Genomic DNA, 127,083 nt, shown 5'->3' on the forward strand with positions numbered 1-127,083 from the left:
TGTGTAAAATCTGCGCTGGAATACGCATGCTCTGTGTGGGACCATTCATCAGTAACTAACAAAGAAAGACTAGAAAAAGTTCAGGCCATGGCGGCAAGATAGGTACGTACTTGATATACCAATGTATGACAGGCAGGTTAGTGCAACAAAATCTAAGGCAATGCTAAAATGACAATCCCGGCAGCATCCAAGAGCGTCATTTCGACTCAAGCTTTTACACAGCATATACAATTCACATGCTCGCATTCCCCGCGACGTGTACATAAACCAGCCTCACTACACATCAGCGCGCAAAGATTATGAATACAAGATAAGAGAATACAAATGTAATACATCGGCTTTTAGCAGCTCTTTTTTCCCAAGAAGCTTCGGTCAGCGGAACCGACTTCCTTCCTCAGTTGTACGAATTTATTGTCCTAACAAGTTCTTTTCTGCATTAAAAATGTTAGAATCTCTTGAACACTAATTTATAAATATCGCGTGTATGTCTAACAATCACCATTACCTGTAAAGAACCCCAGTTGCAAATGACATTCTTTTCTTATAGTGCCTCTTTTTTCACCTTGTTGTACTGTACCTTCACCAACACGTTTTTTAAAATTTATTATTCGCTTCGTTCTTTGCCTTTTCATTATTAATCTTTGTAATCATTGTGCTTTATGTGCTTTTTTTTTACATGTGACATGTGACAACATTTGCAACGTGTCTATGTCCGACGTGGTGGCGTGCAACGTGGCTGTGTGCTTTCGTGTCGGCATAAATCTATGTTTTTCACTTACACGAATTTATGCAAACCTGAAGTGTTTATGCTTGTTTTTCTTCGGTGCCCCCCCCCCTTCTGTATTGGCTGAATTGGCACTGTGGGTACTAAATAAGTAAACTCTCGGATACCAGCACTTACGCAAGGTTTCACTTGGAACAGTACCCGTCATTTACAGGCAACAGTGTACCTGGCACTGTACCTACAGAGGGTGTTCTTGGCACTGTGGCAGCCCGCAGTTGGCTGCAGGCGCCCAAACATCCTGGACCGAAACACGCGAAATCTTGCGATAGTAACCGCACCCCCGAAAGTGAGCACTACGGAATATCTGGCCTGATCAATTTTTTTGACAGACCTATATAGAGCGTTATTGAACCACGCTATAGTACTTTATTAGGACATCGAAAGAATGCTTACGTGAAATTCGAAAGGAACGAATTCTGATGCAGGAGATAAGGAATTTGCAAGCCAATTATTCTAAACTTGCAGCTTTGCCTACATGGATCCATGTGAGGAGTTAACTAATGTATTGATGTTTCTTAAGAAAGAAAATGGTGGGTATCGTATCGCATACAAATAACGCGCTAGTATATTGTGTCGGTATTTTCGAAGAGGTAATCAAGAGCGTGTTCCAGATAGAAGCCGAAAAGATATGTGAATGATAAACGAAAATACACATGATCAGGACGTAACCTAAACTGCTCCGGTTTGCAACTGCTATTCTACTGCGCTTTTGCCTTCATCGCAAACAGCAATCTCCAATAGGTGACCGTTCGTGGCTCCATCTGTTGGCGTTTTTGGCAGGCTGCACCGTTTCCATAACGCGGCCTCCAAAACAACCAGCGAGGAACACAGCCGCACGCAGCGGCAAGCGTTTGGAAATCTCGGAGGCAGCGGTGTAGCCGATCGGACGGGGTCGTGTGGAGTGGGAGGGTCTGTAACGCCCTCGCGCGCAGAGAAGGAGGGCAGGTTCACAACTCCCCGACGTAAACAGCAACAGGCGTGGCAGCGTCCGGAGTCGGCAGACTCGCACCGTGCCGGTCGCGCAGTCGCATCTGCTCGAGTGCATCTGTTCGCTGCCCGGAAGATGGCGCGCGTCCAGCCGATGCTCGGTGATCGTCTGCCGGCTGCTGTTGCCGCCTCCGCGTCAACGGATGCCTCCTGCTGCTCGTGCTCCTGCTGACTGACTCTTCGCTGGACCGATTCCTGATGCGGAACGGAGAGCGCGTTCGCGGTGATCAGCATCGTGCCCCGCTGGGTGCCAGACAACGGGATAACGCGCCGTCTTCTCTCTCTCTCTTTTCTCCATTTGACTTTCGGACTCTGCAAAGCGCGGCTTCTTATCTGGCTCGTATGTAGTCGTCGTCTGCTTGCTGCCCGTGCACACTACACCGTTAGCCATGCACAACCAGTGCCAAGTTTGGTCGTCTTCCCTTCGGGAACGACGTCGTCTGTGCCCGCTGCCGGAACGATTCGGCAGTTTGACGACGTGAAGCCGTCACTTTGAGCTGCTGGCGAGTCGATTACGCTCAGTTTTCTGACTCTGCTCGATTTTCGAGCCAAGTGCACCCGCTGCGCGCTTTGGCATTCTTGCTCGTCGAACCTAGAGGGAAGCCGAAGATGCCGACGAAAGTGTCACCGTCGCTGCTGCTGCTTCTCGCAACTATCGTTGTTTCAGTGGTGAGTTTACCCTAATTTTTATAAATTATGCTCAAACGTTTTTCCAATATTCATCATCGACATGTTCGGTACGAATTTCGTGTTTCACAAAAAAAAAAGGACAATTTTGTTATTTTGTTAACGTTTAAGCAGTGGCAGTACCGATTTGTACCCGCAGTTTTGGGTGTAAGTTCACGTCTTCGCTCAAAAAAAAAGGTCCGAGTTTGCCTCCAGCATTTCCCATCTTGCATTTATACGAAAAACATAATAATAATCAGATATGCGTTAGATTTTTTCTTTTTCCTAGCGATGGAGACTGTACCGGTAGATTCTGTGGTCACTTACCCGACTCGCTCTGGCATTGCCAGCGCTCATTTTGCTGTAGGCAACCTGGATTTATCCCAAGTTGTTGGATGCCGAATTGCGCAGCAGCAGAAGCTCGTGCTGCAAAGTATAGTCGTCATATACACCTCCTCTTTATCATCTAGAACCTGCACAACACAGCAAAACGCTATGTGATTCAGTCGATTATTCTTGCTGAATATTTCCTGCGAAAAGTTTTGCCTCATGATAAATCGCGAAAATTAGCCAACCACCGTATAAAATGTTTTTTGATCACTTGCGTAATTTATCACGTGGACCCATGTTGCGTCTTCGCTTCAATATATTGCGCCTAAATACACGTCATGCATGCACACAGTAGCGTATGCGGTCGGCCACAGACAGACAGACAGACAAGAAACTTTAATTGGTCCTAAGGGACTACGTTGCCGTAGTCGCGGGCCGCACCTGCGCCGGGGGCGGAAGACCGTGATCTTCAGCCCTGTCGCAGGCCCTTTGGACAGCCCGAAGCTGGACTTGAAGGTCGTTGCTCTTGACGGCTTCATCCCAGTCTTCTTGCCAGTTTAAAGGCGAGTGGCGCAACGCAGAACATTGCCAAATTCCAAGAAGGTATTCTTTTTATGTATGGAAGAGAATTCGTAAATGCCGTCATTGAAGTTTAATTACATTGTCCGTAATTCTCGAGAACTGACGCAGTTCTCGCGCGGTGGCGTCCACATGCGGGACACGCCAGACACAGAATCGAGAAGCGCTGAAGGGCCTTCCACAGGAAAACTTCTTTATAAACGCAAGCTCGCAGAACACAACTTCCGAGCTCTCGATTTCTCGACTGCTACGACATTTCCAGTCATGCGTGCTTTACTATACTTTATTTTGTCAAGTGTTTCGTACGCTTAGCAACACTTACGAGCCTTTCGTAAAGCTGAGTCTGTGTAAGAAAATTAAACGTTTGTAAAAACTTGCACTACACCTGGGGCAGACTTTCAAAACGGTACGTAGTGATACTCACGAAGAGCGCGACATCATGCTCACCCCACATAGAGTCTGCGAGCGCTAAAGGGTGAGCAAACTTGAGCGAAGATATAGCCATCTCTCCTACAGGATCATGTTTTTTAGGAAATCTTCCATAGAGGATGCGATCACTTTTCGTCATGATGGGAGTGGTTATTGATGTTAAATTCCAATTTATTACTTCTCTTTAGTTGGCTGATATATATACAGAATACGTTTAGAGCCATAGCCGATTGTTCGTAGATGGTATAACTACATAGTACTTTTATTAGTGCAAGTAAGAACAAACTGATTCGCAAGGACTAAAACGGCAATTCTTTTGCGTTTTTTTTGTACTGATTGCTTGCCGTGCTCATTAAAGTTGACTACATAAAATTTAAAGTTATGTTTCGCGTCTTCCTTTTTAGCCAACGTTTGTGTCACGTTGAAATCGGAAAAAAATATCTTCCAATCAATGGAGGCCTGGTAAATAGGCGATGCAGGATGCGGTGTATTGCCACATTCTTTCATAGAGTAACCGAAGCTTTCGAGTTTCCGACCGGCTGCGTTGCAGTATTGGAGGAGCGATTTTTGTTTTTTTTTAGCTTCTTGCTGAAAACGTCCCATTCGCTATAGCCACCGTATATACCCACACCGAGTAGAACACAGAGCTAGTCCTGTGTCATTCATGGGGCAAAAGGTAAAGTATATAATTCCAACCCTTAAATATAAAGCAGACTACATATGACCAACCAAACAAAGCAGGCAAACTAATGAATTGTTCGCCTCTTAATTATAGCGTGCGAGCACTACTAGAGGCAGTGGTACGTGGAGAGTTGATTTCGCGAAATAATGCGCCATCTAACTCGCCGCAAGAATTCACTGTTGGTCTTCACTGCCTGCTCTCAGCAAGATGCCCTTGAACGCATTCAAACACTAAAGTAACCGGAACGCCCATGTATTTCGTGCCCCACTTTGGGAAACGATATCTCGCAATCGGTGTCAAACCGGAAATTAATTTCAAGTGGATACATATATTGCAAGCTGACCAACTGCCATCTGTAAATTGCAATATGTGCCTTAAGATAATAAGTTAATAAGTAAGTATCCTTAATTGGATTTATATATGCGTTTCTATTTCGAGGGACGGTAATGTCCGCCTCTTCGAATAATCCAGATGAAGGACACGAATTACGCTGTCAGCCACAGACAGTTTTTAAAAACTCCTTAAAACATGATCCCCTCACCTCCCCCCCCCACCCCCTGTATAGCTATCGACAAGTGAGAGAGAGAGAGAGAGATGCTTTATTTGAAGGAAAGCGGTCGACAGAGGTGATGTCGACAAAAAAGTAAAACATTGCACCGCAATGCCGCGTCTGACGTTCCAGCGTACTTAGTAGCGATAATTATGCCGCAGCTATTGCTTGCAAGCCTCAATAGCTTACAGAATCAAACGCATACCCAACTCAATTTATATACAGTGAAGGTTACGGAAATTAGTACACATATTAAAAAACCACAAGCCCTGATGTTCGCCGTCCACAAGTAACTTCACAACAGGGCGCGATACACACGCAGATACGCGCGTGCAACAACAACTTCTCACAACAATCAGAATAATGTCATAAAGAAGATGAGAAGTATTGTTTTAACAACAACATTATCATAAACAGAGCCACACATGCACTAATACATTAAGTAAAAAAAAAAGAAACTTTCTTATTCCCACTCTTTCCCGTCTGTCTCACAGGATTTGTGTTAGCATGTGCACATCATTCGCGGGTGTCTCGAAATCAAGCCTTCTCGCATTAAAATCAGCTCCTCTTTTTTGACGTTCATTCTTTGTGCTCGGTGTACCGCCCGTCATATCTTTTGTGTCTAGAAGTGCGAAATGCAGTGTATTATAGGGCGTGGCGGACGAGGCGACGTAGTAGATTGAAACTTTGCAAGAAGTGGTGCATAGATAGCGATAAGTTCCTTAAAGCATGCCTGTGCAAATTCCATAAGCCTGTCAGTATTTAAAAATGGTTCAGGAACTTCGAAGCGTGGTTGGGATGAGTCTGACGTGAACCTGCAAGGACGTCACAGCTCTGGGTATCATAGAAGGCTTCCTTAGCTAATGTAATTCGAAGAATCCTCAAAGACAAAACAGCAGAAGCATTAACGGGAAACTCTTCAGGTATTGAATGCACCTTCAACGTAGGTACTATTCATGATATAGTAGAACATGGTGGCCTGTAATCTAGTCACCAAATTGGTAAGGAACTTCGCGTAGCGTTTGATAACCATAGCGCGCCTTTGTAGGCTCGCCCTCATCTTATACAGCTCTCGATTCACGCCTCCTAACACTTTGCGTAGCCATCCTGAAGCGTTTTCTTTATTTTATCTTGGTTTGTACAAGACCGCTATAGGCATAGTCGACACAACCACTTAAAACCTTGTTTTGCGTCCTCGCGTCACCGAGCATATCTCGTCCTCGTCGCTATTTTGGCTCTCCTGCTGCTGCTTATCCTGACTCTAGTCTTTGGGTCTTCGGCCGAAAGAAAGCACTATTAGCATACAGTGGGCTAGATAGAGAAAGAGAAAGATAGAGACGGCGCTTCGGGCCCGCTCTCGCGACGCTACCAGGCGGCTCTCCTCTGTCTACCGTACACTCAGTTGACCTCCTCGTCATATCGAGGGAGCCTCACCGACAAGCGGGGCGTTAAACTCTCCATCGATCAGCGCTCCTGTCAACACGGTTCTTGAAAAGCGCTCCACTTTCCTCATCCCTGTACCTATCCTCCCCTTACCTCCCCCCACCCCACCCCCACTGCCACCCCTCCAGCCCCTGCCTCACACACGCTGGCTCCACATACACACAAGCCCCGATGCAGAGCCTCTGCGCGTGGGTGATGCTTGCTCAAAGAAAAGTCCTATTCTTTCGAAGGGAACGGAGCAGAAAGATAGGACATATGATAGTCTATACATCTGCGCAAAAAAAAAAAAAAATTCCTCTTTCTTCCATTTAAGATCGTCCGCAACTGTCAGACGCACGTTTTTGGGAAACTGTTAATTGAAGTTCCAATGTACTTCGTAGCACCTTTTAAGGGTCTCATATGTCCAGAGTGGTGCTAGTCTTATGATTTCTGCTTGACAGACATGACTTCAGTACTCGTCGGCTTCAATTTCGCAGTTGCAGCATGTATTCTAAAGGTGGTAGAGTAAAAGCCAATTATCAAATTTTGGTTATTTAGCGAAATTACCTGGAACGTTAAATTGCTGCTAACGTCCGCCTGCCCACGTTGCGTATGTGCAGGCGCCTGATTATGATAGTTATTTTTTTAAGCTGTTCCACATAAAACGAAACACCTCGTACACTTCAATTCGACGCTAGTCGCCATGTGATACGTGATCTAACATGACGCCTAGCATCGAAGTAATTCATGGTTCACTCCCATTCTTCTTTCCTTCTTGTTTACTCGCTACTCGCGGTGGCTGAACGATCGTGGCATTGTGCTGCTGGGAGTCCAAGGTCGCCAGTTCGATTCCCCGTTGCAACAGCCGTATTTCGATGGGGCCGCCATGCAAGAACTTTCGTCTACTTACATTGCGATGCACCTTAAAGAAGCCCAGGGTCGAAATGTATCCCGTAACCCTGCACTATGACATCTACAATAACCAAAGTGCTGCGTTGCAACATTAAACCCTATCAATCTTTAAATCAATGAATAAATCGATCAATTCCTTCTTGTTTTAATTAGTAGAAGCAGTCAGTGCGCCGATCTTCGCGGCCATGAAGCAAGCAGTCCGGTATAGCTGACGTTTTGCCGCCAGCTGCTACGGGATGCTCATCAGGCCGTTTGTGTACGCGCACGTGACCAGGCAGGCAGCTCGTGAATCTGGAAATCCTGAAAGTCCAACATTTTGTGAAATTCGCCGGCAGGCGAGGTGATTTTAGGACCGAGCAAAGCGCGCACACAGATGTAACTCAGTCCCTCAGTCCTTTTGGCACATATATATATATATATATATATATATATATATATATATATATATATATATATATATATATATATATATATCAACTGATGTAATATTCTCAGGCTTTGAAAAGGCCTATGACAAGGTGTCCAACAAAAAGCTTTTACTTAAAATCAGTGTTACTTTCAAAAATTCTTCCCATACGCGGTGGTTCACTTCCTTTATGTTCAATTGGGACATCAGCAATCTAGTTTATCTCCCGTGGTATGTGGGGTACCCCAGGGTAGTGTCTTAGGGCCCCTTTTATTCCTAGTTTTTATAAATGATCTGCCAAATGACATCACTACCCAAATAAGAATGTTTGCCGACGACTGCATATTGTACAAGAGAATAGAGTCACCAGGGGATCAGGCCGACCTTAATCTTAACTTCCAGAAAATTAAGAACTGGTGTGATGAGTGTCAAATGTAGCTTAACCCAACTAAATCGGTTTTTATGTCCATCTCTAGAAAAACGAATATATTAAATTTCTCATACAGTACCAACGGTCATGAGCCTGCTCGAGTTAAACAACATAAGTACCTAGGTCTTATATTAGCACACGACTTGCGTTGGAATCTTCTTATCAATGAACTTCGGCAAAAGCTAACAAAGTATTGTGGGGGCTGAGACGTAACCTGCACTGTGTCTCCCCTGAAATTAAAATTTTAGCTTACAAAAGCTTGCTAAGACCGATAATTGAGTACGCAAAAATAGTATGGGATCCCTACACCCAAAGTAGCTGTCTAAAACTAGAGAAGGTACAGCGCCTTACTTCTAGGTTTATATTTAATAAATACCGCCGTTTTCACTCTCCGACTGAAATATTGTAAACTTGCAAAGCTTCCACCTCTGCAAAAACGCACGAGTATGAAACGCTTAAATTCCTGTTCTTAGTAATTCATAACCATGTCAAAATAAGATACGACAAGTACTTCCAAATCAAGACACAGGAAACATCACGGCACAGACACAGTATGTATATACCTCCTTCCACAGTGCACAATGACTGCTTCAGGTATAGTTTTTTTCCCGGGGCAACTCAGCAGTGGAACTCTTGGCCTGACTCAATTGTCCAAATAAAATCAGTTAATGCATTCTTGGAAGCAATACATTGCCTCAATTACCCTGATGCACCCCGATGTTCTGTAGTAATATTGTGATATAATAAGTCAAAATGTGCTATGTAATTATATTGTTAATGCGTTTCATATCAGCAGTGCTACTTCATTTTCTTTTTTCTTCTTTTTAGTGCATTGTTCAATCGCACTAATGCACTTCTCTGTTTATGTATGTTACATCCACTCCTGTAACAGCCCGTCATGGGCTGACAGCATCAATGAGTAAATAAATAAAATAAAATGTATACACGCGCTCGTGTTCCGTCTCCGTCCCTCGGAGGTCGTAACTCCGGTTCCTGCGAGCACGGCAGCAAAATGGAAAGCAACATCCGCAGTTTTCCATCCTTATCTAATCGCATTGTGCGTCACCCATTTTTTCTCGTGGTGCGCATGTGTGCACGCGCACGCGCAGCCGGGCGGCGTGCTTATCGAGAGTCCGCCGTGCAGTTTGCCGACCCTAGGAAGAAGAGGTGAGAATAAGTGGAAGGAGGAGCCGTGCGCAGCCTGTTTTTTTTTTTTCTTTTTCGGAGAAGCAGTGTAGTTTACCGAAAGCGTCAGCCAGTAAACGCACCCACTCACTGGGCCTATATACCCTGCGTCGGTCCTCGTTAGATTAGATAACGCGAGGACTTCGGCAAACGCGTTTCCTTTTCATTCACGTCCGTGTGAAGCACCGTCTGCGGCGCACTGTCGGGCCACAGCCTGCAGACGTGCCTGGAGAGGGACACTTCGAGCAGCGCCTAAATCAGTTTGTTGCGGTGTGCTATTCTATCACGAATCAATTTTCACTGATCCGGAGGGCAATTGATGGGTGGCACTGAAGAAACTGAAGGCCAGCACTCTATTTCTTCAATTTTATGGTCCTACCTCAGCAACCTCGCTTAAACGTCAGTGTGACGTCACCGATCTCAACGTATCTTCGCGTACCCGGGCCGTATTGGCGTGGGAGCAGTTATTAAAAGTTGCTAAGCAATTTGTTCCTTTTCAATGGGCAATGCATGCCCTCTTTACGGATCAACATTTAAGTAGACCCGAGCAGATTTTTCTTGGCGTGATGCCACGCGATAAACTTGCAGAATGCAAATTGAACCTGAATCTTTTCTTTTTCTTGCATTTTTTTTCTCCAAAGGGTTTTGGTATTCTCCGCGATTGTAGATTAAGTGTGTTAGCTAACGCCAATGGGGTGAGCACGTTTAGGGATGAGAGTCTCGCTAGTATATTTCTTGCCAGTTCACCTATATAGCCCTGCCCCAATTAAACTTATCCGATGGCAGCAGTTTTCCTATCCTTATCACTTTCAAAGAATACTATATAAAGAAAGATATATGTTCAGCTACATATCTACATTGCCAGATGATATTGTTGATTAAACTTGCGGAATACCAAATAACCGCCAATCCTAACCAGGAACGGGAGCTTGGTAAGCCAGAAGGAACCATAGAACAGAAATACTGATGGCGACACAACTTCGACATTACTGCATCAGTTGCCGTGATGCCAGGGATATTTTGATAGGGTCCTCTGGACGCTGTTTGAAGACCGACGCTTGGGCACGTTGCAATGTCTGGTGGTGTTCTCCATGCATGCAAACGCAACCCCGAAAGCTTGCGATTTTCGTTTTATTTCTTTTTGTACATTTCACATGGCCGTCGATGTCCTTTCAGGATATAAGTATACAGCCTTCTTTTGCAAGGATACACAAATGCTAAGGCAGTCTGTAAATACTCATCGCAAACGGAATCCACGAGAGACAGCGACACAGGACTAGCGGTTCTCCTGTGCTGCCTTTCATGGTGCGTGTGTATGTTTCTGACTTAAGTTAGGTACGTATCTGAGCAACGCTTTCACTGCGGACGCCGCTGCGATGGCTCGCACCGAAGGAGTTCGTTTCCAAAATGGCGTGCTAAGATTTCGGGCAAAGCGGTTATGTTCAGGCATGTCCGTTATCTCCAGGCTTAGGGACAGCGAAAATACGACACACATATATGTACATATATATACTCAGATGTCCTTGCGAAGAAGGAACCGTCTTCCTGGCGTCGAGGGGCAACGGAACCCGCCCGAGCCGGCTCGCATCTTCTCACGGAAACCGCGATATAGGCCGCGATGTGTTTCGCACGTGAGCGCCTCCTCGGAATTCGCACCGCATCTTTTCTTCCTGTCTCCGTTTTTATCGGACGCCACACCGGCCCTTGCCGGCGTCGCACAATAACTGTCCTTGGGCGATTGCCAGGCTGAAAAAAAAAAGTGTTACTGTCGGCGAGCTAATAGGAAAAAACATCGCCGCATCTTATCGCCGACCTCCCGCAGTGTTTGTCGGATCGCTTCGCTTAAGCGACAGTGCTCTACATTGCACTTCGGGCGAAATCGCCCATGCTGCGAATAAACAGAGCCTGCTTCACTGCCATCGGTCCATATAGCGTCAGCGAGCAGCCCGCAGCTGCCCTTATAACGGCGCAGGGCTCCAGTGGCGGACTCGCCGTTACGGCGGCCCTCAAAACTATCCCATCCGTTTCGCGGGCAGCGTATTTACGAGCGCCGAGCTTCCTTTGATATATGCGGCATCCCACATAAGTACAAGGCGTCTGCTGTACGCAAACCGCAAACAATGGAACCAGCGGCAAGCAGTGTGTGCACAAATAGGTACATACTAGAGTGCGCGTGGGTGTGTGTGCGCTGGAGCTATAGCGCCGCAGTTTGCGTGTTCTTGTGCACGTTCGTGTGTTCATGTTTGCCTTCACGTGTGTGTTTGTGCTCGCACACCTGTTTGTATGTGGGTTTTTCTGTACCTGTGTGTTTGTTTGTGTGCGGACGCTTGTGCTTGTGCGTTAGAGGGATGAGAGCGCATTCTCTTAACCAGTTCAGAATAGCGAACTTCCACCATAGGCATCGCGTTAAGGGTAGTCAGGAAATTGACCACCTGCAAACGGAATTTACCTCAATGTTTCAGTCTTGTCGCTCGAACGATTCTCTGCTCAGCTGGCGAGTCATCAGGAGGGGATGTTCGAGGTTTGTTAGTGAAAAACAAACACTAATGTTTTGATCTATTGGATGCGCTTGTTACTCGTTTTATCTATAGTCGATGGCACAGGCACGCCAGAAGGCTAAATTCATTTAGACGAGCCGCTACCGTCCCAAACGTGAACAGGGGCACAAAAGCTTTCACCACTGGTCACAGCAAAAGCAGCTGTACCATAGAGCTTCGTCAGTGAAGACCGGCTCTTCATTTTGGAAATCTAACCAAAGTCAACGGCATTGTATAAAATGAACGGAAATATTTTACACCTATGTATACAGATCCCCAACTCACATCTCAAGCCGGGAGCGTACCGATTCCGAAGCATATTTGTGCTTTCAACGTGTTTGGATCGGACTGCTGGTACGATCTGTTGGGAACTCGGCGCTGACGCCCGTGGTTGTACCTGGGTCGCAAGCCCCAAGGGTAGCGTTGGCCTGGCGGCCTGGGGTACAACTGGAAGCATCCGAAGGTCCCGGCAAAGCATGAGTCGACTGGTAACAACGAAACAACTTGTTTATTTTAACATCGCAAAGAGTTGGCGGTCAGGTTTGACCGAAGTAGAGAGACGGGAGAGCACTTTACTCAACAGAAGAAATCGGAGCCCTCCTTTTGGCGTCCGGGGGCAGCTGTTTTTATACTCTCGCAGTTGAGGGCAAGAAGGAACCCCTCAAAAGACGAGCACGTGAATGTACAATGGGCTAATGGTGACGCACACTGTCGTAGCGATGCCGTAGCACCATGTCGAGCACGATCTCGTAGCACCCTGTCGTGGCGCTGCCGGTCGGACACAATGACTGTAATGAGAGGATGGTCCCTGCTTTGGCATCGCCTGTTTCGGGCACAATGACTGGAACGAGATCCCTGCTTTGGCATCGCCTGTTTCGGGCACAATGACTGGAATGAGATCCCTGCTTTGGCATCGCCTGTTTCGGGCACAATGACTGGAATGAGATCCCTGCTTTGGCATCGCCTGTTTCGGGCACAATGACTGGAATGCGAGGATGATCCCTAGGCGGTCGCATCGCCGCAGTCGCGCCTGGAAACACCTGGCGATGAGTGTTGCGGCGACGACGATCGGGCCAAAATGTCTGCCGCCCCGCCGCAGTCGCGCCGGCAAAACCACGTGTCGCAGGCGAAACGCAACAGACCGCCCCGCCGGGGGAAGGAGATCCCGATGGACAGGGGACTGCATCCGCTGTCCGGAGGGATGTCGCTCGATGATGCTCATAACCGAAGTCGGGCGTCCCTCGACGTTTCTTGAGCGCAGCGCACAGAGAAGGCCTCGTTCTCTTGTTCAGGTTCGCACGGGACACTGCAAAGTGACTTCGGGAGAGTTCACATTTTTGTTCTCGTTCCCGGCAAGCGTTAGAACTACGCTGAAACTCAACCGCTCAGTCAGCAAGCACGGCACAACCCTCACTAAGCCCTGCCAGGCTCTTTCCCCTTTTTATACCACTGCCTAGTTCCTTACAGTAGTCTAGCATCACTCAGAACGCGTCCACAAATTGAAAAATTGCACTAGAAAGCATATCATCACTTTGAAACACTAAACAAAAGCAATATGTTAAAAAAAAAATCCTGCCTCAGGAAGAAAACATCAGTAACAAACAATTTTGAGGCTGATTCCTACGTTAGGGGCTTCGACTTAAGCCATCGGCGTTACCGTTGAGACTCCCCTTTTTGTAACGCACCTCAAAGGAATATTGTTGTAAAGCGAGGCTCCAGCGCAGGAGGCGGCCATTTTTGGGAGAGATGGTCTGCAGCCATTGGAGAGGGCAGTGATCCGTCTCAATGATAAACCTCGAGCCGGCTAGATAGCATGACAATTTCTGAACGGCCCACACGAGACATGCACACTCTTTCTCGGTGGCGCTATACGCCTGCTCACGACTGGTCAGCTTACGACTAGCATACAGGACGGGGTGTTCTACTTCTCCATTTTCCCGTTGGCACAGTACAACGCCCATGCCTCGCTCACTAGCATCGCACTGAACAATGAACCCTTTTGTATAGTCTGGCGATCGTAGCACAGGCTGGCTTGTTAGGGCACTCTTTAGGGCGCTAAAAGCTCTTTCCTTTGTCTCGTCCCAGACGACTGTTTGAGGCTCTGTCTTTCTTAGAGCATCCGTCAGGGGAGCCGCGATATCAGAGTACCTAGGGATGTACCTCTGATAGTAGCCGGCGACACCCAAGAACGACCGAATATCGGTCTTGGTGCGCGGTTGCGGAAAGTCTCGCACAGCGGCCACTTTTATTTCAGAGGGGCGGCGACGACCCTGACCAATCACGTGACCGAGGTAGACAACCTCGGCCTGTGCTAACTGGCACTTAGGAGCCTTGACTGTCAAGCCCGCTTCGCGCAGGCGGGTTAGCACTGCCCGCAAGTGTGCCATATGCTCAGACCAGGATGCGGAGAATATCGCTACGTCGTCTAGATACGGTAAAGCGAATTCTTGCTGTCCCCGCAACACTTTATCCATGAGACTTGAAAAACAGTATGGCGCGTTCTTCAAACCAAAACTCAACACTTTAGGACGGAATGTTCCCATTGGTGAAATGAACGCCGCATACCTACTAGCCTCTTCTGTAAGTGGAACCTGCCAATAACCCCTGACAAGATCTAGGGTGGAAATAAACTGAGCGCTACTAACTTTCTCAAGGCGCTCCTCGATGTTAGGGATCGGATAAATTTGATCCTTAGTGATGGAATTAAGCCTGCGGTAGTCGACGCAAGGACGAGGTTCCTTGCCCGGTACCTCAACTAAAATCAAAGGGGAGGTATAATCACTCTCACCTGCCTCAATAACACCGAGCTGTAGCATTTTCTTTACCTCAGCCTCCATAATATCGCTCTGGCGGGGTGACACCCGATACGCCTTGGATCGTACTGGCTCTGTGGAGGTAAGTTCTATATCATGAGTAAGTACAGAAGTCCTACCAGGCCTCTCAGAGAACAGACCTTGAAACTCTTGTAATAGCTGGTGTAGTTCGGTTTTCTGCTCGGGCGACAGCGGTGCTTTACTGATAAGGTCACTAATGACTTGACCGGTGTCTTCCCTGTTCGTCACTGAGCATAGTCCCGGAAGCTCGACCGGAAGCTCTTCAGGAACGTTTACCATCATGCACACCACTGCTTCCCTTTGTCTATAAGGTTTGAGCAGATTACAGTGGTAAACTTGTTGTGCTTTCCGCTTTCCTGGCAGACTTACCACGTAGTTAACGTCCGACAGTTTCTGAACAATTCGTGCTGGGCCCTCCCACTGCACGTCTAGTTTGTTGTTTAGCGATGTGCGCAATATCATGACCTCATCGCCCACCTCAAAACGACGGGCCCTGGCTGTCCGATCATAATAAACCTTGGCCCTCTGCTGGGCCTTTGTCATTGCTTCACCTGACAACTCTTGTGCCCTTCTTAAGCGTTCGAGGAGCTTAAGTACGTACTCCACCACGACTGGGTCGTCGCCCCTACCTTCCCATGATTCTCGAAGCATGCGAAGCGGAGATCGAAGCGAGCGACCGTACACCAGTTCAGCTGGCGAAAACCCCGTAGCCGCATGCGGCGCGGTCCTTAAAGCAAACATCACCCCAGGCAGACACAGCTCCCAGTCAGTTTGATGTTCAAAACACAAGGCTCTCAACACGCGCTTCATGACGGAGTGGAGCTTCTCAACGGAATTCGACTGTGGGTGGTACACTGAGCTGTGTAACAGCTTTACCCCACACCTTTCGAGAAAAGTTGTCGTCAAAGCGCTAGTAAACACTGTGCCCTGATCTGATTGAATTTCTGCAGGAAAACCAACTCGCGCAAATATGGACAGTAGTGCATTAACTATCTCAACTGAGCTGAGTTCTTTAAGCGGCACTGCTTCAGGGAACTTTGTCGCTGGGCAGATCACAGTCAAAATGTGTCTGTACCCCGTGGCTGTTACCGGCAGAGGTCCCACAGTATCAATAACGAGCCGTCTAAAAGGCTCCGTAATGATAGGTACCAATTTCAACGGCGCCCTCGATTTGTCCCCTGGTTTGCCCACCCGCTGACAAGTGTCACATGTCCTCACGAAATGGTCTGCGTCCCGAAAACACCCTGGCCAATAGTACTCTTGCAAGAGATGGTCCTTAGTTTTCTTAACTCCTAGGTGTCCGGACCACGAACCCCCATGTGACAAGCGCAACAGATCCTGACGATAGCATTGAGGCACGACCAGCTGATCGAACTCCACTCCTCGGCGGTCTAGATACTTCCGGTACAGGACTCCACCTCTTTCCACAAAACGCGCAGTTTTCCTGGCGATACCTTCTTTGACATTGCAGCGCACGTTTTCCAGGCTGCCATCCTTTTTTTTGCTCGGCTATCAAAGCCGACCGGCTGACTCTTAGCAACCTATCAAGTCCGTCTGACGTAGGCGCGATGAGCAAATCAGTAGATAGCTCTTCTAACTTTCCCGAATCGGGATTTTCCTCTCCAGTATCTGGCGCCTTCAACGCTACAGACTCAATTTTATTCAGTTCGGGCGTGCTCTGAATATCAGCTTGCTGCGCCTCTGACCCTTTTTCGTTGTTTGATAACGTCGGCCCCGCAACTACCGCCTTTGCAGCGAGCTCCCGAACCTTCGATCTGGTTAAGGCCTGAACACTAGCTTCACCAAACAAAAGCCCCTTCTCGCGCAGGAGGTGATCGGACCTGTTTGAAAATAGGTACGGGTACTGGGGGGGCAGCATAGATGACACTGCCGCCTCCGTCTCAAGCGCTCCGAAAGGTCCTTCAATAAGCACCCTTGCTACTGGCAGACACACGCTATGAGCTTCCACGGCTTGCTTGATCCACGCGCACTCGCCCGTGAACATATGGGGTTCTACGTAAGATGGGTGAACTACATCCATCGTAGCTGCGGAATCGCGAAGCACTCGGCACTCTTTCCCGTTCACGAGGAGGTCTCGCATGTAAGGCTCGAGAAGCTTCATGTTCTCGTCAGTGCTGCCTATTGAAAAAAACACAACTTTTGGTGTTGTTTCCGGACACTGCGCCGAAAAGTGACCCGGCTTCTGGCACGTATAACAAACGCCCGCTCGCCTCATCTCGAACCGTTTTCTGCGTTCGGCTTCGGCTGCCGCCGTCTCCTTAGGTTTGGTCGGACTGCTTTCACTTGCATCCTCACTACGCGTGTTCCCCTTTGCTCTCATGGGTGTGAACTTCGGCCTCGCAAACTTCGAGCCAAATTCACCCTTTTGACCGTCCTTAGCTCCGCGAGCTCGACGCGTCACAAACTCCTCGGCTAGCTCAGCGGCTCTAGCCACCGTACTCATGTCTGGCCTATCCAAGACCCAGTATCGCACGTTCTCAGGTAACCGACTATAAAACTGTTCTAGCCCGAAACACTGCAGAACTTTATCGTGGTCACCAAACGCTTTCTCTTCTTTGAGCCACTCCTGCATGTTCGACATAAGCCTATACGCAAACTCTGTATATGACTCACTTTTGCCTTTCTCATTTTCCCGAAACTTCCGACGGAACGCCTCCGCAGACAGCCGGTACTTTTTTAGAAGACTCGATTTCACTGTGTCGAAATCCTCTGCCTCCTCTCTATCCAAGCGAGCGACTACGTCGGCCGCCTCGCCGGGTAACAAAGTGAGCAAGCGCTGTGGCCACGTTTCCCGAGAGAACCCCTGCTTCTCGCACGTTCGCTCAAAGTTAACCAGGAACAAACCAATGTCCTCTCCAAGCTTAAACGGCCGCATCAGGTCAGTCATTTTGAACAATACGCGTTCTCCTGCACCGTGTGCCTGACTTCCATTACGAGCGCGTTCTATCTCTATCTCGAGACGCTTCATTTCCAAAGCGTGTTGACGGTCACGCTCTTGTTGCTCTCGCTCTTTCTGTTCTTTACGTTCACGCTCTTCTTTTTCTTTCTGTTCTTTACGTTCACGCTCTTCTTTTTCTTTCTGTTCTTTAAGTTCGCGCTCTTCTTTTTCTTTTTGCTCTTTAAGTTCGCGCTCCTGTCTTTTTGCAGTCTCTCTCTCTTCAATGGTCTCAAGGCATTCCGACAGCTCGTCATCCTCAGCCTCTAACTCAAGAATAGCCTTTATCAGTTCCGGTTTTCTTAGTTTGTCTGAGACATCCAGACCCAACTCTCTTGCAAGCTCCAACAATTTCGGTTTGCGCAACGACTTCAAATCCATGGCTGCTCTGAATGCTGCTTTCTCTACTGCTTACTATTGTCTTGCCGCAACTAACCCGGCAGCAACGACAACCACAATTACCAGCTCTGTTTCTAACACTAACAAAAGCCTGGCAAAGCTCAGAAGAAGAAAGTCCCGCACTCACCAAACCTCGCAGGCAGGAATTCCGCGCAGTCGTTCCGCTGCAGGCAACCAGTCGTCACACAGGGCTCGTTGCACTGCTCCCGGATCGTCGTTGAGCTGCTCAGCATACTGTCAACTGCATCTCTTTGCTGCTGGCCTCCGTTGTCGCGATCTCACCGCTGGCAGACAGTTGTTTGAAGTCGGAGGCGATCCCACCGCTGCCACCAGATGTTTGGGATCGCACCGCTGGTACGATCTGTTGGGAACTCGGCGCTGACGCCCGTGGTTGTACCTGGGTCGCAAGCCCCAAGGGTAGCGTTGGCCTGGCGGCCTGGGGTACAACTGGAAGCATCCGAAGGTCCCGGCAAAGCATGAGTCGACTGGTAACAACAAAACAACTTGTTTATTTTAACATCGCAAGGAGTTGGCGGTCAGGTTTGACCGAAGTAGAGAGACGGGAGAGCACTTTACTCAACAGAAGAAATCGGAGCCCTCCTTTTGGCGTCCGGGGGCAGCTGTTTTTATACTCTCGCAGTTGAGGGCAAGAAGGAACCCCTCAAAAGACGAGCACGTGAATGTACAATGGGCTAATGGTGACGCACACTGTCGTAGCGATGCCGTAGCACCATGACGAGCACGATCTCGTAGCACCCTGTCGAGCACGATCTCGTAGCACCCTGTTGTAGCGCTGCCGGTCGGGCACAATGACTGTAATGAGAGGATGGTCCCTGCTTTGGCATCGCCTGTTTCGGGCACAATGACTGGAATGAGAGGATGGTCCCTGCTTTGGCATCGCCTGTTTCGGGCACAATGACTGGAATGAGAGGATGGTCCCTGCTTTGGCATCGCCTGTTTCGGGCACAATGACTGGAATGAGAGGGTGATCTTTTGCGGTCGCATCGCCGCAGTCGCGCCTGGAAACACCTGCCGATGAGTGTTGCGGCGACGACGATCGGGCCAAAATGTCTGCCGCCCCGCCGCAGTCGCGCCGGCAAAACCACGTGTCGCAGGCGAAACGCAACAGACCGCCCCGCCGGGGGAAGGAGATCCCGATGGACAGGGGACTGCATCCGCTGTCCGGAGGGATGTCGCTCGATGATGCTCATAACCGAAGTCGGGCGTCCCTCGACGTTTCTTGAGCGCAGCGCACAGAGAAGGCCTCGTTCTCTTGTTCAGGTTCGCACGGGACACTGCAAAGTGACTTCGGGAGAGTTCACATTTTTGTTCTCGTTCCCGGCAAGCGTTAGAACTACGCTGAAACTCAACCGCTCAGTCAGCAAGCACGGCACAACCCTCACTAAGCCCTGCCAGGCTCTTTCCCCTTTTTATACCACTGCCTAGTTCCTTACAGTAGTCTAGCATCACTCAGAACGCGTCCACAAATTGAAAAATTGCACTAGAAAGCATATCATCACTTTGAAACACTAAACAAAAGCAATATGTTAAAAAAAAAATCCTGCCTCAGGAAGAAAACATCAGTAACAAACAATTTTGAGGCTGATTCCTACGTTAGGGGGCTTCGACTTAAGCCATCGGCGTTACCGTTGAGACTCCCCTTTTTGTAACGCACCTCAAAGGAATATTGTTGTAAAGCGAGGCTCCAGCGCAGGAGGCGGCCATTTTTGGGAGAGATGGTCTGCAGCCATTGGAGAGGGCAGTGATCCGTCTCAATGATAAACCTCGAGCCGGCTAGATAGCATGACAATTTCTGAACGGCCCACACGAGACATGCACACTCTTTCTCGGTGGCGCTATACGCCTGCTCACGACTGGTCAGCTTACGACTAGCATACAGGACGGGGTGTTCTACTTCTCCATTTTCCCGTTGGCACAGTACAACGCCCATGCCTCGCTCACTAGCATCGCACTGAACAATGAACCCTTTTGTATAGTCTGGCGATCGTAGCACAGGCTGGCTTGTTAGGGCACTCTTTAGGGCGCTAAAAGCTCTTTCCTTTGTCTCGTCCAGACGACTGTTTGAGGCTCTGTCTTTCTTAGAGCATCCGTCAGGGGAGCCGCGATATCAGAGTACCTAGGGATGTACCTCTGATAGTAGCCGGCGACACCCAAGAACGACCGAATATCGGTCTTGGTGCGCGGTTGCGGAAAGTCTCGCACAGCGGCCACTTTTATTTCAGAGGGGCGGCGACGACCCTGACCAATCACGTGACCGAGGTAGACAACCTCGGCCTGTGCTAACTGGCACTTAGGAGCCTTGACTGTCAAGCCCGCTTCGCGCAGGCGGGTTAGCACTGCCCGCAAGTGTGCCATATGCTCAGACCAGGATGCGGAGAATATCGCTACGTCGTCTAGATACGGTAAAGCGAATTCTTGCTGTCCCCGCAACACTTTATCCATGAGACTTGAAAAACAGTATGGCGCGTTCTTCAAACCAAAACTCAACACTTTAGGACGGAATGTTCCCATTGGTGAAATGAACGCCGCATACCTACTAGCCTCTTCTGTAAGTGGAACCTGCCAATAACCCCTGACAAGATCTAGGGTGGAAATAAACTGAGCGCTACTAACTTTCTCAAGGCGCTCCTCGATGTTAGGGATCGGATAAATTTGATCCTTAGTGATGGAATTAAGCCTGCGGTAGTCGACGCAAGGACGAGGTTCCTTGCCCGGTACCTCAACTAAAATCAAAGGGGAGGTATAATCACTCTCACCTGCCTCAATAACACCGAGCTGTAGCATTTTCTTTACCTCAGCCTCCATAATATCGCTCTGGCGGGGTGACACCCGATACGCCTTGGATCGTACTGGCTCTGTGGAGGTAAGTTCTATATCATGAGTAAGTACAGAAGTCCTACCAGGCCTCTCAGAGAACAGACCTTGAAACTCTTGTAATAGCTGGTGTAGTTCGGTTTTCTGCTCGGGCGACAGCGGTGCTTTACTGATAAGGTCACTAATGACTTGACCGGTGTCTTCCCTGTTCGTCACTGAGCATAGTCCCGGAAGCTCGACCGGAAGCTCTTCAGGAACGTTTACCATCATGCACACCACTGCTTCCCTTTGTCTATAAGGTTTGAGCAGATTACAGTGGTAAACTTGTTGTGCTTTCCGCTTTCCTGGCAGACTTACCACGTAGTTAACGTCCGACAGTTTCTGAACAATTCGTGCTGGGCCCTCCCACTGCACGTCTAGTTTGTTGTTTAGCGATGTGCGCAATATCATGACCTCATCGCCCACCTCAAAACGACGGGCCCTGGCTGTCCGATCATAATAAACCTTGGCCCTCTGCTGGGCCTTTGTCATTGCTTCACCTGACAACTCTTGTGCCCTTCTTAAGCGTTCGAGGAGCTTAAGTACGTACTCCACCACGACTGGGTCGTCGCCCCTACCTTCCCATGATTCTCGAAGCATGCGAAGCGGAGATCGAAGCGAGCGACCGTACACCAGTTCAGCTGGCGAAAACCCCGTAGCCGCATGCGGCGCGGTCCTTAAAGCAAACATCACCCCAGGCAGACACAGCTCCCAGTCAGTTTGATGTTCAAAACACAAGGCTCTCAACACGCGCTTCATGACGGAGTGGAGCTTCTCAACGGAATTCGACTGTGGGTGGTACACTGAGCTGTGTAACAGCTTTACCCCACACCTTTCGAGAAAAGTTGTCGTCAAAGCGCTAGTAAACACTGTGCCCTGATCTGATTGAATTTCTGCAGGAAAACCAACTCGCGCAAATATGGACAGTAGTGCATTAACTATCTCAACTGAGCTGAGTTCTTTAAGCGGCACTGCTTCAGGGAACTTTGTCGCTGGGCAGATCACAGTCAAAATGTGTCTGTACCCCGTGGCTGTTACCGGCAGAGGTCCCACAGTATCAATAACGAGCCGTCTAAAAGGCTCCGTAATGATAGGTACCAATTTCAACGGCGCCCTCGATTTGTCCCCTGGTTTGCCCACCCGCTGACAAGTGTCACATGTCCTCACGAAATGGTCTGCGTCCCGAAAACACCCTGGCCAATAGTACTCTTGCAAGAGATGGTCCTTAGTTTTCTTAACTCCTAGGTGTCCGGACCACGAACCCCCATGTGACAAGCGCAACAGATCCTGGCGATAGCATTGAGGCACGACCAGCTGATCGAACTCCACTCCTCGGCGGTCTAGATACTTCCGGTACAGGACTCCACCTCTTTCCACAAAACGCGCAGTTTTCCTGGCGATACCTTCTTTGACATTGCAGCGCACGTTTTCCAGGCTGCCATCCTTTTTTTTGCTCGGCTATCAAAGCCGACCGGCTGACTCTTAGCAACCTATCAAGTCCGTCTGACGTAGGCGCGATGAGCAAATCAGTAGATAGCTCTTCTAACTTTCCCGAATCGGGATTTTCCTCTCCAGTATCTGGCGCCTTCAACGCTACAGACTCAATTTTATTCAGTTCGGGCGTGCTCTGAATATCAGCTTGCTGCGCCTCTGACCCTTTTTCGTTGTTTGATAACGTCGGCCCCGCAACTACCGCCTTTGCAGCGATCTCCCGAACCTTCGATCTGGTTAAGGCCTGAACACTAGCTTCACCAAACAAAAGCCCCTTCTCGCGCAGGAGGTGATCGGACCTGTTTGAAAATAGGTACGGGTACTGGGGGGGCAGCATAGATGACACTGCCGCCTCCGTCTCAAGCGCTCCGAAAGGTCCTTCAATAAGCACCCTTGCTACTGGCAGACACACGCTATGAGCTTCCACGGCTTGCTTGATCCACGCGCACTCGCCCGTGAACATATGGGGTTCTACGTAAGATGGGTGAACTACATCCATCGTAGCTGCGGAATCGCGAAGCACTCGGCACTCTTTCCCGTTCACGAGGAGGTCTCGCATGTAAGGCTCGAGAAGCTTCATGTTCTCGTCAGTGCTGCCTATTGAAAAAAACACAACTTTTGGTGTTGTTTCCGGACACTGCGCCGAAAAGTGACCCGGCTTCTGGCACGTATAACAAACGCCCGCTCGCCTCATCTCGAACCGCTTTCTGCGTTCGGCTTCGGCTGCCGCCGTCTCCTTAGGTTTGGTCGGACTGCTTTCACTTGCATCCTCACTACGCGTGTTCCCCTTTGCTCTCATGGGTGTGAACTTCGGCCTCGCAAACTTCGAGCCAAATTCACCCTTTTGACCGTCCTTAGCTCCGCGAGCTCGACGCGTCACAAACTCCTCGGCTAGCTCAGCGGCTCTAGCCACCGTACTCACGTCTGGCCTATCCAAGACCCAGTATCGCACGTTCTCAGGTAACCGACTATAAAACTGTTCTAGCCCGAAACACTGCAGAACTTTATCGTGGTCACCAAACGCTTTCTCTTCTTTGAGCCACTCCTGCATGTTCGACATAAGCCTATACGCAAACTCTGTATATGACTCACTTTTGCCTTTCTCATTTTCCCGAAACTTCCGACGGAACGCCTCCGCAGACAGCCGGTACTTTTTTAGAAGACTCGATTTCACTGTGTCGAAATCCTCTGCCTCCTCTCTATCCAAGCGAGCGACTACGTCGGCCGCCTCGCCGGGTAACAAAGTGAGCAAGCGCTGTGGCCACGTTTCCCGAGAGAACCCCTGCTTCTCGCACGTTCGCTCAAAGTTAACCAGGAACAAACCAATGTCCTCTCCAAGCTTAAACGGCCGCATCAGGTCAGTCATTTTGAACAATACGCGTTCTCCTGCACCGTGTGCCTGACTTCCATTACGAGCGCGTTCTATCTCTATCTCGAGACGCTTCATTTCCAAAGCGTGTTGACGGTCACGCTCTTGTTGCTCTCGCTCTTTCTGTTCTTTACGTTCACGCTCTTCTTTTTCTTTCTGTTCTTTACGTTCACGCTCTTCTTTTTCTTTCTGTTCTTTAAGTTCGCGCTCTTCTTTTTCTTTTTGCTCTTTAAGTTCGCGCTCCTGTCTTTTTGCAGTCTCTCTCTCTTCAATGGTCTCAAGGCATTCCGACAGCTCGTCATCCTCAGCCTCTAACTCAAGAATAGCCTTTATCAGTTCCGGTTTTCTTAGTTTGTCTGAGACATCCAGACCCAACTCTCTTGGAAGCTCCAACAATTTCGGTTTGCGCAACGACTTCAAATCCATGGCTGCTCTGAATGCTGCTTTCTCTACTGCTTACTATTGTCTTGCCGCAACTAACCCGGCAGCAACGACAACCACAATTACCAGCTCTGTTTCTAACACTAACAAAAGCCTGGCAAAGCTCAGAAGAAGAAAGTCCCGCACTCACCAAACCTCGCAGGCAGGAATTCCGCGCAGTCGTTCCGCTGCAGGCAACCAGTCGTCACACAGGGCTCGTTGCACTGCTCCCGGATCGTCGTTGAGCTGCTCAGCATACTGTCAACTGCATCTCTTTGCTGCTGGCCTCCGTTGTCGCGATCTCGCCGCTGGCAGACAGTTGTTTGAAGTCGTAGGCGATCCCACCGCTGCCAACCAGATGTTTGGATCGGACTGCTGGTACGATCTGTTGGGAACTCGGCGCTGACGCCCGTGGTTGTACCTGGGTCGCAAGCCCCAAGGGTAGCGTTGGCCTGGCGGCCTGGGGTACAACTGGAAGCATCCGAAGGTCCCGGCAAAGCATGAGTCGACTGGTAACAACGAAACAACTTGTTTATTTTAACATCGCAAAGAGTTGGCGGTCAGGTTTGACCGAAGTAGAGAGACGGGAGAGCACTTTACTCAACAGAAGAAATCGGAGCCCTCCTTTTGGCGTCCGGGGGCAGCTGTTTTTATACTCTCGCAGTTGAGGGCAAGAAGGAACCCCTCAAAAGACGAGCACGTGAATGTACAATGGGCTAATGGTGACGCACACTGTCGTAGCGATGCCGTAGCACCATGTCGAGCACGATCTCGTAGCACCCTGTCGTGGCGCTGCCGGTCGGACACAATGACTGTAATGAGAGGATGGTCCCTGCTTTGGCATCGCCTGTTTCGGGCACAATGACTGGAACGAGATCCCTGCTTTGGCATCGCCTGTTTCGGGCACAATGACTGGAATGAGATCCCTGCTTTGGCATCGCCTGTTTCGGGCACAATGACTGGAATGAGATCCCTGCTTTGGCATCGCCTGTTTCGGGCACAATGACTGGAATGCGAGGATGATCCCTAGGCGGTCGCATCGCCGCAGTCGCGCCTGGAAACACCTGGCGATGAGTGTTGCGGCGACGACGATCGGGCCAAAATGTCTGCCGCCCCGCCGCAGTCGCGCCGGCAAAACCACGTGTCGCAGGCGAAACGCAACAAACGCCAGGCCGATTGTTTTAGACAATTCATTCGAAACACCCGCTTCGCTCGCCGCCGCTGACCGGGTTACTTACTCTATATTTGGCTTCAATCGTGCTGCGTCGCTACCAACTCTTCTAAGTTGAATATGCCTACTTAGCCTGTCTAGCCTGAGCAGGTGGAAAGCTACACATTATTGTGTTGGCTCGAGGAAAATCACACGAATGATTTTACAGAGCATGGCTTGTTCCACACTCCATTTTTCCATCTACCAACTTTTTTTTCGAACCGTATTTTATTATTGGTGTTTTTAGACTTCTGCCACTGACCTTCCCCCACTTAGGCAAATAATGTGGCTATAATGATAATCCTTACAAATAGGTGGTCCATTCATTCATTCATTCATTCATTCATTCATTCATTCATTCATTCATTCATTCATTCATTTCATTTTGCAGTCTATCCTTGAGAGTAACGGTTGTTTTCACAGTAAAGAACAATGTATCTACTGACAGCTTGCGAATCAGACATAACCGACTCCAAAACCAATTCGTCTCCTCCCAGCTACTGGGGGACTATTTTTTACGTTGTGAATATCCGCCATATTGTCGAATTCGCCATCTTATCTGCTCTTATTTGGCCAAAGGGGGGCTATGACCTCTCTGATTGGCTCGTAACGCAGCCATTGCCGAATTGGACATTTATGGCGTAATATAACGGTGTTCAGAATATCACCCCTGATCCGATCAGACCTGTTCATACAATACGTGCCTCGTGAATCAGACTATCCGACTTCAGCTGGAAGGTGTTTGTCACTGAATAAGAGCGCAGAAACAGAAGACAAAAAGCCCCAACCGCGAACGTTCACAGACTTGTATAGCAAGAGCTACGACAAAAGACACTTCTGACGGCTGCTGATAGAGCGTCCCAGATGCACCTTTACCTGAAATACAGATATACGCGTGCCCCCGTCGCCCTCTTCACCCTCCTCGTTGCAAAACCTGTTTACTATATACCTTGCGAAAACAAAATAAAATGGGGATCCGCAATGGCAGTTGCGTCCGGCGCCCTTTTTTATCAACAGCAGCCGCTCTGGGCCGTGACTTATTCCTCTCCGTCCGCAGGCGACGCCAGCTAGAGAGCGCATGACCAGATACGCTTTGGTCGCATCGGCACGCCGACTCTTCGAGGCGCCTTTCACCTGTGGTCGGTCGGTCTTAATACTTTCCGTGAAAGGTTATCTTCTAGCCCGACAGTCTACTAGGCGCCACGTCTGTGAGTAACGCTCTGCCGCGAAGATAGGGTCGCGTTCCCTCTCCACAAGAGACCAGCGTGGCGCAGTTGGCGGGCGTTCCTCTCTCGAAGAGTTACGAGGGCCGCTCAACCTCTCCGTCGCGCTGCATACAAGCACTTGCCAGCTTCCCGGTTGCCTTTATGGCGGCTGCTTATGGGACTTTGGGATTGTTCCATGGCAATGCTCGCAGCCATATGACAGGCTATCGCTTGGCGCTCTATGTCAAGGTCTTTTTCAGCCTACTGATCGCGCGGGAATACGCACGATGATTATAGGCTGAAAACAGCTTTGACGTAGAGTGCTGCATGGAGTGTTAGTGACACATCGGTTATAGCGTGCGATAAATGTAGCGTCGCACGGACGCGCGTTACCACTCGCGAACGTGATCGGGCCAAAAAAAAAAAAAAAAGAAATAATAATAATAATAACTTGTACGATAATACCGAGCTCGAAAGAAATTTCTAATTACACTGAAGTAATAGATCGAGCGCACTGCGATAGGTGCAACGTCATGATGTAGAAAAATGGTAGCATGAATGCCATGCTGCTGCATTGTATTCTTGTGCAGAATAACGCCGACAGGTGGCATTCCGTAAGTCGTGTACATAACGCCTTCATTAGGGCAATTTATTTATTCATTTATTATTATAAATAAATAAATAAATAAATAAATAAATAAATAAATAAATAAATAAAAACATACACAAATACAGTGATTCTAAACGAAGCTAAGTAACACGCAGTCAAAACAGGTAGTTTAACTAGACTGAGCTTGGTTGACTGCGCTAAGCTGGGAGAAAAGATTAACACGGATTAATATGTAGCCACGGAGATGAAAAATTTCCAGGATTTGGATTCGACTGGCACTTTGCTTAATTATTGGAGGCATCGACGATAGGCTTCATTCGTATGCAGTAGAAATAAATTAGCGTGACGGAGCATGGCATATCATACAGTCCAACGTCCACACGAACTGCCTTTGATTTCAGTACAGAGGATCCAATTTTATAAAAGATTTAAAAGAAAAGGGACGCCGTGGTGGTTGAGTCACTACAGCGTTTCGCTGCTGAGCACCAGGTCGTCGGTGCGATTGCCGGACGTGGCGGGTGCGTTTCGGTGGGGGCGATGTGCTAAAGCGCCCGTGCGTTTGTATTAAGGTGTCCGCTAACAACTCCAGCTGGTCAGAAAATCCGGAGCTCTCCACTACACCGAGTGTCTCCTTTGGACGTTACACCCCGTAAATACATAAATAAAAACAATCATAATAATAATGAAGTAGGCGCTGAAAAGCAAGTTGTCCTGCCTGGATGGCGCAAGGCAAACCATTTTCTTGCCACGCGGACATCCGGCAGGAGAGAGATGCAGAGCGAACGGAAACTGCAGGTAACATCATTATATATATATATATATATATATATATATATATATATATATATATATATATATATATATATATATATATAGTCCAAACACTTAGTACCAGCGTACACAAGAGAACAGGTTCTACATGAAAGCTACGCAACATTTCGGATATCCGCTCTCGATGTCTGCACCCACCGGAGCCTCACTTCGCGGCGCTACTCAAGATTTTTTTGTTGTTGTTGCTTCACCACGACCGTGTATGCGTAAAGCCGCATCTAGATCCGCGGCCGAGCTCGAGCATGCAGTCTTATAGAAGAGCCACGCATCATTTTCGCTCTCGTGCTTTTCTTTTTTTTCGTCTCCCTCGCAACGGAAGAGGAGGATGAGCTAGGCTGGCGCTCTAAAGGATCCCTCACAAAGGCGCGAGCCAACCTGCTGCCCCCTGATACTACGTAACCTCCTGTCAGCACAGCGCGGGTGCCTTGCCTCGGCGGCGACGTGCTTCGCGGAGCGTGAAAGTGCACTTGGCGCCGGTTCTGGCGCTCGCGATCGTAAAGAACGCGGTCGCTAACTGCGCTATATTTCAAGCGGCGACGCCATAAATGCTAATCTTGTTCGCGTTTGCTTGCAACGTGTGTTACGTGCATTTATGCTCGCTATTATTGTCACCTCCCCCCCCCTCCCCCAAACGGGTGTGTGGTTCTTCGAGGAAAGTCGAGAATTTGTCGCGGAGTTGCGAGTCGTAAATGTAATACGGGAAAGCCGCCTTGGGTTGAAGGTAATTGATAGCAACAGTAGGCGTGGTAGGCCGCGGAGCGTAGGATTTAACGCGTTCTTCTTGTTCTGCGACGACCTGGCGTTGACAGTGCCTCACTCTACCTCTAACAAATGCGCATCCGTGAGTGTCAGTTCGCCGTCTGACAGGCCAGCGCACCGAGCCGTATGTCTCTAGACGTGCTATTTTAGGCCTTGGGTGTCTTTTTGCTTTTGAAGCCGGCCTTGCTACATACCAAGGCTGCGCAATTTCTGTGTAAAACAGTGTGCAATGCCACATACGTACGTATGTAACAGCACGAATAATGTTTTCGGAACTCAGTTCTTGCGTTGGATGATCCTGCTTATCATTCGCATACTTTGCATTAACTAGATGTTCTTCTTTCTCAGAAATACAAAAAAAGAGAGGGGTCAATGGCCGTTACTCCTCCTCGATGCGAAATGGGCGTTTCCGTGCATTGAGAACGATCAACTACTCCCTTTAATTTAGAAATTGTTGGCTTCTCTGTGAGCGCAGTTATCCAAATTTAATCTGTCTACCACACGTTACTTGCGCGCAGGCTGACCCAGCAGGGCAGAGTGCGCATCTCACTGGATTACATCCGACAAGCTGCGCATACCGCTCTACGCTAAGCCCAATGTCGATGCTTAAGGCATGTTCACGTAGTAGCAGTCTTTCGGCTGTCACCGGATTTGAGATATTCTTATCAAAATCGTCGACAATGTACACTGCCTTTCCACGTAGTTTTCTTCCACGGTATCTAGAGAAGCTATTCTGAAAAAAGAAAGATAAATTGATACAATGTTACTGCGCTTATCCACAAACTTGGAGATGCATATGTCGAAATGTGGGCGGTTCTCACAGAAAGAGAAAGGCACAAAAAAGATATTTGTGTTGCTTGGCCCACGCCACCGTTATATGTATACAACCGTACAAGATTCCTACTTTTTTCAGAATTTGTATGATGTGCGCGGAAGGGTTTAAAATTTTATTTAGCGCGATTTGTTCGTTTACGATCTTAGGGGTGATTATCCAGACGAAATCTGGTGTCGGCCGCTGCGGTGAACTGTCACCAGCAAAAAATATTCCTTCTAGCACTCTTATTTTTACAGAGTCTCTCAGTCTCTACTGAGACACCCTGTATGAAACAGGAGACACACAGTACCACGCGGCAACTGATACGACGCCCGGTGCTTCAAGCGGTAAACGCATATGCGTTCAAACCAGCCGGTTAGTCGGAGGACGCGACTGAAGAGGTGCGATCCGGCTGTCTAAACCTGCGTTGAGCAGTTGGGAACTTCTTTGATACTTATTTGATGTATCACGATATCATTATCAGTATCATGATACTCTATGATACTGAAACTTATTTAAAACTTGTTTGAAGCTAATGTGAAACTTATTAACGGCATGCCTGAAATATATTTGAAAGAAGTTTGAAAGTGGTTTGCAAGAACTTACAAAGTTTCCGAGAACTTTCAAAATTGTTCAAAAGCTGTTCTAAACTCCTTTGAAACAGTTGGAAACTTCTTGAAAATTTGTTGAAAGGAAGAGGAAAAAGTGACTTTCTCCAGCCTGCTGGCGGCGACTTTCCAACTTCTCGGTAACTTTTGAAACTTCTTTCATTCTCCTTTAAAAGAAGATAAAAATTAACCGCTAACTTCTTCGAAACCAGTTGAATTGTTGCAAGTTCTCGAAGACCTTTTTTTTTTCGAAAATTTGTTGGAACCATTGAAAGTTCTTGAAAGGGCCGTTTGTTCGGGAGACGACTGGCAGTTTTTCTTTTATTTTTTTATAGTACAGCATTTTTTTTTACTTTTACACACGCTCGTTCTCGCGACAGACGCGTGTCTATAGCGGCACGTCATTGTGCTCACGCGTGCGCCATTCTTCCCACGCGCAGCACGCCGGCAGCCACCGGAGGCACGGCCACGGACTGGGCTGTCGCCGCTGCCCGCCGGGCTCGGCCGTGCTTCGCCCGTGCGGCCACGGCGTGGACACCGAGTGCTCGCCGTGCCGCCCGGCCCAGTTCCAGCCGCACCACTCGTACCGGCGCCACTGCCTGCCGTGCTCGCGGTGCGGCCGCGGCCTGTTCGAGGCGCACCCGTGCAGCCCGACCAGGGACGCCGTGTGCGACTCGTGCCACACGCTGGTGCCGGGCCCGCACTCGGAGGACTATTACGTGAAGTGCGGCAACGACACCATCTACACCGTGGCGTCGCCTTCGTCGGACGAGTACGACGGCGACGACCTCTGGGACGGCGGCGACGGCCAGCCGGGAGACGCGATGCTAGTCAGGGACGAGCTCACGCACATGAGGCACGACGGTGAGTAGCCGTCCTATAGTTTCGCTTTTGATGAGGTACGTGCTTGACGACGTTCGTCTTCTGTAGTAAGAGAGTGAATTGGCGAGGATGGGAGGTTAACCCGTTGCACTTGGTTTGTTACCGGGCACGGGGGAAGGTGGGGGGGGGAGGGAGAAGAGATAAGGAAAAAAAATTCGGGGATTTTAAGTCAAAACCAAGATCTGATAATTTAACGGAAAATATTCAGGAGATATTGCGCCTTTCGGACGGCGCCGGCTAGCCCTTGTCACTTAAATGCAAATATGTACTGACTATGAAATAAGAAGTCTCATAATGCTGTAAAAATTTGATTTCGGCGCGCTGTTTCATAGCTATTAAAAAGGCGCAGTGCGACTGAGACGGACACGAAGAAACACAAACGACATATCACGAGCGCTGTGACGTGGTTTGTGTTTCTTTGTGTCCGTCTCTGTCGCGCTGCGCCTTTTGAATACCACTAATACCGCCATATGGAGGGAGTCTGGACGATTTTCGACCACCTTGAACGTACCTCCGATGCACGGCGCACGGGCGCTATTCCAAATGCGGCCGCCATGGACGGTAAATGCACCCGCGACCTCGTACTCAGCAGCGCAGCGCTTCAGCCACAATAGCTGCCGCGACAAGCGTGAAGAAAAGGAGGAAAAGGAAAGGAAAAGAGGCAGTGCTTAAAGTGAATGGACAGTGTACATACGGGTGGTCGCGCTGTTCTTGTCGCCTTAAAAAAAATGTATGATAGTGCTCTGGTGACTTTCTGTTCAGACAAAAGTTTATGGCAGAAATTGCGGGGAAGCTGGTACTTCTTTTCTCCTAAGAAAACATCGCCCGGTGCTTGTTCTTTTTATCCGTTCGAGGTTGAACTAGAGGCCGGTGACAAGTTTGTCGCCGTGTCGCAAATGTCAATTAGTCAATAAATACGTCTGTCGATGAACCAGCAAATCGCCTACAGCTGTTCCGAGCATATTGAATGGTTGGGTCCTATGTGTAGGATTACGTGGAACAATAAACACTGTAGGAAAGCAAGTAGCTGCATTTAAGGAAATGAAAACCAAGAATAGCGTTGGCTTAGAAATTTATATCGCGAACATGAATGGAAGACTCGGTTTGTGATTAGCGTCAGCGGCGGCCAATTAGGCAATGGCACCTCCTTTGTGCGATTCATAGAGGACGCTACCACGTTTTCCCTTTCAGTGGCAAGAACTGGGGTGCCATTGCATTCTTCTCTGGTAGTGTCTGATAGAAATCATCTGTCGTCAGAAAAGCATATCGCTGTTTAGGCATGTTGTCTGCCTTTAAAGGGACACTAAACGTTACTATGAAGTCAAGTTAAAGTGATAAAGCAATTCTCTAGGCGTCAACATAATCGCGAACATAACTTTAGTAACCGAGAAATTGAGGTAAATGCATGACACGATTTGAGACCCCCCAGCGACATTCCGGTACTAGCCCTATGACGAAGGCACCCCTCATCATAATTTATATCACTAGCACTCAACTATTCGCATTAAAAAGATCGTTTCATTAGGTTATAAGACGGAAGAAAATGCTACTTGATTACTTCTGTTCTATTCTAAGAAAAAATTACATTTTGACGTTACCCTTTAGTAGTATATGGTCGAAAGGTTTCGTTTTAGCTCGACTCTGCGCCGCGCGCGCTTTGGAGTTTCAGTTGTTTCGTTATCGCGTCGTGCTGCGCTGGTTCTGCTGGCTCGCGAAACTTGCATTTGGAACAAGCAGCTAGAATGCCACATCCATGTGATGTCGTGGGATGCGCGAACGGTCCGCGGAACTTGGCCAAGGGCAGTTGCAGCGGCGAATTGAACGTTACTTATCACTGTGTGCCAACGAGCGAACCTCTCCGTTCGAAGTGGTTAAGTGCCGTACCTATGCCACAGTGTGTTGGCAAAGAGCCAAAAAATCGCGTAGTGTACTGGCTGCAATTTCATCCAGAGGATGACGTGTTCAACGCCGACTTACTGAAGTCGTGTGGAGTGCCTTTCAAAGCAATGCTTTCGCGTAGCGCTGTTCCGTCGTTCTTGCCTGCATTCTCCGAAGCGCAAGAACAACTGCAGGTTGAAGACGTGGCGGTGAGTGCGGCATTTGGTTTTCACGAAGGAAAAGCTACAATGTGCGAATATGTACAGCCATGGCATGCAGTTGCCGTCGTAGCAGTACGCAACGACGCCTGCAGCGCGAGCCCTCAGCAGCAGGTCACGTTCATCAGTGCTTAAATCGCTGAAGTCGAGCCCAGCATCGCGAGCCAATATGTCGTTGTCAGAGTCGTCCATTGCAACAAGCGTCAAAGTTGGCGTGATAAAATAAAGAACCAGCTTATCGTCGCGCGCTTTCCCTTCCGCTAGCCACCATATCTTTAGTTCCGCTTTCGCGCCGCTGTCGGCTCTGTCTTCCGCGCGCTTGCGTTTTGGGCAGAAAAGCCGTAGCGCCGTCTGTAAGCGCCATTTTACTCACCGACGGCGCAACGTCACTATGAGACCATGACGTCACCACTCCTCGATCGGAGGGCGGGGGATTTGAACTGCGCTAGAGGTGCGCGGATGCTTCAGAACGCATTTTCTCTTAAAATAAGTCTCTTCTTCGAATGAAACAAGCGTTTCGATGTTTCTGGGATGGTATTTCAACAAATCACGTTGACTTAATATTAACCTTTATTGTCCCTTTAAGCTCGTGTTCCATATCTTTTCTCTTTTGAAGGTACAAATGACTGCTGCGAATGCGAAGGAGCTACCAGGCTCTCAATGCATTCACAAACAAATGAACAGCTACCAGGATCTCAATACGTTCACAAACAAATGAACAAAGACCATTTGAAAGATATACAGCCCTTAAAAATGATACATCGCGCAGTGGGGTTATTCTTATTTTACCTTATGTGCGGAGAACGCGGTGAGATTGATATGCATTGCGACAATGTGGTGTCGGGGGCCCCTTCTAGGTAGGCCGTGACTACACGAATTTCATGCCACCTCACAACCCTACGCGCAAAAAGGAAGCAACACAACCGACCAGTAGCCGAGTTCAAGGCCGCGACAATTTCTGTCGCTTGCCACCGAGTGACCTCTCACTCTTAAGGACAGAGCCAGTACTTAGCTCTTTCTTAAACATCGGGTGTCGTATAAGTACACCAACGCCCCAATCTCCGACGTTTCAATCCTTTCGGTAACATTCTATGTAAAAGCAAAGAAACACCATAGTTACCACGGGTGCACGACCGTGACGACATCGTGAACACTGCCCACTCGCACTGACCGTTCTTCCGACGGCCTTGCCCGACAAGCACTGCAATTGCACAGGCTTGAAAGAGCGGAGGGTGAAAATAGGAGGGGGCGGCGGGGGGGGGGGGGAAGACTGAGGGGTGCTACCAGGCAACAGGTGCTCGCGGCTTGACATCGTGAAATACAGGATATATATGTGCTTGTGTGCTAGTCAGCGGGCGCTCGCCATTCTGGGAAGCGTCGACCTGTCCGCAGATTCTCTCCGAAGGTCAGCTGTCGAAACGAAAAAGCGAGGGGGGGTGGCAAGGGGGTCGCGGCAAGCAGTGCGTCTCGAAGGGGGGCGGGGTCACTCGAACTTAGGTTGCATTTTCCCACGCTTGGCTGAGCCTCCTTCGTCTTCTTCGAGTGCGTTTGTTTCTTCGTGTCACGCTGGCTTCGGTGCCTTATACGCCACTCTCACGACCATTAACTGCTGACGGACGGCATCAGGCGTCTTTCGCGTTCGACCTCCCCGTTTTTTTTCTCCTCGTCATCTTGTTTTCTTTGCTCGCTCTCTCTTTTTCATTGCCTTTCGTCCAATTATTGCTATTATAATTCGCGTGCGTCGTGATTGTTGCTCTTCACGCCTGAGCAGGCTTGCCGCCTTTGCAGATGCGCCATTAATCTTGAGATGAAGCCAAGCGAAGAAATACGGCGTCTCGAATGCCTATATGCTCTTTGTCCGTCGTTGTCACAAGCGTTTTCCGGTAATTTTGCTCGGAAGTGTATGCGTTTGACGCTATCCTCCTGATATACATACAGAGAGAGCGAGAGAGAAAAGTTATAAAGGAAAGGCAATGAGGTTAACCAGGCTGAGCCCGGTAGGCTACCCTGCACTCTAAACTCTATAAGCTGGACACTCTGAGCTGGACGGGAAAGTAAATAAGGGTCAGTGCTTCCATCTTGCATTTCCTTTTTAATGACGATGCCTTTCTTGGTGAATTAACCCCACTTCTTGCGTATCATGAATGTTTCTAGTCTTTCTCGCGGACCGATTTCAGAGATTCTGCAGTTTAAATGTGCGCCGATCCCGAAGATAGGTCTACGGTAGCGAAAATACCAGTGGTACCACTCTTTGTTGAATGGTTCAAGTGGTATCAGTACCGGGCGTAATTGGGGTAAGGGTGGCGTTGTCGCATCCTTCCCTCGTGACAGCTACCGTTTTGAGACACTGTCGTTGAGGCGCTGTCCCTCTGATCGAAGGCGTAGACGGTATCGTTTGAGACGTTGCGAGCCTCCCAGAATGAATTTTATGGGGAAGACATTTTCATTAATCGACGTCAGCTAAAGGTTGAATCGCCTTCCAACATTTTTCTTTCTTTTTTCCTTCCGACACGAAGGTGTGCGTGGTTTTCTCGCTTACTCTCGTGAATTAACACAAATATTTTATTCAATAAGCCTTTGTATTTCTTTTTTTTCTCCCAAGCGCTTCCTTTTAATTACAGTTGGCAATTTCTAGAAATACCGCACGTAACGAACACGCGTTCTGACGCCTATGTATTGTTTAGCTGATAACACAACGCAGGCTTGTCGAACGATATAACATCACATGTTCATAACGGAGTAGACAATTCACGTCCTTCCCCATCCCAAAAAAAAACAAGAGGACCATGATTAGCAATCATTCAAGGCGCGTCGCTGTCTCGTCGTTTTTATTTGGGAACTACAATACTCGCTCGATTTGCGTGGATTGATCAATTTATTGCTTTGGGGGGCTCAACATCCGAAAGCAACACACCGGAGAGACGCCGTAGTCGAAGCGCCCCGGATTAACTCTGATCTACTTGGGTGGCTTAAACGTGCACCGTAATCTAAGTTCACGAGAGCCTTTGCATTTCGCGCCCGTCGACCTCAACGGCCTCTCGAATAATCCACTGCGCACTTACGCTAAGTTTAATTCAGTATTTAAATGCTTTCTTTTCTTTCTTTTTCTATCTTTCTTTCTTTTTTTGCTACCAAGGAGCTTCCGCAAAAAATAACAGTTGACAGTTGGTGAGAGTTCTGCAAGGGAACACATTTCCAGCACTTTGCATATTTTACCAACCATGATGACGTCGCATATGTCTATATGTCGAGTGAGACTGCGAGGAACGATTCATTTTTTTTTTCGAAATTATTTGTAATGCATTACAGGGGAAAAAAACAGGAAAGTCATGACTAGTGGCCAAGGTGAAAGCCAATATAGTTAAATGAACTCTAGCGGTTCACACAAAAAGAGCACGATTCGGTTATCAGACACGCTCTAGTGGGAATCCACATCCATTTTAACCACCCTATTACACCCGAAATTGTACCCAAATTTGCACCCAAAGTTGTAGTGAGTGTAGTGTCACTGCACCTATGCTTTACTAACGCCTCGAGCTTAAGCAATGCTTAAGCCACAAACAACAGATGTTACGAGCATGCACACTCGTGTCCGTTCGCCCAAAGCCGCGGAAGCAAGTTGTTTTTGTTGTCATAAAGAGAAAATGCTGCAATAATTGACTTACGGACTAGGAGCACACGAACTATGATAAATATCCCGATTGTTCAGAGCAAAGTGTTGACTGAGCAGGAAAGAAGTCGGGTGCATCACGGGTGACCACTTGTGACACCACTACAGATGCGTTCTGATGTCTGATAACGGGTAGATGTCTGATTTTCCCCTTTATTAATTACTTCTCTCCACCTTGCGGGTTTCCACAGAACTACTGCGTCAAGCACTTGCCTTTGCTTCGTGTTGTCGACAAATTCAACTTCGCCCTGCCATCTGCTAGCCGCCTGGTTAGCTCAGATGGTAGCGCGACTGCCCCGGAAAGGCGGTGGTCCCGCGTTCGAGTCCCGGACCAAGACGAATTTTTCTTCGACTCTGAGCCTTTTCTTTCGAGGAACCCGTATGGGTTTCCTTTGTTGCAATTGCTATGGGCGGGTGGATGTCTGATTTTTCCTTTATTAATTATAACAGCGACGGGATACAACAAATAATCCAAGAGAGGCGCAAAGGCTGGTTTGTGTGTTTGTTTTTTGTAGTGTCCATTCAGGCAAACTATATAGTGGCCTCAAACAACGCTCTGTCACTGCAGACCAGTTCACGGGAAAACCCTATATATTTGTCTCACACCGTTTGCTTGCGAACTGCTCTGTGCCACGGTACTGTTGAAGTACTAAGCTTTTATCTTGGCGGTAGTTACTCCTGCGGTTTGGTTGTTGATGCTGTTGCACAGCGCGGAAAGAGAGAGAACGAATAAACTTTTATTCTGCTATTATGAGCAATGAAAATCCCTAAAGTAAAGTCGCTCGAATCCTCAGCCTACAAATAATGAGTGCGGGAAAAAAGGAAATGGAGTTATACAAGACTTAAAAATATACCTGCAATGTACATGTGCTTTTGGTGCTTTCTTATGCGAGCGTTTTAGGCGTCTATAAAGCATTACAGTTCTCGAACGTCATTGCGCAAGAAAGAGAGAGAGATAAAAGAAAGGATCATTAATTGTTCGCGATGTCTTGGATGGGGCACCTTGCAGTGACTTCCTGCATTGTTTTCTTCTATTCAAGTAAAAGTGTCCAAGCCCTGCTACAAGTGACACCTAAGGGTAACCCCGAAAATGCGGAGAACATGGCGCGCCCAATAAAAGGCGGCTCAAATGACGACGGTTTGTTCTCACGTGTAATGCCCTGCTTTTTTTTATTGTTGTTCTTTTCGCCTGAGTTGGTGCGTCGCCAGGAGGGTTTGCGTCATCTCGCGACGCGCGCAACCAGAGTGCTTCTAAGCTTGGTCCGATTAAGCAAGACTCGCGAGCACCTTCGCACCCGTGCAGACAGTATAAGGCAGCAGCAGTAATGCACGTTTTACGCCTTGCAGGCACGCCGAAGGTAAACGAGCGCTTTTATCTTTGTGACCCTACCCGTGTACAGCGTTGGCGTAAGGTCGCGCCTCTCCGAGAACGCAAGCCTATACACATGCGTGTTTGTTTCGCGTCGGCAGGGGCGGTTGTGAAACCGCGAAAGGGTGTCTCTGAAGGCGCACGCGCATTGCTGTCGGCGCCCTCGTTTGCATACTCCCGTTTTACGGCCAAAACGAGGTACCCGTGCAGGTCCTCCTTGGCAGCCGTCGGCTCTCGCATCAAACCGTCCTGCACAGCCACGCGTGGCTGTGCAGCGTTGTTTGCGCAGCCGTCCTCGCGGACGCGTAAACATACCGCGTGAGCAGCCGGACCGAAGCAGCTGCGGTGACGTGCGATGTTGGCGGGTGCCAGCGGCGGAGGCGCTTTCGGAGACGCCTCCCGTGTGGCTGCGTCCTGGGAGCAGGTGTCCTCGACGTACCGTACCGAGAAATCGGGCCCGCTGGTTGTTGCCTTGAGGACGGCAGCAGTATAGCAAAACAAGCGCCCACTGGCATCCGGCAAAATACGCGCCTGTAACGCGCTGTTGTTTTCACAGCGCCGCGATGGCTTTTGCTCTTTATAGCCTTCTCGGAGTCGTTACTTGCGCGCACATCTCGCACGAGGCACAAAAGCTGGCTTGTTAATTTTGGTCTTGTGGCTGCTTCAAACGCGCGACTTGCGCATAATCGCAAACTGCATGTAGTTGCGCCATGGCGAATATATATATATATATATATTCGATACTTATGTACTAGTGGGCTAGTTCGTGAGCCATGATATTGGTGAAGCAGCGCGCTTGAAATAGACAAGTTAACGCACGCACGAAAAAGGACATACAGAGTCGCAGCCCAGCGCCTGTAAAGTCCATTTTGATGTATGCGTGAACGTGTATATTTCAAGGGCGCTGCTTCATCAATGTCATATATATATTCTTGCATGTGAGCCCCCTCCCCCTGATTTCCGTTCAAATTAGGATACAATATATTATATTATACAATTATAAATATAAATAATTAGAATATATATATATATATATATATATATATATATATATATATATATATATATATATATATATATATATATATATATTATAAATTCCATTGCAAATGTTATTGTCTGTTTATTTTATACTTATCTTTTTAACCATATGCTTATTACGCGAAGCCTCATTTGAGACCCTCCTCTTGCGTTGACTCACAGAAAGCAATAATGCAGACCCTGTCTAGATCCCCTCCACTACACGGTGTGTCTCGTGACCCCGATTCTGCTTTAAGACATTAAGCCTATCGCCTAGACAAATAAGTGAGCTAGAGCTTGCACTCTCGCGCCAGCGCCGACATCCCTATAAGGCGCGTCTTCATTTGCGGAGAGGCCGGACCCTTGTTTTGCTTTTTCGACATTGCGTTTACGTCCGTCTACCAGGTGCGCTCGCCGCGAGCGTCTTCGCGACTCTTTTCACCGACCTTGCGACACCGCTGCGTGCTTCCTCGCGATTGACGTTCAGCGCGCGCGCGTGTATGCCAGATGTCTACACCGCGTGAGGGTCGACCGTGCACACGCCCCGCAGCTATCCTTGGCGTAGTTATATCGCCGCGGAATCAATAAAACTCCCCAAGGAGACCCGAGCGACCGCGGTGCCTCTTATTCGTATAGTCGCGGTTGCTCAACGACGACCAAGACGTGGCGTAGCATGCACGGTGGCAGCAGCTGCGGCACTATATACGCGCACGTTGTGTGCGTACGTCCGAGACGACCGCAGTGGACACGAAGCGATCGCGGGTGTTTTTTTTTCACGGCCACCGCGATGGACAGCTGTTGGCCTGAGAGCGGTGGGCATTGCGTGAGCGCCACGGCGTTCTCCCCCCCGCCTTCTCACTTCGGCCGCGCGCGAACCACCACCCCGAAAATGCTTTATCGTCCCGAGCCTGCATCGCCCCTCTCCGTGAGTGCCCTCCTCACGTTGTGCCGTCCGGCAGACCAGCCGGACGGCCGGCCGCGTGCATCTGCGGTCTCGGGCAGCTTCTCTCGCTGGCTGGCTCACTCCAGACGTGGCGGGTGACCCCAAAAGGGCGCCGGCGATAGCGGCGGCGACCGCGCTGCTCGTGCTGCAGCTCGCTCTGTTTGCGTTGCGCGCACAACGGCTCGCGATATGCCCCCCCCCCCCCCTTCCTCCACCCTCCGGCCTTCGAGGGGCGGCCAGTAGCCTGTTTTTCCCTCTTTGCTCCGCACGCGGTTTGAACTGGTTTTGCATGCACGCAACTGGCTCCTATAAATTTTGCGTGCGCGCAGCGCGCTCCTCGTTTGGGACTGTGACGCCGAAAGGGACGATCGTCTCGGTCGCCGGAAGGACGGTTTCGGCTGATCGGCGGCGGTGTTGCCTTCTTCTTTCCTGCGTTTTTCTGATATTTTCCAAGTCCGGAGGCCGCTTCCTGAAAGCGTTTCTTGCCGTGTCACTGTAAAAGATGTTATCTCTGCACTTTCGACAACGCTACTTGGGGTGTATTCAGGAAGAAGAACCATTCTGTAAGGAAAGAATGAAAGAAAGAGAGGCTCAGAAACGCGAAACGTTATTACTTATCTCAAAATGATTCCCTTCATTTGCCGACGCCGTCAATGCGGGCAACTAAATGTTGTCTGGTGATTGAAAGCGCGAAACAAGTGCCCCTACGGCTTAATGCAAATCAGCCTGTTTTGTTCATTCACCCTCGTTCGTGTCCCTCCCTTGAGAAAACATATTCGCTAATTCGCAGGAACGTATGTTGGGGCATTAGTATACACGCACAACCTGGCGGAAACTGGTCTTCACTTCGCAACGAAAAAGTCGTAGCGAATTCCGCTTGTCAGCCAAATGTAGCTTTTTTTTCTATTTTTTTTTCTCACCGCGGAGAAACATTCAAGTTATACATGGCGATCTCGACGGTGTTCTCGCTTTTGCTTTCGTATCAACTTGCCCTCCTGGTAGAAGCTGTCCCTTCGTTCACGTTCGGACAGCCTTATTCGTTTGAGCAGACATTGGGTCCGAAATTCAAAGCACCCTTGCATATATCTATTCCACGTCCTGAGAGAAGAAAAACACAAGCGCGTCTGGTTTTAGGACCTGATGCGAACTTCGTCGCGCAAGATGGTTCAATTGTTTTTCTGCCTGACGCATTTCCTGCTAATTTGGGCTCCCTTATTGTTTAAGCACTACGCACCACGTGGTAGCGACGCCGAAATTACCTTCATCTATTGATAATCATTGGAACGCAAATGGACTGAGTGGGAAATGATTGACGGTTATACAGAAACTACAAGTCGCACCTAGCTTGCTTGCTAGCTTGTTCCTTATTTCATGCTTCGGTGAACACCCACGCGCAGCAGTCCTTTTTCTTCTTTCTTTTTGTCTATAAAGTGTGAAAGGTTTGAAAATTCGCAATTGCTAAGTCCGAACGCTCGCTCGAAAATAGCGGGGCCGCCTTTCGTAAGGACTGTTTTCCTACGGTTCCATTTATTTCATGTCATTCATCGCACCCAGGGGTCGATCCCTGAAGTTGTAGAGACGCGGCTTACTGCCTGACATATACTGTCAGAGGATAAAGTATAGCCTTTTCATGGGCAGAGGACAAACATGAAAAGCATCTTTACAAGATACGGCTCCTGATCAGCGCTCCAAACAGGTTGCTGAAATTCGCCGTTTAATTCGCAAGTGACTCCATCGTTTCACAAACGCGCACTGAAAACCGCTCGAAGGCTGTTCAGGCGTACAAGCTGTGGGAATTAGTTTTCGCTCGCGTCTTTATTAGTAGTGTCACGAAGTACATGAGCCAATCAGATTGCTCTTTTTCTTTTTTTTTTGCTTGTTGTTGTTGCACATACGATGTTAGCGAAAGGTTTTATAGATAAGAACTTACGTCAGAGTACTGAAAAAAGCAGTCTGTTCTTTGGGGTTATATTTGGAAGTGTTGCTCCTTGCCCGGGAAGTTCTTTTTTGAAGTTGTCCAAGTACATTGTGCGATAAAGTGCAGTGAAAAACCTCGGGAGGCACATATAAAAAGTTGAAGGTACCTTACTGCTTTTACTATTGCGTTCCAATGATGAAAAAATACGGCGCTTTTTTTATGCCTGGAGGAAGTATGCGTACTTGCACGTCGACCACTGTCGCGGAATCTTGCCACCAGTTCATGATAATGCATAAATTTAGCGTCATTTGCTCTTGCGTTTGACAACCGAGAATCCACCAACGCCCTGTCTACGCGTTATTTAACCGAGAGTTGGTACGATTGAAGTACTTGTTCCTTCACGAGAGATTTTCTCATAAAATACCAAGCATAAAGAGAGCAGCCACAGTGCAAGGAGACCAGGAATGACCCTCAGCGCATCTAATTTGAGTAGATTTACCTGCAATGCACACACAAGTTGCGTGCGCCATCATTGGGTTTCAATTATTGTGGAAGAGGCCCTTTTACGCAATCCGAAAAGTCAAATAAGTGACTGACTTTGGTTTACGTCACAATTTTCTTTTTGTTAGTGCGCTTCCAAAATAGCACTAGGAAAATGGAAACGATTTCAGTTTAGCTTGGCTTCTACACTTTGCGGTCATGCATGTCTGTCTTCGAACATTCTTCTTCTATTTTCTCTTAACCTAACATACCTTCATTTTTTCTACACGACAAAATGCGGACGAAATCATGCACTCGGCAAGGAAGCTCTAGATGCGCATTCACAAAAATGTTCTTGCGCTAGAACTCTTCGTAAGAGCTGGTTCCAGCTAATTGTGACGTTCGACGTATCATTAGCGAAGGTGACCAAGCAATGGTCTACAATGGTCAGAAATGGAAATCTTTGGGAATGCGTCCCTGGAATTTTTCCTCCGAGATTTCTAGAATCTTCTTTCTCACTTCTCAGCGCGTTTTGCGGGCTGAAAGCTGAATGGAGTGGCACGCTTGACGGTGGGGCCTTGACAGAGGCCCTCGAAATGCCTCTGAAGTTCGGTCTGCTCGCACGCACCCTTATCGCGGCTCGCCCCGCGTCAGTTTCCAGGGCTGTATACACTTCATACCATGAAGAGCAGCGGACGCAGATGGCGTCCGAAATGGGGAGCAAAGGTCAACAACTCCGGTTAGCGACTGCGGCTCGCTAAACAAGCTCATAAGGGCGTCACTGCGCATGCGTGCGGTGTCGTAAGAGACAGCACCATAGGCGTGCACTATAGGACGAGCACATATCCGCCATGATTCATGCCTTGCAATAGTACGCTTTTTGATGGTATATCAGGTTTCGCAAAGAAATCTTCAAACAAGCTTCTTAAAATAAACATCTGATAGAGCCGCATATCTTTACCTATATATATATATATATATATATATATATATATATATATATATATATATATATATATATATATATATATATATATATATATATATATATATATAATAAAAGTAATAATCATGCCAGCGGCATTGCTAATACCATACATACACTGCATATCGCTTTATGTAGCAGTCTATATATATATATATATATATATATATATATATATATATATATATATATATATATATATATATATATATATATATATATATAGACTGCTACATCAAGCGATATGCAGTGTATGTATGGTATTAGCAATGCCGCTGGCATGATTATTACTTTTATTAATCACGTAAACGTATACAAAAGCAGGCTAGCAATTGAGGAACACCTCTCCCGCCCACTTGAAGCGGACCGAAAAAAAGAAGAGAACCAGGAGAAATCTCAAAGGAGGAAAAATGCGAGCCGCGTATAGAGTTGAAACGCAGCCTTTCGGAAACTAGTTACAGTTAATTGCAGTTCGAGCAGGATTATGTTCTTGGAACTTGCTCAGGCCGCCCACACCGCGACAACAAGTACTCAGGCGTTTGGCCTTAGTGCCCACAAGCCAGGCAAGAAGGGCTCTGCGCACGTCATTGTCGGTGGAGAAGATGGGCTACTTTGCAGACCTAATGCGTAAGTTGAGCAACAGAGACCTAATGCGGCGAGTTAAATCTCGACAAGTGATTATCGCAGCGTACGATTCCTTGGCTACGCGTTCGTCCGGATGTGAACACTGCACGTGGCGCCGTGGACGGCAGTCTAGCGTCGGAGGATACGCTTTAATTATTATTTGTGAAGCCAACATTGCGCGCTGACGCCGCCAGAGCATCGCGCTTCCTGGGATACGATTGCGTGATAGCGTCCGCTGAAACACCGTCTCGAGAAGCTGACGTACCCAGACTTCGCGGTACGTACTAACTATAAACAACGCCCTGTGGCAGCCCGTCGAACGAGGCAGAGTAAAACACTCTTCAGCCAGCTGTGAATGTGTTTGAAGATACGCAGCTTCAGGGTGTCAGGAGGTGACCGGGAATGGCCGTAGAGCTTTTCTCGCATAACGCCTCAGCGCATCGCTATTAGCTGTATTTTAGAGCTGCAATGAAAGATTGGAAGAAACAGAGTTAGTTACGTCTACTTCTCACCACATAGCAGCACGAAAAATAAATGATAATATGAGGTAACAATCAACGCGCCAAGTTCAGAAAATTAAACACGACGAAAATTGTTACAGCATCTGCTCATGTTCCGGCACTGCAATTAAAGTATAGCGAAATGTCGAAGACACTGCAGCCGCGATACACTGATTGAAATTGACACATTTAACAGATTCATACAAGTAGTCATTGTGAACTCATTGAAGAAAAAGCTGCCATATGCAAATTTCGTCATTGTTCTCCTTTCTAAGAGAACGAAATGCCGCATAAATTATCACCAGTTGGCTTATTATTTAATATGCCTTACATCTGCGATTCTGTGTTTTCTCCCACTCGAACAATTATTATTGCTTTTGCCGGTTTCATCGTTGTTGATATCGTCGTCGTTGTTGACTTTCTATGCTGTCGTTCTCGAAGATGTTTTGGGCTCGTCTTCCGTTGTGTCCACGTGATGCCGTTCCCGGCCAAGACCGCAATGTGTTCCGGCCACGCAGCTGAAACTGAAGTTCAGGGTTTAGCGCCTAATAACATCGGCTTTGTCGTATGTTTTTAGCGCGCTCGCACAGTCAGGTGTTACCACGGACGCACGAACACCGGGCCTCCGAAGGCCACCTCCCTTTCTAACGCGTTTAAAGTGTTTACGTCTCTGCGCCTTCAGCCACCGTTGCCTGAGGGAGCATCTGCGCCTCTCGGCCGTGACAGAAAGATGTAGCCAGTTGGGCAGATGGTTTCACTCTATGCAGATATCTGTGCTCGTAAGCACGTGATGGGGAAACTAGAACAATTCTCTCCTTAGTAATGTCGCTTTCCTCTTCTGCGCACCATCCCCCAAACACCCGTTCATAGACCATTGCAGACGCAGAGACGCCCGCACACACGCACGACGAAAGACACACACGCACACGCACACACACACACACGTGCGCATGGTGTAGGTTGAGTGTGCGTTGCCCTGCGCCATGAGAGAAACGTTTCCACTGTTCCTTGTACCGTACCCACTCTTTCAAAAATCTCGAGCTGCGCTATGTTGTTGCTAACCTTAGTACCATGCATTCTATTACGAGGTGCGTTATGGGCCATCCAATTCCTACATGGCTAATGATTTTTTTTACCGATTCGTACATGCCGCCTCAAGGCGCTGTCTTTGAACTTTCAAAACCATCTTCGGTGCAGCAAGCATCTGCGCGCGAGGCCGTTGGGGCAAGAAAAAAAAATAAGAAAAAGGTGGCCAGATGTTTTCGAAGTATGCAGATCTCGATGCTCACGACGCGCTCCGAAAGTTGAACATCGCTCTCTCTCTCTCTCTCTCTCTGGATAGACAGACACTCCCACACACATCTCTCTCTCTCTCTCTCTCTCTGGGTAGACAGCAAACACTCCCACACACATTTCCAGGTTGTCTCTTGTGCGCGTGGCCTCCATTTAGCGCTATCTACCTCGTGTGTCTGCGGGCTTCGCACTCGCTAGAAACACGTGGCCGTACATGCAAACCCAGCTGCTGCATGCGCAGTTCGCGTGACCGTTTACGAGTCTCGTGCTGGGTCTGCCTCCCCTTTCCATCTCTTCCTGTCCTTCTCAAGCCTAAACACGCTTCCGCTTCCTCTTTTCCGACTTTATCTTGACTCGGTTCCCTCCCTAATTATTCCTTCTTTGCGCGTGTCCGCTGTTAATTGCCAATGAATGCGCAATCAGGACGCTAATGAATCATGTCCGCTGATCGATCTTGCATTAGTTGTTGCCGCTTCTCTTACTACGAGCGGCGGATTAAGAGGGGGAATCGCGCTCAAGTCACGTCGTCCGAGCCTCTGCTTTTTTTGTAATCTCTCGTCGTCTCGCGGCACCGTCGGTCGGTTATCTGGCCCTGAGATCGCAGCGCTCTCTGGGTTTGAAGCGTTCGTTACCTGGTAGGAACCTTCTCACATCATTCATCCCCCTCCTCTTTGGCTTGACATGTCCTGGTTTGGACGGACACCGCAACTGTTCCGAACACCGACGCGAAGACGGAGCCCAACCCAAAAGGAGAAAGGTCGAGAGAGATAGAGAGAGAAAATAATAAAGAAACGAAACGTAGAGGCGATCCCCGAGCGAAAGATGCAGGCGCAGCTGCTGATTTAATTACGTGATAGGTTATTAGATATCAGACTCTCACCTGAATCCCGCCTGGCTTACTCGTCCCCACCAGCTATCTAGTCACGACGCTAAGTGGAAGATGAATCGGGCTCTTCAGGCAGTGGATGTAGCCTAACCTGCGCCTACTATAGACGTTCGGAATTGTGGGAACAAGGACTGATTTTTCTGGTTGCTTATTTTATGCCTCTTGACTCGCCGAGCCTCACCTTTCAGTAGGCGGCGTGATGTGCTTTTCAGATGGTTGACAGACTGTGGGAACGGTGAAGAGGCGTGCTTGCATGAGGCCCGCTGGTTCGTGTAAACCCCTATTTCGTTTGCGATGAGCGGCGTATTGTGGAGACCATCCCGCTGAACTTGAACCGCATAAGCGCTTCGCTTTCAAAGTGAATAAGTGATTATCTCAAGAAATTGCCTTAGAGGCATCGTTCATTCACTCCCTCACCACAACCTATGTCTGCCGCTTATACAAAAATAAAAAGCAGGGCGTTATGAAAGAGCTCTTCGCCTATGGCTTAGGTTTCGCATAGAACTTTGGATAAACGCATCCCTGGAGAATGGTTATGCTTAATGTGGCATCCAGAGTGGACCTCTGAACCACCGCCGACTCAACTGACAAGAGCGAACACGCTGAAACTGGCCACTTCGTTTAGAATTCTTGTGTTTCTAACATTTTGGGGCGCAAACTGCGAGACGGAAAATAAGCATTTTCGATAATGGTTTATGCACTGGCGAGCAGCTACAACGGAGCCCGCCACGAGAGCTCCACCAAACATAGAATGGGACAAAAGCAGTCAAAGATACGTACGCACTAAAGCATGACACACGGCTTCCTTTTGCGTTACGACGCTCTTTAATTCAAGATTAGCCGAAACTGTAGGCCTGTATCGTTACTAAAGAGAACTCGTGCGTTGTGCCCTTAAGCAGCGACAACGTTCTGTGGGCACTGGGCAGTGGCACGAATTTACTAGGTCTAAGAACTTGGAAGGCCATGTTGTCTTTATTTTTGAGATTGTTGCTTAGTGTTTAGGGCGTTCACTAAAAGATTTGAAAATATCACGGAATATATCATGTGATCAAAGTATACAGCGATCTGCTAATTGACATCAAAACTGTGATAAACTTCAAACTAGCATGTAAAAAATACTTCTTCAGCTGTACTAGATGACATGCGCTAGATATCGTGTTTTCTTTTCTCTTCCATTGTTTTTTTCCTTGTTCCGGCATATTTTAGGAAAAATATGCAAAAGCTTCTGTTGGTTCTATACTATCTGGCACTATACTATATGTATATTACGCCAAATATTTAGAATATACTTATCCTGTCGTGTAATTCTTGTTTTCTGTGCATCCGATAACTACACGGTAGTCTGTACTGGACATGATTGTATCGTAAACTGGGTTACATAGCGCAAGAACGACACATGGACGAAGCAGGAGCATGAGACGAGCGCTCGTCCCGTGTTCCTGCTTCGTCCTTGTGTCGTTCTTGAGTTATGTATCCCAGTTTACGATTGAACTACCAACACACCCAAACTTCTTCCCCGCTAAAATGATCGTATCCTCTTGGCTATTGGTCCATATATCTTCAAATAACGTATCCTGTATATCTGTTATAAAGTTTTTCATTGATTATATAACTATCGAGAATACTACGTGCCTTAAGAAAGCAACAAAGGATATAGGATATACAAGCAGGTACAAGCCGTTGTATTTAATGTATTTCATCCAACAAATACACAGTATGTGTGTTGCATATTTGCACAAGAGCTTTGAGTTGACGAGGCTGTAATACGTTCCAGTGGTGTGCTTCGTGTCTGAACCGCCCTCCCTGTGTTCGAATATACCTCATGAAAACTCCGTTCGGGATAAGTTGTAATCCTGTTTTATTCCTTTATGCCGCAATTTATTGCTTTTAGGACGCACATATCTGAACGCATTGATATTCTCTTGCTCCCACTTCCGAGGGTACAATGCTGCACAGTTTCTCACCCTTCTGATGGTATTGCATCGTCGTTTTCATCATTTAGGCCTCCAAGAGCGATTTATTCATGACACATATTTATGTGCATGGGTTACTAGAGGAAAATTGACCGTATCAGTAGTTCAGCGATCATCGAAAAAAGTGAGGAACGCACCAGTCCTGTGCTAGCTGAAATCGGTTGGCACAGGACAGGCGTAAATGGAGATCGCAGGGAGAGGCCTTCGTCCTGCGATGGACATAAAAGATGATGATGATGATGATGATGATGATGATGATGCACCAGTCCTACTTGACATGGTCATACTGTCGATAACTCTGTCTTTTTTTTCTCTCGTTCTTACTGAATACATTTGTGACATTTTGTGCGTACACTTTGCACCGTTTTCATGCTAGTTTGACTACCATAGATGCCGTTTACTACCGTATTTTAACGAGCTTGTTCAACGCTCATTAGAATTGCTGACCGCGCTGCGTGTGATAGCAGGGGCTGCGAAGAGAACACAGACCACTTGTTGCGCCAGTGCCCTCGATTTGATTTACAGAGACGATCAATGTCCGATGCATTGGGACGACTAGATGCTCGTCCGCTGTCCGTACTGACGCTACAATCATCGGTCCAGAAGGCAGGGAAGGCGTTTGTGCGCTTTTGAAGAGTGCTATCTGAAGCGAAAGCATTTCACTGCGAGATGCTGTTCGCGCACGCTCAAACACTCTCATCTTTATGTTCTCCTTTCTCATCGTAGGATAGACAACCGGACATTCTTCTGATAAACATGGCTTCCTTCTCCTTCTTTTGTCTGTTTATGTCCTTCTATTCTGCCTGTATTTTCCACTTAGCCGTTTCGCACGTTAAACCACGACCAAAACAGACGGCTTTGCTTAAGTGGGCGTTTTTCGTGGCTCAAACATCCATCGCATGTAATATCTGCTATTCCACTCTATCGCAGAGGATCGTCCGCTGTCCCTGGAGCACCAAGTGCGGCTCCACGGAGTTCACTCGAAGTTGCACGCCACCAAGCACGGCCACCAGGGCGGCGTAGCAGGAGTGGGCGACAGTGGCGCCACCGTTGTCACGGCCGTGGTGTCCATCTGCGTGCTGGCTGGACTCCTGTTCGCCGTGGTGCTCAGTAGGTGGAGGACTAACGGCGCATCGGATTCGCCTGCTCCCCGAAGGGTGAGAGCGATGATCGACTCGTTGCGAAAACGAAAAGAGATCTATATAAAGGGGGAAGGAAGATAGACACCGTGTCGCAAGATAAATGCTTTCTTTTCTTTTTGCATCATATCATACTTGCATGCAACAAGTGCGGGATCTCCTATACTATACTATTAATGTATTTCCACTTGGATTCCATATATAAATCGATAACGCTTGAAAATATTACCACATACATTCCACTTAAGCTAGATCATAATACATTAAAACGGTGTTTTATATATTACAATTATTTGCTTCTTAAATATATATATATAACAATAAATGTGTGAAACTGTGTTCCAGTAAAGTCAGCTTTATCCGAAACGGTGCTTAGCCTACCTGTACCTTTTTACTAGAGCACAGTTCCACATATATATTTTTGTGTCCCTTAAAACCTAAAAAAAAATGAAATATATGAAATGCTGTTCCACTTACGTAAGCGGCGAATATTTGCGCACATATGCCGCTTTACAGAAGGAACCGAAGTGCAACGCGATTAAAAGCGTCACCTAATGGGACAACATGAACAATACAAAGTGGAAAAAAGATGGGGATATAGATAACATTCCAAGAGGAGACGCCTAGATGCCCAGTTAACACTAGCAGGAGGTTGTCTCCCAGTGAAAAAGAAGATTACTTATCTTCAGAGGCTACTGACATATTAATGGTAGCTGGCGCATATCAGGTGCTATGTCTTGCTTGCTTGGTTGTTTGTTTGCATGTTTGTTCGTTAGTTTGCCCTGCGCCCAAGGTAAATTTAGCCCTCAGTAATACTTTGACTTGTCTCGTTGTATGCTATGTGGCTGCAACCGCACAAATTACCGTGATGATGTAAAAAATGCGACAATCTTTACGATCGTCCTTTTTACGGTTAAAAGAAAAATACCTTGTGTCAGTATAGAGACACAGCAGCGTCTCATTCGTTTCTATGTCTATTCCATACTGCTTTTCAAAATACCGATGATTAAAATTTAATAGAAATCTTTGTAATTGAATTTTGTCCTAAGATTTGTGAAACAGAAGGATTAAAAAGTGCCTTCCTTGACCTAATATTCGAAGATAAACAATTCTTTCACACCGCCGCGGCGGTGCTGTGCCTGTGGCGTTCTGTTGCTGAACACGAGGTTCCGGGTTCGATTCCCGACAGCAGCGGCAGCGTTTTGGTGAAGGTGGAATACAAAAGTACGCTCGTCTACCACGCTTTGGGTCCACGCTGAAGAATGTCACGTGCCCCCCCGCCCCCCACCTCAATATGGCATCTGTCATAATCCGTTACCTGCATCGCGACAGAACCCTTAATTCATTTGTTGTCTTGATTTATTGTTATATTCCATTTGTTCATTTACTTGATGATATCCGAAATCTTGACTGCTCTTTCGTCCCAGCTGTTCTACAGTGTTTGGTTCTCAATTGAACAGACAGAAATGGCACGATGAAATGAGCAAATAAAGACGCACACTCATACCCGCATTCGTAAATTTATGAGCAACGGTGACCGGTATGTATCGATGAGCAGTGCAGGGAGCACAACTATAAACCTTGTAAAATGGGCCGCGTGTGTGCAAAGCAAAAGAAAAAAAGAATATAAATAATAATAATGATAATCAGTGTACTTACAGAATACCATAGAATATAAAAACAAGTATCAATCAGAAATGTATAGACGTATTCAGGCACTTGCACAACGAAGAGAGAAATAGTCAGCATCCGTTTTAATCTAATCCTTTTCTTTCTTGTTTTTTTTCTTTATTACTGCCTTTCCATTTATTTGCACGCAGTACACGTTGAGGAGGCAGAGCTGAAAGCTGCATAAATGTAGCCATGAGGCGCCCTCGGCGCCCACATTAGCAGCAGCGATTCAGGGAACACGGGGACAATAATAAGACATTGTTGGCCGAAAAATATCAGTACACGTAGAGCGTATAATCATATGTATATATAAATATCTTTATACGACATTTAAGAACAGTTCTGGAAATCTACATTTCATTACTCTTAATTATTTCTCAAATATGAACTATTAAAATTATGTCCCTCTTTGTCAGTCCCGGCCGTTGACGTTCGAGAAGGAGTTGACGTTGTGCGCCCGCTACGTCCTCTTCCGCTGCAAATCATGCGGAGGGCCGCCACGCCAGACAGGCGCAACAACCGACAGTCGAGCGGGCGTGCGAAACGCGCGGCCTCTGCACGCGGGTGGCTGCGCTTCCGACAAGGCACGTCACAAGCGCGTCCCGAGCGAACTTCGATCTCGCTACTCCCGTGCTTCTAAGGCAAACAGATGAGAGCACAGATAAAGGCGCCCCCCTCCGGGGGCATCCTCGAGACCGGCCGGCCGGCCAGCGCAGGTCCGTGCATACAGCGAGCACTCCTCTCTGGGGTCACCGCCGGGTCGAGCGAGCTTGGGAATATCAAACGCACGCCCCTGTGATGCGCCGCCGGTTTCTTTTCCTCCGCTGTCACGTACGTGCTCTCTGTAGACCAACTCTACCGTCGCTCTCGGCTTGTACGATTGGAAGAAGCGGAGGCGCTCGGGGAATGGGACGGAATGCGTTCCTTGAAACGGAAGGGAAGTAAACGTTGAGGCCCATGGCCGTGCACGTCTTCGTCATCTACGCCGTCTGCATGGCAAGTGGCAGAACCTTACTTTCAGAGAAAGGCGTGTGCGCTTTCGTTTGTCTACCTTCGTTCAACCTGCAGATCAATTACATTTTACTTTTCTTTCTTGAAACTTGCGGATTTCCGCAGAATTGATTTCGCATAATCATTTGTCTTTTACGCTTTGAGTTGCCAGTGATCCTGCCTCGATCTACGATCGGCTAATTTGCCGGTAAGTTCGGACTGTATACACAGCGGCTGCCTCGCAAAAGCGTTCGCGTGGTGTTCAATAACCAGCCCAGGACAATTTCTTTCTCCGCTGCGATGGATTCTTCCAGTCCGTATGGGATTCCTACGCAACTGAAAGGAAAGTGTGTTCACAGAATTTGCGCACATTTCTATTTTCCAAATTATATGCGTTGGTTACATGGCACTATAACAGCGTTCGTCCCACGTTCCTATTTTTTCTAGCATGCAGTTATGATAGTGCGGGAATGTTTTTCTTACTTCCGAAGCCCTACAGCCTATACAGCGCAAACATGTGGCAAAATGGGGGTAAAATTTTAACATAACGCATGTTTCAATACTGCTGCTAGAATAAAACGGCACACACAGCCGTCCTAATTGTCCGCGTGATTCGAAAACGGCCTCCGCCAGGACGTCCGGACGGCGCGGGCATACCGTGCGGCCAGCCCGGTCGCGGTGCTCGCCCGCAACTTTTTTGCATATTGAAGGACACGTGATGAATGGTCAGCGCGGGAAAAAAGCGAGCTGTAGCTAATAAAAACACTCGTGGGGACGCGACAGCAACCTATTGTGCACGCGTCCTCTGCGAGGCGGAGAACACGCTCTGCGTCCCTCTGCGCGCCTGATGGCTGGGATAACGAGTGCTCTGCGCTCCGCCGTATATATGGCGAAGCCGATTCGTCGGCTTCGCCAGAGACAAGGCTTCGCCTAATGAGGCCTGTACAGCTCTCGTGTGCGACTCGGTGTAACTCGGCTCAGGAATGCTGCTCGCTCCGCGGCTGCGTTTGCGAATTCCAAGCGCCCCCTCGTCCGCCCGTCCGCATATATACTCCTCGTTTCCTCGCCTAATGGGATGCGTGATAATGTCGCGTCGTTTGTGGCGCGCTGTTTCACTGTCGCACATGTTACCAACTGCGGCGCCCTCGGCCACCTGAGGTACATGTACTAGTTGAACTTTCCCGTTGAAAGAACGTAGAAACCGCTTTTGTCACGGAACGCTCCTATAGTAAGCAGAGCTTGAAGCTGCGTCGAGGTATGATGGCTGCGCCCAGTGCAAAAACGTCTTAAGTACAAAGAAGGAAAAGAGCTAATGAGGAGGAGAGAAGGTAGTTTAGAATTGTCATGTACGCTCGGGCTGCGAACGTGTGATTTATGAAGGAAAGCTTGCGTCGTCACGGAGACGCTTTGTGAACTGAGGTCGATGGCTAACGAGCCAATTTCTCCAGCTTAATGGTTGCCCTATGGGAATAGCTCGTCAGACGCATTTTCTGGACAAATTAAGGGCGGCGGGAAATGACAGAGAGCCTAAAACAATTGACCCTCTGATTGCTTTGCGCAAATGCGTTTCTCGTCAGTAAGCAGTGTCTCGTTTCACTTTCTAACGTCATTTGTATGCTTCGCTGACATTTTGCCGCGGTGCGTGCCTTCATTAAGTAAAAGGGTCGCGAGCAGCAGTGCTATTTCTTTTTTTACGAACGCTTCAAAAAAAAAACATTCTCAGTCGTCTCATCCTTAAGCGACATTGTGCTTACGTATGTGCGATCTGAGAGCTCCTCCTTTATCGGGGTATTTATCATAAACAAGTATTCCGGCAGCACCCATCTCACGATTAATGTCGGCGGTAATGCAATTAGCATTGAAACAACTTAGCGCCACATCGTATTTCCGAAATCTTCACTTCTGTGCCAGCCGACTTCTTGAATTTTCTGTTGGTCACATCTTCTTCACTTCTCTGAATATAGCCAAACGCTTCCCACTCAGTGCACAATCAGGTACCATTCTGTTCACCTCACTTCTTTCTTCCCACTCTGGACTTCGTTTGATGCCGACTTATTCACTTCTTGCCTCTTGTGCCGCGTGTCTATCCGGGCACTTATTAGCCAATGGAGCATGCTCATTCAGGGGGATTGACCAAGAATGTTCACATACCTAATGTGACATGCCAAGTTGCACACACCCAGCTAAGTTGTTTGTCCGGGCACGTAGACGGTGACACACGCCCAGTTGCACATTTCCAATGGTCCAAATTGTCCCTTCCCTCCCATGTGGCCGGTTCGAGCTCATACCTTGTGGCACATATGCCCAGCAGCAAATACCCCGTGCTCCAAGTTGGCGTGAACGGGGCTAAACACGAAGGACGGACATGCCGAAAAGTGCGTGGAAGGTCCCAGATAATGCTAATTTTATTGACAACGTCGCTCGAAATGGAAATATTTGCACAGGATCAGCTAATGCCGGGAGGGAGAGACCCAGTATACTTCTTCCTTCGAGCTAAGGGAAAAACTGATATATTTTGTCTGAGACCTCATGGAGACGCTCTAGGACTGGTGGCACCCTAAATGCTCGCGCGGCACTTTCTTTTAACGTCGAAACTTCTCACTCGGTAAAGAACGCCGAGATAAACAGACAGAGGCGGATGAGGCTATTAAGTCACGAAAGCTGCAAGGAACGGAAGCGCCGCTTTGTCTCCGGGGCTGCAGCGTAGCGCGCGCGAGCTTCCTTTGTGCGACTTGCCCAGTGAACTTTCACTGCCAAAACAAAGGAAGGTGCCAAAGAGTGCGCTCCTTTGGAGCGAAACTGTGTGATCACTCGACTCTGCACTGGTGCATTAGAGAGGCTGCGCCAGTAAAAGAAAAAAAAGCGAAAAGAAAGAAAAGAAACCATCCCGGCGTGGCGACACCAGCGGCGTGAGTGGCAGCTAGACAAGGGACACGGCTGAGGTCTTTGCCAACGTCCGCACTTTCTCGCACACGGCTACAGAGAGCTCCTTTTGGCTCCGTCATTCCATTGTGACCCAGGGACAAAAGCGGTCCCTGTCTGCCAGTGTTCGCGCTCAACGGCTTCGTCCACTCGACACCTCTGTCCCTAGGGAAAAAGAAAAAGGAAGGGAAAAATAAAAAAGAGAAAGGAAACAACGGACCGTCATGGCGGACCTTTAACCTTTGCCCACAAAGCGTGGCGCCGCGTGTACGCGCGAGCCAGACTGAACCGCGCGTTCCGGGTCGGCGGTGCCGTAGTTTCTCCGCGTTCGGAGTTTCATTCACTTAAGGCGTGCTGTGGCGACGCCGGAACGACGGGCGCACGCAAGCTCGAAACGCTCTCGCGTCGCGCGTCGCCAGCTGCCGCAGTGTTCGCAATTAGTCGTCGCTTCGCTCGAGTTTGCTCCGTTAAGAGAGCAGCGTATACATAGACAAAGTTCAGGCGCAGCGAATTGGAAGCCAGCTTTCGTAGTCACAGGGGGCACAATGTACCTTCAAGGAGCCACAATCAACAATTTTCGAGGCGATCACTTTCGGCGCACGGCTGTTCACAGGCGGTCATTTATTTTTTATTGATTTATTTATTTTGTTTCATACATACTGCTAGAGTCCGTAGGGAGGCTGTTGCAGGACATGATAAAATACATTGCATCAAAATATGAATCACAAGCAGCTACACACTTGGTAATATTGCAGCTAACAAGAAAACGTAGTTGAGCAGTAGAGTAAGAGGATGTGACCTTCCAGAACCAGTACTTAGACAGTAATACAGAATAAGAATACAGAAGCAGAAGAAGATCGAACAACAAAAAGTACATCAAAACCAATTCAAAACAAAATGCGTGTCTGTAAGCGATCTTTGCAACCGCGATATATACTGATAGACATATTTTTGAAGCATAAGAGGAAAATTGTCAGTTGAGCAAATTATAGTAAATCTGGGCAATGAATTCCAATATCTGACTGTCTGTGAAGAAAATGGATACCTGAATGTGTCAATGTGGAACCTATATTCACTCATATGTTTAGGATGTATAGGTCTAGCGTTTCGCCATTCGGAGAAAAATACAAATGTTCGGCTGTGTAGTTTAGCCTCTATTAAGGAGGGGGAAATTGAAACTTCAGGCGTAAGAATTTAGCACGCTTGCGAATTGCTGTGAAGCAAGCTTTGTTAAGGAGCTTAGCCGGGAATTATTGCAGTTGTACTTATAATAAATGAATCTTATCGGTTTTCTCTGTATCGCTTCTGGTCTTTTTATGCACTGTTGGTGTGAGGGAACCAACAGGCAATGCCGTACTCTAGTACAGGGCGGACGAATGAGGTGTAGGCTAGCATTTTAGTGTCAGTTGAGACAGATTGTAAAGCACGTTTAAGGGAACAAAGGGCTGAAAATGCCTTGGAAGCTATGTGTTACACATGTTTGTCCCATTTCAAATCAGATGATGTAGTAATGCCCAAGTAATTATAATCATCGACAGTTTTTAATTTCTGCAGTTCGATTGCGTAGGTGAATTCTATAGCGGGTCATTTGTTTTTCTGCTTACTCTCAAAAAATGGTCTTTCCTAAATTAATCTTGATTTGCCAAGCCTGAGACCAATTTGCTATTCCTGCAAGTTCTTAAATTAGTGTTACTTCATTGATCATTATGGTTTCTGATCTCCCCTATATATAATGCTATCTTCAGCAAGCATGCGCACCGTTGACTTCATGTTATCTGCCATGTCACTGATGTACAGTAAGAAGAGAATTGGTGCTAAGACTGTCCCTTTTGTACTGAGTATAACACATCTACCCAAACAGAATTCTAACGTTCGATTTCAACAAATTTCTATCGATATGAAGGATAAGCTTTCATCCTGTTTAGTACACTGCCAGATCCGACAATGTGTTCTCGTTAGTTCATAGCTACTTTCAGTTGTCTTAGCTGTGCGCAACGGCGCATTCGGAAATATTGCAGTACGAAACTTATATACAGTAAAGAGCGCGTATCTCACCAGTACAAGCGTGTTTCACAAGAATTGTGCGTTTCATTGCTTGTACAGTAAAAATGGGCCCTTGCTGCCTGTGTGTTCGTCTCATACTTGCAACGATCACACCTGTTTCATTGAGAACCACACACACACTACCAACTTTTCGCTTAAGTTCGCGCTACGTGTATTTCTTTCGAACACTGTATAGCCGCTGTGTTACAGCCTCATAAGTTTGACAATTACTGATCAACACTCTCCGCGATCGATTAATAACGGCGGCACTCATGCGAGGGAATAGCAATGGTCGACTCCCCGGTCTTCTTCTCTTGGCTGCCAGAACAACCGCAGTCTCTTTTCGGTGCCCTCTCTTCTAAGCATCCGTCGGATATACGCGCGACAACGCTCGTCGCTTCCTTCGCACGCGCGGCACTGGGCTCGAAAGTTAACAGGCACGCCTTCGCGCTCTGTTCCGAAGCAGCAAACGCTCCACCTCACCTGTATCGCGGGCGCGGGACACGAGGGGGCGCGCGTGCGCGAGCAGGCCGCCGGAAGTGGCCAATTACGGCCTTCCTGACGGGAAAAACCTGCCCCCGGCGCGTGCGCTCTTGTTCCCGAGAGGCGGTGGACGCTCCGATGGCACGATGCACTTCCCCCCTCGGGACGCGTGGTTCCGTTCGCCACGGGCCCAGCGACCCCTAGCGTTGAGCGGCATCGATGTGGATGCATCGCGTCCTGCCCTAATGAAACCCTCTGCCAGGTGCTTCAGGGGGGAGAGGGAGCCCACTGCGGCCGTCGTTACCTCGGAGACAAATGACTCTGGCATATCGCTTTACTTCGCGTCTGCAGCGGATCGAGGAAAGTTTCTGGTTCGCTTCGTTTCAGCTGTGTAACTTTCAGTGGCAGAGACATCACCTGTCCTGCGGTCGCAGCATGCGCCTGACGCAGCCCCTGACGCCACTGTGTATGCGTGCCTCTCTATAGTGCTCAAGTGTAGTGCCCTATAGTACACGAGTAGGCGTTTCATGGTGATGCTACGCCTGTCAGACGGATTAACTTCGTTCTGTATGTCAAGGTGCGAGCACCCCGCCCCCTCTCATCTTCCCAATACACTCGTTGAAGCACTTGCTCTGCTGACCAGGTCACCGCCAAGAGTCGCCTTTTAATGATGTGTGATCCTGGAAGATGCCAGGAAGAGGCACTGTTCTATTTTTATTTTTACTCCGTTTTCATATAGAAAACATATGGAGCCAGGGAATCAAAGCTTTTCTTCGCTTGAATGGCATCCGGGAACCCTGTTACAAGCCGAGCAGCAAGCACGGTGAATACATAACAAAACATGTTAAACGTGTATAGCGCACATACTGTATTAATTCGTTGTTATACGCAGCATGCGAAGTCCAACATACTGTGAAAGAAACGTCGTTGCATGTATACGCCAAGATCGTGTATTTACCGCGTAACCAGAAAAACAAGAAAAGAGACAGTACCTTTGCATTCAAGAATGTACATTGAAGAACGTTAGCTTAACGTCCCCAATAGATGACTGCGTGTAAAATTCGTTTTCATAGTACGTCGCCAATAAACAATGACACAGAGGAGACATGCACGATCTCTGAGTTGTGCAGAGTTCTGTGTTGTTTTATTACGAAAGCAATTATAGGGGCATTCCAGGCGCATTTTTGCCGTCGCCGTCGCCGAGATGTTCCGTATAAAGTAGAAAGGTGATGGTGATAACACCGTCGCCGCGCGCCCTACGCTGTATGTTCGAGTACGAGGGGTGCCGACGATTGCGGCTCAACTCGCCCGCGCGAGAGAGAGCGGGAGGAAGCGCGCCGGCTTTCGTCACCCAACGTTGCAAAGCACCGAAGGGAGGAGGGGAGGCGACGTTCTACTCCGGCTGCAACTGCGTATGTCGCGGCTGCGCGTGGTCTCGCGGTCGTATCTTGAGAGCTATCTGCGTTGAGGGCAGAGTCTGGGTGCGTCGGCCGCTCATAGCTTTGTGAGTGCAGTGTGTTCTCGGCGCTCAGTTTGCTTTTGAAGCGATAAACAATACGAAGGTCACTTTGCTCACTGCTGCTGCAGTGCTTGTTCACGCCAGCGTTTCGAAGCGAGTGTCCGCGGTCATTCATGTTTGCGGTGCGCACTGACACTGTGCTTGTTAATTTAGTTAGCGGGCGAAGGTTTACAAGTTGATAGGGTAGATCAAAGTGCTATACTTACTTCGTATAGCTGTCTTCTATCTTGCTATTGCAATCGATGCTGCGCCTTTCTGGCGAAACTGGGACTTTTTCGTTCGCGCCGTTTTGCTAAAACCAATCCGTAACAACCAGCTAAATTCAGCGCACTTGTAATGCATATGAAAGTTGAATCTCTGCATAAGTGGACGAAAAAACTAGAGAGAATTCTCTCGCTGCGGAGCTTTGCATGTGACGCCTCCATATTACGACTTATCTTGGCCCTCTAATAAACTTCCCTTTCTGCTCAGAGTTGCGGCCTCTTTTATTTAAATTTTATTTTAAGAAAGCATGACGCCCGTTTCTAATTTTCGATCATCAAAGATCGATATGCAAAGTATCGCAGATGCATGCTTCCGACGCCGAGCTAGATAGAGCAGCATGATGGTTACCTATTTATTTGGTAATGGTTGTCGCGCGTAGGCGCATAGAGAAATGGTCTCATGATTTCGCATCCACGTACTGCGCATTTGTGGACGTTAGCTTGCTTGATCGTCATACTCTAACGGCAAGCCGGGAAGGAACTGTGTAGTTTCATTGCCACCCTTTTAATTGGCAGACAAAAAGACAAAACGGGAAGGAAAAACAGGGAGGTTAGCCATTACAAGTACCGGCTGGCTACCCTGTGCTGGGGAAAGGGGTAGGGGAAATAAAAGGTGAGAGAAGAAAAGAAATCTGAGAAAAATCATAATGCGATGCTTCGCGCTGCAACATTCAAACACGGTCGCACGATTCACAAGCCTTTAAAAACTTAACCAGAGCCCTTAACGCCTTCAGTGCCGAAACCCGTCTGGACCAGTGTCCCAGAACTTTTTCTTCTGTGAAGGGGCGATTGTCTACTTTTTCGAGCGCCGTCGTGAGCACTTTTCTTGACACATTGTAACGGGGACAGTCACAGAGGAGGTGCTCGATCGCCTCCTCGCAGCCGCAGGTGTCGCAAGTAAGGCGGTCAGCTGTTCCAATGCGAAAGGAATAGGCGTTCGGGAATACCACGCCGAGCCACAGGCGGCACAGAAGTGTTGACTTCCGCTCGTGGTAACCCGGGTGGTTGACGGAGTTGCAGACGTTGATGCAATATGTGGAGATGTGCGTTCGGGAATTCACTGGTGTTCCACGGAGTTTGCGTAAGCTTGCGTGCGAGGGAGCGAAGACTTGTGGCTGCATCTGTTCTTGACAGTGGTATGGGCATAATATGGGCACCATCGTGGGCCGACCCGGCAGCGTCATCCGCACTGAGATTTCCCGAAATTGCGCATTGACCTAGTATCCACTGGTAGATGATCTTGTGCCCCTTGTCGATTGCGTAATGGAGGAGTAGGCGGATGTCTGCGACTAATTGCACGTTAGGTCCGTGGTTGAAAGGGGACAGCACACACTGGGGAGCTGCCTTCAACATTACAAGTTTTCAGCCTTTTATAATGACGTGTGGTTAATGTTTACGTTCTTTGTACGAGGCGAACGAGGAAGAAGAGAGGCTATGGGTCATGTGCGGGCAACGCTTAAAGTGTTTGGGTGAGCTATACGAATTCAAGAATAGTTATTAATGGACTAAGTTAGATTAAATTGTAGGGTTTCACGAGCTATAACCACGATCTGCTTATCCATTAGCCACATCCAACTTGCCCAGTTTGAAGCGCTATCGATAGCTCAATGCGAAGCGATGTCTGGTCTGACCTTGAGTTTTGCGTGCATGGTTCGAGCCAGCTTGTATATTCAAAACTAGTCGAAATCAGCGAGACCCGATGGCTACGATACCGATAAGTAAGGTGGCCAAAGTTTAATTCCTACGCGGGCGCCCGTGGCCGAGCATGAGCGGATGATAGTCGGCTTCTTCTGGAAGTACGTAATTCTTATCGAAATTTTAAAGCAGATTTTCGCTTACTTCAGCATTAATAAATATACACAGTCACAGTAAGAAGAAGCGCACTGACCCGGACACACCTCGCCATTGATGTCAGCTGTTTGGCCAATAGCAGCCGCGTATGGAAATCTGCTACATTACGAAATAAAGCGACCAGAAAAGAGGCAGCAGGAGCGGGCTTCTGTTGAAGAGAAAGCGTTTGAGAGAAAAGACGGCAGATCCCACGGCCTGTTGGAATCTATGTTATGCTAAGCAGTGTGCGGGGAGCCAACCAAATTGACTAAACGACCATGAGAGCACCAAGACGTAGGCGGCTGCTTCATGACCTACATGACACGCGTGTCATGACCTATCATTTATGTCCGTCATACACTCTTATACTATGCCAGTTGTGGTACACACCAAATTAACAAAACGGCCATGAGAACACCAAGACGGAGGGGCTGTTTCATGACCTACATGACACGCATGCCATGACATTTATGTCATGACCTATCATCATATACTCTTTTCATACTATGTCAATTTTTGACACATACCAAATTAACTAAACGACTATGAGAGCACCAAGATGTAGGCGATTAGATAGATAGATAGATAGATAGATAGATAGATAGATAGATAGATAGATAGATAGATAGATAGATAGATAGATAGATAGATAGATAGATAGATAGATAGATAGATAGATAGATAGATAGATAGATAGATAGATACTTATTCTTCGCGTTTAAAATGTGCCTTTTCACTGCGCTTGCGAGCTACACGCACCGCGCACCACTGCAAAATTAGGCTGAGGAGGCTTCGCTTTAAAGCGAAGCCTCCTTTCTCTTGCTGGGGGCGTGCATCTCCAATACCATCCACAAGAGGAAAGAAAAAAGTGCTTACGCCGCGGTCTGGTTAAGTATGACAGAGGCTGCACTTCTAAGTAGTCTTGTTGAATAGTTTATATTACTTTTGTTATTATTCCCCTCGTTCTTTCCTCTCCTTGCACTTGAATAGTACGAGTGTCGTATTCAACGCTTGAGCGAGGGTTGAGAATTGTTCGCAAGGATTGTGCAATATAGATGACACGGCGTCTTCTTTCTTTTTTTTTTTTAATGTTTACAAAACATTACAGTAAAATTCAAAGAGGTTGTGGCGTTCAAAGCCGCGGAAATGTAAAGTGGTTTATGAGGGACTCCGTGGCAGGGACCTGCGAATTTATTTTCACCAAATGAGAAACTTTTACAATATGCACCCAAAGCATTATTACACGAGCATTTCTTTTATTACCCCTCCATCGCCGCGACAGGGGATCGAACCCGCGTGCTCGTGTTCGGTAGCGCTACGCCGTAGGCACTGAGCCACCTAGGCGGGAAGGCGACATATGTCGGTTAATGATAACGATGATAGCAGAGAGAAATGAGATAATGCAGCGGACAACTTCTGTCTTTTCAAGGCACCCGGTCAAAACTACTGTTCTGGATAGCCAGACGTAATAACGTTGAGAGCACATTTCCGACGGGATGCGGTGGTACGGATAACGCAAAATTCTGACGGTGCTATTTGATATAGTGAGGCTGCAGCTGCTTTGTCGGGCTCGCTTAAATATGCTATCGCGTTTCTTGGTGTGTTTTTTTGTCAGTTTGTTTTACTCGTAGTATCGCGTTCTGCATTTGGGACCCGTACTGAAATCTGGAGTGCAGCCAAACGGTGTGACCGAGGTCTTCAATATTGTGTGGGCAGCAGCTGCTGCAAGGGTTGCGAAACACGCTGCAGATGTTCCGCACAAAGCAGCAGCCTACACATTAGCGCACACCTGACACGCGCGACATTTCCTTTCACTTAGCGGCTACGTGATTAGCAACTCAGGCAGCTTTCTCGCTAAACCAGTGCTACTGACCTTTCAGCATGTGTACATCGGCGAAGGTACTGATATTCCACCGCTCTGACTGAAAGAAAACATAATTAATTGTTGTAATTACATAGAAAAACAGGTAAATTGGAGATCTCGCGTTAACATTTTGCGAAGCTGAAGGCGGATGAATAAATTTATGCGGGAAAGGTGTGACTTACTCGACTGAAGTGCCGGCATATTTAAAAAAAAATGCTTTTAACTGCTGGATATACTGGCATCCCATAACGCAGTGGGTTTAACGTTCGCTGCAGACTTGGCCATGAGGGACGCAGCAGCGAAAGACTCAGGAATAACTTTATCTTCGTGGGGTTCTTTAACGCGCACCTAAATATAAGTGCGCAAATGTCGTTTTCTCCCCATTACGCCTCTATCGAAATTCGGCCGCTGCGTGGGGAGTCCAACCCGCGGCCTCGTGCTCAGCAGCTCAACGTCACAGCCGCTGAGCTTACTGTGACGGGCGGCGCACAGCGTGTGAAACGCATTCGACAGTTAGTTACTGCATCATTTATATTTTTAAGCGCAAATTCGCTGGAAAAGATAAAACAAATTGCAACTTGTCCTCGATTTTCTGCTGCCTGTATTCGAACACATGATGATGCAGTACACGTGTGTGTGTGTGTGTGTGTGTGTGTGTGTGTGTGTGTGTGTGTGTGTGTGTGCGTGTGTGTGCGTGTGTGTGGAGAGAGAGAGAAAGAAAAAATTCAATATATAGAATTAGGCTCCGCCTAAAGGGGACAAATGCTCAATCGCTTGTCGGCATGCGCTGCTCGACGCCGCAGCACCGAGTCGCATTGCACAACCAGCGCGCGATCGCATGCGATTCACGTCCACCACCACGGCGTCCCATTGTGGTGCCGCCCGCAGGGGAAACGTCCTCTCGTGTTCCAGGTGCGACTGTCGAAGGCGCATTCCGCTCGTCTTGCCGTTGGCGCATCGCCTGCGGCGCTCACGCCCGCAGCTCCGCGCGAAGACGCTCGGCCTTGCCTCCTATATCGCGCGGGGGGAGGAGGGGAGGGGGGCCTGGCAGCTACGCAATGCGCGTGAAAACAGGCACACGCTGGGAGAAAGCGAGCCGCAGGGAAGCGATAGAAGAGGAGCGGCTGGCGCGTGAAGGCGACAGGAATGAAGAATGAAGAGCAGTTATACGGCGCTTAGAATGGAGATATTTGCATGCGAACTTCGCGTAGTTGGTGTTGAGGTCGCAAACGCGCAATGGTGCGCTCCTGGAAACGCAGCAGCTTGATAGAATGGATAAGAGAATGAATAGGAAAATTGTATTTAGAGGCCGTATAAGGCGGGAGCTTGCAAGCACCTGCGGCCTTGACCGGCTTCAGTGGCACGGTGGAGACACACGCGTGATCTGTCGCCCTCTTGGTAAAAACTTGTTCCATGTGCTTTTTTTTTTTTAAGTTAAGCCAGCCGGGCGAGATATGTGGTTCGTTACTTGGCGTCCCGCTGTAAGCACGCGCGGCTTTTCAATTTCTGCCACCAGCATCCTGCAGTTCACTACCCTCCCTCACGCTCTCTCCCCCCTTCTGTTCCCTCTGGCCCTTTTCTTACAAGCTTATCTGCAATAACGGTGCGCCTAGCACCACGCCCAGTATACGTAAGTAAGTGTCGATCGGATCACGTATTACGAAGTGGAAACCGTACTGGCTACGCAGGCGTTGGGTTCCTCGTTATACCTGTCCGTGAATCTCCTTATCACTGCGCGGTGATCGGTCATCGAACGCCGCCGCTTCGCTTGCCCAAGACGCCGGCAGGCTGTAGCCGCCGTACGTTGCGCGCCCTCGTCGCGATCTAGGTTGGGTCACGCGCGCGAGACTTTGTTGGCTTTGCACTGTACGTCCCCGTGACAGATTGCGGGATTGTGAGCCAGCAGGACTGAATCGAAACAGCCGGCGAGAGACAAAAGACGAAATGAGAAGCCCACGTTGCTGAGCCTTTATACGGTGTTGCGCGGTCCTTCGGCGATAACGCGAGTTTCTTATTGAAGGCGCGGTGTTACCGGTTGCCCCGAGGGTCTCGTCCTTGGACGAGGCCACGCAGGGAGCGCGCACGAGAAACATTACGCGGCGACCGTTTCGACGCGACGGCGCTTTTGTTATTGAGAGAACTCGCTTCCTGCCGACTCGTTTCGTGCATTTCGAATGGCAGCTTTCCCTGCTGGCATTCCCGCGTAGCGGCGTGCGTATACTGACGATGCGAGGCGCAAGGTCGCTATACACGAGCTCGAGTGAAGGTGAAGATCACCTAACAAAGGGACGCATGCATTTCGAGAGCGTGCGAAAGCGAAGTTTTCTAGCGCCTGATAATTCAAGTTCTGAAGATGCATTCTCGACATTGTACAGCGCGATAGGAACAAGCGACGTTATCCGTCAGGTCGTCGGCCGTGGCAGTTTATTCGTTGTCCTTCCGGTTTGGCAAAGGTTGTGTGCTTGGCACTCGTATATTGTGCGAAGTTGTTCTAACTGTGCCTTCTTCTCGCATTTTCTTTTCGCAGAGCAAACAAAGCAAGCATGGCTACGTTGTGGTGTCTCAGTCAACTTCCGAAAATTCGTCACCTGTTTAAGGTAAGGCTATCTCATAGCATAATGTGTGTTTGTGTGTGTGTGTAAGAGAGAGAGAGGGAGATATAATGAACGAGGGATTTATGTGGATGAATGAATCATGAAATAATGAATAATAATGGATGAATAAGTGAGATTGTGAATAACGGATCTCTATTAGCGAGTCGGCGGTGAACGTGCAGTTAATTTTTTTTATCTACGTTCTGTGGTTTTGAGGGCCGAAACCACGACCTGATTGTGGGGAACGCAGTAGTTGGGAACTCTATAATTTTCGACTACCGTGGGTTTTTTAACGTGCGCCTAAATCTAAGTAAGCGAGTGTCTTTGCATTCGAGGGACCCCAAACCTCATTTCGGTCTTGATGAAAAAAACGCATTTCGCGGATAGCATGCGCTGCTGTGTACATCACAGCCAAATTTTGCAGTCGTGCGCAGTGCGCGGAGTTCGCCAGTGAAGCACGAAGTTAGCTTTTCTCAAACACCCTCTGTTCAAACAGGGGCCTTCTCCTTACCCGTTTCGAAGATTCCGGTGATTTGTGTATGTCGTCATTTAGCAGATTTTCACAGACGGCTGCTACTGGCCGATAGCTGACATCAATCGAGAAGGGTGCTTTGATCAGTGCGCTTCTTGTTACTATTACTGCTTCGTATATTAGTTGGTGTATAGTGAACAAAACAGGCTAAAGCAAGCGAGAATCTGCGTTCATAATTTTCATAAGAATTACCCCCGTCCGGAAGAAGCCGACTATCGCCTACTCACGGTCGACTGCGCCCGCACATGTAACTTTGGCCATGCTGCTTACCGGTGTCGTAGCTGTCCGGTTTCGCTAATTTCTTTTAGTTTTGAACGCACCACTAGGCCTCGTGGAACTTAAGCCTAGACCACACGTACGCATGCAAGCGCCAGCTCGCTCCTGTATAGCCGATCCTGGCTGTGGACAAACGCATCGGCAGATACCGCCTCCTATTGAGCTACTGATAGCGCTTCAATATGCGCAATTAGTATGTAGCTACTATCTATCGGTCAAGCTGGTGCAGGACAAAGCCGGTCCGCACCACGTAGCACGTCCAGACGGGAGCACACGAGCGCGAGCGCGCGCGCTCGTGCCCGGTCGTGCACGTAGCAAACGTTGCGATATGCTGGAGTTAGCCACTAGCACAATAGTTCTAGTACTAGGTCTTCCTGTAAAATTGCTTTCGTAATAATATTTTCCTGGAAGGCACAATACTCATGTCAAGGCGCTTTTGAGGCTTGAAAGAAATGTGGTTGAGGGAACAATTAAAGGAAATGAAAGGAAAGCGGGCGTTTTTGCAAATAAAGGAATTATGCGTCTTCAAGCGCAGAATTCCTTAATTACGGGAAGCCTTTTAGGACCTTTATTTTCCCCGTTGTTTCGCGTGTATGCATGGTCAACGTTCTTGCCTAGTAAAGTGGGTCGGTCTTAGAGTTGATGCAATAGTAAACTTAGCTGATCCAACGCCTCCCAGATACGGGCGGGAAGAAACGGAGTGGAGAGGACAAACTCCGTTTCTTCCCGCCCGTATTTCCGCTCATCGACACTACACGATGCACCAACTTGCTCAACTGTCTACGCGTCCTAGATAACAGGCCTGTGTACTCTACTTCATGACGTCGTGTTGCTTCGACCGAAAGTGCCATTGCCAAGCCCGGCGTGACGAAAGCGGTGACGTCAAAATCACCGCGGCTTAATCGGGACCGTCTTCATCAGATTCTATGGCAATTGGACAACGTAGCATGCCGTCACGCATCGAAGTTCACCGTCCTTGTGCTATCTAAAAGGCGTTGGCTGATTCCGGACATGACAGGATGAAGAGTGGGCCGATCCCGGAGATGTGCAATCCGTGGTTACGGGTGTCACGTGGGTCGCGCGTGGTGGATTTCTCGGCGTCTTGCCGTATTTATCGGGCAGGCACGCAATCGCTATGTTACCAAACGCGTTCCCGAACATGCACAGTGCTTGTAGCGTTTATGTAACCGCCTCACGAAAGGTTCGCTTCGTATAGATTAGTAAACGTGCGTTGGATTTGCATAATATTCTTTTCTTTCATTACTAAAAACAACAACAGCAGAGTCAAAGGTACGGAGCTAGGGCTTACGCTTCAAAGGGAAGGATGAACGTTTCTTGTCTGAATAATTATTTTCTTTTTCATCGCAACTTCTTTGGCTATGAATAAAAATGGTGATATAGTGCGGAAGATAAAACGACAGAACAACAAGAAAGTAAAGCGCTCTGTTGCTCATGCAGCATAGGTAACGAGGAAGATGGATAAGGACTGAGTAAGAAGTTACATCGGAGAGACCCGTTCCTTATTTGTCCTACATGTAATCCTTACTAACTACTTAGGAACGCCGCCAAAGGTCCCATTTAGAACTGTCAACCTTTATTTGAGAAAAAAAGAAAAAAAAACAAAGCTGCGTAAAACGTAGCGTTTCGCGTTGCGACAGGCCAAACCGGAACCGGTGCTACGCTTCTCACAGTCCACCGCTTAACCCAGGCGAGCTATGCGTGGCTGAGTCTAATCTCTTCCGCATTAATCGTTCGTTTTTCTCTCCCGCGCGTTCTCCATTTTCGCCCTTCGACCTAGTTCCGCATGCCACCGATTGGCGGCTCGCTCTCATACGTCCGGGTGCACACGCCAAGAACTCGCGCTGCATTCTTCTTCAAACTTTTATTCCATTTCCTACCTCACTCTCTCGTTCTCTCTATATTTCTTGGATCGGGTGCATCGCTGTTGTTATTTTTTTTTTTATGTGTGTGTCAACCTCAGAAGTCAACCGTAGTGGCCCCCAACACGATAGCTACGTTCCGGAAGAACAGCAGGACCTGCGTGCGGTGCGTGGTCGAGCGGTCTCCCAGACTCCTAAACTTTATGCGATAGCGTGGTTTCTTTCTTTTTTTTTTTTTTGTGAGTGTATGGGCCGCTGGGACGATAGCTGGCTGCACTTCGCCTTCGGATCCCGAGAAGAGCAGGTTTTACCCGGATGTCAACTCCGTCTTTTCACGAGTGCTGGCCTGTTTTCTGTCTGTTTGTTAGTCTTCGCCGGAGGTAAACGAAATCAGGATGTAAGTACTAATGCTTATCAGATAACGGATGTGTACTCGCATTTCACGTGGTGGACGCGTTGACTCAGGACCAACCGCCTGCGCTGCGTCGATTTCTTTTTTTCTTCGTATATTACTTTTCTTCTTCACCTTCTTCTTCTTCATCTTCTTCTTCTTCCTTCTAAATCTGCGTGTAACCTTTTTCCAGTCAGGAGTAATAATACTGGCAAGCAAACACTTCAGTATGCGGGCTATGTTACCGGTGCCAACGCTGGGCGGATGCTTTTTTTAATTTTTATTACTAGCTCCGAAGGCATGAAGATTTCCGAAAGAAGAACAGTGTATGCCACTTTGGTACCCTAAGCGGAAAATAAGCTATAGGAATAGTAGACACATAGTGGCTGGTGACATGACCAGGCGATTAGTTCACATACAAGCTGATATCACTTCTTGATAGAACTATCGCGAGCCTTTTGCGAATTCCCCTTTTTTATTTCTTGGAATCATGGCCTTAATCAGTGCATTTGATTTCGTCAGGGAGTATTCACGTACGATACAGAGATGCATCGCAAAAATTAATAGCGGAAATCGCTCTTTTAGACGTCTTTCCGGGCGTTCAGGAGTTTCATTCAAGGCTCGGCTACAACAGATTTTGTCCCTTTTTTCTTTTTCTAAGTAACCAAATTTGTACGTTTCTCACAGCAGCTTCGCAAAAAAAAAAGAACTGAAGATGCGCGCTGACGTTTTTATATGCGCTATGTTTCTTTCTCGAGATAAACAATTCAAGTAATACCTAAAATAACCACTATCTGTAGATCTAATCTCTCTCTACTCTATATATATCTAATCTAGCGTACGGGAATTTTTGCTGATGCTTTAATATTTGTGGGGGACATGCACTTATTCTAGAGGTGCATGGTATCTACATGTTCTGACTTCTGCTTTCATGCTACTAAATTGCTTCGTTTCGGACATCAACGCGAAGGAGATACTTATCCGGGCTTATTCTTTTAACCCTGCTTCAATGTAAAATCTCCATTAATTGTTTTCCCCCTGATGACATTGTTTAGGGCAATCAATAAGCTTTCATCATAATTTAGCATATATTATTAAGCCATGTCTGCAATTTATTAAAGCGAAGCTTTCCCTGCTAGCACACCACTGTTTCGCGTCCATCGGTCTGCCTGTAACTCTGAATTTTTGCAGTATATCTTTGTCGGTACTCCGTGTGTTTCAAATAACTAGAACCAAGCCATTAAAAACAAAGTGCTCTACGCAAATCAGACCAGCGGCATATTGTTCGTAGTCGTCTTGAGTTACTCGCTCTATTATTGAAGTGCGACTAGTTAGCTAATGATTCACGCTTAATTTTACTCAATTTAAATGCCTTTTTCGGACATAGGCTGCATTAGCAAATTTCTAGGGTGTGCCCGATATCACCCGATAAATTCGTTCGTACATCGTCAACTTTTGCGTGGTTCTTTTTTCGGGGCTTTGAAGGAAGCACTCTTATGAAAAAAAAAAAAAGAACTACGTCATTGTATGCGTGTGCGTGCATGCGTGCGTGAGTCTTTTACACTGCTGTTTTTTTTCCTTTCTTTACAGTTCTTCCAATTCAACACATCGTGCAACATTCATGGCTACGAGTGAATTCGACAAACTGCATTCAATCTCCAGTGTGACTGGTTGTTTAGCTGGACACGCATACAAGCGTGCGCTGCCAGTGAGTAGCCCGCGGCGAAACCTTCATTCCAAGCTACGTCAAAATGAACTGCTTCCAAGACGCTTGTAACGTGGCGATGCCGTCAAACTGAGTGATCGTGACTGCTCCCAGTGTTTCGGAAGCCTCCTGACGACCCACTTTTCTCTCCGCGCATCTCTTCGAAACCTGTGGTGTTCCACATTGACGCATTACGTGAGCGTCCAAGTGAGAAGTCATCTGGTGATCGACGATTCCATTGGAACTTTTGAGAGCGTGCTGTGTTCGACGCGTCCCGCTCCCAGCGAGTACGAGCCGGCTGTTCTCCAGTGGTCTTGAAGAGAACACCCAACCGCTTGTGCGACTGTGATGTGCGGCGAATACAAAAGAGGAAGGCGAAAAAATAGTTAACAGCGACGAAATATTGTGTTGTGTACGCCAGAGTTGTACGCTTTTTCTTGATGCAAAATCGTCTTCCCCTCGGTGGAGCGCCTCACCGTGCGATATGGGTATTCGAACAGTCGTCACTGTATGACTCACGTTGTCCTTACGTATAAGACTCATCCGAACTATAACTCTTGATATAGCGGAGGACGCAGCCCTTCGCCGTTTGCGGGATGCTTGCCTTGAGAGGCGATAAACGCAAGACTGTCGGTTGCCACTTAATGAATGCACGCGGCCTGAGTGCTGTAAATAGTTGCTTTAATGTCCTAGTATTTCAATTATATTCGGCGAGCCACTGCGTTTATGTCATTCCCTACAGTGTCGACAGAACGATGTTGCCTATTCTTGTAAAGCTTGGACCACGATCACTTCGTATAGGACCAGGCGGGAAAGCAGGAACGCACGAAGATTCGAACCCTCTAACTTTATTATCTAGTATATCATTATTAACGCTATTCACCAATAGAAAACAAACATGTTTGAAAATGTACCCAATGACATACGTAGGTCATACATACTTGAACGTCCGACAGCGTCAGCATGTCTTGTCGCGGAAATGCTTCCAAAATGCTGTGAAGGGAAGTGAGGTACCTCTAGAAGGAGCGACATTTGGGTGAGTTGGTACTAGTTGAACATCTTGAAGGGGCTGGAACATCCTGTGTGTTCCTGCCTTCTGTCTTCGTCGTCTTGCGCCGCCCCTTCAAGAGGTACCTCTAATTTAGCGTTTACTAAGTCGTCCTAATAGGTCGATCATAATGCAGCTAAGAATGAAATCCTTTTAAAAACACACATTGCGTTATGAATACTACTTCATCACTGCCAGTCTTCAGACAAAAACACTGAGCAATTGTTTTATGCGACGTATGTATACATCTAATGTACCAGAGCTCTCAAACAGCGTCAACCTGTCTTGCAACGGAAAATGAATGTTCAAATGTATTGAAGAAAGCGACGATATGTAGAATTAATTAGGAGCTTCGTAACCTCTGATATTGCCTGTAACACAGCTTAGAATTGGCATCATGATCAGACGCATACATTACGTCATGCATACTATTATGTCACTGCCAGGCTCTGTTTTATTGTCGGGTCACGTTTCCAGGCACTGTTTAAGACCTCTAGATAACATCCGCAGGACTACACATCTGCTTCTCTGAGCTATAATCACCTGCTGTGTACACTACTGAAGGCTGTATGAAGAAGGGGTGACAAGGATGTTGCCTGAATAATCTACTTCTGTGGCGATGTCATCGTTTCTTCTTTTTTTTCTTGGATTTGTGATGCGATGCACCTGGGTTTCCACGTGCTCATCGAAAGTGGCGAAGGTGCTTCTTTTTCTTTCTTCAAGCAGAGCAAACATCCTCGCCAGCTGCTCTATGAAACTGGCACGCTGAAGGCGTGAGCCATGCAAGCACATTATGCACGGGACCCTGCGTCCGAGCTTATTACTTTATGTTACACGTTCGTTCATTGAAGTAAATATAAATTACCTATACTGTTGCGAAATCTTTATGCATGTTTATTATACTTTATGTATGTGCGTAGTGTCAGCATACACGCAAGCGCTATGTCCCTGGAACGAGTGTTTTTACCTACTACGCACAAACACCATTCGCGTACGTTGTGCAGGAACCTCTTTCTGCTTTTTTTTTATGGTCGCGCGTATTTTTCCTATGCCTTACAAGTTGTAGGTGTAACAAACGATCTCAAATCCCAATCAATGAACTGTATTTTGTCCTTTAGTCACGAACTCTTAGGCATTGCATTTTTTGTCGGTTACGTTCTGCCAGATGATAAAGATTCTACCGCTTTTCACGTAATCTAACCCTGTGGTGAGATGGTCTGACCGGAACAAGGGGAAGGAGCTGGCCGTGTTATCTGAAAACAAACGACGCTTCATTGGCCTTATATTTGTGAAAAGTGGATTTGTGAAATTGTGAGCTGTCACGTGAATGGCTAAGTGTTTCCCACAGTATAACTAACGCTATCTAGCTTATGTGAGCTCAGATCGCATCGGTAGAGTTAGAAATGGCTGCTGATGATATGGACTGTACCAATGAAATAACATTGATATATATTAGCAGCATTGAAGAACTCTGAAGTCAGCTATACGTTACAGCCTATACAGGGTGTTCTGGCTAATGTTACCACAGCTTAAAAAAAAACAAAAAAAAACGAATTGGATCCACGCACGCGGGTGCAACCGATACATTGTTGCCCACCGTCACCTTCAGATACTTAAGGCCTTCCTTGTATTCTATGAGATTCGTTAACTATCTCTGATTATTTAACCGATCTAATGATTTAAATTGTTCGCGTACGTCACGATTGTTCGGGCTATGTTACATTTTATATTGTCTTTCTTTTGACGCATCGAATAGGAAGAGCCCGAGAAACTGACGTGAACCTTCGGTAATTATTAAATCATATTGTGTAGAAAAGCATCCTCATCTGTGCAAACTATCGGAAAAAGACGCTGCACCGGATTGCACACTGTAGGTTGTGTCGACATCATTCAAAACCTTAAGCTGACTTGAACTGTTACACGCTGTATATAGGAGGAGTTGCCTTCTATATCACCTCTTCGCGACATTGTGGTTCAGTGCTAAATCAAGTACGCCCTTTCAGGTCTGTCGTGCCTATTCTTTGCAGGCTACTTAAACATTGAGTCGGGGCGTACGATACTTTCACGCACCTGCAGAGTCCACGATGAGAACTCGACTATGCCGCTGAATCATGGGAACAATGGGAGGACAGATTGCAAACTCTAAGTCAGCTGTACACGACGTGAGTGCCGAGTACAAAGCTTTTGCGCCGTATATTATGTATTTTTCTGTCATAGTAAAGTTCTTTACCGTGCTGTGTATTTGTGCTTACTCACGTGATGTGCAGTGTGTGTCCATTTTTATGCGGGGTGTTTCACGTAACTTGTGCCAAGGATTTAAAAAAAAAAAGTGCTTAGCCGCAGCTGGATGAAACCAAAGGCATAGGGTTTGCCGCCATGTGGCGCTCCTTAGAGTATTCTTTCTTTATGTTTAGCTTAATTAGTTAATTATCTGCTATGAATTATGCAAAATTTTGAATATTCACTTAAGGGCCAAGCGCGTTTCGTTGTGTTGTAGAAGGGGTTCAGAAACGGATCCAGTTATTTGCGGTAACGTACACGCTGCGTGCCGATTGTTTTCTTCGTTTAAAGAAAAGTTGCGAAATATGGAATAAAACCACGTGACTGCGCTCGTGCGCTATCGTACTGCAGCGCTCTCAACCATGGGTCGAGCCTATCGCTTATCAGGGACGACGGTGCTTCCTTTCCTGTGCCACCGCCAAAGATGCTGACGCACTGTGACGCCGATGCCTAGAGCCCCGGCCGCTCAGTTCGCCACGGTGCGCGCGCGCGGTTCTTTCGCAAGAACCGCGATTGAGGGCGCTGTAGTACGATAGCGCACGAGCGCTATCGATTTTGTATCGTATTCGTATCGCTATCGTACCGGTTTCGTGCAGCTGTGGCTAACCACTTTCTTTAAATCCTTAGAACAAGTCACGTGAAACGCCCTGTATATCGCCAATTTCACAGCTGTGTGCCGCATCGGTGGTCAACGCGCTTGAATCTCTAGAGAAGAAACAGTGTGGATTTCAACGTTGTTTGCAACACTTCGTGAAAATTCGTGAAAGGTAAGGGTATCACCTCATCGATTCTTTCCAAAAAATGTTTTTGGCTACGCCTTGTTAGGATCGGAGTTACCGACATTTAAATGGTACCACTGCCACGCTTTAGGTGACTACCCTTTGTTGCCGTTCCTGCCGACGTTGAAACTGTGCCGCCACGTTGCGCTTATCACCTAGCGGAGCTTCGCTTCGGCATCGTTTCACATAAATCCTGATATGCGAGTTGGATCTGCATATTAATTTTCTTTCTTTTTTCGCCGATTTATTTGCTGCTCATAACATATCCCAAAAGAGCGTGCGATGTTTATTTACTATGGCAGTTGGTGGAAACTATCCAAATTTCGGTTCATTCTGTGTAGGAAAAAAATGAAGTAAGAAAAAACGATGCCGTGACTGGGGGGACCCTGGGGTGTAATCATGTTCCAACATCTTTCAGCTAATTAAAGGAGCGCGTCTTGAAACTAACAAAGTAGTCACTACAAAATTATCTGCTTTTAAAGCCTTCACAAAATAAACGAAATATTATTTGTAAGGCTGATCGTGAGCCGGACGTGGCTTTTTTGGTAGCAGTTGATTTCGACTATAGCACCGTCTGTAAGGTGAACCTGAGTTGGCTAGTGGGATGACGACCAGTAGCCTATATTGTTTTCTTTTTCCGACGAGACCCCACACAATTTATTCGACTGGTCACACAAGGTGATGTATGCCCCTGTTTGTGTCATCTCGGGAAATTTTAATCGGAACAGCCACCATGTGTCGCGTCGGGGAGGAGGCGTGAAACGACAGACTAATAATGTCAGAAATTCTTGGTGTCTCGATTCTCGCTTACATCCGTTCACAGTAATTGTCAGTGATCGCAACTGAGACACGTCGCCGCCCTCAAGCACTTCTGCAACACTCTCATGAGAAAAAAAAATGCGGTCAGTAAGTTTCTTGTTACCTGTGCTCGCGTCCGTATATGCTGGAACCGCTTATACGTTCCCCATGCACCAACTGGCCCCAGCAAACCACACTACTAAAGTTCATGAAGGTTCCCGCAGCCCCGAGGCGTGTATTACGGCGAAAATGCGCTGCCGGTGAAAGGCACCGTTTTGGAGTAGAGACTAATGGCAATTTTGCGTCACTTTTCTTCAATATTTCGTAATTGTTGCATGCCGCAATATCCTAACAGGCTATGTCGACATGAGAATGGCACGAAATAGTTAACAAGGTAACAACGGGGAAATCTAGAGTTTCAGTAAAAAAATGGCGAAATGCCCCAAATGGGCCTTTCAACCTGCATTATAGATATTTAAGAAATATACTAGGGGCCTGCACAGAAGAGTGCAAAGTAAATCACAATACCGTTAAGGTATAGAGACGAAATTTCTGCTCTTGAACTAAGATTTATTTTTATTATTTTGGCGGTTAGTTTTTCTTTTTCAAAGTAGTATTCAAATGTTGCCCAGGCAGACAAAATCTGTTTTTATTTTTTTTCCTCTCAAAATATCTTCGGGAGCGCATTTATGTAGACCTAGTAAATTCCCACATTTTCTTCAGAAAAAAAAAAATTGGAGGGAGTCGACTTCTCGGATTGTGCGTTTGGCGTGGAATGACCCATTTGCGAGGTGTCCCAGCCAACGTTAGCCAAGCTGTTAAAAAAAAATTGATTGATCTCTTTTTTAGAAGAATTTATCATAACACGGAAGTGGCACATTTATTCAAGAATGCAGTGGCAGCTTTGTCGCACACTTACAAATACAGCATCTAAATGCCCAAAGTCGTTTATTAAGTACACTTTCACTCAAAGAACGAAACGACCGCAATAGCAAGTATGCGAGTCCTTCACTGAATGCGCAGCGTAAAACAAAAAAAAGAAAAGAACACAAAAAAATAACATCAGCCATTCCCCTCTGTGAAGCCGGATGACCACCGAAGCCTTTTAGCTCACGACACAGAGATGACACAGAATGTTGAACAAAGGTACGAACGCACTTGTTGTCCTGGTCGCTTGTCGTCGGCACGAAAGGTACGCACACACATTTATTGCCATTGGTGTGGACAACGGGACCGCCGCCCCGAGGTGCCGGAGGACACTAGACACACGTGACGTTTCGACGGGAACGCCGCCACGAGAGCGCGGAAGGAAACTAGATAGAATAGCTTTATTTCCATCTACTTGATGGAGGAGGCTGCAAGTAAAAGCTGCTCCAGTAGAGGCAGCTTGACGAGGCCCGCAGCCCCCCCTACAGAATATTCGGCAACAGCATACATGCAAACACGTATGCATCATACATATATATATCTATATATACACTCTCATGAACCCACATACTCGCATATGCACATGCACACCCATATCCATACAGACCCACTGGTGACTAAATCAAAAATACTTAGGGTAGCTTGTGTGGGTCTCGTGGTGAGTAGAAATGAAACAAGAAGACGGCGCTGAACATTATATACACACACACACATATATACTTCTTGGAACGCCAACAAAGGGAGCGCAGCGCGAACGTAGACGTGGTCGACGCGGGTCGACATTTTGGGCTAAGATCCGGTCGTGGTGTTTGTTCTTGCTGCTGTGCCTGCTACCACTTTGGGTCCCAGGTGGACGAGGGTAGTTCGAGGGCGCGTTATAAATCCCGGAGCCCACTACTCGGAGTCCACAGAGGTATGTGCCATAGCGCTTGCGCCCTTTCTGCACTATCTTCGGGTTGGGCTCACGGTTGTTGCACACGCACACTAAATATGCACGGAAGCTGAGCCATAAATAGCACCGTTGTAAAAAGCATATCCGAGAGGCTTCTAGGCGGCATAGATATATTCTGCCCGATGATGAATGCGTATGCGACGAGAACGCGTCGTCAGATGCCTGGCGGCATTGTGCGTACGTGCACACGCAAATGTGCAAAGGTGAGCTGCCGCAGGGCGACCGAGTGGTTGTTGGATCACCTCCGACAAAGGGCCAAGACGCTGAAAGAGTTAAAGCGCAAGAATCTTCCAGGCACACTTGTGTTTGCTACTCTTATGGGTGCCTAGGCTGCCGACTTTGTGTTCTACGAGATTATTCAGTGATAAAACAAACGAAGACCGTAAATATTCTGATCGCAGAAATATACACCATCAAAAGCACGATTCCTCAAATAAATAAAGCCACGCTTTCTAACCTTTCGATGCCTGCTTTCGTAACGAATGCGTAGGCACAAAACGGTAAAATAACGCCGTCTGGTGGATTTGCGTGGGATGAGGATTGCGTGACGTACGTAATCTGGCTGAGTATCCGCTGAAGCTCGACCACGAACACGCTCCTATCCTGAGACCAACAGTACTCGATTATAAGTCACCTTCTGCTACCAGAATGATTTCCGGGCTCCAATTACTCGGATAATTAGAGAAGTTTAACTAAACGAGTCATATATTATATAGGGCATGACTTACGACGGTAACACGTTGATTAGGTACTAACACGACCGATTGTGTCGTTTTTGTTGTGCTATGTGCTGCGTGACGCTTTGTTTTGTTTTCCCCGCGCTTTACTCGTGTCGCCCAAAATACGGTGCCGCGTGATTGCACGCCCGCTCGCTGCGAGGCCAGTGGTTCCAAACATGATTTGGAGGAACTAACTCTGCTCATTGCCTGACCCCAACATGCGTCCGCGAAATGGCAAGCTGTCGATAATGGCTTCCGCTGTACGGTGCGCGACGATCGCAGCCTCCGCATTGGCCAGACGATCGCCGCTCGTCTGTCACTTCCTACGGCTGTGGCTGACGAAAAATAGAACCTCTCGGATCCCCTGTTCTTCTCAATCACTGCGTAGCGAGGCCCTCAAATTTGGCAGTTGCGATATGCCACGAAGTAATCATACGAGGACTTAATGGCCCAGCTATACCTGCTCCTAAGCTCACGTATTACAGCAAACTGCAGTTGAAAGAACGTTCCACGTCTGCCGCGTTCGCCGTAGGCCGCAGAAACGCAAATGTGGCCAAAATAAACGCCACCGTAGTAGTTAATTCTCTTAAAAGTAAACTTAACCATTGAACTCCCCCTTTGTTTCATCTGGCTTCATAGCCTGTCACTAGTTTCAGGTCAGGTCTTTTATATTTTCTTATAAATGATCTTGCATCTCCTGGTGTGGTAGGTACTGGGAGCGAGTAATCACATAGTAAGATTTGGTGTGAAAAGATCCAAGTGTTTTCAAAGACGTGTGCCTTGCAGTATTGCTGGGTCGGCCCCCCTTCGCTGACCCCTTCACGAAGCGTGCTTGCTCATCGCCGCAGAGATTCAATCATACCCATTTTGTTTCCCGCCCTGACCGGGAGGTGGCGCTACAGACTAATGAATAAGGTGGGTTTGATGTGACAAGCTCAAGCACCATGATCAATGTTTGGACGAAGTAAAACCCTGCATTTTTTAGACAGACGGCAGATTGCGTCACGAGACGCCTGAACAAGAATGTTGATTTTCGTCAAGGAGGGGCTTTATATGATGTTTCATCTTTGACGTCGGCCCAACGCCTCATAAAAACTAATAGCTTTCTCGGCAATATGCTGTTCGTAGTAACGAAGTTCAGGGGTGGCGTGATTAAGATAAATAAGCTTTTTCTTTCTTTCTTTTTTTTTCTGATCTAACGAAAACGTAGTGTTTCATTTACCGTTACTTCATCGCACATGTGTTTTCAGAACTTGTCTTCAGTATTCATCGTTACATGATGCGGAAGTTACTCTTCACTTATAAATAGAAGGAATGTAGCCTTATTATTTTTATTTGATTTGAGCACATGGAAAAGCATGGCTCTCATACTATTCCACTGTTACGTCAATCAATCGGTTGGTTGGTCGGACAACCAGCCAGTCAGTCCATCCTCCAAGTGGATGAAATAAAAGAGGCGAGCCTATCTCAAGTGAGATAAAGTATTTTGGCAGATCCTGCGCCAGCAAGCTCGGCAGTCCTGCTCCGTGATCCTCGTTTGGGAGAGTCAGATGTGTTGACGCCTGGCTTCAAGAAGTACTTTCGGGTGTTCTGTGGGCAACATTTGAAGCCACGTGGCGACATCTCTGGTGCGCCTTACGCAGCACAGTAAACAGAGCATGGCCTCTGAGACTACCGGCGTGGGCTGAAGGTTTCCGGCTCATAAGTCGCGGACTTTCTTCTCCATTTCCTTTCCTTCCTTAACAAAATCATAAAAGGACACTCAATGAAAGAACTGCGTGCAGCTATAGTGATTCAGGTCCTGATGAGCTTCTCAGTGTTTGTTGTGTGCCAAAAAGCGACTCAAAATTGTAAAGAATGTAACGGGCTGCCATCAAGCGCTGTTTACCAGAGAAATGATTATCTCATCCGCACGATGGCACACTTCATGTTTGCCGAAGAAATGTTCTTATAGGTTCCTATTTTTCTCTGCAAGTAAGATAAGCACGAAGGAAGAAGCACATTCGCTGAAATATATCTGCCAGAACACCATGAAACGCTATTACTTGCCAGTTGTGTTAGAAAATCTGATAAAACTGGTCGAGCGGACCCTACTACCCCGTTTGAACACAGTGTAATTTTTTTTTACGAGTGACTGACAGCTGTTTACAAATTACAAAGAGAACATGTAAATGGCGCCATTTTCTTGCTTATTAATGCTCGGATTCCGTTACCAGATGTTTTCTTAATGTTGCGAAATAGTAATCGCTGCCTTAAGTGTGAATAAATGTATGCCTTCAGTATTTTAATTATATTTTAGTAATTTAGCACTTTGTATACTTAGGAAAAGATATATTGTTCTCTAGCTAACAGCAGCAGGAAACTACAAAGGAACCCTTCTTGTACAAAGCGCACACTGACAACATCCAGATGCCTACGTGGGATCGACCGAGATAGCAAACGTCGTTTGCGCCCGGAGGTTACGTAGAGCAAAGCGTCATTGCTACTCAGGATTCGGCTGGGTGTTGGCTTCACCCGCCGCTATACGCAGCCCTCATCGGCCAGTCGAGCAGCCTTCATTGTGAACACTGTAACGTGCCTTAAACGCTGGAACACATATTATGTGATCGCTGGATCGACGGACGTTGAGCAGTTTCCCAGCTAGCGCTCGTAGGCAACCACTGTCCGTGCAAGATATTCTAGGCCCATCTCATGATTCTGCGACTACAATGCGCACAACGAATGGGTTGTTGAAGTTCCTGCATGACATGCAACTTGACGAGAGGCTCTAGTAGGGCCGGCGTTTAATATACATAAGCCACCACTCTGCTTCTCCTCTCATCCTCATCATCCTCTCAATACTTTCAATTTTCTGCCTCTTCCTCTTCCTCTACCAGCTGGATTTCTGCAGCACTAGTAGTCGCCGCACGAAGTAAGTTGATGAGCGAATCGATAAGGCATGAGTTATAGAGTTGATGTATGTCAAGTACTTAATATTGCGCCCAACTAGAACTATGGCTATGAATTCCACAATGTATATAGCTTGTCCGATGCCCAGCCTCGCACTCTCCTATGTCTGCTTCCGCACTAAAAACAATTTTCGCACCCTTTAAGTTTTCTTCACCCTCAACAATATAGGTCATTAACCTTAAGCATTTATTTCACATTCTTTACTCGCTACTTTCCTGTGAGGAACGCTGTCATGCTGACAAGCGTCACATAGCATTGAGTAAGGAGTCATTTGTAAAATTATGTGTGCTATGTATCAACACATTTGCTCTAATTAAATGTTATTATTGATCTCTGAGGCATTATTACTCGAGAAGCTGAATCTCGAGCTTCCCATTATGTGGCAGGATTGTGATGGGAGCTATACAATCAATTATTTCACCATCTAAGATTCTCTGGAAGCTAAATAGACGCATTGAAAGACTGCGAACGAGATCATTCTCACCCCACCCTTGCTTCGTCATCTGCCAGTATCACGATATCTGCACTTAACCGTGAGCCAGTTCTCAATATTATTTCGCTTTGAAACGTTGATTTAAAGTCCTTTGTGTTGAGACCTAATTGATTCCATCTTGAAATTTTCAGTTAATGAAGAAGTCAAAACAGCTAGGAGTGTGGATGTTCGTACGTCTAGGCGACATTTGAGACCGGCACTCATTATGGGTATAATATTTTCCATATTTTAAATAATTATTCTTCATGAGACATTTTAACGGGCCTCAGTTATTCAAGTTATAGGTTTAGTGAATAATGAAGGGGAAAAAATTTTGGGGTGACTTTTACATTAACTTCAGGAAAGTCAATGTAAAAAGAAAGAAAGGAAGGAAGAAAGAAAGAAAGTCTAGCGAAATTGATACAATGTGCATCGTTTCCAAGATGTCTGAAGCACCTGATTTCCCTTTGTTGACTAGAACATAACACAAATGGCCTCCGTGATTGGGACGCGCACGAGCCGCGAGGTCTGAAGATCTCGGATGCCGTAGTCCGAAAAGTTGATGCATGCCAATGGTGATGGTCTGCTAGGCAACCAGCTAGGACGTGAAGCAGTGTCGCTTTTTGGCATTGCAAAGCCACGTACGACACTGTAGACTTCTGTAGCAGTTATAATAAGAGCCATTATTGTGCAACAAACAAACGCCAACGTGTTTATTTTCTCTTTTTACATTGTAAATATAGGAGTGATTTTCTGCGTATTCAGATCTCTCTAAGTTTGATAACCTTCTCAAATAAAAATAAAAATATTAAAAAAATAAAGATCATGTTCTGCTATCAAAGCTCATGGTAAAAGCTGGTGCATATAAAATGACTTGACAGAGGAAACTCGGCAGGACACTCCTCCGTGTGCTTTGTCGGTATTGGGCTGAGCGGCGGGTAGTTATCGTGCGGTTTTGTTCAAGCTTGTTTCATTTATTGCCGTTCCCGGATGGTGCTTCCTCCGTCAGTCTTTCCGGTTTCTGCAAAAGAATTAAAGAGGGAGAGAGAGCAATGAGAGGTGCATGGAAATCAGGAAGAACACTGTTCGTTTTCTTTTACTTCGGCACGCAATTGCTCCTGCATTTGACTTATTGCATTCTGTGAAATAAACCGTGTTTCAACACAGAACAGCAATGACTGTCGCACCTTCAACGTGTTGTCACTGCACTACCTTTGAGCTTTGGTGACGTTGCTTCGGGCGGAGTTCGCTTGGCAGGCTAGGTCCGGCAATTTGTCCGCCTGAGCGTCTCTATCCATGTCATAAATATCTATCACCCTGAGTCTTCAGATCATTCTCTGGTCAGAAATGTCAGTGAAATGCGCAACAGTTCCCTGAGCGCTAACTGCCGTCCTTCCGGAAAAATTAACTGTTCCGCATTTTCTTGAAGAAACCAGCTTCTTCTCATGCCGTCGAGAGTTCTCTTCCTTTTAGAACAGAAGCGCTGGCAAAACGGCGGCTGCAAGCACCAGCGCTTCCACGCTTATCAATGTTTTCCTAAATGTGGTTAGCTTTAATAACATTAGGCATGAAAACGTAAGTGCTTCTAAATTTCGCGCCGAGGTTGTCAGTTTCCTCGGCTGTCATTAGAGAGCTTTAGAATAGGGGCCCCAAACGTTTTGGGGCCCCAAAAAAATAGCGTCGAAGCCACTGCGCATGCGCAAGACGCAAACTCCGTTTGGGTTTTGCGTTGGGAACGCTATTTCACCGATTTAGCGGGAGCCCAAATAGCGGCCCCAAAAGCTTAGCGTCGGCAAACATGGCGGCACCCATCGAAGCGACGGCTCTAACCTAGCACAAAATTGGGTTCGATTCGCGGTAACGCGTGAAGTTCGCAAGCTAGGAGAAGCGAGTGCGGTTATCGCTTTCTCTCAACTAGCGTGTGTTATGAAGATTGACTCATTAGACGCCGCTGATTTTGAATTCGATTGTGGATTTTATGGCTCGTAGGCCTAACACGGCTAAGCTTGGCTGGTGAAGTCTAGTAAAGTTGGTTTGCTCAAAACTAAGCGCAACTAATTGTTTGCTGCTTACAGAGAATAACCTCTAAATTGTACTTAAACGCGAATACACGCAAGTAAAAATTATTATTCCTATCATAAAATGGTATATTTTATGTAATTATTTCTAATAGTTCTTCTTTGACGCCGTAGTGGCGCTGTCAGCGCAAGACGCTATCCGCAAACGTCAAACCCTATTCTAAAACGCTTCACTCCTACGTGCCCCAACGATAACACCCGCAAAGCTCTTTGGGGCCCCAAACTATTGGGGCCCCTATTCTAAAGCTCCCTATTAGCCAATAAATAGTTAGCGTCATAGTCTAATTACGTATCCGTCTGCATATTTTACTGCTACAGCGTTCGAACGCTCGAAACTGGGTTTTGCCATGTACGTCGACCGTTCGTACATTCCGTTACGCTGACGACGACGCAAGCCGCCATTTGGCCGGGTTCTCATCCTGAACTCCAGCCACGCCATGGGGCGATAAAGAGGAAAGCTAAACAATGCCACTGGGATTCGAAGTCTTGTAATTGCTCCACCGTGCGACTGAGGCAGGGCACGCTAAACACTGCGCTATCGCGCAAGAACGGTGCTTGGAAATTCGTGCAAGGTTTCGCCCTGTGCACCCACTTTACCTAAAGCATTCCACATGCCCACAATGGAGGATGTGCCAACAATGAGGCGGTTGATTGGAAACCGCGTCGAAACAACCAATGGCGCCACGAAAATGCCGCATATTTTTTTTTTTTTACGCAACAGGTCTCACTTTTCAGATATAACAAGCGCCCAATATAATCAGCACTAAAAATGCGCAGGAAAACTCTTTTTGTCAAATTTTGCAAGTGGGAATGCACCATTTCGCCCGTGACGTGAATTGCAGGACGAGCTTTGGCCTCCTGGTTGGCATTATTCCTCTCGTAGACGTTCGACGAGAATATTCAACCAGTTAACTGCGCAGCATAGCGCGCGCTGTACAAATCGCGTGTATCGTACTCTGTTTTAAAAATAATGTTTCAAGTATAAATATACTTTAAGATGTCACGTCAGATAAATTTCAATGCAGCGAGGGCATAATCTTACCGTTTTAAAACGCAAAAAAAGAAAAAAAGAATAAGTGACAAAATCGGGAGTTACATTGCGTAAAATGAGCGATAACTCACCTCCATATAGCGCATAGTAATAAGGTGACCAACTTGACAAAAAGCTATATCTTGCATGTATCTAAAATATTAGGGAACTTTGTATTACATTTGGGTGAAACCTTGCTTTACAGGTTCGTGCTGCTGCTATAAGCATATTGCTTATTCCCTGGCGGAATTTCAGTCAATGAGTGCCGAAGATATATTCGCTTGTTCAGAATGCCATCCATTGGCGAAATAGTTTCGTAGATTGTACATTTCATATTAAGATAAAGCGGAAATTGGGCCCCGTACAGAAGCACCATACTTTTCATAAGAATTTCATTGGTTCTCACCTGCCATGTCATCCTTTCTTCCTGTTCGCATTTTTCTGTCTTCGTAGTTTCTATTACCTGCCGTGGTAGCTCAGCGGCTATGGCGTAGCGATTCCGAGCACTAGGTCATGGGTTCGATCCTAGACGCGCCCGTCGCTTTCCGATGAGGGCGTAATGCAAGAATGCTTGTTGAACCGTGCATTGGGTGCACGTTAAGAAATCCCTAGATGGTGAAAATGAATTCGGAGTTCCCCACATGTTAAGGCCTGCCTCGTAATCAGATCGTGGTTTCACCACATAAGAGCCACGAATATTCCTACATGCCAACTAAGGTACATGCGAGCTATGGCTAGTTTTAATGCTGCCTATATATGAATATTCACCTGAAATTTCACCTGGACATGACTCAAAGGCAAAAAGGGTGGTTTTTGCTCTAAAGCTTGGAATCTACCAGGAACATTTCATGTCTCCAGCTGGAACGAGTAGACATTCCAGTTGGAATGTGGTCGGCTATTTCCAGCTGGAAGGTCTACTCGTTCCAGTTGAGAACCTCTGACCTCTGAAATAATTTTCCACCTGGCAATTGCAGATATTCTGACCGAAAATGCAACATCTCCCAGCTACATATTTCATGCCTCTCAGCTGCCAATTTCCAGCTGTAGATTGCAGTCAGCAAGTGCCTGTAAGCTTGAGCAGGCCCTAATATGGGTGAATACACAACCCGGAAAAAATTTTTGTTAGGTTTGTATGAGTGAGAATTCACTCATCTAGGCCAACGGCGCACGCTGCGTACACTCACCCGCACAACAGCAATTTCGCAGAGGCAGGGGTGGCAGCCCGAGCTGGCACCTTTGTTCAAGATGGCGTGGGCGCAGCCAGGATTGCACGGTTTGCAATTCTCTAGTCGAGGGGAACCTGCGAGAACAAGCCATGCAAGTCAGTGCCCAAAGGATTCGCGTATTCTCGCGACAACCTCGCTGGAATCCCGTACTCGCAAAACGTCTCTTGCATAATGGAATTTCAGCACTGATCACCATTAAAGCGTCCAAGATGCACGCTGGCAATCACCTTGATTACGAGACGACTGCTCCAGCAATGGCCCATCGCGGGCCGCACACAACCTTCTCACGTCGACGTGCTGAACTAGACCACTCGAGAGCAGTGGTGCGAAGCAAATAAACAGCTATACCAAAACAGCTATATGAGCTCTCAGCCTCCGATTGAGGGCTCATTATGTCTTTCAGCGGTTGAGATTCCTGTCAGGGCGCTACTGCAGTAAAGCAGCAACAACCTTCCAGCATAATCTTCGTCTTGAAATAGCTTTCGCAATCACTTGTCTACGAGTGAGTGCTATGGTACAGGTTGTTTATTCAGAGAGCCCTGAGCTTGGCGACCTTGCTGGTAGCTGCGGAAACTCCGTTTTTACTTCCGCCATCTTGTTTGCCCGGACGAAGTTGTCGACGAGTGTCGTGAGAATTCGTGCAATCATTCGGGGCAACTAACTCAACGTGTGTTACGTGTAACGTTCGGGCACACTCTTGGGTCTTAATGTATGCTGCCCGCTCTGTCACTTCGCTCTTGGCCTCTGAGGTGCTTCTTCCCCGATACGGGTCCATACTTGGCCCTACTCAAAGACCACGCCAAGCACAGCCATGGCGTCTACTTGATACACATCCCTGGATAGCTGTTCTCAAAAGCGACCAAAACGTAGTGCCTCGACTATTGTTGCATTCAGTTAGGCTCCGGACCCTTCAGCCCACTCTTATAAAATCTAAAAAAAAAAGGCCAACCCTTCCCCTACCGGGAAATGTGGGTAAGCGAAGCTTGTCCGCATGCGCCTGACATTCGTCACCGGTAAGTAACCCACAGGTTACGGTGCCGGATTGCTTCGACCTCCCGCTCCCTCATCTCAGTATCTTCTCGTTGCCGTCGGATTGCTCGGGCTCGGGCGGGGAACCGCATGACGTGCTTTTTGGCGCGACTGACGCACGGCAGAGGGGCAGCCGCGCGGCAAAGGGGCACGATTGCAGAGGAGAAACTAATAACGACAAAAAGGGCCTGATTAGACGGCAATATCAACACGGACGCCTCTAACTTAAAAGTCGCTATTAATAGCGTAATTGGTTCCCGTGATTTCGGGTTCTTGCGATCCATACTGTCTTTGGACAACAACGCTATTCTTTCATATCGGAAGGACAGGGGTTTTCGATGGTCTACCATGAGCAGGTTTACAAGCTGTACTAGTGCATCCAAAAGAATGTCGAAAGAATGGCCGTCGCGCTTATCAAAATCGTAGCCTTAAAGGCTTCCGACACTTCCTCTTTAGTGACTGGTTCTTCATGCTTTGACGTCGTCTCGGCGTACAGCCTTAGCAAGTCAGCGCGGAATGCGGTCACCTTGGCGTCAAAATAACCCTTTGTGTAAATGATTTCGCGTAGTATAGGCAAGCGAAATGCATGCGATAAATGTCTACCACTTCCTTTGATTCTGTTGCAATACTGCCATATTTTTTTCAATGTTTCTGGATGCGCGCTGACTATATCTTAAAGCATCTTTAGCAAAGGTTGATTTGCAATATGTACAATAAATAAATACAATGAACGGAGGTGAATGACGACATTCACAGATGTTTTTAGAGAAAGATTATTTCAACAAGAGACGATGTGAACACTGAGTCACAATCATGGCACAATTCCATCAGGACGATATCATATGCAAAGTACCAAGCATTGCATATACGGCACGTTTTCAAAAAAGTGTCCGAGTCCTGACTCGCTAACAAATAACCACAGAGACACACGGAAGCGCGGTTACACATAAACTAATTGTGACCCTATATCAAATGATGTTCCATATGTACAGTGTACATAAGGGTTTTGTACAATGATGATGTGACAGAGACGCTTTACATAAATTTGTTGTGATGCTATAAGGTGCGTATATAGAAAAATTATCATGTATACGAGAGCACGCCCATACAGAAATCACGGGCGCCTATATTCTATGTACATTCAATGAATACTTTTGATGGCCGGGCTACAAGAACCAGGCTGGTCGAAAATTAAGCCAGACGCGTCCATCAACCATTGACAGGAAACGGTATGACCGCTGTCGAAGGATCTCCTCTTCCCCAAAAAAGAACAACTGCTCTGGCAGAAACGACAGTATCTCAGAGCCTTTACTGGAAGTGGAAACAGAGCGCGGCGACGATGGTCCCACGGCAACTGCCTCGCACCAATTACGCCATAGACAAAAGGCCCCCGCAGCAATTAAAGTCGCACAAAGCGGCCACGTGACCAGCGACCAGTTGTAATAAAGCCGATAAATCCAATGCCACGAAAACCAGCATGCACGACCCTCCAAAATACCCTAGTAACAACGCATTGCGGCAGTACATGTTTGTTGGATTCTTGAAGGGGGCAATTGGGACATAGCGAAGCCCTGCTATGCCCTGCTGCTCTAGTCTGTCACGCGTTGGGAGCGATTGCGACCCTAGACGCCACATGAAGTTGCGTAGGTGGCCAGGCAGAAATGACACCGTTATTGCACCCTGCGACACATTATTGGAACCTGTGCGGTGCGCTGGGGGAACTAGAGGAAGCAGTAAGGCTGACATTGTATCCATAACAGGGTTTTTGAGAACGTCTACATCAGGACATACCCGTTGTACTTGGCGATAAAATGGCATGGCCGTACAGTGAAATGCAGGTGTGTTTAACACTTTTGGTCCACGATTTAAGTGCACGGCTGGTAACTAGTAACGACTTTTTGTGACAAGTAAATGGCAGGCGAGTTCACGCGCGGGACTGTGATTACGGTGTAACAGGAGGAGCAGAAATCGCAGAGCAAGCAGCCGGCAGAAGACAGACACGGATGTGAACGCGAACCCACCGCGAGAGCATGGTTGCCCAATCGCCACGCGGCAGACCAGTTCTGTACTGCCCGACCAGAAGAGAAACCATGAAGGAACTGCAATGACCTAGTAACTTGTATTGGTGGCTGTACAACGTGACAAGCGTACCATACACGGCCGCAAATTACACACTGTGCTAAGTAAATTCTTTTTAATACGGATAAATCATACCCTTGAACATCTTGAATACTTCGCCTTACATATTCAAGAATTAAGCGCCACACAGAGTCTGATATGCCATCATAGGTGTAATCTAAACCAAAAATACGAATAGAACCGCTCCTTAGAAGACGGAAAAGGGCACTTAGGCCTGTCTGTGGTGAACCAATGGACAAATAACAGCATTTTGAAAAATTTAGCGTAGCACGTGAAATATTTCCATACTCTGTGAAAACTGAAGTCTCAGGATAAGCTATCTTCATTCCTGAGATACAATGAGATGTCATCGGCGAAGACTGTCACCTCCACAACGCCGCTACCAGACAGTGGGAGACTGCGCACGTGAGGCTTTCTCAGTACCGAGATCAGAAATGGATCAAAGCTGAGCACAAATAGTTCTTGGGAATGAGGGCACCCTTGACGAACACGAGTAACAGAAAATCGTGCACGTTCATGGCCACAAAGAAACAATATATTTCAGATGCTAGTTAGTTCGTTAAATGGGGTTTAATGAAGCAAAAGCCGCTAAGGCTATGCTGCGCCAAACATTCAGATGTTTGAATCGGCATTCCTAATAACTTCAACAAAATTTCTCAGAAAGCCAAACAAGGTCAGTACATTAAATTTGTAGCTACGTTCACGGCGATCGAATGGCTTTTCTTGATCTAGTGAAACTAAGAGACCACGTGCTCACCTGGTCAGTGTGTATGTCATTATGTCACGCGTAACGAACGAGAGACTGTGTATCTCTCTGCCAGGAACTGAGCATGCCTGATGGTGCCCTGCTAAGGAAGGCATCAGGCTTCCCAAGCGTCGAGTGACACAAGGTGTGAAGGTATGATATTCGACGTTGAGAAGCGTGATTGGCCTCCAATCCTCTGGACGAACTGATAATGGATCGTGCTTAGATTGGCACAATACGACCATCACGACAACTAGCCGAGAAGTCAAAGTTCTCATAGCAGCGGCTGGCAACAGACATGAAACTGGCACCAATATCTTCCCAGAATGTTAGATAAAACTCAACGGCAAGCCCGTCCGGCCCTGAGGCCGAGTCACGCTTCCTCGTCAGCTGACGGTCGTGTACAATAAAGGTCGGCGACCTCAATGGAACCTGAGACAGCCCACTAAGTACTCCTACGATACCATGATCCATTTGCATAGCCGTACGCTCCATGTTTTCGAAATGTGATGCAAAGAGCGCATCATAACGTGCGAGAGGCCACATAACAGGAGGTGCTTTTGAGGCCGCAGAACCGAATGTATTTGGCTGTATAAAAAGCGAGTTTCTTGCAAAGAGCAGAACTTGAGGGTGTGCACGCGGATCACGCCTGCATCGCCAAGCAGCAGCTGACAAAGACGACACTGCGATGAGGCGTTGGAAACGTCTCCGTAGCTCACGCTGCCATAACTGCATCAGCGGACTCAATCGATTGACCTCAATGGGAATACGGAGCTTCGTGACAATATCTGCCAGTTCTGCTGGCATGCGTTGTCTGAGTGCACGTCCTTCGACCGAACAATGCAGGCGCCACTGCACCTTGAGCGCGTCCCATGGCTGTGAGAAAGATAAAAAAATATGCGCGCAAGGCTCTTGACAAACTAGAGCGCGAGCGCGTGCCATGAAGTGCACGGAGGTCGAGACGCCAAGGTTTACTGATGAGGAAGAAAACTTAAGCATAACTGGTCCGTGATCAGAAACATAAGCAGGTTATGAAGGCAAAGTTATCACATGATATTGGGAGACATACTGAGCTAAATTGGATGGGGTATAAACATGATTTAACCTGTTTGCCGACGCGCCGCGTCGCCACGCCCAGATAAATAAGGAACCATGAAAAAGTCGATATTAATCCAGCAACGAAATGTGCTGGACGAGGCGACGCCGCCACTCTCGTGCGTTCCAATCAGGTCGACCCAAGCTAGGGCCTCGCACATCTGTTCGCGTCTCTAAAACACGATTAAAATCCACACGCACCACGTGACAACCGTTCAGGAAATACACGTCCAGGTCACGAAAAAAATGATTGTACTTAGTGGCCTGCGCGAGACCATAGATGCACAAAATACGTAACCTAAATGAAGATAGCACACGATCAAATGCCAATATCCGCCTTTACCCATCATAAAAATGACAGGATGAACTTGCAAAGAGCTCTATTGAAAAAAAAAACTCAGTGCCCTTCCACTCTGTGAGAAGGATGACCAGCGAAGCTATGTAGGCCCCTTAGTGGCAAACTGTGCCTCGGGCCGCTGGTCAGCCCGGCATCGCTCTAACTTCAGGATCGGCCGACGTACGAGGAGTTGTTAACGCCTGCGTCACCTCCGCCGCGGGTCCGCCCGGCATTGCACTATCTTCGGTATCGGCCCACATGTGGGGAGTTTTGTGTGTACACACGGACACGATCATGGGAGAACTAGCCCTTAATGAGTAGTTTCACTGTAATCATAATACCAACTCCACTAGAGCGTGATGTCGAGAAAGAGAAAAGTGCAATCTAGGTTGAAAGTGCGTTTGAAAGCAAGAACATCTGCAATGTTGAAAAAATCTGTTTGTTGCGAACGCAGAATGTCAATATTTAGCGTGGGCCAAGCTGATAATTTCGGCTTCTTTTATATGACTTCAGAACCCCTGTGTGTTTAATGCAATAATATTCATGGTGTCAGCCATATTTAAAAGCGTCACCGAACTGACCTGGTCTTGTCGTTCAGGTCGGCGCCCCGGAAAGAAGTCCAGGGGACATGCAGTGCACACGTCACTTCTTCCACCCTCTCGAAAAAGGCCCAGGTTTCTTTGGACGCTGTAACTCGGCACGGTGATCCGGGTCGCTGTCCGAAGCAGATGCTGACGCGTGGGCACGCTTTACGCCTCGTGTGACAGCCATTTATACGTCGAGTCCATCCAGGCTTGGCGAGAGTCCAGCGCTACTATAAACTCAGAGGATGAACTTGTTTTCTCATAATGATGATGTCGGTAGTGGTTGGGCAGCGGGATCAATTTCATCGCCGCCGACAACTTCGGCCGCCGGGAACTCATTCAGATGCAACCGTCCAATCGCTTTTGCAGAAAAGCCACAAATCGGATGCGGCGTTGTCAGCGACGCTATTGCGGAGGATGAAGCCGTAGCAGATTTCGTGGGTGTATCGAGCGTAGAAATCGCAGGGTCAGGTGTTTTAGCCGTGTTTAAGATCTCGGTGCGATCACGAGGACTGATGGTAGCAGCCAAAGTGGAGGCACTATCGGCCGCAGATGCGTGTCCTTCGCTGCTTGGGAGGCCAGCGGACATGGCACGTTGCGATTGGTCACGTCATCAATAGCAGTCTTCTTTTTTGGTCGAGGAGGCCAGCGAACATGGTGTGTCATGATTGCCCAAGCTGCATCCCGCTTCTTTGTCATTTTCCGATGCTGGTTGATGCGGAGCCAAGGCAATTTCTTGGGTTGCAGCGTCACGCACAGTCGCGGCCGCAGCTGATGCCGGCGGTAAGCGTGGAAAGGCTCCAGCAGCAGCGTCTGAGTATGAACGCCACACAGGGCACGCGACCGTATAGTGACTATCTCCGCAACGCCGACAAGGACGGTCACATGCGTCGCTTTCGAGGCCACGGATACCACAACGGCCACAGAACTCTGCGGTGCACTGTGCACGGTATTAGTGGTCGCTGGAGCCGCAGCGACGACACACGCATTGCAAGCCGCGCTAGTCAAACGTCACACAATGACCAGAGACTCGCAGGTGATTGGGAACAGGAGTAGGGGTGCTCATTTCCATCCGAACCAAATGGATGCCCGTGAGCACACCACGTCGCCCACTCATAAGACCAGTGTTGACAGACAGAACCTTGCCGTATGGTGATAGTGCCTGGACGAGGTCTTCGTTCGGAACGAAGGACGGCAAGAAGAGGCAAGTTACGTTGGTGACCTGCGGGCCGACGGGAACGACAGGACAACGCTCGCCACCGATGAGAAGGCAGCCAGCATCGAGGATTAGTCATCGAAGCCATACTCTTGAAGGTCACTTGGAAGTTGAGGCCTCCCATGTTCTGAATGCAGTAGACCTCAGACAGGCCAACTACTGGGGCCGTCGCACCGACGACGGTCTCGGGACCATTCCCCGTCGGAACAACAACATCGAAGACTTGGGCCTCCGGCGCCATGACGTGAGAGGTGGACGTCCCTGACGTGAAACACGAAGGGGCATCAGCATAACTCTTCGTCTTTCTCGCCATAGTTGTCCTTCAGTACGAATGGCAGGAAACGTATTACAGCGAAACTGTTATGGGCTAGTTCCGCCAGAATAGTTTCCGTGTGTAGACACAAAGATCCCCATACGTGGATCGATCCCGAAAACAGTGCAATGCCAAGCCGACCCGCGGCAGAGGTGAATCAAGCGTTAAGCACTCCCCATACGTGGGCCGATCGCAAAGATATTGCAATACCGGGCGGACCCGTGGCGCAGGTGAATCAGACGTTAAGCATTCCCCATACGTGCGCCGATCCGGAAGAAACTGAAATGGCGGGCCGGCGTGTGGAGGAGGTGCATTTCGCCATTAAGGGGCCACATACACAGCTTCGCTGGTCATCCTTCTTCACAAAGTTTGTGTTTAGAAAAAGTTTATTTCGACAAGAGACGATGCGAACACCGAGTCATAATCACAGCACAATTCCACCGGGACGATAGCATGTAAGAAACGAAACACAGCACGTTTTCAACGTAAGTAATGTCCGAGTCCTCACGCACCAACATATAAACACATATACCCACGGAAAGGCACAGTTACAACTAAATGCCACATGTACAAAATGATTTTCAGTATATACAGTGTACACAATGGTTATGTACAATGATGTGATGGCTTAAGCTTTCATTTTAACATGGCGCTTTCCTAAAGAGGCGGTTGGACAGGTTTGTTCATTAAGACCCATTGTTCGATAACCCCTGTTTATACTGTGCCCAATTGCAAAACTTTTAGCTGACCACTGTTTGGACATTTCAAAGAATCATGCCTATCTGTAGAGGATACAAGAAAGTGCATTTGGAGCATATGTTCTTTATACTAAAATATAGAAGAAATTCGAAGAGTTAGCACAGTACAGGAATCACACTCACAATATTCAGCCTTACGCTTGCGTCAAAGCCCGACCGCTGATTCTTCCTCAGAGCGATCTCGCCTGCCATGAGGGCTCCTCCACACGTAACATGCCGTAATTCGACTCTTCTCGATCTCGCCTGCCATGAAGGCTCCTTCACACGTAACATGCGGTAATTTGACTCTTCTCGATCTCGCCTGCCATGAGGTCTCCTCCACACGTAACATGCGGCAATTCGACTCTTCTAGATCTCGCCTGCCATGAGGGCTCCTCCACACGTAACATGCGGTAGTTCGACTCTTCTCGATCTCGCCTGCTATGAGGGCTCCTCCACACGTAACATGCCGTAATTCGACTCTTCTCGATCTCGCCTGCCATGAGGGCTCCTCCACACGTAACATGCCGTAATTCGACTCTTCTCGATCTCGCCTGCCATGAGGGCTCCTCCACACGTAACATGCGGTAGTTCGACTCTTCTCGATCTCGCCTGCCATGAGGTCTCCTCCACACGTAACATGCGGCAATTCGACTCTTCTCGATCTCGCCTGCCATGAGGGCTCCTCCACACGTAACATGCGGTAGTTCTGCTCTTCTCGATCTCGCCTGCTATGAGGTCTCCTCCACACGTAACATGCGGCAATTCGACCCTTCACGATCTCGCCTGCCATGAGGGCTCTTCCACACGTAACATGCCTTAATTCGACTCTTCTCGATCTCTATTGCCATGAGGGCTCCTCCACACGTAACATGCGGTAATTCGACTCTTCTCCGCAGCGCTGTTCTCACAATGATGTAAGTGGCGCCAGTGCTCGGACCTGAGAAGAGCTACGCAGCCACTCGGTGAATGACTGATGGCCGCTGATATGGTCAATTACACTCTCGACTCATTTGTCTGGTGATGAACGACGCTGCATCATGAGATAACGCGCAATCAGCAGTCAATAAAGAATGTCTATAGAATAACATGCGTTTTTTTCTAATAGCAGAAACGTGGAGATCGGTAGCGTAGTGTGCCGGAATTTCCGTAAATCCAGTTTCAGACTAAGGCCCAGACACCTTCCTCGTTCACTCGCTTCGCAGCTTCACACAATGCTGATTTCTTGAGCTGGCCGTTTACGCTTGCGCGTAAAATGGCCGGCAATGAACTCTCCATTGGCCTGCAACACCCAAGTTGTAAGGAGGTACGATTGATTCTGACGCACAGCGAAAACGAGAATGGCTTTGTGCAAGGTGCCGGAGAAATATTTCAAGCGAAAAAGAGCACAGGAGACGCCTTGAAATAGACGGGCCCCACTATGAAAGGTGGTTCGAAGAGGCGCTACTATTACACACCTTACCCCGGACAGTGGTGGCGGTGGTGGCACAAACTTTATTTAGTGAAGGCCCAAAAAAATGAAAAGAAAATTAAGATGCCGCGGTTCCCTGGGTGGCCTTCTGGTCGTGGGTTGTCGTGGCCACCAGATCAAGCCTGGCGGCGACTTCCGCTGCCCAGATCGTTAGCCGTAGCCGGACATTCAGCTCCGGGCTTGCCAAAGCAGCCTCACGCTGCGGACTAAATGCATGCCAAGAGGCAGGGGGAGAGTGTTTCGGCCATGAATACAGAATCTGAGCATAGACTGCTCGTGGGTGTCTGCCGAGTGTGCATTCGGGTGAGAAGGCACCGGGCTGAATAAGGGTAAGTCGGCCAGGAGAGAGGACAGTGTGGGCCTGTAATTGCCGCCACGTGCACTGTTGGAGTTTCGACAGGGATTTGTGAGGGGCAGTGTAATAGTTCTGGACAACGCGCCATACCACTCGGTGAGGCAAGAAAAAGTTCCACGTGTGAGCAGCCTTGAAAAGGAAATGCAGGAGTGACTTGCACAAAAGACGGTTCCCTGTAGTGACGATATGGCAAAGGGGGAGTTGATGAAATTTATTGAGACTGTGAAAGTTGATGGCAACACATATCGTGTATACTGTATTGCTGCTGCAGCTGGATACCTCGTTTTAAGGCTAACCCCGTAGCCTTAAAGTCTACGGGGTTAACCCCGTAGGCTAACCCGTAGAGGCTAACCGTAGAGGCTAAGGCTAACCTTGTAGAGCTGGTGTGGAGTGACAAGAAGCGTTTTGTGGCTTCTGCGAACCGCGTATTCAAAATGCAAGAGCTGAAGGAACATGTTGCAGATGCCATAGCAGAAGTAAGTTCACAGAAGTGGAAGAACTATGTTAAACATGTGATTCAGGAAGAAGACATGATGAGAGAAATGTACGACATCATTGATGACATTGTCGACAGCCAACAACCCGTCGTTGTCAATCGTGAGGAGGACACAACAACATTTGACGAGGAGGCCAGTATAGACGAGGTAAACTTGGGAAACCAACGACTTCTCAAACTTTAGGCATTAAGCTTTAGAACATGATTCTGCCTTGAAAAACATATTTGTTTATTCTTTATTGTTATTAAACGCTGTGCACGCACAGTACGTCATACATTGTGGCGCCCACAAACTGTAACAGGCAAGCGAAAATTAAGCTGTAGGGCTTCATGTATCAAGCGAGTTTCAGCAGCACAATAACTGATGCTTAATGACTTGAGTTGTAGCATGTAACCATGCATGGTTCGCGACTCCTCCAATACGTTACTCTAGCCCTTCTTCGTCTCGCTCGGGGAGAAGTTATTATCCTTGTAGTTTCCTTACATTTTCAGGCGTATTCAACAATTCGTATTAACTGCTTGGAGCAAGTGCCGACACAGCAGGCGAGCAGACGGCACAGAGACGTCGAACAGACGAGGAGCAAATAGCGCGGCGCGGATGAACATATCTTAAGGGGCTTTTGCTTGTCCTATTGGCTAACGAGCTCTGCAGCTTCCACAGCGCTGCAAGGTACTACTGAGATAGAGTTGTAACTGTGTGGCTTACTAAACGCTTGCATGGGTCTGAGTAAATTATTTTACGGTTAGTCGAGCAAGGCGCCATACGGGCACACAAGTTATATATATGCTAAAAAGTGGAATCCCGCTTCGTCGAAGAGTACAAAAGTCACTCATTCCTTGAGGTTATCTACCAAACGACGATACCTGCCATGTATTTTCGTGATTGTAAGATCTAAAGTACTAAAACAGATAACAGTATGCTATACAAGTCCCGAAAAGTATGATGAAGAAAGCAATCAAACTTACATGATGGCTTGAGGGAACAGTCTTCTGATGTGCACTGGGGCTGCTCCAGTGTGCACTCTTTGCCTTCGGGGCACTCCAGGCCCTGCAATTACACAAGACACACGTGTGATAATTTCTATTCCAGCCAACTACTTAACCAAGTGGACAAGTGGTGTGTGTGAAATGCAGAATACCCTGTATATATTATCCATATATCCGAGTACATGGCACGTTGCCACAGAATTAGGCATCTACGCAAATTTTCGGCCCACCTGCGTGACATTAAATATGTCAGATAACAAACAATCAGTTAGAGAGAGAAATAAGAAAGAAATCACTATTTATTTCCAATCGGCCGTGATCTCATTTTTGCAAATGTGTATTTTATATCTCTGTTTTCTGCGTGCAGTTCTGCAGTTACGGTCTTTAAAACGTGTGGTTTCGCTGCGCAGAGCCAGTGAGCCACTCATCTTTATCGATTTGCCAATCTCTGTCAATCACTTCAATTGCAACTTCAGTTTACTATTGAACTTACCCCTCTTGAATTATTAACACTACTGCGTGCAGTTGTCATTCATCGAATAACTTTTGTACTCTTGCAATCAGGGACTTCGCAGCGCTAGGTCTTACCAAGAAGTTCCCGTGGAGCGTTCAGGATCCTTCATGTTTCAAAGCAGTATTTATGATAGTAACGCCATTAAGGCTGCCCCACTTTATTTCAGGAAGTGCCACAGAGCCATTCATAAAAAGGCTTCATGCATTCATCTATGAGAAGAAATCTCGATCTGAATACAATAACTTTGCCTCTCGTCTGTAGGACACTTTTACGCTGGTTCTGACTATCATAAATCTTCCACTGGTATAAAACTCGAAATTCTAACGACGGGCGTCGAGTGGACATTTAGACCTGTGTCAAAACTCCTCCAGTTCCATCGAAATTCGCTAGAAATGTCAAAAGGTAACGTGCACAATTTGACAAGCGCCCACTATAGAGAACAATGCCTTGAGCATTGTCTGATATTTCCGGAAGCCAAGAATATATACTACTTGGAAGTAGCAAACTGATGAACATACTTTTTAGTTTCATAAAAGACGCATATAGACTCGGCTTGCTGTACGAATGCATACTGAAAACTACGAAGAAAGAAACTGAAAGACGTACGAATGCATCATTAAAAACCTAGTCGAGGACAGAATTTCAAGGAGATCCGTGCTCATGCCATTGGTTTTTTTTTTCTTTAGACATATAATTTTTGTTATCTTGACTTCCCAACTGATGAAAGTTGATGGGCAGTAGGTGGTGCCCGAACAGAAAAATGTGGTAAACGAAGCTAGCAGTTTAGGATTTTAGATGCATTTACCACATGATTTATCAGTTATATTTCCGCTTTCTTGGGGCCTACACTGAACAGCAATACAGCATATATTAAGTATATTGTTCCACCATTCATTTTGAAACAGAAGGCTGTCTGCTGATAGCTTCAAGTTACCGTCAACGCAGACAGAGATGCTTAGCAAAGATGGTGCCACGTGTGATTAAGCATCCTTGCAGTACAATTTTGTCGTGGACAAATGAGCTAAGAATTGGCCCCGGTTCATCAATAACCGCAAGCTTTTTACGGTAGCAAACATAAAAGAAAGGAAGGCGCCAGAAGCTGCACACAAAATCAACGACAAGACGCACACAAAACACGCTGGTTATTATAATTCTGTTAATTTTCTTTGATCAGCAATTAACTTGCGCGCTTCAGTGTCCTTTAGTTTTATGCGTCTTAGCATTCTTGTTTTCGTGAGGGCGAAATGAAAGGGGAAGTTTAGGCGTACAGAAGCTTATTACTGAAGTGACTTCATCGTACTGATCACACGGCCTCAAAAAGCTACACATGTTTAATAAAAACGACTTTCATTCTCTCAAGCAAGCGTGTCTTCTTTTTTTCTTTTGTCCATTCGCATTCGCAATGCAACAAAGGCAAAAAAAAGGTGCACGGAAGCATCTGTACCGAGGTTTCTTTTTTCCTTTGTGCCACATTTGGTGCGTTGAAATCTCCCGAAAATAGCGAAGTTCATCAATAACAAAACAATGTTACAAAGTTGCACTGTCAACTACTGCAGGACGCTAACATGCGATTTCCTGATAGGGCTGCAATCATATGCGCTTTCGAACCGTTGAACTTACGCTTTAGGTTCACTTTTCGCATCCCACAAAACTGGCGCCATGGGAATGCGATAGAATAAAATGTTCACAAATACAGCCCTAATAGCCTAATCACTGCTCTTACTCGCAGTCCTATACAACCAAATGACCAAATTCATGAAAGGAGGAAGAGGGAAATATTATCTTAAATCTGACTGATTCATCCACTCAACGCTATGTGCAGTCTGAGTAGTCTTGTCCCCTCTCAACATGGGCAGCAGAGTTAACGTCACTGCTCCAATGAATAAACGCTATCACATGGGGTGAACGTTTTCGAGCACTTGTGGTCATTTTGGCAAAGCGCACTGCTTGTGGCATTGAGGGGTTCCGGCACACGTAACCAGCCAGCGGACATAGAAGCTTGCCAGCTTGCGACCTTGCTTACCTCGCATAGCCATGCGGCTGATACCAAGATTTTGTTGTCGTCAACAGTCTGTGCACTAGCGATGGCCACTGCGAGCAAAGAATAAAATACCACGTTAATATCACAGAAACCCTTTGGCTATCTATGAGCTTAAGATGACGTCGTGTGAACAATGTTTCGTTCACTACGTGCACATTCAACCCGTTCACATAGTATGTTAAACGTCGTGTATAATGCCTCCCAATGTGAGCATATCGTGAAAGAACTTCTAAATTGAGTTTTCATAGAAGTCTTCGTGGGAATGCACGGGAATATTGAACGTTGTTCAACACGATGCGGCCGTAATAACTAAAGAACAAGTTCTGGTCTGGTGGCAATATTTTGACAAGATGGCGTGTCTACGTGAAGTCAACAGTGATGCAGCTGCCACAGTCTCACCATTTCGATGTTCCAGAAATTCCGTCGGCGATGTGGCTAGCCGCATTGACTAAATATAGCTTAAATGAAAATAACCGACTACTCATCATCGCGTTTTGATGTCTCCTCGTGTCTCAACAGCGTACGTGCCCGTCTGCGGATATATTCAAATAATTTATTGCATTAGTTCACTGTCTATGTGTCCCAACATGCATTTTAAAGGTATTGTGGTAAACAACTATCCCACTTCCGGAACTAAGCTATACATCTTTAAAATTCCCACGTGTGGTTGTACACTTTGTTCCAGCTTGCTCTGTTCGCAATCAAACATTCAAATTGGTATCAGTAATAAGCATGAAAAAAAAGAAATGATGCTGAGAACCAAAAAGCGATGTTCTGTCAGTAAGTTCACGTCTACCTTAGTTCGGCAACAGTTCGTGCGTTTATTCCTTGGCTTTGCTGTAAATAAATTAAACAAAGGATGCTTTTCCGCCTTGTGACAACAACTACCTCTTTTTTCAGTTAGCAGGAAAATTAAAATTATTTAGAAAAACCACATTTTGCAGCCGAAATTAGAAACAAAATTTTCGCGGAAATGCCTGGATATATGTTCTGTCTCCTTTAGTATGGCTTTCCCTTCATAGCCACAGAAAGTGTTCTGCGAGTATAGCTAAAATCCAGAAACTATCATTAGACTGAAAGGAAGTCCTAGAAAAGGTCCCCTGAAATATTGCACCGATATTGCCTATATATCCACACAGGTAACCTGGTAATGGCGACTTTTATTCTGTGCGTGCGTAGCAGCGCAACATTACGAGGCGCAGCCTTCAAAGAATCAAGGTCGAGTTCATTTCGTAAGCTTCCGCATGGTCCGCACTTCATGTTGGTATCATTAATGAGATCACCAAATGTGTTCCGCGCTTTTTTTTCCCTCGTGTTAGCGCGGCTTCACGCAACTCGGCAACGAACCGGTCTGCGCTCCACAAATTTGTCGGAAACGCCCTTGGAAAAGGAAATGCATTGCCGTAACGCAACGAGACGTTGCGTAGCGTTGTAGCAGTAACCTGTCCTGTCCCGGTATACACGGCCAGAGCTGCCCCTATAAACGAAGGTTGCAAAGAATTCGCCTCCGAGGTCTACACCGCGCATGAGTTGTGTGCAGCAAACGCAGCTGCCGAAATGCTCGACTGTATAATACCTAACATTCAGACTATCGACAAAAATCCAATATTGTTCTCGCCTGCTTGCAGGAGGATATGCGTCACATAAGGATCCGTACACGTGCCTGGAAAAGCGAAACAAGTCTGATGCACGCGGAGTTACCACAAGTATATGAAAGAAACGACTAAGGAAAGGAGATAAGCCAAGTAATGCGAAAAAATATATATACCGCTTGATTTTTGCAAAGTGACAGCCAAGAAAGTGAATCTGAGGCGTGTGTGCGATCACATCAACCCACATCCAACTGCAATTAAGTGTGCGAGAAGACAGCAGACTCACCCGCCGTGGTTGCTCAGTGGCTATGGTGTTGGGCTGCTGAGCACGAGGTCACGGGATCGAATCCCGGCCATGGCGGCAGCATTTCGATGGGGGCGAAATGCGAAAACGCCCGTGCATTTAGATTAGGTGCACGTTAAGGAACCGCAGGTGGTCGAAATTTCCGCAGTCCTCCACTATGGTGTGCCTCACAATCAGAAAGTGGTTTTGGCGCGTAAAACCCCATATTTTAATTAAGGCAGCAGCCTTCAGCGATTCCTATAGGTCGTGAGTCATTTACCGCGACAGCAGCGTTCTCCCAGAGTGCAGAAGGAGATGAAGATTTCCTTAAATTCTTTGGCACCCACGGGGATTGGTAAGAGTCGGGCAGATTTTACATATGTGAAGATCAACACCTTATAATTTTGCGTTGTCTGCTTGTTCCTCAAATAATTGGGTTCACTCACTACGGGGATCTGGACAGGAACACCGTGGCTATAATGCGCATAGGGGGAGGGATGCGGCATATAAGAACTTACTATTTAAACTAGTAATTGCAAAAGATTCGACAGATGTAATATATTATTTAAACAGTAATATAATTATGACATATTATAGGAAGAATAGTGTGGAAGACATGAAAAGTTTTATTTTGTTCTTTATGATGCACGCAATTTTCTTTTTGTATGACATAGCTAATGACCGCTGTATAATCTAATTACACACACTGACAGACCTTAGTTGCTCTCGGGCTCCTTTTGCTTAAGGAAGCCACATTTCTTCCGTGAAAACGCATAGTTCTATGGAACATTTGGTTTGGAGCAGCTTGGCAAGACACTCACTGTGTGTTTTATTTTTTAGGCAGTTCTACATTTCACAAATTTAACCTATCTTATTCAGAAAACCTTGGTATATCCCGTTTAGTTTCGTTTGTTTTTCGTGAAGCTGTCACATTTCTTTGTTTTCATTGTTCACTAGGACAACGTCCAAAGTTAGATGACCTTCAAACTTGGTCTTCTTACACAATTTTGAAATCGAGTTTCTTTCTTTTTGTGTGTGTGTGTGTGTGTGTAAGTCAATATTTAGGCTGCAGGTGAAGAGGCAGTTGCTGTGTTTAGGGTTCACGCTTTTTGGGCTCGATGACTGGTTTCAATGTTCCTCTTCGGGGCTAATCAACTTATAGACCAAAACGACTACTGAAAGTGATGTCACTAGCGAAATAATGCAATGCCACCAAATTGACTTGAGCGATTCCATTTTTCTTTGTACACTTGCATTGTTGCTTATAGGACACTTGGCGGCTCTGAATCCTGTGAGCTACTGTGTAGACAATGTGGCGTTGTCGATTGGTCATTGCTGTTGGTGTTAATGTTGTGGATTCTTTCGGCGTTGTTATTCATCGACCACCTTATTCTCGGCACACCCTATATAGTGGGTATGTACTATTTTGAGGATTATCATCATCATTGTGCCGCTCGCTTTCATTTCTTATTTTATTTTCGCACCGATGCTGTTTTCACGCGCATGACAACAACAATTCATATGCGATGCACATAATGTAATCATTGTGTACTAAAGTATACTGCTCGTTCTGCCCTCCGAAATACATAGACAGCCGCCACCGTTCTCAGAGTCTTTGTGGGAAGCGTAATGCCTTGCACTAATTGCTCAGCGCTGTTGTTGCGCGGTAGCGCAGTGGTTTGGGCGCTCGCATCCCAAGTGCGCATGGCTTCCCCGGCATGGGTTAAAGTCCTAGTAGCTGTGGTTCTGGACAACTTTTCATTTCTTCACGCGGTGGCAATGGTGGTGCTATGGCTGACGAGGTGGCGTTACCGATGACAGAAGTCGTCATTATGTGTCGGCAATGACGGCAAAGGTCGTCGTCAATGTAACTGAATGGGCGGATGGGCGGACAAGGCACGCCTAATCTCAAGCAGCTAACTGCTGCCGAAGTAAATAGAGTTTTTTATACATATACAAGGAATGACTGCCGCCATCATATATGCTGCTACCGTTCTACTGCGGACACTGCTATTTTCTTCTTCGACCTGCCGCGACGCAAACTGCGGAGAACGAGGTGGCGGGCACGAGTCCCTATAGCGGCGGCCGCATAAAGAACGGAGCAGAATGCTAAAAACTCTCGTTTACTTTTACAGTTCAACGCACGTTAAAGTATACAGGCCGTTTACACGGCATTCCTCACTTAATCCATGTTAGGCATTTGGACGTCAAAAGGCGTCGATCGAATCAATAACTCGTCATCATGTGTTAGACGTACCATGTTTCCCTAGGTTTGTTTTGTTCCCCCTTTGTTTTCTAGGAGCTTCTTGGTACTTCGTCTTATCAATTATCCGCACTTTGCTCGATCTCAAGGCATCGCCATCTTTTCGTTACAATATCATGCCATTTTTTTTTCCCAACCGAACCTCCCGCCTCTAAATATATTAGGTATTCGCAACTTTCCTGCTCATTCAGCTCTGGTTCATCCTCACTGTAGTGCCAAGTCATATCTTCTCCCCACTTCAACTGCAGCCGCAGTGTCTACCACCTGCAAGGTTCCTCGGATGTCAGCGTTCCGATCATTGTATGTATTTTGGATAAGAAAGGAGACCTGGACCGAATTGTTTTTTTGCTGAATGGATACCTGAGTGGAGATTCGGGCTAGTTGGTTACTTATGATGATCTAGTTAGAGCGCACAAAACGAAGGACGAACATAGGCGTATGTTTCTTCTATGTCCGTCCCTCGCTTCACGCGCTCTTATTAGATGATCACTAAACAGTCACCAAGGCCTGATATTACATAGTTCAGTCTCGGTGATGTCGTTGAGAGCCATCGATAACACCGCTTCCTCTTTCAACTACGAAGCATAGAGAGGGAGGAAGAGGAATGGTGCATAGAAAGAGTAAAACAAAATTTGATGGCAGGGCTTCGGAATGGTTTTTCGCTCAATGGCGCTGCCTTTATTCGCTATAGCTGTAGCTATAGCCATTCTTGCTACAACCACGTAAACTATACTGGTCAAGTTAACGAGCCTGACAAACAGCGGATGTATCTGTAGAGCCGCCATGTTATTTGCAAATCGGCCGTAATACTTTGCGTCCTCGCTTGTACAAAAACATCATGCAACTCCCACGCACTGGAGGTGTGAGTATAAGCGATGCTTTCTTTATGCTGGGAACAGAAAACGGCATAACATGATAAAGCATGCGCAGTGGTCCTTCCTCGAGTCCCGCGACTAGCCCCGTCCCGTAACGACTGCATCTCATCCGCGATCAAGTACGATGTCATAGGCGGCCCGGGCTAAGGTCACCTGCTCACTAATCCGCCGGGCGACAATAAAGTTTTCGCTCTCTCCCGCAGGCTTCCTCGGCCACGGCGGACCTTAAAGACGCTTGTGGAATAAATAGGAAGTATTAGAACACAAAACTCCTTTATGGATAATTCGCACTATCCCATAACGATCTACCCGTTCCTTTTATCATCACATCATCATATCATGCACAGAGCATGATTTATCTTCCGTTAAGTTATTGTGTACTTGGTTTCAATGCGTCCTTGAGCATCGGGCATCAAACTCTGAATGGCCGGATGCCTATAATGAGCCATTTCTTAATTTAGGGAAACGTGCGTGTCACGTTTGTAGGTGGGCCCTTCTCTTTTATCGTTTCCCTGACTGGCAACAGCGCCACGGTTTTAAGGCTGCAAGCCATTCCTTTTTTCTCTCAGTACTGGAATTTATTCTCTCTTAACCTAAGACGTCGTTAGAGTAGGTCCTGCATTGCCACACTTCCAACTTACTGGATATGGCGGTATACGCTCATAGTACACCTGCTCACGTCACCTGGGCACCTGGCCATATTGTAACACACACAGAGCTCTAGAACATCTCTAGTTGTAGTTACGCATACAGTGCTGCGGTGGATACGTCGACAGGTCCTCGGAAATGGGTGCGGCGGATCATTACTTACCGACCAGTAACCGAAACGCTTCACCAAATTTGCATTTTCCATTAGCCGCCACGTACGTGAAGGTCAGGGGAGCGGCTCCCAGGTGGGGGAGCTTGAGTAACTCTCCCACCGTAACACGCGTTTGTTTCTTTTTTCTTCTTCTCCATGTTCCTTTTGCTGCCATCGCATGCATTCCGGTAGTAGACAAGGAGCGCGTGTCTCCTGACACGACATGATTGGTTGCCGTCGTAACTCACACCTCACCGGAACTCTGACCTTGCGCCGGCGCATCTGGCCTGGCTGCGTCAGCGCGATCGCACGCCCCTATACGCGTGTGGCGACACTCCTACAGCTCCTCGCTCAGACACGTTCCTATGGCCGTTGTTGTTTTGAGAAGGCGCACTTTCCTGTCAAGAACCGAGCGTAAGCCGCCACAGTCGTTGTCAAAGCGAAACCGACGTGGTTGGCACCCTTGCTTTTCAGCCAGCGCATTACGCCCATGCGTCACGTTCCACACTGCACGTGCTACCACCACCGTTGATACGAGGTCCGTGCCGCGACGAAGGCGCGGCTGCGCTCGACTCCGCAAGCGCCGCTCGCAACTGCCCACGCGTTCGCGGGCGTGAAGGTCACCTCATTAGAGGCACGGTCCCCTGCCAAATGTTTCGTACGGCGCTCTATCGAAAGCCGTCTTGCCTGATGCTTGGACCGTCAGCTCTTAAGTCGTTTTGGAGAACGTCGGCCGCTGTTCTCGAACGCGACGTGGCGTAAGCAGAAATTCTTGCCGACCGAACAAAGGTGCACAAAGTGGTTGACATAGCGTGAGTGTCTGTCCCGTTATAGCATAGTCTAAGGCGGAAATCGTAGGGCTAGTTTGCCTGAGCTCGACTGCTTGAAATGCGGTAACCAACGGTACACGACGCGCAAGAGATTACTTCGTGATGTACAGATGAGGGGCCTTCCGCATGTGGGCTTTCAAGACGTAGTGCGTCACCGGAAGGACGTGGTGTAATCAGGAAAGCACTCCTACGCCTGTTTATTGCCTTTCTCCAAGCCAATGGACATTCTGTGAAGCATTGGCGCTAATATCGTAAGAGACGCTCGAGAGGAGAAACTGCTAGACAAGCACACCAGGCTAAAAAAGAAAAGTAATGACAAAATCTGACGCGGCGCGAAGCTGCGAATTTCATAGACGGAAAGACTTTCCGAAAGGTCGCTGTTTCTCGCACCATGGACAAGAATTTGATCGCAGCAGGGTTAATCATGCAAACAATGCATTTTATGTCGAAATTTTAAATGTAACTCTAACTTTGAAGTACCAGTCGGGGTGACATGGCAACTTTGGCGTTGGATGGGATCAAGTCCCGGCCGCGGCGGCCGCGTTTGGATTGAGGGCGAAAAGCAAAACATCCCGTGTGCCGTGCATTGGGTGCACGTTGTAAAATCAGAGAGAGTCAAAGTCAATGCGCAGTCCCTCACTACGGTGCGCCTCATAATCACGTGGTGATTTGGACACACAAAACCCAAGAATCTAATATTCTTTAACATTTACGTACGTGCCTTTAGGCACTACTTTTATATGCGGGTGCGGAGTGATACAGTCACTCACTAAGAAACGAGAAAACGGTCCTAGAAACGCTGCACCGCCTTATCCAAGCCTTTTTAACTTGCCCGGTGCCTCACTCCTTCCCCAGCGGCGACCCTCGAGCTGATGAAGTCGCTCGTCAGTGATTCCTGTATCCCTGATCGCTAAGGGTACCTTAGCCCTTCAACTACACGTTCACCAAGCATCAAATTAGATTCCCAGAGACACAATTTCGGTTCTTTGACTAACCACAGCTAAGTTGTTTTCACCATGGGGGTTCCCTATAGAAACCATTGCTCTACAGGACAGGTGGACGCTCGCCTGCATACTCTCAGCTTTGGCTCTTGTTCCTTTTAAGCCTGGTCATTTAGGAAAGGAGTCGCATTTCCCACACGCGCACGAAGATCACGGACAATGACGCGACGGCGCGTGACCGGGTCCGCTTTTCCCCGCATATTCCGTTTCACTGCCGACTTTCCGCGAGCCGCGTTGCTGTTGTATGTTTTTGAGTCCTTGGCCTTTTTTCCTCGCAGACGCTCTTTTCTCTCCTCGGTAGGCGAGACTGGTCGGTCAGTTCCGCGAAGGACACTTGTGACCACGCGTTCGCCCCCAATCTCTTCGTGCACTGGTGTGGTGGCGTCGTACTTTTGTGCGTCTTTAAAATAGAACTGTCCGAGAACTGTAGGCCTTAATGACATGAGTGAAACACAGCCATGGGATTTCGAAAAAAGGGAGCACAAGACGAGCAGGTTTACCAGAGTGTAGGTCAATGTTGTGTCCTTGACACTGGAAGGATGTCGATTGCTGAATTTTGACTTCACATAGGCTGCGATTATTAATACGCGGTAAATGGTTCGTACCATATCCGGATCGTCACTTGAACCTATGCGGCTATTGAGTGTCAAGCCTTCTTTACTAGTTCGCCTCTAGTTATGAATTTTACTGTCCGTCTTCGCTAAATATGTTCCAGACGACGATTTAGAAGACTAGTGCACTACCGTTTTAGAATATTCGGTTGAGAGCTTTGTTCATTCCTTGGGGATTTCGTGACTGCAGCTGAAGCAAACGAACCAACTCTTCTAGTTCTTGTCTGTGAAGATATTTGCCACCGCACTTCTTTTTTTTAGGTTACCATCAAGATACTCTCAGTAATCTTTCAAAGCAAGGCTACTTCCTTCGAACGTCATACAGCCTCTGGCACGGAGGGAATATCCTGTAATCACCTCAGTCTTCAGTGTGTTTAGTCAGTGAAAGAGAGTTGCGAAAAGTCCGTCAACATTCCTCACATGGGATCTGCTCTGGGCTGGCACTGAAGTTTTGTTGCGGTATATTAGTAGCAAAAGCGCGAGAAGTGTGGCTATAAGAGAGCCAGATTTACTCAAGAACATAAAACTATTGAATGTGAGGGACAAGGATCTAGAAGTTATATATTCGCAAAGCGACGTAAAAGAAGTCATTTATAGACAAAAAGAAAACAGAAAAGAAGGTAAGGAAATATTTTCACCGTAAACCTAGGCCCATCAAGTACTTCAATCATAGAACACGCCGGAACGAAAAGTGTTAAAAAAGGCAAACCAACACATGTCCCGACCGATCCACACACTGGAAAGCCTGCGAGAGCACATGCACACGCAGAACTTCGAATTATCGTGCGCTCATCAGGATTAAAAGATGACCATAAATTGCCACAAAAGCCTTGTATTCACAACAGTGTGTTACGCAAGCCCAAGTGTATGTAGTTTCGCGCCCTAATATCAGTGTCATTAAAAAAATCCAGCATTTAAAAGTCCCAAACTTCAGGACCACTGCCAATCCGCTTACGCAACCAAACCTAAGCAGCTGAGTGCGCTGAAAGTGACCGTCGTGGCCGCTGACCTCATCGGCCCCTCCACCCATAGCCGCCAAGCACTTTCCGCAGTTTTATGAACACAATAATCTGATCCCCACCATCAAAAAAGTTTCCAACGCTTTCAGAGCTCGTCTTAGTTCAGTGGGACATGAATAGAATTCAAGCCTTCATCTACATATAACGGACGTTTACCTGAGGCATTTAGGCAACCAAAAAGATCCTCTCACTGTTCGTGATAGTCTGAGTCCGAGTCCTTATACGGCTCTTCACGCTCAACAGAAATACCTGTGGTAGCACAGAAAGCACAAGCCGGTGACATATTTCCCTTCTACGACGTTTTTTTTTTATCCCACTTTTTGTCACGTCGAACGACACAGGCTACAAAGACTAAAAAAACTAGTCTTGTTTAAACAAGCCGTCGGTAATACGGTTCTACGTTCGAGTATTCTAGGATGACAGCATCAGACACCTTCGAGGGTGAATCTTCCAAAGCCTTAAACTACAATGAAAGTTGAATTTGCAGTGTACTACAAGATGTCGCCTAGGTTGGCAATTTGTACAGATTCAGCTAGCCATGACTTATTTCCGGAAGTGTAGCGCAACCAGAGGTCAGGGATCTGCTGGTAGTCGACATCATCCCTAGAAGCAGCACTGCCGTTCTATTACTTCGGTTGCACTTTCTTACTCTCATACGAAACTTCAAGAATCTGCCAGTTCGGCTACAATCTCAGGCCTGCACGTTTAATCTGACTTGATTATATCGTAATAAAGGCTAGTAAAGCAGAGATGCTCTGTTGTACAACTTAAGGGCCTTGAAACTTATTACCTGCTTGTGTCCTTCCGAGTGTTAAAGGTATTGACACTAACTCCGTCTTCCCAGCGTTACACAATCACCAGTGTATTCGTTCCAGTCGAAAACAGTACCAGGTAAACTTGTTTGAAGAGCGGAGGAAGTTCTCTGTGTTAAACAGAACATTTACTTTGCTGGGCTTTTCAGCACATCTTCAGTAGAGATGGGAACGTCCTCGAGGTTGTCAAGTAGAGTAGAACATGGAAGCCTTGGAAGACTACAGTTACTTCAATTAAGACTATAGAAGTAAAAAAAAAACTCGGGCTCGTTCCGCGGTGTGGTGCCAGAGAACGACCAAGTTGACTGTGGGTTTCAAGCTAGGAGGAGCGCTTGCTATTTCACGATGCGAAAGTAAGTGCCACCAGCCATGCGAAACCTTGCCGTCTTTGTCCTTCAGTAGGCTTGCTCATTTTGCTGGAAGCTATCACAGGTATTCTTTTTAATGGTCGAGCTAAAATTGTAAAATCTTTGCCGTCACTCTCGTACGAAAGTCAATTTTCGCACAGAACAGTGTACCCACACTTCATCGTAAGCAAAGAGGAATGGCTAATGTACATTCATGACAATTTAAAATAATTTTAAAAACCTCCACGAAATTGTAATTATGCTTCCCATTGCTCCACAGGGGCGTCGTACTTAGGCGTAACTTGTGGTAAAACTAAACGCTGCCTGCTGTGCGGACTATCCTCCTATCACTAACATCTGTTGGATAAGATAAGAAATTCTTTCGCCTAAATAGTGTTTAGCAGAAAAATAGCGGTCGAATAAAATGATAAAAGAAACGTTTATTCTTATGCTTCAGTCCAGTGAACACAGCATCACGAATTTCCTTTCCATGTTCTCATTTATGAAACTTCAGTTTGAAAAAAAAATTGTTCTCATAAAATTGTGCTTGTTCAGTTGTTCTGTGTGCGTCATATTCACGACGGCATTGGAGTTTTGAAGTTTAATTTATTCGGCTCAAGATGCTGTGCAGCTCTTTCCGCAGTTCGATATGAATCCGTCGAAGTTAAGGCTACTCTACATGTGTTATTGGATTCCTCGGACGTTCTCCTGCAACGCGCAGCTTTATCACTTGGCTCCACTGTAACATATAAAATATTAAACACCGCTATCATTCGACTTCCGGATACAGCGGAAATAGTCAATACAGGATTTCGCCGCTTCATCTGGCGGCAATAAGCGAACTCCTGACTAGCAAGATAAGAACCAACAGTAACTCGGTATAATATTGCGCCAGACAACATATGTTTATAGCCAACGAGGAAATGTAGTTCACACTGATGTTCCGCACCAAAAGTCCATCCTTTCATAAACTTTCTGCATACAAAGTTCCCTCTGTTAACGTTTTCTGATTTCTGTTTTCTGATTTATTATTTGTTCCTGCACTTTTCATAACTTTGTAACAGGCATAAAAAAGTTGTTCACGCGAGGCAAAATTAGATATTTTTGCTACCCCTACAACGGAAATCGATCCCTTCAAAGAGAGCTAGTGCAGGCCTCACGACGTGAAAGTCTCTTACGAGAACTTCAATGAATAGTTAAGGAATTGCAGAACGCATCAGCTTTCGTAAATGGTAGCAAAGTGTTTTTTTCTTTCTTTTCTTATGCGTGTGTGTGTGTGTGTGTGTGTGTGTGTGTGTGTGTGTGTGTGTGTGTGTGTGTGTGTGTGTGTGTGTGTGTGTGTGTGTGTGTGTGTGTGTGTGTGTGTGTGTGTGTGTGTGTGTGTGTGTGTGTGTGTGTGTGTGTGTGTGTGTGTGTGTGTGTGTGTGTGTGTGCATTTTCATCAAAAGTGCACAAATTCACGAAGGCCTGATAATGAAAACGTTAACTTCACTGCAATAGGATGATTAGGTGAGCTAAATGGGTGAATAGGTGGATGAGTTAACTTCACGAATGACTACATTAAGAAAAAGTTTTGTAACGTGCGCAAAGGTGAAACCATTGCTGGCAAATCCGAACTTCTTAATGACGGAAATGTTATCGCCAAAATACATGAATATAACAATACAATTGTCCCACTCGCGAACTTATGTTTACGTCTTCTACACAATTAGCGAATCATCATCATCATCATCATCATCATCATCATCATATTCTTTTTTTATGTCCACTGCAGGACAATGGCCTCTCCCAGCGGTATCTACCTACCCCGATGTTGCACTAGCTGATGCGAACTTGCGCCCGAAAATTTCATTTCATCACCACAACCAACTTTCCGGACTCCTATTAGTGAATGATACCTTATATGTATGCGTTATTTTTAGTTCGCATTTGGAGACTCTCATTCTCTTATTCTTCTTTATTGCAGGCAACAATTAAGTACAGATTCGAACACTGTACGACTCGTTTATTTTCCTCATGTTTTGTTTTCCTTTCTGTTACGTTTTATAAGGTGAGTTTTATTGCTCAGTGTGGTCATCTCTTTCCCGTTAGCAGTTTAAACACTTTGTTCTATTTTACTATATGCAATAACCCGACTCAGTCTAGTGTACTAATGGCGCTGTAGGCTAGCGTTCTTAAATTTAAGCAAAGTAACACCCATACATCTACCAATTAAACATCGCCATAAAGAGAAGTGCCACTTATAATAATAATGACCGCTTACCGTGCATGTATGACGACTGTGAAAAGGTGAAATGCCTGAATGTTATATCGCGAACATAATTATCCTATTCTCTGCCTCCTATATCATGCCCCCCGATTTGAAATATAGATGCTGAGGCGTGGTTGAAGTTGCGTAGGAAATAGACGACGTTATTGCCGTATGCGTTTCACTTAACGGTAAAGTTCAACTCGGCCGCTATTATTTAATTACATGTGAGCGAATAAATCGTTTTCCTCGGAAAGCACTGCTCCGGTTTTTGCGTGGTTTGTTGCATTTAAAGATGTGTACATGTTTTACTTCGCGCTGCTATAACCTCATGATTCTCTAACAGATGCAGTTTAGAGAACTAACATACCAGGTTTTGGTACTGAGTTACAGGTTTCTAACCTTCTTGCTTCAATGTTATGAAACTTTCCCATCTTCCGAATTATTGTAAAAAGCTACAGGCCCTGAATGCAAATACTGCTAGCTAAAGTCACTAGAAGGAACATTGTCTCTCAAATGCAGCAAACTTTATTCAACTCTCTTGAAAGCATATCTCCGTTTTACATGTATTTGAAGGGACAAATCAGAGTTGGCCCCAAGCTAAAGCTTCTTCAATTTCCAGCACGCTCAGTTGAGCTTCAGCAACTCAATACCATTTGTATAACGACCATCTTCTCTCCCTATGCCGTGCCAGGTAACCTGATGCTACCAAACATGCCCGGACTGGGGACTTAGCTTTTATGGTAATAATAAATGTTTCCTCCTCCGTTCCATTCGAAAATGGAACATTTTAACTTTGTTCTCGCAATACATAAGGCCTTCTGCAGTCTCCAAGCTATTGACTGCTAATGTTTGCGAGCTTCATTCTTTTTACGACGAAGATTTCGACAGGTGTTTCCAGAAAGTGCTGGTTCTGTTGCTCCACTCTCATTACGCATATTACCGCAAAGCTGAAGCAGTGCGCAAAAGCGTGACGCCGTGTTGTCTTTGTCTGTCCTTTCTGTTACGCTGAACGCTTCCACTTAGGTTCCACTTAGGTTGCAACTGTAACTGGAACATTTTTACAAATATTTGTCACTTACCTAATTGAATAAATATTTACATAATTTTTTTTTACTTTCTAGATATATATTACAGTAAATATGTGGAATGGTGTTACAGTGCAACAGCCAGTGTTATCCGCAACAGTGTTCCACATAGTTGCAGCTTTTATGTGGAATGCTCCTCCGCACCTCTAAATGGAACCACGTTTAAGCATGTCGGATGTACTCAAGCGCGACACTTGTGGTTCCTACTTATTTCTCACATAATTATCAATGTAGTATCATGAGTAGCACAGTTCAGTTCACATGATTGATTAAACATTTCATGTGGTTATTTGTTCCGCTTGATCAGGCGTCTGTTATTTGCTAACAGACGCCTAAAATAAGCTCATAAATTCATTTTTCCAATTTCTTTTAGATTTCCACCAACGTGCTTTCCGGATCCCTTTTCATATTGGAGAACGATCGTGCTAGTTTCTTCATAGTTATGAAGCAGAATAGTATGCTCACTGCAATAAATACTGCCCTAAAAAGAAGAGAGACAAGAAAAACTACAGCTACTAGCTACGTTGGTACGGAATATTCAGTGCAAAAAAAAAAAAAAGATGCATGCAAGACAAAGACGAGACACACAGCCCAGAATTCGTAAGTGAGGCAAACAAGTATAAATATAAACAGAGAACAACATACAACATCAGCTGCTACATTTTGAAGACATTATAGCTCTTAGAATTGCGAGGCTCTTTTCGACATGTGAGACGAAGAATATACCTGACTTCCGTAGAGGTAGAGGTACTACGGAATGGTCTTTGCTGCACGCTAAGAAACTGTCCTATTTCTCATTCGTTTCCGCATACTTATCTTTACAGTCTTTCTTGCTCTTGATAAGGATAGCGGATGCAAGCTATGCCAAAAAGAGATCACTTTCTTGATTTGAGTGCTTTGTAACCGTCACCAAAGGCTGCTCGGTCCAACTTCTAAGTCAACGAAACATCGACGTTGACGAGACTAGTGCAGCTCTTATACAGCTTCACTGAAAAACTTCTTTAGTCGGGGTACTGGTATTTCTTGGCCGGCAACGAATGCGAAAAAAAAGAACTTTCACTCTTCTTAAAAACAGTGTGGCTGTATAGGCACTCATATACAGTGAAATAGGGTCATAACTAAAGTAGCAACCATGTAAGTGCCTTTGAATGAGGATCTCGTGGTGCCATGTGGAAAATGATCAACATACCAAATGTCGCGTTTCCAAAGAGAGGTGGTTTACGTTTTTGACAGGATGTCAGCGCACGCAAGTAGTGCGTGCATACGAGAACGCTGAAAAGAAGAAATCGAGCCCTGCCGCATTGTTTGAGCGTGACTGCCATCAGTGCTCCGAGTAATCGTACACCCTATTCGCCTGAGAAAGAAGGCTGTGGAAGCTCCTCCTCATTCTTATTTTCTGAACAGATGAAAGAAAGAAAAAAATATCAGTGCTGCCGCCCTTGCCCTCTCCCGAGCGCCCATTCGCAGCAGAGCTCTTTCCCTCCTTCCCAGCTCTGACTGGCTTCTAGAGCGCCGCCCTCTTCTAAGCTTTCGCATCCCCTCTATTTCTTTACCACGTGACCAGCTTCACTCACTTTACACACATACTCTGTTTTACATTTTGCCACTCCTATAGCACGCATTAAAAGCATGCATACACAAAATCTAAGTTACGTAACATTCATAACACGAATCGAATACCCGTCGCTCTATTTCTGAAGAAAGCGCGTTTTGCCTGCAGTTGAAACTGTTGTCAGAAGTCACTTGGTGACTTGGACAGAAAGAAACAGCGAAACGTTGGCAGGCAATAATCTAATTCCCACTGATATCCCTAATACAGCCACTGTTCCTGTATATACGTACACGAAAGGTGCCTGACGCTCGCACATCGATTATCATCTCTAATAGCCAAAAAATACAGAATAGAAAAAAGACATTAAGCTGCTCGGCTGTGTGCACCTGCAATCACGTTATATGCGCGGAGTGTCTCCTCTTATGCAAAAAAAGAAAAATAGGGCTTTCATCATGCCCTGCTGAGGTCCCGAGGCGAATGTATCGAGCAACGCCCACAATTACTGTTTTTTTTTTTCGGAAACACGAACTGCGCACAGACCCCAAAAACACAAATAACAATGAAAAATCGGAGAAAGTAGTATTGCATGGGCAGCTGATAATCATGAAATAGTCTTCAATTGTCGTGTATACTTTCAGAGACGTCCTCTACCTTCCCATCAACCCCACCAGCCCTTCTTCATTTTCCTGCGTAATGATGCTGCCACAGCTAAAGAAACATTACAGCCATGACGGTTACCTCCACAACCAAAAAAAGAAAACGATTGCGCACACATTTGTACTCCCCATGAAGGAAAATGCATCATACGAAAGACAAGGCAATGCACAGCGTTCTCGTCAACGGCGAGTCCCAAAAGAATGAACTCTTCGCTCCAGAGGACGCAGTGAAAATTGGGTTTGGAAGGCAAGTAAGATAAGGTCAGGGTGGAGAACACAGAGAATACCGCCGAGTTGCAGTGAGCGGGGTCAAATTCGAGGATTAGCTGGTCGAGCAATGAAGAACAAAAAGGCGAACGCACGCAGAATGCTTGCTGCAGTGCTTCGACTTATCAGCCAGGGCAAGTTGCACCCGCGAGACTGGTTCCGCGGGATGGGCCAAACTGCAATCTCGTCCATTATGCCAAACGACTGGGATGTTGCGGGATGAACGTGCAATGGGAAAAGCGCTATTGCAGCTCAGCGCCAGAGAGATAACGCGCCGAAGTCGTCGTAAACCCGCCTCGCTGAGCTAATATTCTTACGCTATGCAACAAAAACTGAAAGGACGGAGAAACGGAACAATCGTGCCTTCGGTTTGCTGTTTTGCCGTTGTAAGCAGCCCAACAGCTTTTATATGGGCCAAAGAGAAATCGTAGTTATCTGATGCAAGAAGTCTGAACTAGAGGGCAAGCGCGGGCTTTTCTGTGTATTTTTTTTTTGCAAGACCATATACGCTGTAGCTTTACGTAGAGCGTTCCCATAGACTAAACGAACCCTATTGGTGTGTTTATTCTCTCTACCGTTGGTATCCTACCGGTCGTCAGTGCCAGAAAAAGGATATGAAATGAACGGATTCGTATCTACTGTAGTCGAGATAAATCTCCTTCACAGAAAACATGTCAGACACGGAATTTCTGCCTGATGAAGCGGCTACAGATTTGCAAGTCATAGTTTAGATCATTATCTCTTTCTTGTATTACTGTATCCATATTTAACCTGAAGAAAGAAAGGATACGTAGTTCAGCAGTCTGCCGGTAGGTGACGCATCGGAGTGCGGGAGGGATAGACGGCATTGAATTAAAGTTTATTTCCTGTTGTTATCTTTGAACAAACGTTTTTGCAGTCCGCTCTTGCTAGTATATACGTGCGAGCTGACGCCGCCACGAATTGAACCGGGCCCTTTTGCTCGGTGAGACGGCATAGTCGTTGAGTCACTGGGACAGTGTTACAGTATCGCATTATTTCAGGGCGCTCAATGTACTTATTAAAATGAAACTTATTTTGCCTACTTTTGTATGTATGGCATGGCTGCCTGGCTGTTGGGTTGGTCTTCGTCTCCGGGAATATATTTGAGGATATATATAAAAAAGGTATATGAAAGTTCCCGCGAAGGAACCCTTGTATGCTGACCATGTGTGCCCACCAATGTTTGGCGTAAGCAAAAAATAGCTTGCTGCATAAAGACTTAACCCATAATTTCGACTCAGAAGCATCCCTAAATCCAACCTGTCAATGGAATGCTGAAATATATTGAATGTATTCTTTGATCTACTTTATTTTCTTTGATTGAGCCGCTCAATGTGGATCTGTGGGTGTTTGCCCGCCCTTGGCTGATCCTCGGGAATGGACATGTCCCCCTACAGTTCACACCTCAAACTCACGAAACCAAACAAAACCAAAACAGTCTTTACATAACATCGAAAATCGTCATAAATCAACCAATAATCCCCAATAAACAAAGTTTCACTTCTCTCATTCCAACATGTGAGTTGGATCTTCAACATCTTTTTTATCACTATTACTACCAGCGTTTCACTTGCCAAAGGCACAGCTTCGACTTTCAGAGACATCGTAGTGGGTGAACACGGAGCGATTTTGACCACCTCAGGTTTCATATTTTGGATGTAAAGATCAACACTAATGGCACATTCGGCATGGCCCACATAGTAAATCACCCCCACATAGCGCGCTCCCGTGGGACGGGTTATATTTGCCTGGTCCAAATTCCGCGCGCAAAAGACGATCGCCTGATCCATTTAGAGCGCCGCACTTTTATTGTAACCTGGCTGTGTTCTGTCTTTTGTCCCTTTAGTTCTTGCCGACAATGAATAAACTAGGCTCGAATGCATGCTGTCAAAATCTGGGACCTCACGGCAGGATGATGCTAAAGTTCAGGGCGTCGTCGTCACTAGTCTTTACTTTAATATACCCCCTGTTATAAAACTTCCAAAACTAGTCTTAATTTCTATTGTATGCATTCAAACTGAAGAAATAGATGTTATTGAGTCTAGTTACATATGCTCAGGACAGACATAGCCTTAGAAGAAATTCTATGTACACGCAGAAGGTGACATGGCTGTGTTTGGCAACGCACTGTTCGGCTTCATAGCCCATTTAATGACATGTAAGGCGAGTCACCTGATCGATGCAAACTGCGAGCAGAGAGAATAAACATCATGTATGTGTTAGTCTAGGTGAAAACACTTAGGGAGACATGGAACATGTTTAACCAAGGGAATCCTGATGAAGCATTATTGACAATCCATGTGTTTGAATGGTACCAAAGACTTCGGTAGGGCAGACACACGACGCAAGGCTAAACCAGAGTCGGTTATCTGTTAACGCCAAATTCCGCCTCAAATGTGGAACCTGTGAGGCAGTTAGTGTACGAAAATTTTTATATTACTCTGCGAATGATATGAGAAGATCTGAAATTGAACAGGGATGCGTGGCATCACATCTCGTGCAACAATTTAGTCAAATGAAAGCCGAGCGCCAAATTTGTCCCTCGCACCACACTGACAGAAGAACAGAAAGACACCAGACAAACATTTGCTGCTGAGAGTTTACGAAGGCCGAGAAGTCATCCCACCTTTGTAGTAAGCGTCACTGCCGGAGATCGAAGTTGTACATTATGGCAAACTGGGCCAATTGAGGTGGATTAAATATCAGGAAATTGTGCAGGTGCAAAGACAACTTGTAAACACAGGACCAGAACTTACTGCCTACTACAAGGGTTTCCTTAGAAGACTGACATTTATATGTGAACCAGAATGCGTGTGCATGTCATATGACGAAGTGGTGGGGCCATGGCTCACTTTCCTCAAAGAAAGTCGGGCGACCACCCTGCATAACAAAGACGATGTTGATCGCGTTTTTTGTGCTATAGAGGCTTGTGCACCATAAATATGTTCCTGAAGGACAAACAATAGTTTTTAACTTTTATGTTGACTGCCCAAATATCTACGCAAAGAGATTTGGCGGCACCTTCCTGATTTGTCGTTACGTCACCAGCAGTTGTTGTTGCTCCACAAGACGAGGCTCTACGCTTCGGTGCCAGCCCAGAAATATCTTAAATACGAAAGTCCGACGTCACCACATCATTCATATTCACCAGGCCTGTCGCCATGTAATTTCCTTTTTGTTTCGCCTTGTGAAATCCCCACCGAAAGGAAACCATCGCGAAAACTTTGCGGCAACCCAAACTGCTGTGACTAATCTGCTGAAGAGCATCCCGGAAGAAGCATTACTTACATGTTTTCTTCACCCCGAGAAACAGTGGTAACTGCACGTAATAAGCGGAGGGGGACTACTTTGATAATACTCAGAGTGATTAGTTTTCAAGTTAATTAAATGATGTTTACGAGGATACAATCTGGGAACCTTGTCATGAAAGGCTGTATATCTTTTCTGGCTTACAAAGCCTCCGCTCAGACCAAGGGTAACCGTCACGCTATGGTGCTATTGCAGATGCCTCAACAACGCATTCCCCTCAATAGTCACCTGTACCATGTGGTCATTTAACGTGCGTTTAAATTTCTGAGCACAAGGGCGTTTGTATTCATCTGCCATTTAAATAGCGGCCTCCGCCGCAACGAACCTAACCGGGGACTTCCTGCTCCGGAGCAGATCACCAGAGCCATAGACTATTGCCTAGATCATGCCGTAGACCATGCCGCTCTGTGATTACCCAATACCCTTGGCCTACTCGCAACACAGCTGTCACCGACCATCATCGTCCACAACGGTCTCCTTCGTCAGAAAATCAAGCAACTCCCACATCGACAAAGATGTAATTATTTATAGCTTAGTTATGTAAAAATTAAGCCTAACCAGCTGATTAAGTTTAACAAGCTGTTTAATAACAAGGGCCTTCCTTTCACGTTCTTATGCCAATTCTGACCCCGTCTCAGCTTCATGATATGCCCTATGCACTCAGTACTTCGTTTAATAATTAAGTGGATAGTCTGAATGCTCCCCCCCCCCCCCTAATTGCTCTCTTCCTGCGCTTCACACCAATAATCCAATAGGCTCACGAAATACACCATGACAGCATCTTGTTCAGACGCAGTGTCCACTCAAATCACGAATGTCGCGGCGGTTGAAAAGAAATTTCTCTTCAAAGGTCGCAATTTTGCTTGCGTCGACGGACGAATGTCCCGTTGCTCGTCTGTTGAATCGGCGATGCTGCGCGAAGTCACGTAGGCTAGCGTGCGGGCCGTGCCGAGGCGTGTCCCCACATTGGCGCTCACTCACCGATCGCAGCGGCCGTGGCAGCGAGCAGCAGAAAGCAGAGCGGGGTCGTCGGGCGCTGCGTCATGGTCGGCGGTTGGACGCTCGTCTGCTAAGGCGGTGGTGGATAGCCTGGGCAACCTTGCTTCGTGAGTCTAGGCTAACTGGGTTGGGCCTCCCCTATATAGCACTGGGCGCCCATTCGGTAAACTCTCAAACAGGTCGCCGCTTCTTTTCTCGCTTTCTTCCTCCCTCGTCATGCGCACCTCCTCTGTTCTCTCGCCAGCGTTGTTGTCCCTTCTCACCCCTTTCGTCGGCCACGTCGCGAGAACGCGCGGGCACCTGGACAGCCAGTAGATGTGCGGCCCGAGAGAGAGACAGTCAAAATCCCAGAAAGAAGAATGGCCGCCGCGCGTATTGTTTACTTCGTTTTCCTTTTGCTTTCTCTTTTTTTACCTATCGCTTCTCCGACCGCATCCATAACGCTCTTCCACGCTCGCCCACTCCTCTGGCGTAAGGGCGCTCCGTGCAAACGGCGATGATGACGGCTGGCCGCGACGCATCAGCTGGGCGTGGGTTCGTCTCGGCGCCGGGTCTTGATGACCAGAGGCCGTTTCAATGCGATTAATTGTAGGTGTAGAGTCGGCTACGCAGGTGGACGTGGGGGCCTGCGCACAAGTGGACCGTGCCAGGCCTGACTTTCTCCCCCGAATCTCCCCACTCCCACCCTCAAGCTTTTGATGCCCCTCCTACTACTTTGCCCGCCGTCTTCTCTCGACTCTGCCGGAAGTCGTCATCGTCAGCTCTCGAAGAGTCGGAGAGGGCCGAACGGCACGATGCTTTTTCGCAGCTCGCGCGCACTCGTTGCGGCGTCGTATATGCGTCTGTACACTTCTTCCGGCGCAGTTAGCATTCGCGGAAAGCGCCGGCTTTCAAGGCGAGGCCGTCGCCAGTCATCCTGAGTGGCAGAAATGTGGCGCGGTCCAGTGTACGGCGGCAGACGGCGAGAAGAGGCGTCACGTGGCTCGGCGCACGTCTGTCAACGATCCTTCTGCTCCTTCACAAGCCAAATTTTCATTCTGCGTGAGCGTGCAACTCAATCGGATTACCACGTGATTGCATCAATAGCATCAATCAAATGCTACAATCTGACAGCAGCCGAAGTCATGGAAGAAGCTAGAGGACCTTTGGCTGGACGGTTTTGCGTAAACAGTGATCTCTTATGAACAGCCACGCCTGTCAAATGGGCATGCGCCCTTGCACTGCGCAGTTTCTCTCATCACTGGGGTGCACTTCATTCGCCAAACTGCTGTGTAACTTCTCTTATCGTCTCAAGCTACCTGTACAACACATGACTGTAGATCATCCAAAGGTGCCTGCTTGAGCTCCACTGCAGAAGCACGCTGCAGTGTGGGCGTAAATTTCTTCACGTGGCTCTACGTCAGTTACGACGTTGGTGTTAAGGGCGCTTGTTATGGCCTGGCGTCAATAAACATTTGCATGAACAAAGGTATTCCTACCTGCATTGCTTACGGGCGCTGCTCACAAAGTGCCCATTACGACCTTCGCCGAGGGGTGGTTTAGCGCTTTACCAGGGGCCATAAACGCTTAAAGTGGCCAGGAAAAATACATAACCAGCGTTGTAAGCCGCATACCGTCGAAGGTGAGGTTGCTGTCGACGTTTCGCAAAATCATGTCTTTGAGCTCTGAGGACGTAAAGTGTTGTTGCTAGAGAAAAAAAAAAGAAGATTGCTTATTCATCAACATGCCAAGAACTTCCAATACATTGTAGGCCCTGTACTTGGATTGAAGTGCTGCCGAAGCCACCACACAAAGTCGATAAAATTGTAGCCAAAAGCCGTGGCATTACCGGCAAGCCCCAAAAAATAGCCTCATTTGTGAATTTCGATAATATTGTTTTAATATAACGTCATTCGTATCGCAAAGGCGACTTCAGTATCTTATTCTGGCAGAATTCTTGCGTCGGCGAAGACAAATTTCCACAAGCTGTGATAAACGGGGCAATTTTGCATCAGAGATTGTCGTCAGACGTGACTTTTATCATGGCATCTGAAGAGTTAAATTAGTTTCCCTTGAATGCGGTGCTTAGTTTATTAGCGTTCAATCACAACCTTTCGACTCTTGTTTGGGTACAGACGCGCACACTCCCGCACACAGCGCGAGAGCGAGAAACACGAAAACTTTCGAGCGCTCGAACACCTTCTTACTCCTTTGCTTTCTGTAACTCGCAGGCATTCCAAGAGATTCTCTTGTTTTCCTTCCATTTCGCTCTCAAAACCGCGGGGATATGTTGTAAATTTATTTATTTATTTATTTATTTATTTATTTATTTATTTATTTATTTATGACCAAGGCAGGCATAAGGTAGAACAGAAGTGTAACAGAGTTGGGCTCTACGTCAAGTTTTGACATTGTCAGAACAACGGTATGACAAAGCAGATAAGGCTTTCGAAGAAAACACAAGCATCACACATAAATTTGACATTTCCCAAGCTCACAATAGTGGAATGAGGCATCCGCGCCCAAACAGTGCTTAAAAAGAAATCTTAACCAAAGGAGCAAGAACATTCTCGCGATATTGCCCTTGTAAGGCAGGCAGTCGCGAACGGGCATTGTCGCAAGTGGCTGCACGCTACCCGCGATCTCTACTGCTACTATTCAGCCCTCCCCCCCCCCTCCCTCCCTCCAGTGAGCGGTGACAAACGAGGAAGACAACAGCAAGCAACGTCGTCGTCTTTTCAGACGTGCGCAGCGATTTTTCTGCCAGCAAATGGTTCTGTCGTGATCCCAGCCCGCATCGGTACAGGCTGCAAGCCTTCCCTGTCGTACTCCTCTGCACTTGCTGCGTCAAAGGTCCTTGGGCCTAAAATCCGAAATAGAAGGGGCGACGACCTCGGCACGCCATTAGCATTTTGCGTCCTCCGATCGTTCTCTTCTTTTGTTGCGTGTGCCGACATCGCTGGGAGCCGGCTTTCGATTTTGACGGGCCAGAGAAAAGATGAAAAATGAAGACGATTTCCATTGGAGCCTTTTTGAACAAGTACAGCACTCCTTCGTTCTACACTTTGGAGGGTGACGAAATTTGACCTTGGCATTGTTATATTCAATATCGAAATGCGTCCAGCGCGCTGCCGTGCTGCAGCAGAATTAATCAGTGTTGTGAAATTGTGCACTGGGCTTTTGCAATGACTCATATGTTGCGACAAATTCAGACTTCGTGCTCCTTGTGGAAGCTTACGAGACAAGGTTCGTTCGGTCGATGCTCTTAAAATTACGATAGGTTGAAAAACAGCCCAAAATTAGGTTTACTGCGAAGCGCAAGCCGCTTGGACTTCTATATATAATATGCTGCGGTGTCTGCGTGCAGTTGGGCAACGCTTCATAGAAAAAAAAGAGAAAGCGACCTAACCACGTATGGCAGTTACTTTGATTTTGAAGCTTTTGATGCGTCCCTCTGGAGAATGACCAAGTCAGTATTGCCCTCTCGTTGACCCAAAGAGAAGGCGCAGGGAAAAAAAAGCATTGTTATTCCATGATTTCGAAGTAATGTACGCGCAACCGTTCTGCGTGCTTTTCTTCGTATTTCTTTCTTATTCGAAAGGTTGCCCTGCAACTCGACCCATTTTGTTTTCTCTTTCTTTAATTAGTGAAAGTGGCATGGATCTGTCGGCAAATGAGGTCAGCTGTATTACCCTTCGCAAAAAGGCCCCTGGACAACCTAAGAATTGAACTCCGACAGATAGATTTTCACGGACTCATAGATTTTTTGGGGACTCTTTCGCAATAAACAGGGAAACGCCGCAAGAGAAGATTGACTACCAGTCGATTTAATCAAAGATGGAGGAGACATAATGCTTGAAAAACTAGCGGCCCGTTATACGAACTCTCACGGGTCCCATAGAACTGGAAGAATGCCAGCATTATACTAATCCACATAAAGGGAGACAGTAAATAACTGAAAAATTATATACCCATTTTAAATAATATTTTACATAATACTTATAGTAATATATAAAATACCCACCAAGAATATCTCCAATAGAATAAGGGCAACACTGGACTCCAGTCAACCAAGGGAACAGGCTGGTTTCAGGATGATGATGATGATGAAAAACGTTTATTTGCTCTATTTTGCGGTGATTTTTGCGGCTTCAGATGGAGTCTTCCATCTTCTCTCCAGGGTCGGTTAACTAGACACGACACAGTGTACGTAGACGCCGCTACCTACACTCAGGACAGAAACCACAATAAAAGCAAAGTCGCAACGGTGATCAACTCGGACCTAAAAGAAATCACCAGCGCATCAATTCGGAACTGTACGGTAGTTGAGGCCGAAGAGGCAGCCGTGGCTCTAGCGGCAGCGGAGGGCTACCGATCCAACAGGTCCTTAACCATACTCACAGACTCACAAGCAGCACGCCGCACCTACCTAAACGGCAGAATCAGCCACAGCGCACTCCGCATCCTCCGCTCAAGGGGCAAAACCGTCAACAACCAGGCCAAACACACGATAGTTTGGGTGCCGGGACATACCGACATTACGGGAAATCAGGAGGCCGATAGGATAGCTCGAGGGCACGCAACAAACCGAGCATCCAACAATCCCGAACCCGCTGAGGAAACCGAGCCGGTAGCTCAAAGCTATTCAGAGATACAAAACTACTACAGAGGCATCAGACGAAAATACCCGCCCCCTCACAAACAACTAAATAGAGAAGATGCCGTAGCATGGCGACAGCTACGAACGGGAACATTTCCGTGCCTAAACATGCTAAGCAAGATCTACCCCACGCAGTACGAGAGCAAGTGCCCATGGTGTGGAGACAAACCAACCCTATAGCGTACCACATGGACTTGCCAGAAAACAGAAGCGCTAGCCATAATAAAAAACCCGAGTGCGGAACAGTGGGAGAGGATGCTATCCAGCGACATCCTGAAAGTCCAACAAGGACTAGTAAGGCGTGCACGCAGGGCAGCTGGTTTCAGAAAGGAACACTCTATATACAATGGATCACATCCATGTCATTGTCACCGTTCGTTTATGGAAAACTACTTAAGAGGAAGCTTTAGCTCGGGTGCTCCTATCTAAATGCATGTTAAAGGAGAATTATTTTTGTCGGCAACCACTGCACTGAATTTGACGAGGTTTGTTGCATTTAAAAGAAAAGCTTAAAATCTTGTGACTGCTGGTTTCGAATTTTCGATTTAAGTTGTCAATTTTTAATAAATATTGAAAAAATCCTAAATCTTCAAAAAACGATACTATCAAGTTCACAACTCTGTAACTCAACAACGAAGAAGGATAATACAATTCTGCGAATTGCATCTAATAGTACATCAAAAGCGGACAAAATTGATATGTTACACATGAATATAAAAACATTTGATATTATGGAAATACAGCTTTTGCGGAACCCTTGTAGCCAACGTAACAAATTCACGTAAGATGTAAAGTGACATATTGACTTTGTCCGCTTTGAATGATCTAATGGATGTCGTTTACAGAACCAAGGTATCTGTTCTTGATGCGGAGCTATGAATTTGTACGCTTCGTGCTTCTATATTTTTTTAGACGGCTGAATGTTTAAAAATCTTTTTAACAAAATTCAGGCCCTAAATCGAAATTCCGCTTCCAACAGTCACTAAAATTTAACTTTCTCTCTGAAATGCAACAAATTTCATTAAAATCGGTCCAGGAGTTGTCTCAGAAAAAACGTTTTTGCCTTTTACATGTATTTGAATAGGCCGCGTCGGAGTTGGGCCCGAGCTAATGCTTCCTCTTAAAATAATATCGCTATCCATGTTTTCTCTTCAAATGAAGGATGAGAGCGTTTTATTTCAGAAGTGAAAGAAGAATGTATATTTACATATAGAAAGTGGAAAGGAAACACACATAAATAAAGGATAGAAAAAAAAAGGATAAAGAGCACTCTACACTGCTTATAACAAGCACAGTTCTCATTAATCGAAGTCCCCGCTACTCTAATCCTAAAGTTGTTTGGCGTGTCGGAATGCACAAGGACAACAGACTGAGAGCGGCGTGCGGCTCGCCAACAGTTCTGGCACATGGTCGCGTAGGTGAAGAGCGCCGAGCCGTCATCGACGGAAGGTACTGGTCGTTCCTTGAACGGACTCCAGGTTGTCACGCGATGGGACCTTGTTCTGGCTCAGGAGGTTGTGAAGTCCAGGTTCTGC

The 127,083-nt window shown here is 47.0% G+C and overlaps 2 protein-coding genes across 2 annotated transcripts; one reads left to right on the top strand and one right to left on the bottom strand.

Moving 5' to 3' along the window:
• Positions 1 to 1,776: 1,776 nt before the first annotated feature.
• Positions 1,777 to 74,309, top strand: LOC142579654 (uncharacterized). Its single transcript, XM_075690065.1, has 5 exons — positions 1,777 to 2,440; positions 30,720 to 31,143; positions 49,849 to 50,075; positions 66,170 to 66,239; positions 70,906 to 74,309. The coding sequence occupies exons 1-4, from the start codon at positions 2,381 to 2,383 to the stop codon at positions 66,236 to 66,238; spliced, it is 780 nt and encodes a 259-aa protein (XP_075546180.1). The 5' UTR covers positions 1,777 to 2,380; the 3' UTR covers position 66,239; positions 70,906 to 74,309.
• An 8,318-nt stretch (positions 74,310 to 82,627) lies between these two features.
• Positions 82,628 to 121,107, bottom strand: LOC142579655 (uncharacterized). Its single transcript, XM_075690066.1, has 5 exons — positions 120,892 to 121,107; positions 100,320 to 100,387; positions 97,762 to 97,843; positions 86,237 to 86,352; positions 82,628 to 82,965 (listed from the first exon to the last, which is right to left on the bottom strand). The coding sequence occupies exons 1-5, from the start codon at positions 120,953 to 120,955 to the stop codon at positions 82,915 to 82,917; spliced, it is 381 nt and encodes a 126-aa protein (XP_075546181.1). The 5' UTR covers positions 120,956 to 121,107; the 3' UTR covers positions 82,628 to 82,914.
• Positions 121,108 to 127,083: the final 5,976 nt, after the last annotated feature.

This window comes from Dermacentor variabilis, chromosome 4 (genome assembly GCF_050947875.1).
Source record: "Dermacentor variabilis isolate Ectoservices chromosome 4, ASM5094787v1, whole genome shotgun sequence".
NCBI lineage: Eukaryota > Metazoa > Arthropoda > Arachnida > Ixodida > Ixodidae > Dermacentor > Dermacentor variabilis.

Bases quoted from the DNA above. Each gene is read 5' to 3' on its own strand.
- LOC142579654 (XM_075690065.1), top strand. From the start codon at position 2,381: ATGCCGACGAAAGTGTCACCGTCGCTGCTGCTGCTTCTCGCAACTATC. The intron at 2,441-30,719 runs GTGAGTTTACCC...TCCCACGCGCAG, and splicing joins CAACTATCGTTGTTTCAGTG to CACGCCGGCAGCCACCGGAG. The intron at 31,144-49,848 runs GTGAGTAGCCGT...ACTCTATCGCAG, and splicing joins CACGCACATGAGGCACGACG to AGGATCGTCCGCTGTCCCTG.
- LOC142579655 (XM_075690066.1), bottom strand. From the start codon at position 120,955: ATGACGCAGCGCCCGACGACCCCGCTCTGCTTTCTGCTGCTCGCTGCC. The intron at 100,388-120,891 runs GTGAGTGAGCGC...CTTTGCTCGCAG, and splicing joins TGCCACGGCCGCTGCGATCG to TGGCCATCGCTAGTGCACAG. The intron at 86,353-97,761 runs GTAAGTTTGATT...TTGTTCTCGCAG, and splicing joins CTGTTCCCTCAAGCCATCAT to GTTCCCCTCGACTAGAGAAT.